This window comes from Punica granatum, chromosome 4, assembly GCF_007655135.1.
Source record: "Punica granatum isolate Tunisia-2019 chromosome 4, ASM765513v2, whole genome shotgun sequence".
NCBI lineage: Eukaryota > Viridiplantae > Streptophyta > Magnoliopsida > Myrtales > Lythraceae > Punica > Punica granatum.
In genome coordinates, this window is record NC_045130.1 from 38070778 (window position 1) to 38207319 (window position 136542).

The 136542-nt window shown below is 39.2% G+C and overlaps 17 protein-coding genes, 1 long non-coding RNA gene and 1 pseudogene across 36 annotated transcripts; 15 read left to right on the top strand and 4 right to left on the bottom strand.

The window, feature by feature from the left end:
* Nucleotides 1-807: 807 nt before the first annotated feature.
* Nucleotides 808-3438, top strand: LOC116202622 (histone-lysine N-methyltransferase ATXR6). Its single transcript, XM_031534220.1, has 6 exons — nucleotides 808-1156; nucleotides 1520-1600; nucleotides 1699-1928; nucleotides 2465-2565; nucleotides 2648-2860; nucleotides 3110-3438. Exons 1-6 carry the CDS (start codon nucleotides 877-879, stop codon nucleotides 3267-3269), a joined length of 1065 nt encoding a protein of 354 aa, XP_031390080.1. The 5' UTR covers nucleotides 808-876; the 3' UTR covers nucleotides 3270-3438.
* Nucleotides 3439-16024: 12586 nt separating this feature from the next.
* LOC116204826 (WD repeat-containing protein 44) lies at nucleotides 16025-20943 on the top strand. Of its 2 annotated transcripts, none has more exons than XM_031537144.1 (8): nucleotides 16025-16342; nucleotides 16766-17981; nucleotides 18075-18165; nucleotides 18278-18435; nucleotides 18526-18577; nucleotides 18725-18804; nucleotides 18908-19001; nucleotides 19267-20943. In XM_031537144.1, exons 2-8 carry the CDS (start codon nucleotides 16887-16889, stop codon nucleotides 19803-19805), a joined length of 2109 nt encoding a protein of 702 aa, XP_031393004.1. In that variant the 5' UTR covers nucleotides 16025-16342; nucleotides 16766-16886; the 3' UTR covers nucleotides 19806-20943. The 2 variants fall into 2 exon arrangements, with proteins under 2 accessions (XP_031393004.1, XP_031393003.1); XM_031537143.1 differs by having other exon boundaries at nucleotides 16025-16330.
* Nucleotides 20944-23650: 2707 nt separating this feature from the next.
* LOC116202957 (glucan endo-1,3-beta-glucosidase) lies at nucleotides 23651-25807 on the top strand. The gene is made up of 4 exons (XM_031534594.1): nucleotides 23651-23794; nucleotides 24009-24985; nucleotides 25090-25405; nucleotides 25524-25807. The coding sequence occupies exons 1-4, from the start codon at nucleotides 23743-23745 to the stop codon at nucleotides 25544-25546; spliced, it is 1368 nt and encodes a 455-aa protein (XP_031390454.1). The 5' UTR covers nucleotides 23651-23742; the 3' UTR covers nucleotides 25547-25807.
* Nucleotides 25808-28364: 2557 nt separating this feature from the next.
* Nucleotides 28365-29537, top strand: LOC116205800. Its single transcript, XR_004156583.1, has 2 exons — nucleotides 28365-28514; nucleotides 28944-29537. It is a non-coding gene; the product is annotated as an uncharacterized LOC116205800 (long non-coding RNA).
* A 3119-nt stretch (nucleotides 29538-32656) lies between these two features.
* On the top strand, nucleotides 32657-33848 carry LOC116205529. Its single transcript, XM_031538155.1, has 3 exons — nucleotides 32657-32815; nucleotides 32976-33028; nucleotides 33445-33848. The coding sequence occupies exons 1-3, from the start codon at nucleotides 32743-32745 to the stop codon at nucleotides 33568-33570; spliced, it is 252 nt and encodes an 83-aa protein (XP_031394015.1). The 5' UTR covers nucleotides 32657-32742; the 3' UTR covers nucleotides 33571-33848.
* Nucleotides 33849-34551: 703 nt separating this feature from the next.
* LOC116202353 (protein phosphatase 2C 57) lies at nucleotides 34552-37672 on the bottom strand. Its single transcript, XM_031533877.1, has 11 exons — nucleotides 37221-37672; nucleotides 36954-37082; nucleotides 36734-36836; nucleotides 36520-36630; nucleotides 35984-36063; nucleotides 35837-35890; nucleotides 35384-35500; nucleotides 35234-35288; nucleotides 35093-35125; nucleotides 34962-35008; nucleotides 34552-34847 (listed from the first exon to the last, which is right to left on the bottom strand). The coding sequence occupies exons 1-11, from the start codon at nucleotides 37535-37537 to the stop codon at nucleotides 34724-34726; spliced, it is 1170 nt and encodes a 389-aa protein (XP_031389737.1). The 5' UTR covers nucleotides 37538-37672; the 3' UTR covers nucleotides 34552-34723.
* Nucleotides 37673-38748: 1076 nt separating this feature from the next.
* Nucleotides 38749-41096, top strand: LOC116202513 (50S ribosomal protein L9). The gene is made up of 6 exons (XM_031534089.1): nucleotides 38749-38928; nucleotides 39064-39249; nucleotides 39348-39482; nucleotides 39706-39813; nucleotides 40241-40345; nucleotides 40628-41096. The coding sequence occupies exons 2-6, from the start codon at nucleotides 39106-39108 to the stop codon at nucleotides 40790-40792; spliced, it is 657 nt and encodes a 218-aa protein (XP_031389949.1). The 5' UTR covers nucleotides 38749-38928; nucleotides 39064-39105; the 3' UTR covers nucleotides 40793-41096.
* A 359-nt stretch (nucleotides 41097-41455) lies between these two features.
* On the top strand, nucleotides 41456-46250 carry LOC116205588 (nephrocystin-3). Of its 3 annotated transcripts, none has more exons than XM_031538220.1 (8): nucleotides 41456-42155; nucleotides 42276-42747; nucleotides 43227-43377; nucleotides 43892-44114; nucleotides 44202-44293; nucleotides 44639-44783; nucleotides 45232-45563; nucleotides 45914-46250. In XM_031538220.1, exons 1-8 carry the CDS (start codon nucleotides 42109-42111, stop codon nucleotides 46162-46164), a joined length of 1713 nt encoding a protein of 570 aa, XP_031394080.1. In that variant the 5' UTR covers nucleotides 41456-42108; the 3' UTR covers nucleotides 46165-46250. The 3 variants fall into 3 exon arrangements, with proteins under 3 accessions (XP_031394080.1, XP_031394082.1, XP_031394081.1); XM_031538221.1 differs by having other exon boundaries at nucleotides 41459-42155; nucleotides 44648-44783; XM_031538222.1 differs by lacking the exon at nucleotides 44202-44293 and having other exon boundaries at nucleotides 43892-44131.
* A 1500-nt stretch (nucleotides 46251-47750) lies between these two features.
* Nucleotides 47751-51647, top strand: LOC116206447 (putative aminoacrylate hydrolase RutD). The gene is made up of 10 exons (XM_031539322.1): nucleotides 47751-47972; nucleotides 48103-48325; nucleotides 48518-48600; nucleotides 48812-48912; nucleotides 49105-49200; nucleotides 49367-49420; nucleotides 50142-50290; nucleotides 50608-50725; nucleotides 50829-50941; nucleotides 51069-51647. The coding sequence occupies exons 1-9, from the start codon at nucleotides 47885-47887 to the stop codon at nucleotides 50934-50936; spliced, it is 1020 nt and encodes a 339-aa protein (XP_031395182.1). The 5' UTR covers nucleotides 47751-47884; the 3' UTR covers nucleotides 50937-50941; nucleotides 51069-51647.
* A 949-nt stretch (nucleotides 51648-52596) lies between these two features.
* LOC116204671 lies at nucleotides 52597-54244 on the top strand. The gene is made up of 4 exons (XM_031536867.1): nucleotides 52597-52686; nucleotides 53237-53309; nucleotides 53422-53477; nucleotides 53882-54244. The coding sequence occupies exons 1-4, from the start codon at nucleotides 52661-52663 to the stop codon at nucleotides 53994-53996; spliced, it is 270 nt and encodes an 89-aa protein (XP_031392727.1). The 5' UTR covers nucleotides 52597-52660; the 3' UTR covers nucleotides 53997-54244.
* A 157-nt stretch (nucleotides 54245-54401) lies between these two features.
* Nucleotides 54402-59416, bottom strand: LOC116204670 (CAP-Gly domain-containing linker protein 1). 3 transcript variants are annotated; one of them, XM_031536864.1, is made up of 5 exons: nucleotides 59200-59416; nucleotides 57733-57840; nucleotides 56136-57349; nucleotides 55138-55991; nucleotides 54402-55012 (listed from the first exon to the last, which is right to left on the bottom strand). In XM_031536864.1, the coding sequence occupies exons 3-5, from the start codon at nucleotides 57325-57327 to the stop codon at nucleotides 54665-54667; spliced, it is 2394 nt and encodes a 797-aa protein (XP_031392724.1). In that variant the 5' UTR covers nucleotides 57328-57349; nucleotides 57733-57840; nucleotides 59200-59416; the 3' UTR covers nucleotides 54402-54664. The 3 variants fall into 3 exon arrangements, with proteins under 3 accessions (XP_031392724.1, XP_031392725.1, XP_031392726.1); XM_031536865.1 differs by lacking the exon at nucleotides 59200-59416 and adding an exon at nucleotides 58078-58315; XM_031536866.1 differs by lacking the exons at nucleotides 57733-57840; nucleotides 59200-59416 and adding an exon at nucleotides 58078-58316.
* A 1252-nt stretch (nucleotides 59417-60668) lies between these two features.
* Nucleotides 60669-85018, top strand: LOC116204437 (chromatin structure-remodeling complex protein SYD). 11 transcript variants are annotated; one of them, XM_031536514.1, is made up of 55 exons: nucleotides 60674-60991; nucleotides 61422-61547; nucleotides 61651-61712; nucleotides 62802-62917; nucleotides 62996-63621; nucleotides 64708-64874; nucleotides 64973-65037; nucleotides 65160-65231; nucleotides 65316-65658; nucleotides 65743-65837; nucleotides 65987-66171; nucleotides 67285-67382; nucleotides 67490-67675; nucleotides 67816-67996; nucleotides 68082-68276; nucleotides 68363-68406; nucleotides 68504-68560; nucleotides 68760-68856; nucleotides 68964-69136; nucleotides 69296-69509; nucleotides 69708-69833; nucleotides 69919-70008; nucleotides 70328-70444; nucleotides 70578-70658; nucleotides 70922-71029; nucleotides 71545-71714; nucleotides 71832-71910; nucleotides 71995-72069; nucleotides 72551-72648; nucleotides 72749-72856; nucleotides 73269-73326; nucleotides 73419-73646; nucleotides 73730-76423; nucleotides 76513-76701; nucleotides 76787-76915; nucleotides 77264-77386; nucleotides 77737-77829; nucleotides 78006-78098; nucleotides 78278-78370; nucleotides 78882-79004; nucleotides 79084-79197; nucleotides 79750-79860; nucleotides 80168-80317; nucleotides 80576-80806; nucleotides 81068-81295; nucleotides 81466-81696; nucleotides 81858-82154; nucleotides 82313-82435; nucleotides 82598-82717; nucleotides 82852-83034; nucleotides 83146-83247; nucleotides 83392-83514; nucleotides 83929-84057; nucleotides 84172-84285; nucleotides 84719-85018. In XM_031536514.1, the coding sequence occupies exons 2-54, from the start codon at nucleotides 61443-61445 to the stop codon at nucleotides 84205-84207; spliced, it is 10134 nt and encodes a 3377-aa protein (XP_031392374.1). In that variant the 5' UTR covers nucleotides 60674-60991; nucleotides 61422-61442; the 3' UTR covers nucleotides 84208-84285; nucleotides 84719-85018. The 11 variants fall into 11 exon arrangements, with proteins under 11 accessions (XP_031392376.1, XP_031392377.1, XP_031392374.1 ...); XM_031536515.1 differs by having other exon boundaries at nucleotides 65163-65231; XM_031536507.1 differs by having other exon boundaries at nucleotides 65160-65658.
* Nucleotides 85019-86104: 1086 nt separating this feature from the next.
* Nucleotides 86105-88943, top strand: LOC116204052 (PP2A regulatory subunit TAP46). The gene is made up of 9 exons (XM_031536106.1): nucleotides 86105-86331; nucleotides 86429-86551; nucleotides 86650-86736; nucleotides 86819-86923; nucleotides 87067-87228; nucleotides 87474-87509; nucleotides 87597-87668; nucleotides 87970-88250; nucleotides 88552-88943. The coding sequence occupies exons 1-9, from the start codon at nucleotides 86251-86253 to the stop codon at nucleotides 88808-88810; spliced, it is 1206 nt and encodes a 401-aa protein (XP_031391966.1). The 5' UTR covers nucleotides 86105-86250; the 3' UTR covers nucleotides 88811-88943.
* A 109-nt stretch (nucleotides 88944-89052) lies between these two features.
* On the bottom strand, nucleotides 89053-93266 carry LOC116204051 (protein IQ-DOMAIN 1). 2 transcript variants are annotated; one of them, XM_031536104.1, is made up of 5 exons: nucleotides 93036-93266; nucleotides 92347-92445; nucleotides 90954-91250; nucleotides 90441-90866; nucleotides 89053-89944 (listed from the first exon to the last, which is right to left on the bottom strand). In XM_031536104.1, the coding sequence occupies exons 2-5, from the start codon at nucleotides 92425-92427 to the stop codon at nucleotides 89303-89305; spliced, it is 1446 nt and encodes a 481-aa protein (XP_031391964.1). In that variant the 5' UTR covers nucleotides 92428-92445; nucleotides 93036-93266; the 3' UTR covers nucleotides 89053-89302. The 2 variants fall into 2 exon arrangements, with proteins under 2 accessions (XP_031391964.1, XP_031391965.1); XM_031536105.1 differs by having other exon boundaries at nucleotides 89053-89941; nucleotides 93036-93226.
* Nucleotides 93267-97175: 3909 nt separating this feature from the next.
* On the top strand, nucleotides 97176-100329 carry LOC116205014 (E3 ubiquitin-protein ligase SINAT5-like). Its single transcript, XM_031537434.1, has 3 exons — nucleotides 97176-97807; nucleotides 98494-98880; nucleotides 99708-100329. Exons 1-3 carry the CDS (start codon nucleotides 97508-97510, stop codon nucleotides 100071-100073), a joined length of 1053 nt encoding a protein of 350 aa, XP_031393294.1. The 5' UTR covers nucleotides 97176-97507; the 3' UTR covers nucleotides 100074-100329.
* Nucleotides 100330-106026: 5697 nt separating this feature from the next.
* On the top strand, nucleotides 106027-109920 carry LOC116202409 (calcineurin B-like protein 4). The gene is made up of 9 exons (XM_031533953.1): nucleotides 106027-106189; nucleotides 107399-107602; nucleotides 108076-108158; nucleotides 108287-108346; nucleotides 108442-108550; nucleotides 108658-108710; nucleotides 108862-108942; nucleotides 109024-109136; nucleotides 109236-109920. Exons 2-9 carry the CDS (start codon nucleotides 107524-107526, stop codon nucleotides 109297-109299), a joined length of 642 nt encoding a protein of 213 aa, XP_031389813.1. The 5' UTR covers nucleotides 106027-106189; nucleotides 107399-107523; the 3' UTR covers nucleotides 109300-109920.
* LOC116204403 lies at nucleotides 109330-110050 on the top strand (annotated as a pseudogene).
* Nucleotides 110051-115912: 5862 nt separating this feature from the next.
* LOC116205062 (calcineurin B-like protein 4) lies at nucleotides 115913-120725 on the top strand. 2 transcript variants are annotated; one of them, XM_031537511.1, is made up of 9 exons: nucleotides 115913-116051; nucleotides 118280-118497; nucleotides 118997-119079; nucleotides 119222-119281; nucleotides 119400-119508; nucleotides 119623-119675; nucleotides 119843-119923; nucleotides 120005-120117; nucleotides 120218-120725. In XM_031537511.1, exons 2-9 carry the CDS (start codon nucleotides 118419-118421, stop codon nucleotides 120279-120281), a joined length of 642 nt encoding a protein of 213 aa, XP_031393371.1. In that variant the 5' UTR covers nucleotides 115913-116051; nucleotides 118280-118418; the 3' UTR covers nucleotides 120282-120725. The 2 variants fall into 2 exon arrangements, with proteins under 2 accessions (XP_031393371.1, XP_031393372.1); XM_031537512.1 differs by lacking the exon at nucleotides 119222-119281.
* Nucleotides 120726-122628: 1903 nt separating this feature from the next.
* On the bottom strand, nucleotides 122629-127192 carry LOC116205061 (probable pectinesterase/pectinesterase inhibitor 34). 2 transcript variants are annotated; one of them, XM_031537509.1, is made up of 4 exons: nucleotides 126277-127192; nucleotides 125852-126041; nucleotides 124338-124474; nucleotides 122629-123535 (listed from the first exon to the last, which is right to left on the bottom strand). In XM_031537509.1, the coding sequence occupies exons 1-4, from the start codon at nucleotides 127037-127039 to the stop codon at nucleotides 122838-122840; spliced, it is 1788 nt and encodes a 595-aa protein (XP_031393369.1). In that variant the 5' UTR covers nucleotides 127040-127192; the 3' UTR covers nucleotides 122629-122837. The 2 variants fall into 2 exon arrangements, with proteins under 2 accessions (XP_031393369.1, XP_031393370.1); XM_031537510.1 differs by having other exon boundaries at nucleotides 125852-126038; nucleotides 126277-127191.
* Nucleotides 127193-136542: the final 9350 nt, after the last annotated feature.

Sequence of the window (136542 nt, forward strand, 5' to 3'; positions counted from 1 at the left end):
CCAACGTGCAACAACTTATGAAGGCAGAAAATTAGAGATAATTATGCGGAAGCTTTGTTCGACCTGCTATATATATTTGATTTGGAATGAACGAAATATTAGGGTGTTTGGGGATAAGAAAACTAAATCAAGCGTTCTTGTCACACAAGTTGTAAATATGGTTCAATCGAGAAATTCCTCTTTTCTTAAGATTTTACAAAACAAACTTGCAACTCAATTCATGTTTTACTAAAGTAACGTGATACGTTTATTTTAAATTTATATTTTAAAATCTTTGAACAGTTATAAATATATATTTTTTGTTCAATACAACATCATCACTTATAGAAAAAAAAAATCGATGCATTTTGTTTGGGTCAAATGAATTTATCAATTTTAATTTACATCGCATTTCCAAACATGTTACAACGAACGATCTGAAAGCGGACTTTGCTCTTGGAAATTCTAGAAATCGCAGCAGGCCGGTGGCTCGGGTCGACTCCGATTTTCAGATTGCCCGGGTTTTTTGCTTCGGCCCTAGCTGGTCACAGTTGCGGGCGGGAACAAGAACCATAAACACATATTGGCGCCAGTCCACGTCGTTGCTAACGAAGCAAACGACCACTGGCGCCAAAGGGAATGCCGTTTCCCGCGAAACCAAGCAGAACCCGCCAAGCTTCCCCGCCTTATTTTACTACACTGCCATAAAGGGACAGACGGAATCACGAAATTGCCACCGGGAAACCGGAAATTCCTAAAATGCCCGTCCCGCGGAACCAAATTAACCCGCGAAGCCCTCTCATTGGCTCTCCCACACACTTAAATTCTCTCTCTGTCCCTGTCTAACATTTGACTGAAACCCATTTCTTCTCTCCACTCCCGTCGCCACTTGCCCATATGGCTCCACCGCCGCCCATGTCCGCCGCCGCGGCCTCCCGGAGGAGGAGGACCCAGGCCCCGAGGCCGCTCTCGGAGCCCCCATTGTTCGAGGAGGACAGCTCCGATTACTGCGACGTCCGATGCGAGACCTGCGGATCTGGGGATTATGCCGCTCAGCTGCTCCTCTGCGACAAATGCGACCGGGGCTACCACATGTTCTGCCTCCACCCGATCCTCGTCGCCGTGCCCAAGGGAGCGTGGTTCTGCCTCTCCTGCTCCCGGCTCAAGAAGCTCAAGTGTACGTACAATTTCTGCTCCGCCCGCTATCCTCTGATGATTCTTTAGGCAACCCTGCATGACTATTGAATCTCTGTCTTGATTCTTACTGCTTCCATTTCACTATCAAACTGGTAGCTCGTAATCCCCGACAATCTAGTACTGTGTATCCTCTTCGACCAATTGGGTGTTTGCTGACCAAATTCATTTCCGGTTCATGCATTTTGCCGTGGGTGCCTAAGTGAAATTTCCCAATTAATTTTTGATCTTATGCGGATTAATGATCGCCGTTTGGGCTTCATCGGGCTTAAAAATATCCCTTTTGAGCTCTTGATTGTTTGATTTCCCCTGACAACGTACCCTCTCTTGTCGTGCCAATATGCAGCATTTCCTCTCGTTCAAACCAAAATCATCGATTTCTTCCGCATCCGGGCATCGTCAGAAGCAAAGCAATGTCCAATTCAAGGTAAAGGCGCAGACGAGACTTTATCATCTCACCCTTTCCGAGTGGCAGAATGCATATTGCAATTAGCTGAATTTCGTAGTTCTCGGTCATTATCTCAGAGACCCCCAAGCGGCGGAAGCGAGCTGGTAGCTTAGTGGTATCCAAAAAGAGGAGAAAGCTCTTGCCTTACAGTCCGAGCGAGGACCCTTTGAGGAGAATGAAGCAAATGGCTTCACTAGCCACGGCTCTCACAGCCACTGGGGCGAAGTTCAGCGACCGGCTCACTTATGTGCCGAGCATGGCTCCTCGGTCGGCTAATCGTGCTTCTCTCGAGCACGGAGGCATGCAGGTAATTTTCCAAATAGTGGTCGTCGAGTAAAATATTCTAACTAGACTTCAATCTGTTTGCTATGAGATTATATCCAGAGAGAAGAACTGCTAGTAGTTTAGAGGTTGTATGCAATGCCTGTATCTTGGGTTGAGTTTGGTGTGGATTGTCGCTTATGACAATTCTTAATGAATAAACATATGTCTGTCCCTTCATCCGTTGATTTATGATTCTAGTTCGGTTGGCAGCCTCCAAAAATTTGATCTATATTGCTTAACAAAGCAATTCTTCTGATTACTGCTTCTATACAAGCAAAATGCATGTTTCCGAGAGAAATTTTGCGTCACGATTGGTAAATATTGCATGCACTTCATCCTGTATCCGATATTTTCTGTAGAGCATGTTTTGTTTGTTCTGTATTCCTTAAGGTTAGGTCTTGAATACTCGGTGAAGATCTATGCCATGAATGTCAATTAATTTTTTCTTTACCAAACTCGATATGCACACAGTTTCTTTCTTGATATTATGCTTTACTCTGTGGAGTTTACTTGTACCAGGTTTTGCCAAAAGAAGATGTTGAGACCTTGAACTTGTGTAAGAGCATGATGAAACGAGGGGAATGTCCTCCCCTCATGGTCATTTTTGATCCTCGTGAAGGGTGGGTGCTACTCTTTACGATCTCCATTCTTTTGCTCTCGGTGTCATTCCCGTGATTAGAATTCTGGAATCTCTGTTTTCAGGTTCACTGTTGAGGCAGATAAGTGCATCAAGGATCTGACAATCATCACTGAGTACACAGGCGATGTAGATTACTTACGGAATCGCGAACATGATGAAGGGGACAGCATCATGACTCTCATTTCAGCGTCTAATCCTTCCCAGAGCCTCGTGATCTGTCCCGACAGCAAGGCCAATATAGCTCGATTTATTAATGGGATAAATAATCATACACCGTAAGCTCATCCTTCGGTCTTATCTGATTTATGGGAGAAATATAAAGTTTTTTTTTTTTTATATCAAAACCCGGCCTCATATGAATCATTTAAACCAAGTTAATTGCAAATGTCAATTAGTGCTAATTCCATGAGTGTGGTGCAACATCGTAATCAACATCTGTAGTCGATTCAGTGTTAAAAGGATTGCTTTAGAAGTTTCCTTCGAGACATCATGTAATCTGGTTGGAGTTATGATGTTTGGCACAGGGAAGGGAGAAAGAAGCAGAACCTCAAATGTGTGAGGTACGACGTTGGGGGAGAATGCCGGGTACTTCTTGTTGCGAACCGAGACATATCAAAAGGCGAGAGGCTGTATTACGACTACAACGGGTACGAGCATGAGTACCCCACCGAGCACTTTGTCTGAGCGGCTTCTCTGATCTCTCACCCACCACCAAGCACTCAAGTTATTGGACCGTGACCAATAGGCACCATCTAACTGGCTAATTGTACACATGCTGTTTGTTGGAAATTTTGATTGTGACAATCAATTGAAAGAGGAATCAATAAAGTTAGTATTTTTTTTTTTTTTGTAATTCATGTTCTTAGCTTTATTATTTGGCATCCGTATCACTAGTTTTTCAACCATGATCAGAATGATCTCACGAATTCGTCAAACGCATATCATGAAATATCGTCTTTGGCCTATCATGACGGACATTTTTTGACCACAAATCAGGAAGGACATGATTGGTAGTTTTTCATTAACATAGCCATCCCAATTCGAAATTGTCGGTCGAAACATCGAGGTTGTGTTGGGCCATTGTCCATTTTGTTGTAAGATCATAAAATTTGAACTTGAGATTTTTCGGCCTGATGAAACTCAGGCATTACGGTCCAGGCCCAATAACTTATAAGGCGACCAGCTCGGCCCGGTCTGACACCAACCAGACAGGTCTCGGTTGTCTGATGGGCCAAACACAGTGTTGTGAGCCCAATGTTATGAAGATTTTGCCCCGAGTTAAATATCCATCTGAGGTCCAAATTGAAAGCCCAGTTTCAATTCTTTTACGAGGGATGCCCATGAGACCATATAACATAATTTTGCCATTGATCGAGAGCCGGTCGAACTCGAGCCACCTTGCTTTTTTAATTGACGTGATTTTTCAAGTCATTTTACCTATGCGTATAATGTATTTGCATGCAGATATATCGAAAGGCCCAAATCGGAAGCCCCAGTGATGGGTTTTAGCTCCGATCAAATCGGGCCTCACTATAGATAAAGTCGACCGCATGGACCGATCCTCGCCGTACATTTCATGACCTCGAGGAGGGTACATGCGAACCCGCAATCAAATTCTGAGGAAGCCGTTGGAAGCCAACATAAACTAAAAGCTGAGCTGCCCCTTTTATCCAAACCTACGAATCGCTTACATAGGAGGAGGACAAGGAATATAATGATTAACTGGGGATATAGCGTGGGCTAATACTACGTAGTACAAAGAAATTTTCTTTTTCCTTTTCTTTTGAAAATTTTCTAAAATAGAAAAAGGGTAAAAAAAAAAAAAGAAGATAAAGAAAAGGGCAGGGAAGAGAAAAGGAAACAAAAAAGGGCTGTCAGTAAGAAACAGCACTTTCCTTCCTATCATATGTCAGTTAATGATTTTAATTGTAATTATTAAATGATGAAGCGACGAATTGGACCACGGCTATGTCCCTGAGACAGCCCCCATAGGGTGGTCCAAAATTGGGATGGGCTACGCTACGCTAAGTTACGTACTCTGCCCACTTAATCGCTTTCCGATCGGTAGCTGGCAGAGCAACATGCGAGAACGCTCTCACCTCCCTCGAGTGTATGTGACCTGGATCCTCTGCAGCCGAGGATCTCCGCCTTGTCATGTGAAAGCGACCAATCGCGATCCAGGACCGTCGGATATTTTCTCCGGCTAAAATAATACGTCCCGCCCGTCGTCCGATGTCAATATCTCATCAGCTCACTATCTGTACCGTCGTCTATACAGTCGTGTCAGAGGGGATTTATGCTATTCTCAGAAGAGAGATCGGGCATCGGACCTTCAACAAGACCAGGCAGATCGGAGCATACATGATCCCCACGAGTTGTATGTCGAGAATGTACATATTCTGCGCTGGCATCATATTATTATGTAAGCAGTGCCATTTCGATGATAATCGAGTACCATGTGTAAGCTTCAATTTATCATTTAAGAGGAGCTCAGTGTCCAGGCTACCGGATATCATAAGGAGGGGAAGTGGGTAGACATGCTCAGTTAGTCGATTCACTTCGTGATATTGCCTTTATGTAATCTCTTCTTATGAATGATGATAATGGAATGATACGCGTTTCAGACATAAACTGTCATTGGGAATAAGGAGAATCGTGTTCAGATGCCAAGGCTTAAAAGCTATATGGGTAGCAAGTGGGCACGAAACCTATTCATAACGGGGTTTTAATTACGGTTCGGAAAAATCCAATTCTGCTGAGCCCCTTGGGAGTGAATTGGAACAGAGGAGATCAGATGGTCCCGTTTTAATGTGTTGGGGCCGGGGTAAACGGAGCACTATGCGATGGATGGGAGGCCTTGGAGGGATTAAATTAGGATCAAATGCACCCCCACACATAAAATTGGTGGTCCAAAAAGCTCAGCTGCACAAAAGGAAAAAGGTAACACAACAATGGACTCTCCAATCCTTCTCGAGATATGTCACAAGTTACAACGCTCGTTACAACGGACGGCGACATCTGCACTGTATCAGAAACAGTCCGAAATATGACTGTTCCGTCACATGACATGAAAAGCTAATACGATACTTGGGAAAGATACAAGAAATCAAATGACAGCTCTACGATGGCATTATGGTTTGATCGTAAGATACCGAATTATCGATCGGAATAAGACATTCGACGATTTCCCTTTTCCTCCCTTGCCCTTCTCTTTGGATCCAGCAGTGTAATAGAGCCTTTGATTTCTGCAGATCTCTTGTTGTCCTCGGCCCAAACGACCGTCTCTGGTCCTGTGGCAGAGTTCTCCCCACTCAGAGCAGAAGCATGTTAATTATGTTTGTTTTGCCTATGGGTGTTTTGTTTTCAGTTTTTTTTTTTTTACCTTCTAAAAAAAGATATTTTGTCATATTTTTGTTTTTCCATATTTTTGTTGTAATGTAAATTACATCATATTATATGGACTAGACATTACTGTTTATCTTTAACATTGTTGTCTCGTTTTCAAGAACAGTAGTAGTTCATTAGCAGCCAATTCATATTTTTGGCTGGGGACTATTTGTTTGGAATTTTTTAGCCACTAATTGAACCGAAATCACATCATATGTCTTACTTTTTTTTGCACCAATTGACACATTTTGGCATTCGCCTTGCCTCCACGGTGACTATACTACGATCACTTTCTTCAACCGACAGGCTCTTTCTTACATTACATATATAAGCATATCTAAATGCAACATAAGTATTATGACATGCACTGACTTTGCATACTCAAGGATGATATGTATAGTTCATCTGTTCAGAAAACGAAAAAGAAAGAAAACGAAAATCTTTCATTGTTTATACTTTATGAACAGAAGAAGCATTAATTCATTTTGAATGTTATCCTTAAAATCACCCTATTATACTATATCATTTAAAATTTCCTTTACTTGTTATTTTAAGAGCAATGAGCATTAGAATTTCCACTTGACAAAAAAGGAGGAAAAAATCGTAGGAAAAAAAGAAAAGCTAAATGCATGGTTAAAGACACAGTGGGCAGTGGGCACCCCCATGATGACCCATACCATTAACACAGTATGCAGAGAATTGCAGCCATCAAAGACCCACCACCCACCACTACTCCGAGCACCACCTTTTAATTGAGCAAAACTTTTTTAGGCCACCCCGGGTTATCCGATTGGAATGAATTACAGTTCAGAATCAACTTGCCTAATGATTTTCTAGTTAACAAATCCATATCTGTTTCTTATTATCATAACGTAGATACTATATAATAGGAGTATATCAAGAAAGCAGTAGAAAGATGCGCGCTTTTAGATGAATAGTTAATTATGAAAAAAAAAATCATCTGACGATTCCAATTTCCAACATGATCATAAAATGGACGATGCGTTCGTTATCCATCAAGATTGTACGCGAAACTTCATTCAGTGTATCTTAATCCGGAACACATATGGCACTTCATCCCCACTTCGTACAAGCTAGCAACCAAGATATATATATATATATATATATGTACATACATATATACATGTAAAAATCTGCTCGAACCGGGCAGTGTAACTTTTTTGCTTTCTTTCGAGATATTTTCTTCATCGGCAGAGCAAGAACTCGTTAAAGTTGGAAATCTAGGCGTGGCTCTTTGAATCTTGGAGGTCCCAGTTGACACATTACTGCATGTTCATCTGCCCTTGGGCAATTTCCATATTTAAAAAAGGATGCGTCGTCCTTACTGTGGGGGGATTGATCAGTTTGGTTTGGAAGACAAGGGAAGTCTTTTTCCTAAATGAGGAAAATAGAAAAGCACTTCCCCCAAAGCAGATTCTGCAGAATCAGTCTCTCACGTAAAATAAATTATAAACAGAGGCAGGTCAACTCAATTTTGCCAAATTATATTATATGGGTAGATGATGAGGTTGGTGCCGACGATTTATTGATGAAAGATGCAATCAATTTCACTACCAGTGGTTTTTTTAAAAAAATTATTTTCGGGTATTTTCAGCAGGAAAAAAAAAAAGCAGTGGTACTTAACCTAAACAGCTGGACCGCGAAGTGCGAGAAGCCGGCTGTCCGTTTTAACCGGGTTTTTTGCGAGAAGCTGCTTTTTTTCAGCTGCAGGTTTTGCAACTTAGCTCTTGTTATTAGTCGGCTCGGCCGATTAATACGGATATGCATATGTACTAAGTCCTACCGTATACACAAAGATAGAGTCTGCGTTTCCGTACAAAGATGCACGTTGGTTTAGTACTTTGGTTTGCGCCCGTGGCCTATGCCATTTAAAAAAAAAATCGTGATGAAAATGATGGAATGAGCAACTATTCTTCACTGCTTACGGTTTTTGAATATTTTTTAAACTTGCCGATTATTCAAAAGTAAACGGTTTCAAAAGAAATGAGGGGACACAAAAGGTGGAGAGATTTTGGCCGGTCATAGTGAGGTTCTTCGTTTTCTTTTTTCTATTTTAAATTTGTATTATCTTATTTTTCAATTATTTTCACGAAATGAGAGAATTTTTAATAATTAGTGCATCATGGATGAAATTTAATCGTTTCGATAGGAAATCAAATTTAATTTTGGGAAGGTGGTAAATTAGCTATGTTGACATAATATTTATACCATTCAATGATCGTATATTGAGATGCTCAAAACAAAAAAAAACAAAAAAAAGAAAAGAAAAGAAACTGAGCACACGGATAATTGAGATAAGATCAGCTCAATTTGGTTACATGATCTAAGCACAATGTGTTAATCAGATCTGCGAACTCCAGTTCCATGTAGAGATGTATGACTAATTCACCTTTTATACTGAAAGAAAATCAAACCAAGCAAACATTCGAAATTTCATCCAAAAAAAAATTCGAAAACAATTCCTCAAATCCATATAATTAATTAAACCCTTGTGGCTAAGGGGCAATAACTTAAATTAAAATTTGCAGTTAATTTAGTATAATCGCGGATCAAAATGTGATTGACATGCCTAATTAGCCTTAATGATGATGACAAAAAATGATTAACTTACCGAAAAGTGAGTAAATCCCGGGAGGGGGGGAGGAAGATTTATATTTATTATATATATATATATATATATATGGACTTGCAATAATCTGCCGAATTTCTCGACTATAATTGGATCAGCAAAAAATAAAATAGAATTTTTGTCTATAGCGTTGGCACACCAGCTAAGGACTCTCATTAGATGTTGGTTGGACAATGTCTATGGGAAGTATCAACTTAAATTATTTTAATTGATTATTTAGAACTTAGCTTCCCAACATTGCCACTTATTATCTTATTATTGAAATCATGTCGGCTGCTTCCTATGGAGAGGAAATTAAGGACAGTCACGTGCCCTTCTCTCCTAACCCTACCATGACATAACTCATCTAGATTGAGATAAGATGATAAAACTTGCTTGGGATCATAATAAAGCACTCTCTACCAAAATTAATCCAACTAGAGTTTTGTACGACCTTCTTTTCAGTATCGGTCAAGTGTAGTTCAAAGATCACATCGGAACACATAACAGCAAGTGACGAGAGAGGAGCAATCAATCGCTCTCTGTTTCTCCAAACATCGGTTAAAATTTCAGCACGAACCGTGTATTGTTTCCCTCTTTAGCATGCATCGACGGGTATCTTTTTCGTTTCCATTCCTGTTCTCACCAAACCGTCTTTCCTTAGGTTAACCTCGTGTTGCCACTTCTATGTTCAATCCAAGCGCTGGTCTCCATCAATCTTGAAAGTAAATATGTGCACGTCGTTATAATATTCAATCTTCAGCATAACTAAACAGCCGATGCAACGAGGCAACTAGTTTGGCTCAAATCATAAGACATGCCAGTATCGGTTGCGAGGAAAACTCTTAACGAGTCAGTTGTCACGTAGCTGTCTTTAGCTAATGCTACGTCTCACTGGTTAGACTCTCCACGTTCATTTAATGAACCAATCATGCAGCAAGCTATAAAAAGCATCACAACACTATTCCACGATGCCTAGCTGGCTAATTAGGCTTAGGACAACTTCTTACTATCAAATAGGGTCTACCGCGAAGATAACAAGTTATCTAATTACTGTTAACCCTGTAGATAATTCCGATCGAGATGCTGCTCAACCGAAGCCTTGCATCAAATATATATGGATTCATAAGACATATACTAACACAAACATTAGATTAGTGGGACCCAAACTAAGCAATGTTAAAAGGTTTAAAAAATATGAAATGAGTTGGTTGAGATGGTTCCATTCGTGTAATTTCTTTATGTTAAGTCTCAAGTTCGAGCATTGTGGATGAAGATTATCCACAATTAATTGAGAAAATTTTACCCCTTAGTGAGTGAGCCGATCCAGTCCGAATCTGGCTAGATTAGATGGAGTTGGATTGAGTTTCTGAATATTAGTCGGTGCATTTATATTTTTTAAAAAAGAAGAAGAAGGAATTAATAATTAATAGATAAAGAAAAGGGGGGAAATCAACCGAGGGAAGGGGAGAGTTCAGGTCAGCCGTGAGGAGAACCTGGGTGCTGTTTAGAACGGGAACACAACAAAGACATTGAAATACGATGAACCGGAGACATGATTAAGGGCTCGAATCTTGGGCTTCTCCCAAAGCAACGATTTGTTGCTTCACGAGCAGGCAATCACACCTATTCATTTTTTAATTTCCTTTTCATTTTCATTTTAATTATTACAATAATTATTTGCTACAATCAATAATATACAAAATAATGCTTATCCCAGAATTATTGAAAAAAGAAAAAAGAATAAATGCCTTTTTTAAAAAAATATTATCTTTTGGTTTTCTCACAACTCATGCCCACCGTGCAAATTGTCAAATGCTAATATGCATGTACAATTTGTATTCCCAAATGATCCCTAATTTTGATTCCTTTTTGCCACCAAATTATTCCACATTTTGTCGTTCCATCATTATATATCAATTATTAGATACCCGCCGTATTGTGTATGTTCTCCCTGCTGTGGCAACGGGTTATTAAACGGATTTTAAGTTTGAATACGCTTTTTATTAAATGTAGACCTACTTGTATTCTGGAACTGAATTTCTATTAAACCTAGGACAAGTACTGAAGTTGAGATGTCGGGCTAGAATTTAGGTCATATTTCGTGTTTTTTAAGTATCTTGCTGCAAAGATAATAGCTCGGAATATCTATTCGAATTTTGGTCATACTTTTCTTACCTCATTGGAATTTTGTCAATTGAACAGTAAAAATCAATAAATAAATTATAATATATAAAGCTAGGAATTAAAATGAGAAAGTGTTACATAAGTGAAATTACAAACTTTGAATTCATGTTGCATTACTTTTTGAATGGAGTTTAATGAACTCACATTATATTTTGCTTGTGTTATATTCGATGCATTTTAGTTATGTATTCATATCATTTATATGTAATAATATATAATTAAACTTTTTGGAGAAATGAAAAGTAATAATTAGAAAGAACTCCTTGATATAAGTGAAATTGTTCAAAAGTAATGTGTCATATGCCTATAAAAAATGAGACATAGAAACTTGTATCTTCACCGACAAAGTTGCTTCCTTTAACTATTTGGCCAATATTTATGTTACAAGATTATTGTTATTCGCGTTTCTACTGACCAAATTCATTTCGCATTCCCGATTTCTATTATTTATTAGGTCTACTTGGTAAAATATGTAGATTTCGATACTTTTACTTCATATTATGCGTTAATTACCTAATTTTGATCTTATAGAAATTGACAGAAAGTTGCCGCACGACATGCAGATATCAATTAGTATACGGTAAAGGAGAAAAACAATTTCACTTCATCATTGTGTTTCTTTTATTGTATTTATTATAGGTTTCGGTCCCGTCATCCACCAAAAAAAAAGTGAAAAAGTGAAAAACCTATGCCTATAAAGATTAGTGAGAGCGTAATATGTAATTGATTAAGGAACCATCTGAAACTAATGCCGGATTAATTGGAAACAAAGCCAACTTTTGCCTTTTGACTTGCACTGGCCGTTGTATGGCTCTCACGGTGCCAAGAAAACGCCGTCGTGTTGACTCGGCTATCGCTCATTAATCAGACATGCTATTGCCGAATTGGCATTTAGTAGTTTAGAATACAATTGCGGCAGTTAAGCCCTTTCCTGGAGAGATCGTGTCGTTGTCATATGCAATGCACCAAATATTCAATCAACCACAATAATCATCATGTCAATGACCCCAAAACCAAGTCGCGACAAGTCGGGTGCATGTCATTTTTTTGAGTAATAAAGTTGATTGTAAGCTTGCATCGTGTCGGTTCAATGAACTCGAGTTTTTTCACTCTTGGCACGCAAGTATCAATCAGAATCCACATTTTTCACGATTCTCATTTAGCGAATATATTGGAGTGTTCATGATCTCATCAACTATTAATGTGGAATTTTAAGGACTTTGTTGTGCATTGATTGATTTCAATAAACCCTAGCTAGCTAGCCATTATCTCAATGCATGCATTGATTTTCAATCCGATATATCGATCAAAGATCAAATGCTTGCTATTCTTGTTTGATACTTCATATCACACAATGCAGATCTTGGCTTTTTGATGATACGGAGCCTTTGAGATGATACAAGGGGATCGGACAAATAATCAAAAAAAGTTCGTACATCAATGTGCCTAGCTTGTTATTTACATTTTATCATCAAACTAACGATTATGGTCTCTCAACCATACATGTTTCGATGGATCATCTATACTATTAAACGAATCGGATTCGTATACTCAAATCATAGACTATATTGATGCATCATATATATATATATGTGTGTGTGTGTGTGATACTTTTAATTTGTCGCCAAACTTCTTTTTTTTTTCTTTTGTAATTTCGTAAGTGTTACTGAGTTGGTAGAAGAAATGAAAGTCAGCCAACTTTAAGGGTCCCTTCAAAGATGCACACGAAATGATTGAAGTTATGCCTAAAAATTGAAACACACCAATGGGCAAAAATACACATTGCCCATGCCTTATATAGACGTAATTAGCTTTGACTTGTCAGTTGGTAAACTTGGTGAATACTATGAATGGCAAAGGGCACATTCGCCACTTCATAATTCTTCCCATGAGCTTAAAATAGATAGATTTTCCATGTATTTCCGTCAATCCTTAATCTCATATAATCAGTCTGAAATTCGCTCATCAGCTATATATATATATATATATATATATATCGAAAGTTGAACAATCTTCTCTAAGATTACAATGTAACATATAGCAATCTGGGTAGATAGGACGAGTACGACTAAAGTGTATATTATGGAGAAATTAAAATCTCCTTGAAGATATATCTTTTGGTTTTTGCCACCATTTCCATGAAGATACTTATCAAGCGTTTTCTAATGCTAAAAAAACCGTAACTCTGACAAAATTACCTAGATTTATACATATGATATAACACATACCAATAAGTTCGGATAAGCTCGTAATGGAGTTAATATATATGTGTGGACATGTGTATATATATCAAATTGATCACGGAACACGAATTTTAAGCAAACTAATTGAGGATACTAGCTTGAGGTTCAACTAGCGAAGACGTGGATCGACCAGACACTATGTTTTACAATAATCAGATCACCTAATCTTGTCATGTACTTCTTATAATATATTTGCATAATTTACGTGAACTGACACATTGTAATTATGTACATGTGTATAATAATGTCATGCCTTTTTTTTTCCCCTAGTTGTTTCCTTCCTTTATTTTCTCTTAGTCTTATTGATTAAATATGTTTGTGTAATATATACAAAAAAAAAATTGTGCACGTATGTATATATCTATATATATATATATATATAACGTTGTATCCAACAATAAATGGAGGTAGAAAGGTATTTTTCTAAATAGTATAAATAATAAATATAAATGTCTAAATAATATTCAAGATTAAAAAAAACTATTTTAAAGATGTATCTCAACAATAAATAGGGATAAAAATGTAATTTTTTAGATAGTATAATGTCATAAATGTAAATATTTAAATAATATTCAAGATTAGAAATATTATTTTTAAGTATAATGTCATAAATGTAAATGTCTAAATAATATTGAAGATTAAAGAATACTATTTTAAAGAAAATAAGTACTATCTTGATTCTTGATGATACATGTTCATGAATTAAATGTAAATAAATAACTGCGCAAGTATAAATATATATTAATTCATTTTAATTAAAGTAATTATCAAAAATGAATTATCATTTATAGATCTACTTATTTATATTATAAATAAAAAATATATATATATGTACTTACCATATATTTATATATGTACTTCACACTCAATCCATCTATATCTATATATATATAATTGCATTTCAATAATAAATACTGGTAGAAATGTAATTTTAAATAGTGTCAGGTCATAAATGTAAATGTTTAAATAATATTCAAAATTAAAAATATTATTTTTAAAAAATTAAGTACTATCTCAATGATATATGCGCATGAATTAAATGCAAATAAATAGTGACGTAATTATAAATATTTATATTAATTCATTTTAATTAAATAGTTATCAAAAAATAAATTATCGTTTATAGATCTACATATTTATAAATAAGATATATATATAATTCACCATCACTCCATTAAATTAGACTAAAATGACAAATTTATATTTATTAAGAGCTCATTTCTAAAAAAATTTAATAATTTTAATCGATATACATATATATAATTATATAGTATTAAAGAAAAATATATATTTAATAATATAACTGTCACTTTCAATTATTTTTAATTTATTTTTACTAGTATTTGAATAACTTTACTTTAGAAAGATATCTCTTTTTGAACATTTTAATCGGAATGTCAAATTTTTAAAATTATCATTAAAAATAAAGAGTCTAGGTAAGACCTGTACATTACATGGATATAAAGCTAGTGTGTGTATATATGTGTGTGTGCACGCGCGCTCGAATGAGTTGAATTCTCAGTCAAATTTAGACACTTGACTTCTTGAAGAGGAAAAGAGAACCGACCCCCCTCGAAAGTGTCCCGAAGGGGTTGCCAATAGTACCTAACTGCTGATCTCACATACCCCAAATTTCCAATTAACTATTGGTCACAAATACTTCGTTTTTGGTGAACAATTGATCATAAGGCATGCTTCCCTAAGTTAATATTATATGCATGTAAGCTGTCGTAAAAAAAGTTTAATATTGTGATATTATATAATAATTGCCCTATCCATTCGTATAGACAAATGTTATGATATAAGAGGTTGAATCCTGAAAATAACAAAAGGAGCAATTAAAAAGAAACAAACTCAGCCTGAGGAGATAATTGGAATGTTGTGTAGTCTATAGTGGAACACAACGTTACCTAGAATCAACGACTTTTCGAATCTAAATCTAATAAATGAATCTTTATCGATTACAAAGGAGATTTAAAACTTAATATAATTAAAGAAAAATTCTAAATAATTAATAAATTGACACGTATAGTTTCACTAGATATCGAACCTGTAACTTGTAGGCCTACACGCGATGATGTGTGCCAGTGCGACCTCTAATTAATGAATTTCATATGTTCATTCCTTATTCATATGCTAATATCCTCTCTTTTAAAACTCCCCCTCCCCCCCCAAAAAAAAAACCTTTGTTGTTTCTTGAAATTTTTAGAAAAGTTTAGAATGGATAAATATAACGCTTTCTTAAGAAGATGAATTTTTATATAATTTGCCATTTTATGGAACCTATTAAGTTTTTTTCAATGTAAGTTTATTAAATATATATATATATATATATATATATATATATTACACTTTTGCAATTGTAATATCATGTTAATGACACTCCATATCGACATAGACAGTCTCAAAATAGTCATTGGACGCGACTTTTTTGAGGCCTCCTTGTATTTTGTCTACATTCTCATCCATGTGGGCCACAACTCATTAGGAGATCAACGGGTGTGCCGTGACCAATGTCATCTTGAAATTCTTAATATGACTTCCAGCGGGGAAAAAAAAGACAATATGATCAAAAACTCCTCCCAGTCGCATCTCATGGCTTTAAAACCAATATTCAGATTCATGTTTAGTGAATCTACAATCAATCCGTGATCATAAGGACCTGAAAATGTCGAGAGAATCACGGAAATCGTCGGTAAGATAGCCGAGGCATGGTACCAAGGGGGAGACACTCTTGGACAATAATTTGTAACAGTGCAACACTGGTTTCTCAGTCCAATGTTGCAAACTGTAACAACTTATAGCATCGTAACTGGGTTAAATACATATTAAAAAGGCCAAAAAAATAAAATAAAAAATTCAATTTATTCTTTTCTCTTTTTTCTTTCTTGCTTTAGAGAAATTGAGAGGGAGCCTGGGACTGGGAGTGCGCATATAAGCCCAACACAAACACACACACACACACACCCACCACTCTCGAAGGTCTCGTTTCTCGGGCCATCAGTTCACGAAAATCAAGGTTATTTATTATTCCTCTCTTCCGATTTTACCCCCTCCCTCTCCCTCCCAATTTCTCTCTCTCTCTCTCTCTCTCTCTATTTCTTGTTATTCTTTTTATTTTCCGGTGAATTCCATATCCATTGGTTTGGGGGCACTGTCCTCTCTCCTCTTCTTCTCTCCTTCTTCTGCTTTGCTTGAGAGAGCGAGTCCTGAAGAAGAAGAGCTCCCCGCAATTCCCCTCCCAATGGCCGCCCCTTCGATCTCTGCCCACATAGAAACATCTTAGGAACCGGACCCATGTAAGCATATTGGTCAGTTTTCTTACTTCAAGAACAGGAGAAAAATCTAAGCTTGGATTTGTTTCTTGGAATGCAATTATTTTGATCTTCAATTGCGCGTGTTGGTTTTGATCTTTGAACCCATTGGTGCCCTTGCATCCTTCATTTGCTGCAGAATTCCGGGGGCTGCTTTGTTGTGATTAAATTATTCATCTTATTATCTGTGCCCAAGTGTTGATTTTCACCATTTCAATTGAGGCTTTTGATACCGACGGGGAGACTAGGTTCAATGTGTTTGGATTGGGATCCATGTTGGATCTCTTTGGCTTGAGCTTGTATTATAGTAATTCTCTGTGAACTATAAAATTATGGGTTGTTCCAGATTACTGATCTTGGACTCTGTGCCTGTGTCTGTTTTCCATTTTCTCCTCTTCTTTTTTTTTCCTTTTTTATCAGCTCTGCTGGGTTGCTTGTTCTGAGGGGGGGGGGGGGGGGGTTTGGAATTCAACACGTTGTCTTGGGGCTTTAAAGCTGGTCACAGTGGTGGGAGCTTTCATGGGTTGAACTCAGAATAGCAATGGGAAGCTTCAGTGAGGAGGAGGATTGTCGATTCTTTGACGCCCACGAGGAACTTTCGTTCCCATCCAATGGATTCTGCGGGGTCGAGGTCGACGATCCCAGTCATGGGCTCGTCGATTCTGCCTCAAACTGTTTCGAGTACGACATCTGGACGAGGAGCCCACGGAGTGTTAGGGAGCGGAGGAGCAAGTTTCTCAGATTGATGGGGATGAGTTCAGATACAATGGGGACTTGTTCTGGGGAATTACAGAGTGGCGAATTACTGGAGGGGGAGGTGGGTAGAGTTATGGAGAGTAGTGGGGCTGTGCTGAGAAGCTCGGGTTTAGTGGATGACTTCTGTTCCAGTCGTTCCTCGAACTCGTGCTGGTCTAGCAATACCTCAGAGTGGTCTGGTGAGGAGGAGAGATTTGTGCCTAGGCATGAGGGTTTGAATGGTGGAAGCACCTGTAGTGAACGATGTCGGGAAATGGGAGGGCCCTCTCTTTCATTCCAGGAGCTGATCGAGAAGGAATCTCCCGAGGGTAACAATAAGAACGACTCCCTGGAGACAATAATTAAGGGACACAAAAAGAGTTGGCTTACTAGATTACGTAGCCTCACTTGTGTTGTAGATAGGCAAGGGGTGAAAGGGAACAGTAATGCTGAGGACGGGCCTAGGGCCCAGAAGGTGAAAGTCCGGCACTGCCAGAAAAGGCTCAAGGAGCTCTCTGCCCTGTTCACAGGCCAGGACTTTCAGGCTCACAATGGTCCAATTCTCAAGATGAAGTTCAGTCCCGATGGTCGGTTCCTCGCCAGTGCAGGAGAAGATGGCGTTGTGCGACTATGGAAAGTCGTGGAGGATCAACGGTCAAATGAGCTGGATATACCAGAGATTGATCCCTCGTGCATCTATTTCACAGTGAATCAGCTCTCTGAGCTGACTCCATTGTTTGTGGAGAAGGAGAGGACAGGAAAGCCAAGGAGTCTGAGGAAAACCCCGGATTCTGCTTGTGTTATTTTCCCCCCCAAGGTCTTCCGGTTATTGGAGAGGCCAGTGCATGAATTCCACGGGCATAGGGGCGAGATTCTGGACCTCTCTTGGTCCAACAATAATGTAAGAAAATTTCATCTTCAGGAAATATAAAAGACTGACTTGTTCTTTCTCTGTGCATTATCTAATTAGCTTTTTGTCTATTATCTGGTGCAGTATTTGCTATCATCTTCTGTAGATAAAACAGTTCGCCTGTGGAAAGTGGGTTCGGATCACTGCCTTGGAGTCTTTAAGCATAGTAATTATGGTAAATCATTGCATATTCTTATTACTGTTTTCCTTTGGGATATCGGCACATATTTATCTCATCAACTTGATAGTAAGACCTTTCTTGTTCTCTTGTACTCTCTTTTGTTCAGTGACGAGTGTGCAATTTAATCCGGTGGATGATAACTTCTTCGTCAGTGGTTCGATAGATGGCAAAATTCGAATCTGGGCTGTTCCAGGATGTCAAGTGGTTGATTGGACTGATATACGGGAGATTGTAACAGCTGTTTGTTATCGTCCCAATGGGCAGGTACATTTCCTTTTTTGGATATGTTGATTGCCCCGAACTAAGCCTTTGAATTTAGTTTCATAAAGGTTAACTTTCTAAATTTCCTTACAGGGAGTGATTGTTGGATGTATGTCTGGAAGTTGCCGATTTTACAGTGTCTTAGGTACTTCTTCTTGAACAACCTTTGTCTGTGTTCTTCAATATCTTGAAATGTTTTAGGTTAACTTTTTGTACTCATCTTATTGGTAACCTTATGAGTACATATATATATTTATATGACAGATTTGTCCCTTTTTTCCCCTTCAATCAGATAATCGGTTGCAATTGGATGCTGAAATATGCTTATGCAGCAAGAAGAAGTCACCTTGCAAAAGGATAATTGGGTTTGAGGTACCAATCTATAGCCTTCTGTTCTTGCTGCTTCCTGCTCTACTCTCTAACTCATGCTATTTTGGCAATTTTTCACTCACGACTGGTATGTTACATCGTCCAGTTTTTTCCGCAAGACCCAAGCAAGGTGATGGTCACGTGTGCTGATTCGCAGATCAGAATCCTGCACGGGATCAATGTAATTAGCAGATATAGAGGTTTGTATTCTTTTGGATAAGTGCTGATCTGTCCAGTTTTTGCTTCTGTGAATTCATGTCTGCCTTTGTATTTTCTGACATAAGGGCAATAGGAGGGAGAGAGAAAGGAAAACATGTGTAGGCTTGCATCTTAGAAGACGTATGGGGTTGTAAAGTGGAAATTTTGGAAATGTTTGGTAGTTCTCCACGAGCCAAGTGTGCAGATATTTTTAGTCTCGAAAATGTGCTCTTGATCTCATTCCTATGCCTACTTCACTCTCTGCAGGCCTCCGAAGTTTAGGAAATCAGACATCTGCATCCTTCACATCAGATGGGAAGCACATAGTCTCAGCTTCGGAGGACTCGAACGTGTATATATGGAATTGCAGCAACCATGAAGATCCCACTTTCTCTGAAACAAAAGCCATCAGATCATGTGAACGTTTCTCATCAAATGCCAGCGTGGCAATTCCATGGTGTGGGATGAAGTACAAAAATTCAGGAAATGAATGGGAGTTTGGAGTGTCAGGCAATAGTCAGGAGTTGGAAGAAACCGTCCCTTCCACTCCTGCTTGTTTCTCATTGGGCCAGGAATTCGTCTTGGATACTTTTCCTAAGGGATCGGCTACCTGGCCAGAGGAGAAGCTGCCCACCTCGAGTCCACTGGGCTCTTCGCCCCCAATGCATCGGTCCCAATACAAGTTCCTCAAGAGCTCATGCCAGAGCACTTCGAATTCCCATTCATGGGGCCTTGTTATCGTGACTGCAGGATGGGATGGGAGAATTCGGTCTTTCCTCAATTACGGGCTGCCGGTGCCCCTTTGAAAACCTCAATGGTCTCCGGGCTACAAGGGCCGCATTGAAATCTCAGTGGTACAGCTTGCAGAGCTGGACTGATACCATCTTTTTAGATCAGAACACAGGGAGTTTGGCCTTTCTTGTAGCATATCTTGTGCTCGTACCAGACTCAGATAGGGCTGTAGCTGATGAAAAGATGCACATGATGGGGGCAAATATCCATTAAAGCAGCTAATCAAGGTTTAGCATCTCAAGAACATGTCTATCGACTCCAGCTGCAGCGCCCCACTGAGCTTTCGGTCGAGATTTTTAGTAAGTGGTTGGGATCTCTTCTCCAGATCTCTCTGCCCCATGACCTTTGCTCTGGATTCGTCCCAAGAAAAGGTTGTCTCTCCATATCAACCAAGAAAAGACACGCAAATTGTATATTTCCGGAGATTTGACGTGATCATTCTGCATGACAATGGAGGTGACGGTGGGACCAATGAGACAAACCAAAGAGGGTAAAAAAAAAAAGGAGGAGGCTTGGGCTTTAATTCCCACAATGGGAGAAATGAGGATAGAGTATATCTAGAGCTGGTGGCTGGAGTTGGTTCTTGAAAGGAAATGGTGGGGGACGTTTACCATAATAATATGTTGGCTGGTCTGAAATGATTGAGGGGTTTGTCTGCCATTTTTGCTTTTATATATTTTTCGTATCCTTTCGATTTTGTTCGTCCCGTTCCCTCTCCTCGTAGGGTCGGGCTCGCCACGCAGGGTGTTGGGACGAGGATCGGGACATCATCTTCCTATGTCTGGTGAAAAGGAAAGGAAATGGATCCCTTCTTTATTAGCTGCTTCAGAACAGATGAGTACTGACCTTTGATGGGCTTATCTTGATTGAAATGCCCAGAAGAAGAATTCTTACTAACTGCTATCCATGGTCTATCAAGTATGCCTAGATTTAAGTAGGAATTCTCTTATTTTTCTTTTTCTTTTCTATTTTGGTAAATGAGGTGAAAAAAATGTAATTTGAGGAATTTTAGGAAATTGTAATATGTAAGTGTAGATAAAGAAAATTTTGTTGTAGATTAGGTTTAAATTAAAGATTTCAGCTCTTGTATATGCTTTGTATCAGAAAGAGACAGATGGGTCAATTCCAATATTCTTTGGTTTTTCTCTTCTATGAACGATCTTTTATTTTCGGTAACATCACGGGATGTTTTCACCTTACAAGTTTATCTAATTCCCATTTAGTGTACACTTGACTTAGCCGTAAGGTGCTTCTATCTGTTTATGAATCTTGTATTGCAGGCAGTTTACTAACCAATACCTCACCTAGTAGTTACTTTTTTAAAAAATAAATACGAGGATGTTTTTTTCAAGACATGGGATTTGACAAGGGGTAAAAAAATAGTTGAAAGGCAAAGTTAGGGATAAAGGGTTTTGTTTAAGTAGTTAAAAAATTAGGCAGAAAGAAGGGTAATGATTAAATATGTTTCTATGATTCATGTGGTTTGGTAAATTGGATAGTTATAGGACCCAATAATTATGTCTCATAAAAAAACACCTACAGAATTATCTGTCAATGCTGAATTAGTGTCGGTTAACTCAAATTATTGTCTCCACTCAAAAACAAGACAACTAAAAGAGAAGAAAAAAACTTAAATAATTAAAAAAAAAAAAAGAAGATGACTTCTTACCTACCTTCTTTTTAGGAGGGGACAAGAAAATTTAAAGGAAAATCTCCTCACGTTTTCTCTTTGGGGTGAATGCTTTTTTATTCATCTTTGTTTACTTATGCAAAAGTAAATAGTTAAAAACCTTAATTTACTAAAGGTGCCTCATATTTGGGGATCGGGGAGACATGTTTGTTGTTAAGAAAATTGAATTTATGTCTCATCGATATTGATTCCAAGAATTAAAAATTTGACATCAATTTTAAGGATATCATACAGTCTGAACTCGATTGGATCAAAACTCAACTCACCAATTTTTTTTTTGAAACAAATGAATTCTTGAAGTGTGATGTACTATAGATTATCTATATATATATATATATCTTATTGTTTATGCATTGTTCAATTTAGAATACTTGCAAATTGGAGGAGTCCTAAATCCTAACTCTTAAATTGTCCCGTGGGACAACCAGAGTCTCCATCAACATGTGGGTTAGTCTCTTCTTTTTCTATTTAATTTTTTCAAAGCAATTATGAGTATTTTATCTAATTTTCAAATGAGAGCAAACAGAAAATGTGTTTTCTGATCTAGCATCTTTTATAATTTATTAGGGCTCAATTATTATTATTATTATTATTATATATTTGTCCAAAAGGACCAAAACAAGAAATTCCCGACAAAATGGCATTAATGTTCCCAAAGGTTACACATTTTTGTATTTTTATGTATGTGAAAACTCATTGGTTTTTACTATTTTCATTATTAAATAATAATAATAATAATAAGCACAACACTGAAAAATGACCATATAAAAACGAGGATATTTAATTATATATAAACAACAAACTGACAGTACATGATTGTAGATTGATCTTTTTCCTGGCCTCGTAAGATCAATCTATTTTAATTGTTATTCTCACAACACATGCTTAGAAAACAGATTAAAAAAGTAAGAAAGAAATTTTATTTTTTGGCCAATATAAATAAAATTGATTAAAAAAGATAAATTTTTAACCAAGGCAAGCCCAAAGATAGATGCCAAAACTTAAGTTGGGACCAGACCGAAGACATTGGCCCAGCCCAGTTGATAGATTACTGGATAGACTAATGGCCCATCGAATGTTACGGTTTATGTCGATATCGAGCCTTAATTCATTGTTCTTCAGATAATTGAGATGTAAGAACATACTTGACGATATCAAAGTAGACAAACTTGGAGGACAATGGTTTTCTTTTCTCTGAAGTTCAAGGAGAAATTCGACCCGTAAACCGCATCCTCTCGATAAAATGATTGGGAGCACATGCCCAATAATTTGGCCCGGCTCCTTTGATTAACTACTGGACTATAGAATGGTTGGCCCAATAAAGAGAACGAGCTCATTTTGTTCGTCTTTCGATGACCGGAGATATCCGAAGTGCCGAACATCTTAGATAACGGAAGAGTATATTAAAAACTGGCAAAAAACGAAAATCGACTCTAGATCTAGTCTTTATATATTGACCAACCATAGTCGTCGACTCGTCGGAAACGGGGAAGCCCCGAGTCACAGCATCTAAGATAGAGTAAGATCTCTTTCTATGCAATGATACTCTCTAGTTATAGATACCTTTCCCTGCACATTAATAAAGGGCTCACCTTCCGAAAAGTATGAAAATGTTTTCTTGTATTCCCTTTACTAAAGAGCGAGAGTTCCTCCTGCCTAATTTTCAATGTACGAACGGATATCCGAAAAAAAAAATAGACTTCGATTTATTCAATTTTGATCGGTCCGCTGAGGAATAAAGTTCTTGTAGTGTGAATTTTCTCTATTCACAAAATTCGAATCCAAGACCTTGTTTTAAGAAAACAAGTATGGAATCATTTTAACCAATCTCGTTATTTCTTGCCTAATTTTCACATTTCAAGTAAAAGATTTTGTAAATTCACGATACGAATATGTCCAATAACACAGGTTGCATGGGTGTTTCAATAGAGAGTATTTTTTTCCATATGATTTCATGATAATTTAAATACGAGGCTTTACCGAGAGAGTCCCTTCCTATAACGCAAAGAACAACTCTATTAGATTTTTATAAATTCATTTTTTTTTTCCTCCTCTCGACGAATAAAAATAAAAATAATAATTAATTCAAGCAAACCAACCAATCGAACAGGTTGAAAGGAGACCTGCAGATGTTAGCTGCTCTTTAAGAACTCCCTCGTCCCAAAGAAAGGCATCTCCCTAAAGTTGGCCATGGAAACTTGCAGTGTATAATTTCACAGCTCACATCATTCACATACTTGCATGTCATTATCTTTTCCCTCATGGACGTGATCACTGTTGCTCTGCTTCTTGCTTCAATCTTCTTCCGTAAAGGTATTCCGATGTCCATGGCCCCCCGAATATTACTCGACATTCTATCCATACTTGCGATCCCGACGTAACAATATGTCTGTTATCCCGAGTCGTATCAAGAGCTGGCGGGTCACTGTTAATTTTCTCTTTATATGTTTCATGTCGCAAATGCTCGTGAATTAATAATTGTTTATACAAATAATGAATGTGCGCTTCTATGGTTGTTCCTTGATAGGAGCTGATGCCAGTATCGGGGTGAACTATGGCACGGTCGCGAATGACCTTCCTCCACCGGCCCAAGTGGCCAAATTCCTATTACAGTCCACGCTGGTCAATCGGGTTCGGCTCTTTGACACGAACCCGGAAATCCTCAAATCCTTTGCTCACACCGGAATCGAGGTTTCGGTCACCGTCCCGAATGATCTCATCCCCCAGCTCACCAAGTTCAGCTTTGCCCAACAATGGGTCCGGACTAATATCCAGCCTCACGTTCCCTCCACGAACATAGTTCGAATTTTGGTGGGAAACGAGGTACTGGCCACGGCGAGCAAGCTGTTGATCAGCAGCTTGGTGAGTGCAATGCAGACGCTACATGTTGCGCTTGTGGATGCGTCCCTGGACCGTCGGATCAAGATCTCGACTCCGCATTCCCTTGGGATTCTGTTGAGCTCGACCCCGCCCGGGGCCGGGAAGTTTCGGCGAGGCTATGACACACACGTGCTCCGGCCGCAGCTCAGCTTCCTTCGGGCCACCGGATCAGACTTCCTGGTGAATCCGTACCCATTCTTCGGGTGCTCTCCGGAGACTCTCGATTACGCCGTCTTCAGGCCCAACCCGGGGGTTTTTGATGAAACTACCGGGCTCCATTACACCAACATGTTGGATGCACAGCTCGACGCAGTCTACTCAGCGATGAAGCTCTTAGGATTCGATGATGTTGGAATCGTTATAGCAGAGACCGGGTGGCCCTCGAAGGGCGACTCATCTCAGATTGGTGTCGACCCGAACACTGCGAGGGAGTACAACATGAATCTGATTCGGCACGTGAATTCTGGAGCTGGCACGCCTCTGATGCCGAACAGGACGTTCGAGGCGTATATTTTCGCATTATTCAACGAAGATCTCAAGCCCGGACCTACTTGCGAGCGGAATTTCGGTCTTTTCCAGCCCGACTTAACTCCAGTTTACGATGTTGGGATCTTACGGCCCTCGGTAGCGGCTGCCACTGACAACTATAACTGGCATGGTACATTCATGTTAGTGATCATCGCGGCTATGACTGTGCTCTGACTGGTTTGTGCCATTCGCTCTGACAGGCCAGAGCATCGATCCCGGGCTCCAACCCGACTCCAGAGCCTGCGACACCGGTGCCACCGCAGACCCCATCGGGGTGGAAGCGGTGGTGCCTGCCTAAAACGGGAGTGGACCCGGACGCTCTGCAGAGAAACCTCGACTACGTGTGTGGGCTAGGCATGGACTGTGGCCCGATCCAGGAAGGTGGCCCATGCTTCAAGCCCGACACTGTCCATGCCCACGCCGCGTATGCGATGAACATGTACTACCAAGAGAACGGGAAAAACGATTACGACTGCGATTTTGAAGGAACCGGTTCGATTACAACTGTGGATCCAAGTGAGTTCTTAGGTTAATGATCAGCTCATCCACTGCGATTGCTCGATGATTCGGATCTTCCATTGATTATTTATTGGTCAAAATAATAATAAAAAATCTACTTGGTTGATTTTTTCAGGTTATGGAAAATGCAAGTATTGACGGCATGGCTGTCAATGCGGACGAAGCCTCTTGAAGATCAAAATAAACAATTGATGGATCTTATTTCTTTGAAAAGAAAATGTGGGAAAAATTTAGAAATGCTTTTTCTTCAATGAGTTCAATTTAGAAAATATTGTTTGGAGTTAGGAAAAAAATAGTATGAGAAAGAGAATATTATTAGAAATTGATACCATGTTTCATGTAACTCTTATACAATTACACGGACAAGATAGTAAATGAAAAATAGGGATGTTATAACTATATGATAAATTTCGCATTTTTGTGGAAATTATGCTGGGCCAACGAATTACACATTTCTTTTATTTTCGCAGTGTCATTTATCTTATATTTTGCACGTTATCTTTTTGGCGATGAAAATGTATTAAACATGAAAGAGATCGACGGAGCAGGATAGGCGATTATGTGTTGCATAAAGCCTTTCAAATACGAAGTAGAATTCACATACCTTATTGAATTCACGAAAGGGCATCCAATTCGATTGCTCAAATAGAATGGATTAATAATAAATAATAAACAAAATAAAAATAATAAGAAATCACCATTTATTATCTAATTCTCTTGACTCCATAGTCATACGATGGGCTTGGGCCGATTAATATTATTTAGAAGAGGCCCATTCTATTTCTATGACAGAATACCTAACATTGAATGGGCCTCGTACTGAGTAAATGGTTGTCTGTGATTTGTTGTGTTTGCCTGTATCGCGATGTGGGATGATATATATTGGTCCGCTAAGCAGTAGTTGAAGTAGTTACGTACTAAATCGATCGATGTAGCGGAAAGGTTGGCTTGTAGTGGCTTCTATATTTTCTGGTCTGTGCGAGTCGTCTCTGGTTTGCTGCGAGTTGGTTCTACGGGGCTTTTGATTAATAATAACAAGGTGTGGCTCTCAGAGCATTTGCTACCATGCACGAACTAATCCAAGATCTGCTATACTCTAATGCTTGATAGCATGATGATATATTATGTGAAAGGCTGTACTATACATCTGAAACTTGTCGGTAATATCAATGTTTAGCAACATTTGTGTACTTCAGTTGGCAACTGGCCATGTATAACTAAAAGCTAAGCATAGATAAACTCGAAAAACTTGTGCATTCAGAAGCTAACCAGCTTAGTTCTTTCTTTATATAAATAAATATATATATATATATTTTTTGGTTGAGTTAAAGTTAAAAGTTTTTTAACTCTCAACTTTCGACTTCCTTCAAGCTCAAAGCAGATTTGCATTTTCTATGGACAAGCATTATCCAATACTATTTCATTGCGAAGCTGATTTCTTTTAGCTCTTTCACACCCACTTTTCCCTTTGCTTCTTTTGGTGGAGCTGCAGCTCAGTTCGTCATATGACATGTACTCAAAAAAATTTTACGTCCAAAAATGGAAACTTTTCTACTCTCTGCGAGATCTGTGGCTACAGATTAGTTAGGAATTAATTTGTTAATTGAACATTGTTATTGTTTAAATTGCTGTTAATGACAGTCCATTTTTTTCTCACCCCAGTCTCATGGCATTTTCTACTGAATGACAGAAGGAAATTTCAGAAATTAGTCTTTTGGCTGCTCCTACTACCGAGCTATGTCTAATAAAACTGTGAAATACACGTAGATCGTGGTCATCTCAACATTGTTGAATTGTTTAATACCGAGAATGCTGCTGTTAATGCAAAGGTATCTTTAAAAACGAATGCAAATAGGTGCTTATGAAAACTAGGATTACCCTTTCTCCTCTCTTCGTGTCAATGATCCTCTTGACTGTCATAGGATTTTAATGCAGGTTCTCGTTTTTCGTTAATTTTTCCTGTATGGAAATGACGATGAACAAAAACTCCATGTGCCGTGCTGCCTTGTGTGAGAGAGAAGCCAGCCACTGCTGATTTCCTTGTGAAGAAAAAGCAAGAGCAGATGTCAAGGACAAGTATGGCAACTTAATTTCGAGCTTTCTGAGCCAAATTGGCTCTTCTTGCAGGCTGGGAAAGCAAGTTAGCTGCCCGATATTCTTCTAGTCTCAGCAATTGTTCCCTGTCCAATGGTGGTGTGTATAAGGCCTTGCCTCATATTCTTTTTGCGAGGAATCTTGACGAGTATCTGTCAGGGCAATTATTTTCTCGTTTAACACATCATTTGTCCAGTTATTTCTTTACCAGTTTCGTACAACAAATCAGACGTAGCTATGTTCTTTTGTTGATTGGTGCCTCTCGACAATAATAATTCCTTCTGAAATCCGACGTGTGTATCTGTTGCGACATCATCAGGATTTAGGAAATGGGGATACAAGACCTGAACAATCTGGAATTGGGACTCGTCGTCTCTCGGTCTGCTAAGGATACAGCCACTGATAAGGTAATGTAATGTAACTTCAGTGCCTGCTCTGTGTGGAGTTTTAGTTGTTTTCTTCTTACAAAAACTGTACATGTTCAGGATTGTTGACTTGATGCTATTTGATGGTGCATGGCTCTAGATTTTTCCAAAGTGCTTGCCCAGCTATATTTGTTGGACTGCCTTACTATATATGTCAAATGATGATGCTGCTAAGATTGACGACCCCATCTAATCCTCACTGTACTCTCATTTTCATTGCTACTGCAGATGGGTAATGACACGAACGTATGTCTTTAGTAATTGAGACCGATAGGGGTCTATGAAGGCGAGACGACTCTTGGCACATAAATTCGTCCTTACTTTTTCCAAAGGCCATTCAATTAGCTGTGTACCCACTTATATGTATATATATATATATATGTATGTATCCTTGAAGTGCATATAACAAATTCTTTTTTACTACTGTTGTGGCAGAATTAGGGGAGAGGAACTTACAAAGAAGGTGATTGCTCTTGCTATTATAACCTTTAAGGTAGTTCAGAGAAGGTGCCGTGCCCCTCCTTTTTCCTTGATATGGACTTTCCACCACCCACCCAACACCACTTCCATTCAAGTAAGCACTGGAGGTAAGGTATGGACGACGGATACATTTTCCTTCGATTCTTCTTTTCGTAAGACTCCATGCGAGCTTTTGAATTACCGAGTTGATTGCGTGTGCACTGCGAAGACGTAATGATATATTTTCGTGGATCGGGATAGTTCTTTGTGTGTGCTAGTGTGTAGGATAAGTTGATTAAGGCGAATAGCGCAAGCCACTTTCACAAGTCATACTGATCATGCATTAACTTGTGTCTACAGTTGTTATAGCTAGTGACTCTTCTTTATTGCTGTTCACTGCTCTTCCCACCACCACCACCAACAGCATACGTTAATTGACCCACACGATGATATTGCCCATGTGAACAGGATAACCAGATCTTTCTGCATCAGTTGTATATATGCAACTTCCTAATCTCTTCGACTTAATCTTCCCTGTGCTGCTTTTGTTGGTCTAGATACAGGTCATGATAGGTTCCAAGTTGTTTTCTGGTTCACACTTATAGCGGTGAGAATGGTCCTGTTTCGACACGGTCAGACCATCAGTATTCAGTCCCGACTGAGAGTATTGATCTCTTCCTTGTACAGCGACGAGAGCTGTGGATACGCCACTAACGGATTGGATCCATAAGATAAATTTGCGGGGTCTGGCATATCGATAATGTCATAGAAAAATAGCCCACAGATTTCATTACACTGCATATTTTAAGATCATATCGGGAATTCATAATACCATGGCCCCGCTTTTGTACTCGTCTAGGTGGATATTGTGTCGTTATGACAGACATTTGCTCAATTCTTTTTTTGTTGGTGAAAACTTCTGCGCGCGGTCCATATCCATGCATGCTCGATGTGGATAGTTGTTCGACTTGTGCGTGCTGACAGGCGGGGCAGACAAGATTTAGTCGCGATAGAGCAGACACATTTTAGTATTATGACAAAATATAAATAGAACTGCCAATTTTTAGGGTGCAAACACATCTCATGAAATATAAGGTAAATTACACTGGTGGTCCAAAAAATTTTAATAATGTATCAAGTTCGTCTAAAAAGTTTTTTTGCTACTTGATGGTACAAAATGTTTTAAAGTTGTAACATGATAGTACAAACCGTCATCTCGCCATTGACGCCGTCAAGCCGACGCTGATGGTGCAAAATCGATTTTTGTGGGACGTTACATGATGATGTAAAATGTTTTGAAGTTGTAACTTAATACTACAAAATATTTTACGTAAGTTACATGATGGTGTAAAATTTACAATCTTGTAAAAGACGGTTTGACGGGGTCAATGACGAGATGACGGTTTGTACTATCATGTTACAACTTTGAAATATTTTGTACCATCAAGTAGCAAAAAAAACTTTTTGAACCAATCTGATACATTATTAAAACTTTTCGGACCACCAGTGTAATTAATCTTGAAATATATATATATATATACAGTAAACTTTACGATAGTGTGTGTTGTTACTCTTTTTCCGAATCTGACTTTTACTTATGAATTGAATATAGAAGGTGTACTTACATAAAAGGGAGACAGCAGCTGCTTATGTTCATTTACCCCCCGGTGTATTAATAATTAATAGATTAATTTCTTGATTGTCATCATTGAGTGGACTAGACATGATTAGTGACAGCTGCATTATATGTTGGGGACTTTTATTAGTCATCGCTAAACATTATATATTTAGCTTTTAGCACCACGATATGAGCAATCGACTTATATATGGTCTGCTTGTGATAGTATCTCATGCAATAATACACAGTTACCTTCACGATGCGACGCTGGAATAAGAGTGTACTAATTGTCAGTGCGCAGTATGGATGAGGGTACGCAATATTTTGTCCTCCCTGACAACGTAATTTAGGCCGGTTTTGGAAAAATAGGGTTCGAGCACATGATCAATAGTGAACGATTGTCCCCCATTTATTAACAATGCACAACACCATCATTAAACCCATTGGCACTGGTGATTAATTTAAGCTAATTAAGGCCTCCAACGAGAGGAGTGTTGATTGTTGTGTATGTTCGGTCTCCCTTTTAAGTGCTCTGATCAATCGATGCCTTGTCAAGAATTCAAACCCCTAACCAGCAAGTGACCATATTCTATTTCTTTTGGAGCCCACTTACTTGTTTGTCTCCATCCATTTTTATAAGTAAAATGCTAGGTCAGGTTATTAGCCCGCTGTGACTGTCCCAACTAAGAGAATCTAACCGCCACGGAATGTTCCTTTCGTCATAACTCGCTGAGATTTTAGTCTAACTTAATCACCGCAGCCCCACCAACACACTAGTGAATTAAGTCAATGCCCACTGAATCAAGCATTATGGGCCGGCCACCGTCATCCCATAATACACCCACATAGTGACGAACTCTACCTCCTCAGTGAGGTTCGAACTCATGATATTCAAGTAGAGTGCTTGATACTTAACCACTAGATCACCGTATTGATGGTTATATATATATACACACATTATAAAGCATGTAAAAGTTGTCAAAGCCGAAACCTAAGGATACATGTCTGGTTCCCGACAATTAAAATAAAATAAAATAAAATAATAATAGGATGAAGTGTCCACTTTAATTAAAAATGAGGTGAAGTATCATTATGTGAAATTTTAGGAAAGGGAGTGTATTTTATCTAAAAGTAAAAATACAAGTGAAGTCCTTGGGCACGACTCTCTTAGTAAATACCCTAGTTTAGTTGTCTTGAAGTCATGTAGGTGGGATCATACTTCGGGTTGAGCTGCCACTTGCATGATCCTTATGGTCAGACTTATCTGCCAGTTGATGGATAAGTCGTGTATGGTCCACTTACAAGTGGACTTGGGTGTGCATGTGGATCGTCGGAATTAATCCTCCAAATGCCCGGTTACCATAAAAGATTACCATAAAAATATTCGGCGAGAACTACCTTTAAAAAGTAGAAGTAATAATAATGACGATGATCTAGGACGTGTTATATCATGACATCATTCTTGAAAGCTACCATATATCTAATTAATTAAACTGTTTAACAAGTCCTTTGTACCTAAGAAGTATTGTTGAGAAATTGTAGATGCTGGCATGCATGCGATTCCTTTCTTCTGTAGCATGTTACACCGTTTGCTAGCTCTGCCTTGCTAGTTAAGACACAAGCCCAAGGTGCACCCGAATGAACATCAAGATTTTGGATGGTCATTTCTTCACCGGGTTCAATTTGAACGAAACATGCACAACAATATGAATTAAGTCAGTCCAAAAGGGGATTCTTTGGTATGCCACAAGCATCTATTCAAAACACAAGCCATGCTCGTAATGTCACACACAAGCAGCTCATTGTTAGGAAAATTATAGCTGAAATCCTAAACATGTGCAGCTTTTGTGACCGCTTACTGTATGTTCCATTTTGGCTAAATCATTTCTATAACATATAGTCCGTTACACGCTTTCAGTCCAAATGATAATGGAACGATAATGGGAGATGAGCCTAACCTTATGTTTCATACAAATCAAATATATATAGCAAGTCCAAGTCCAACAAAGCTTGAACAACTTCCTATGCCTTTCTGAGCTGCTGCATGTTGGAATTTATATATGCCATGCTCTCAGCTTGCCCTCGAATTGACATGGGATTTGTAGCCATATATCTTTTTCTTTTCGATTATATAAAGGAAATCAGCGAGACTAATATGAGAAAATATAAATCTAAATAAAGGGATATAATTAGTTTTGCTGGTGAAAATCAAGAACCTGAAAGTGATGAATCTATATATAAGTTCTCCTTAAACAAGAGCGTGCGTGCTACTGTACACGTCCAGTTTCTTTGGGACCAAGCGACCAAGCGGCTTATCATTTTCATTATTCCCCCTAAATTCGAACGCAACAAAAGGAAATAAGTTGCAGTTGACTTTTAGCCATTGTGGGCTATTTAAAGGTTGCAATCCAATCTTTACATACATAAATATATATGTATGTACACGCACTTTCCATCAACATATGTCATATCTAATGGGTGTACATATTGGCCTGGTGGGGCGTTGCAGCCCAATACATAAGCTGCAGTACTATTCATCACCTTTTGTATATTATACATGACATATCATCATCATAAAATACAAAGTTGACTTATCAATATGAAACTTCGCACCTATGTCGTGTGTATATAAAAGCTGAGCCCCCCCTTCATTTTTCTTCATCGCATCGGCATAGCCACGAAGAGAGGGAGACGAGAGAGAGAGAGATTCAGAGAGGAGATTAAATCAATACACGGCCATGGCAATTCGGGCATTCAATCTCAGCTTTGTTGTGATTTCTCTCTTGTTAATTACCATCACCTTCTCTTCAGGTGAACACATTTTCCATACTGAGGAATATATTGTATTATATGCTCATACATACATATATATATATATATGGAAGATGTAATGTACATACTCACTCTAGAATAATTTTATGTATGTATAGCTCAAAAAGACTAATATATTAATGGTTCTTCCTCTATTTAGGCATATCAGAAGGACTGGAAGGTGTCAGAAACCCTAGTTCTCTTCCAAACAAGGTACATACATTTAATTTTATATATGGATTCGATATTTACTTTTTATTTCTTATTAACCTGTTCTTCGCAAAATTTGTTTGACAAAGTTTTGCAATTCGAGGGAAAAAAAATTAGCCTATAAGGCTTTTACTTCAAAATTGCGAAATAGTAGGTCGAAAATGAATGACATTTTTAAAGATCATCATTAGTTTCCAATTTCTAACAATGTATGGTGCTACATAATTTAAAATAATTTCTACCTCATTTAATTTTAATATAATTCAGTTTTTTTCCCCTACTGATGATCAAGTACATATATATAGATGCACAACATTTAGATTAAGTTGCTATTCAAATTATGTGATCAGCATCAATTAATTGTTCCTTAATTTCTAATTGTTTTCTTATGGAAATCATTTCTTGTTTATACAAATTAGGGTGGCACTTTACCAGCTGCTATGAAGACAAGGAAGCTTTTGAAGATGGAGGGTCTACAGGATTATGAGGATGTCTGCGCAAACCCTAAGCACAATCCTAGAAGATCACCCGGTTGCAAGAACTAATACACACATATATACATATATTAACTTAGTCTGAATTTCACTTATATTTATTTATATTATATACATATATATATATATATATAAATCAGTCGTGCATGATATTATTCACCCCTACGTCTATCTATGGAGATTTTATATATAATAATTATAGAATTTTCTCTCTAGGATATATATATATATATATATGAACAAGATTTAACTGTATGCTGAACTCTATTTAGCGGGCGTGTTCTATGTGTATTTAATAAAAGTCGATCTCGTATCGATCATTTGTTATATATCCCGATTCTCATTGTTTTGTTATCTGTCCAGTTGGGCGGATACCAACAAATCATTATCTCGTACGAGGGTTTCCCTCCCTGACAAATATGGATTCTAAAGCGATATCAACATTATATCTGATGGCTATCTTATTACAGTCCGTAACTACAAGTTCTTGAACGAGAAAATTAAGGTCTAAAAATGAGAGATTATGTATGTTGGCGCTGTTGTAAGAACGATTTCCCCCTGCCCTCCGGGTAATCTCACGATGATACTGATATAAATCTTGCCTCGCGAGAGTCCAACCTAGCTCTGGGTGTGACCAATGACTTGAAGAAATGCAGCAGGTTGAATTGTGTTTAACCTGTACGAGTAGGAAAAATACGGATCGACAAGATCTGAGATTGATTAGATAAGGCTGGCATTTCACGTTATTTTTATGATTGGTGTGTATAACAGAGAGACTGCGAGAAGATTGAACGACTCTCTCCTATTCAGTCCAGCTTAAAGGCCGGACGCGTCCTGTCTCCCTCATGATTATTCCTCCCAGATGAATTTGAACGACAAATGTACAATTTTATCGAACTATACTGAACACTCCGATTAATCCTTTACCAAAATACACGATGGCATAGAGCGGGCCATGTCTCCTCGGGATCCTTTGCTTGCCACTTTTTTCAGGCATCATCACATTTGTTCAGTGCTAAGTATTAGCTATTGTTGGTTAGCAACTGTACATTGCATTTTCCTTTTTAATCTTCCATTCTTTGCTGGTCTATTTAAGTAGCACTAAATAAGGAGGTATTTACAATCATATGACTGTGTGGAACAAACAAAACTGATGATAAGATCTATGTTTTGGTTTTATATACATCTTCAGAAGTCTCTTGTTTCATGCAGCAAGTAGAGAACTCATCCAGATACCAGCCGTCACGATTCCGATAGTCGCCAATGCTTGAAACATTTCGTAGAATAGATTCTGTTTCTGCAGTGGCAAATTTTGCCAATCGGTTCTTCTGCAAACAGACATGAGCAGGCAGTCAGAACCAGAGATAAGTCTTCTTAAATGCACTCTGATTCTTAATCGGACAGTTGGATATATCTCATAGAGATAAAGAGGATGTATGTACCCTAAATCGGCAATGACAATGCTAACATTGTCTTGAGAGCGTCGGTCCTGCAAACACGTTTTTTAGTTTATTAATTTTGCCTCCATGAGGTACGGTATTCAGAAGAAACACGATTCTAGCATAGGCATTACCAGGGCTGCTTGTGCGAGAGCTTCAGTTGCCAGCTGATAAAAGAGAAATTGAAGTTATACATTAAATTTGTCAGGAATAAATAGCATCTAAACTGAAAAGCAAGGGAAATTAGAAGTATCTTTCAAATGGACGGTGCTCACTTGAACATCTCCATGCTGGCGAAGTTGATTCCTCACCAAGTCGATGGCCTCTGAGCTGTTCAAAGAAGATGAAATTTACGTATGTGACAACTAACAAAGACAGAGAGATGATAACGCAAGTTCACAGAATCATGAATTATAGGTGCAGACCTGTTCATATAGTCCCATAAGCCATCAGATGCCAACACTACGAACTCTGTGTCTGAACTGAGAGCTACATTGTATACTTCAGGAGATGCAATGACCAAGTCGTCATTGAACTGGATGCTGAAAGATAAGTCGAAGTCAATGCAAGTGGCAGTAAATTTAGGTAGATGTGACTGATCGAGATTAAAGCTCAATTTCATGATAAAATCTAATAAAATTTATGTTGGGATTTTGTTCTGTAGCTCAACACTAGCACATAGTAAACATGAGCAGATAATCGATGCATCACCTTTCTAACTACTGACTGAAAGAAGAGCACCTTTTAACCATTCAAGTAGCAAACTATGACAGGACATCGAACGATTTAAGGATGATAAACTGAACCTCCATCGTCCACTAGAAATTGCAAAAGAAAATAATGCACCAATTTAGGAGGAACGTGATGCAACAACCTACCGGGACACAAACTTTTCAGACCACCTCCCTTCCTCAACTCCCTTCTTCAGCATCCTTATCAAAGCATCAAAGGACCAAAAACCATTGCAGGTTATGATAAGAGGATAACGATCCAAAACTTATGAAAGGTGGGTCGAAGCAACCAACTCATTTTTCTTTGTCTTGTATCGTATGTCACCAAAAGCTCGAGAAACAGAGATGTCGCCGCAGATCCTTCCGTTGACAACCTACAGAAAGACGTGAAAGGTAGGTAATATTGACAATTATTTGGCAAAGAAGATGCGTGGCCTCTAGCAAGCATAGGACTTAAGACATTATCCCCACGCTACAGGATCGATTCGCTTATGCAATCCCTTACAGGATAATATATATCATTGCCCTCAAAGCCAGTGGTCAGTAGTGACTAAATATCGATCTTAGATAAGGATTTATTAAAACAGTTAACTTCCACCTAGAATTAATAATTTACTAAAGGAGGATCAATCAGACAATGTTCAGCTAAACACGCCAAAAACAATTCAAACGAAGCACCAGCAAATGGGTTACAGTCAGGACAAGTCACCTTAAGCTCGTACATCTACCAGTTTCAAGACAAGTCGAGGCAGCAATGATTTACCGTTGAAAGAAGGATGAGAGAGGGAAATGATTATCGATAACTCAAGAGTAAGAACAAAGAGACACACCCATCCACCTGCTTCTCTGATTCTTCTGATTTCATTCAGAGAAATCTTATTGCTTCCATAAGGCCGATGAGGATCTGTTAAGACTTCGGCTTTTCCAGAACGAGATAGAACCTGTATTGCCAATTCAGAAGGGGACCACTCAGAGCAATATAAGCTTAAAATCCATCAATGACCAGTTGAATGCCCCAAGGCTTAACTCAGATAGAACATATACCACACATGAATCGCCAACATGGGAAATGATCAGAGAATCATTCCCTAAGAACATGACGGTGGCTGTTGAACCTGATTCATCTTCCTCTGGCATTGCCTCGAGCCTTAACAAAAAGAAACAAACACCATCTAAACCAACTGATATCTCAATAGAAAGTAGGGAGATTTCCGTACTCGGCTGAAAAGTTCGAACATTGTCCGAGAAACAGGCATCAGCTCACCAAGTCAATAGTTTCGAATCGGCTTTGACAAAGGCCTTCCGCAATGCCTCTCTGATGGCACTGATGTCTTTCTTACTTAGGAGCAGACCTCCTTGCAACGACAGGACGCATTCTTTAAACAGCTCATCCCTGTCAGAGAAGCATCACCCCACATCATGGGAAAGAAATTACGCAACTTTCCCAACATCATGGGAGAGAAATCAAAGAATATTCAATCCCTAATCAGCCAGACAAAGACGGAAAGTAGAGAACTTTACGCTACCAGACCTTAGGAAATTGACGGCAGAGAAACCACCGTGGCCATCAAAGACGGCGGCGAAGGTGAATCCTTCCAGTCCGTCCGACCGCACGACTACATCGTCCTCCATCTCGTCGCGCAGACCTTGCAGGCTCTTATACCCCCACCGGATCCCCGACACCCCCGCCAGGGAAGAGGGAGCATCGATGGCAATGGCAGAGCAGCATAGGGTCCTCGATTTATTGTTGTCGATCGATATGCTTGTCCTGACGCTTGATTTGGAGCTCGAGTCGTGGCTGAGTCCGGTCAGGAGGAACCGCTGCAGCTGCTGGCTCAACAGCGCCATCGGGCCGAGCTCCGGCACTGAGTCGTCGGCTCCGAGCTGAGAGGAGAGCACAGGCGAGAGAGAGAGAGAGAGAGAGAAGGATAAGAGAGGGAGAGGACGAGAGCCACTAACTGAAGTTCCAACTGATTGGAATCTATTGGCGGGAGTGGCAACAGAGGAATCCCAATGGGCAGTACAGGATTTTGCGTGGTGACGGACGGATTGACTGGTGAATTTTGATTGGTCGGTCTGATCCAGATTCACTGTCGGAGAGTTGTCTGTCGTTGTCTTATGTAATGCGGGAGGTGACTTTAGCGTTGCGACTTTCGCTTTAATTTTCTTTTCTGATGCTAAGAGAGGAAAAAAAAGGGCAGTAGTTTTACTTTTTCTTTTCCTCTAATAATTTTTTTAGTAATTTGAAAAATAAATAACACCGCCAGAAATTAGAAGTATTGCAAAAATCACAAACAAAAAGAGTCCAGCTGAAACCTTTTTTGCAGTCTCTCTCTGGTGTTGAAAACATGTACAATGCGTTTGTTTTCGGAGTTAAAGTCACGAATTTGTGATTGTGATTGTGATTGTAGAAGAAGACAAAAATATATGGGGCCCACCAGTTTGACTTTTGAAATATGAAATGAATGGAAGGTATAGATAATTAATTATAATGGGATTTTATTTTAATAATATATGTGGCCCACCAATTTGACTTTTGAAATGTGTGTTTTGTTGTGTAGTGTTTTGAGTTAAAGTTAAAGTTAAAATCTTAAATCACGACTTTGAAAACAAACGGAGCGGTATATACCACATTAAGAACCAATCGTAACTATCGATCACTATGAATGGTCTCTATACTGAGAAGATCAACAACTACATGATGGATGTGTCGATCAGTTGACAAAAAATTTGCTCTTAGTGATTGTTCTTGTCATTTATACTTTGAGAAATCGAATCTATGATTTTATATATATTAATTGGATGAAAATTTCATTGATATTCAAGAGAATCTTTTGTACTTTTTTAAAAATTTACAAATTAGAACTAGAAATCGTCTCAAATGGGCGTTGTTGTCGGTCTGGAGCATTTGTTTCCTCACTTGTTGGTAAACTGGGCCGTATCGTTAAATGACTAAAACACCCTTCTGTCCCTGTCATATTTACCAGCTTGCCCAGAAACCTCAGGGAGCACTGGGCCGTAGCGTTAAATGACTAAAACACCCTTCTGTCCCTGTCATATTTACCAGCTTGCCCAGAAACCTTAGGGAGCCAGCTCCGTCTCTCCTCCCCTGTCGAGCAGAAAAACCCTACTCCCATTCAACTGAGCTCCGATTGAATGTTCGCATCACTTCTCGCCCTCGGCGATATCTGACCTTGCAGCTTCTTCCGTCCCCGAAGCCGTGACGATTTCCATTTCAGGTGTTCTAATTTGTAGATTTGTGCTGCCTAATTACTGCGTGCATTGATGTTCAATTGCTGTGTCATGGTCCGAGCAAAGAGAGAAATGCTTGATGTTGTCTTGATTCGAGTATCCATGCCATTTCGTTGCTCTAGGTGCTTGAAGTAAAAAGGTGATTTTGGGGAAGTTATCATCCAATGGCTTACCTTCAGTATGGGAGGAATGCTATTCAGCAGATCGTTAGAGGCGCCAGTCTTCGAACCGCCGATGGCGCGGCGCACCCTCTGTTACATGCTTGCAAAGGTCTCAGATACAGAAAGCTCGAAGTCATTCTTACGACGGTGAGCTGTTGAATTTTCGAGAAATTTTTCTTTTTCCTGCCCTCTGAAGTTAAGCTGATTGGAATTTAATCAAATTTGTGTCGCGTCTGTTATTTCAGAGCATAGATAAGCTCGGGAAAGCCGGCGAGACTGTCAAGGTTGCTCCGGGGTATTTCCGCAACCATCTGATGCCTAAGCTTTTTGCGGTCCCGAATATCGAGAAGTATGCTTATCTCATCAGGGAGCAACGCAAGGTATGCTTTTTTACTCGAACCAGATTTTGTTCCGACTTTTCTGTATTATCATGATGATGATTACTTCCGAACTTGTCCCTGCTAAACCGTGACCATTGAGATTTTGTTGGGAAAAAGAAAGAAATCAGTTGGTGATCTAGCGTGTGCAGACATTATCATGTCTCTTTATGCCGGGCATTTGATTGTTCCTAGTTTACTGATGCTTTCCTTGGTCTTTTATCAGATTTATCAACCTGTAGAAGAAGAGAGTGTCAAAGTTGTGACGGAGACTAAAGATAACAGAACGAAAGAATACGAGGCCGCTGCTAAACGCCTAGATAATGCTCGCCTGGTTTGTCCCCTCTCTGAAGCTCTCTATGACTATTGAGTTTTTCACAGATACAATATCTGATATTCAATGAGTCCATGTCTTTTCGTTTTCCTCGCCCTTTATATTATCATCAAATTGTGATTGATCTAATGGTGATTTCCCATGCGATATAGAAGTACTTCACTGCAATTTTCATGCATGAAATGAGTCTAAAGCGCTCACCGGAGATTGCTGGTGACAAAAGAACCTATGTATCAATAGGAATTGGAGATACCTTTTCAACAAAAAAGTCAATTTGCTTGGTCTGCGTAGTAGCTCTTACTAGTCCCTGAAGGCAGACACACTTTGTTCTGTCCTTTGGTGATGTTTGAAGACCTCAGATCCATGGCCCTGAGGCAATATAATATATGGTCAGATAAGTGAAATCTTCCTTGTGTCTGTTCAATAGGTATTGAGGAGACTCGTCAATGTTGAAAAGTTGCATAAACGTGCCACAAAAGACGAGCCTATAGAACTCCAAACACCTGTGACAAAAGAAGAGATTGTCACCGAGGTACGGCTTGTTTCCATTTTATTGATGATGAGTCAGTATTTAAGATATAGTCAAATGGATATCTGAATTGTTCATCTTGGCGTACGAAAAGCTTGTCTTTGTGATTGCCACAAAGATTCCCAAATATTGTTGATTGCCTTTATGTAATCTTTCCATAGAAATTCACCTTTTAAATGTTTAATATCCATAGAATTGTACGAAGCTGCAGAAAGATTAACATGGAGTTTTTTGTTTTTTTCAATCTCCCATATATTTGTCATGTAAAGGCTTATGCTATTGCAGGTGGCGAGACAACTTTGTGTGCAGATCAATCCCGAGAATCTTAACTTGCCATCACCATTGTCAACTGTGGGAGAGTACGAAGTGCCTCTCCGCCTGCCCAAGTCGATTCCTTTACCCGAGGGGAAAATTCAGTGGACTCTCAACGTTAAAGTCCGCTGTAAATAAATGAGAGATATATGAAAACGTTTGGTGCCATCGAGTGGACAATGTTCACAATTTGCATTAGATGGAAGGTGGTAGAGTTTTGCTAGAGCATAGGTCTTGACATTGTATTCCTTCAAATGGAATTTTCCATTTTTTCTGCTCTCTCAACTGTGCATCGGTATCTGATGAAACCTTAATGATGAGGTTTATGGCTAATCTTTTATTGAGTAAGCCCAAGTTGTAAGATTTCATGACTTGGGCACCTGTTGTTCTTGATGGAAAAGTACTGAAATAAAATTACCGAAAATGGATTGTTTGGCGTTAACTGCCGAACTGTATATGCTGATTTTCACAGGACACAGTCACAGCGAAGTATGATCGGCCTAGGCCTTCAAGCTCCTACTGTTACTTTCTCAATTAAGCCCAATGGAAGCCAATGTGGCCCACTTAGGGCCCTACAAGGCTCAATAAGGGCCAACATATCCCGATTATGGTTGAGGAGAAAACAGTTTACTCCCTCATCTTGGAGGTAGATAACATTCATGCGCAACCTTTAAAAATTTGCACGGTTCCTTAACCTCTATGAAAAATAGTCACTTTGCCCCCTCCAGTCAATATCTAGCCAAGCGAGGAGTTAGGGAACAACTCCTTTCCTTTTGTCTTAAAACCAAGCGGTGGGTCTCTCGAAGGGGTGGCCCCAACGACTCCTTCCTCGGTGGTAGGGGACAGATCGGAGTTTGGAGATAGATCTGGTGAAAAGTCAAAATCGGGAACTAGAGCTGGCAAATTGTCGGGGATATTGAATTGAACCTTGTACTTTGGTTTTGTGGAAGTAGTGCCTCCTTGATGGATCGGAGGATTGGGCGAAACGTTGGGGGTGCACGGAGAGCCGTTGGGATCATAGGTTGACGAGCGGATGTCACCGGTGGGGCTGTTCGGTGGGGAATCATCAGGGACGACACTTGAGGTGGTGGTAAGCCATGGCCCGTATTGGTCTGGGATAATAGTCTGGTCTGAGGTACAGTTTCCTTGTTCGTAGCCAAGGATGTCTCAATCGTAACAAAAAGTCACAAGGTTTTCGTACTTGACTGTTTAATATCTAATCAAAATGCCCAGCAGTGAAGAATTAACCTCGTAATCAGTCCACAGATTTTCAGATTGATTATTACTGTCACCCATCACCAGCCACAACTTATGGTCCGGCGGCAAACTACCCTTTTCCTCATTATGCTTAGAGCTCCCTCCCGCGGTACCGAACCGCCCTAAGCTAAAACCACCAGCCCGTCTCCTCCGTTCAGCTGAGCAGTTCCATCCATCGACGGACCTCTACAACTCCAATGGCAACTTCTCCTCTCCAGCCTCCCCTCACCATCCACAAGTTCAGGTAAGCTCTCTCCGCAGTCGAGCAACACACTATGCTCCTCGCGAATTGCTGTTCCTCGTCTTTGCATAAGCTCACAAGCTCGTCTCCAATGTCGTTTGTTCCTGGCAATTCACGTTTCAGGACGACGATTCAGTTCTTTCCTTCCTTTAGCTCAACACACTTCCCTAGAAGCGTCTTCGATGCCAAGGTTTTGGCGGTACGCACTAAAGTCGCTTGTCGTCCTGGTACAATCAAAGCCTTTGCTGCGGTTCGTTCAGCAGAAACGGGTGTGGTTCATCGGAGGGAGAACGGTAGTAGAACTTCTCAAAGCTTTGAAAAGTCCGGAACTTTGCTTGACGACTTGGCCGAGCCTTTGGATGCGGGGAGTGGTTTCGAGAGAGATTTGCAAGGTTTATTCGATGAAGTGAAGAGAATGATCGCGTCGGGGAAGGAAAACGATGCTGTGGACCTGCTTCAAGCGAATTTTCAAGCGGTGAAGGTGCAGATGGAAGATGGGGCTAAAGGCATTGAAGAAGTTGCCACTCTTGACATCATAGCCCTGGGTTATATGGCCCTAGGAGACCTGAAAGCCGTAGCCTTGATACTCGAAAAGGTAGCGTACGTTTCCTTCGCCGCACCGCATATTATGCCATTCCTTTGATTCCTTAATTCTAGATCACCCGGATGGTCTTATGATGCTGATTGTGATGGTGGTCGTATCATTGTTAGGCTAACCGAGGTTATTTGATGAAATGCACTGTCTAGAAAATTCTAGTTCGAAAGTCGTTGAATTTGGTACAATAAACTTGATTAAGGTTAGATCTAACCGGGAAAAACAAAACTGGTCCTAATAGAGGTTGGAGACATCCAAATTCTTTTCGGAATGACTGTGCATTTCGGGGGCTCATAATGTAGGTATGTCTGAGCAGATGCCCATATAAGTTAAAAACATGCGAAAGCACAGAATGAAGAGTCTTTGTCATCAATAGATTATTGTTGGTAGGTTCATTGTTAGCATAAGTTCTCCTATAATTCATTTTGCCGAGAATCTACTAGTCAGCTGTTTTTATGATGCATGCTGTGGATGGCCAGATGAATGAAGTAGCTGGCAGTTTAAGGGATGATGAAAACCTTCTCGGATCAGTAGTGATGCATATGGGCAGCATGTACTCAGCTCTCGGGAAATTTGAGAAATCAGTGCTTATGTATCAGAGGGCTGTTGGTATTTTAGAAGGCATATACGGTAAGTCCAAATTTGGTTTCTAATTTTCGAAGCAAGTGTCATCCGAGATTCTTCTTCCTCATCTTCTCCTGGGACTGTTTTCTCGAGGTAGTGAGGTGCTGAGCTCTTATGTTCTATAGTGTCGTGCTTGGTGTTATGCAATTGGATATTCCTGTTTAATCCAATAGAATGGGAGAAAGCCATCAAATTTGATGATCCTGGACTTACTGGATCTCAAAGTGCTCTTACTGGAAAGCTGTTGGAGCTATGTTACATTAGTCTCTTTGTAGTCATGTCTTCCACTCTAGTTGTAATGCTTGTAAGTCAATCTTGATGAGAGCACAATGTTGAGAATTGGGCAGTGTTAAGCAGTAACCTTAAACTGTAGGGAAAATTCAGTGCAAAAGGTTTATTATTAGTCTATGGTCACTGCTATTACCTCTGTGTCAGCTTATATAGAAATAAACTTTTACTGATTTACTTGAGCTGCAAAACTGAATCACAAACTTTCTTCTCAAATATTTTTGTGTTCTAGGTAAAGATAGTACTTTCCTGGTCACACCATTGTTGGGGATGGCAAAGGCACTGGGATGTATTGGAAGAGCCACAAAAGCCACTCGTACCTACCAGCATGCGGTAGCGATCCTGGAATCAAGTAGAGGTGTTGAAAGCGAGGATTTGGTGGTACCTTTGTTAGCTCTTGGCAATCTTCTGATTAAGGAAGGGAAAGCTAATGATGCAGAATATCAATTTACTAGGTTTGTTTCTACTTTAAGTAAGTTTCGAGGATTATGCAAGTCATACAATATAAATCATCCATCTGTTCTTTTGCTTGTTATTTTTAGAGTTGTGAGTATATATACGAAGTTATATGGAGAAAATGATGGAAGAGTTGGAATTGCTTTGTCTTCTCTGGCCCATGTGAAGTGTGCAAAAGGTCTAGCTTCTTTCTCACTGCTCCTGCTCCCTTCCATCCCTCTCTACATACATGGACACGTACAGAACCATATCCATGCATGATCAGTGTTGAAACTTTACATTTTGTGACTTGTGTACTATGTATTTGGACTTCGTAATTGGGAATTCCCCAAACTATGCATGCTAATTGCCAAGTTAATTTCCTATTATTGAGAGGAAGGTAACAATAGTGACTATTGTTGAAAGAGATTGTGCCGAGATTTTAAGTTTCACACACAAAGACACTTCAACTTTGTATGCGATATAAAGTAATCAGTAGTCATATTGTATTGTCCTTTTTAATGGATAAGACTTTACATTCTAGTTTTTACAGGGGATGTGGAGGAAGCTATCTACGCTTATAGAAAAGCTCTTCAGATCATGAAGGATTCAAATTATGTGGCTTTAGATGACAGTGTGATGGAGAGGATGAGGATAGATTTGGCAGAATTACTTCATGTGGTTGGCAGGTATTTTTGCAATCAATTCTCTCATTGCAATCACACAAACATCATTTCATGCATATTGGATTACTTGTGACAATCGGATTGAGAAGTCTCATAACCTCTGTGCAGCAATGTTATCTCATATGCTTTGTTTAAAGCACTACACTTGATCTGTATAACTTTTTCTTTAGAAATTCTTCTAATTGTGCCCTCTCAGTCCACGATAAAATGTATTAATTGGCTAGTACGTAGTACAAATTCTCGATGTGGTCTATGCAAAGACAAACATTGCTAAATTTTAATTGGGTAAAAGTGATTAAAATTACCATAAATACTATCAGATGCTTATTAATGCTCTTTATCATTTTCCCTAAATTAACGAAGTTGAAAATAATAAATACTTCTCTTTGGAGCCTATGAACTAGTTCGTTCTCTCACCTTTTCACTTTGTTCTGATATGATTTGCTCGTAGGGGTGATGAAGGGCGACAGTTATTGGAGGAATGCTTGTTAATTACTGAGGAACAGAAAGGGAAGGATCACCCTAGCTTTGTCAATCATCTTGTCAATCTTGCGACATCCTATTCACGCTCAAAGAATTATGCGGAGGCTGAGCGCTTGCTGAGGGCAGCTTTGGGAATCATGACAAGGACTTTGGGGCCAGATGATCAATCCATCAGTTTCCCGATGCTACATCTTGCAGTTGCTCTCTACAACTTAAAGAGGGATGAAGAAGCTGAGCAGCTTGCTGTTGATGTTATTCGCATTCGTGAGAAAGCTTTTGGGGAAGATTCTCTCCCAGTTGGTGAGGCATTTACCTATTCTTTTGCATGGAAGTCTCATAGTCTTTTTGATAAGTTTGCACCCGATTCAATTCCGGAGAATAAGAACAAATTTTCAGTTTTACTCTAAAAATACATGCAAAATGGATGAAAGAAGGTACTAGATTGCACTTCGAAAGGTTTGATCATAAAAATCTTTGAAAGTGCAAACGATAGATTTTTCCCATAAGTTCTGCGGGAAGATGGAAAATGATTTGCGGTGTGTCAGAAATCAGATCGGAAATTCGTTTTACCTTCTCATCTAGGCATTCTCCTCGTGTAGTCCTGCTTCATGCCTGAATGACTTTTTCTTGCTCTCATTTTAATGTTGCAGGGGAGGCTCTTGACTGTTTAGTCTCGATCAGGGCACGACTAGGGAAGCAGGACGGTGACTTAGTTGCACTTCTCAAGAGAGTTCTAAGAATTCAGGAGGAAGGTTTCGGCTACGAGAGCGAAGAAGTTATGGTTACTCTTAAAAAAATTCTATTCTACTTGGACAAGTTGGGGAGAAAAGATGAGAAATTTGGTCTGCAGAAGCGACTGTCTGTGCTTAAAGAGAGATACAAACATATGATTCAGTATTAATTGGGTTTGTCCTCAATCTCCTCTCTTCGCCCTCTGCGTGTTTATTAGCAAGGTCGGAGTCGTTCTATTCTTGTTCCAATTCTCAATGATCCCTGCAGCAACAGAAGCATTCTATATATATATATATATATATATATCCGTCATCTATTATTACTATAAAATTTGTGAATGTAATTTACAAAATATCGATTAAAATCTAAACATTACAAACTTAGTTAATAACAAATCATCTTCAAAAAATTAATTAAAACGTACATACAAACAGTTATGCAATGCGCGGGTAAGAGAACTAGTTCAGATTTAAATTAAATCATCCCACTAAGATAAAATTAACAATAGCATTTTAAAAAAAAATAAATTATAAGATATGAATTTAAACCCTGACTGATGTGTCGAGACACCAGAATCAATCACTTGGCGTGGAGTTCCAATTAGATCATAGTAAACAGCAGAAAGAATGGTAGTCATGCATGTAATAGCCATAATTATTGTTAGGGACAGCAATTTTATCGATTCTTTTTTTTTTCCGTGATGACATTAATATTAGGGAAAATGTCACATTATATCACAGTTTTAGAAACAATTTCACCACACATCATATTTTCAAAAATTTTCACGACACATCATGAAATTTTTTTAAATTTTTACCGCATATTATATCGTTACTTTTCCATCCAAAATTGAATTGAATGGTAACGTTACGACATTTTTCAAGATCACTATTGCACAATATAAAACTTGAAGAATTAAAACGAAATTAAATGAAAAATATATATAAAAAAGGAAAACATAAATGACTGATCGAGGAGTCCCACCAATCACTCGACACCCCCACCGATAGTCGACCCCCAATCGGGGTCTTCGTCCGACTCAAACCAATACGACGACCCCAAAGGGGTCGACTGTCGATGGGGGGGGCGCCCTCGGCCCCCCCAATTTGGGAAATCCCAGTGGTGGGATCCCCCAAATTGGGGGGTTGGGGGCGCTCCCCTCCAGTAATCGACCCCTTAATTGGGGCCAAGGGCACCCTCGTCGACAGTCGACCCCCTAGTTGGGGTCGAATGCCGGTAGAGCCCCCTAACCTCCTTTCCCGATCACCCCTTCCTTTTCCTTTTTTTTAAAAATATTTTTCATTTAATTTCGTTTAAATTCATCAAATTTTTTTTATGCAATAGTGTCCCTAAAAATGTCGTAACGTTATCATTCAATTCAATTTTGGACGGAAAAAAACAATATGATATGCGATAAAAATTTTAAAAAATTTCATGATATATCGTGAAATTTTTTGAAAATATAATGTGAGTTGAAATCAGATCTCAAACGGTGACCTAATATTATGATATGGGCCGCCAGGATTGTCTTTAGATTTTCTATAATATATTATATATCTACGTGTTTAATTACTCCCGCCTGGCCGCGTAGGAAGTAGGAACGAGTTGTTTTCTTCATTAATTGCGCTGACATTTTGGCCATTTATACCAAAAGGGTAAAAAAAAAGTCTAAACAGCCGACCAATCCTCCGTGGCAACAACCGGTCCTATCCGCCACGTGAGCAAATTTCGCCCTCCATTAAAAATAATAACTCCATTTATTTCGCCTTCTTTCCCTCCCATTCTCCCCAACAGAATTCCGTACAGAGTAGCCTGAAAATTTCCCAGCCCTCTCTTCTTCTCCCTCCGTCCATCAATCTCTCTCTTTCTCCCGGTCTCTCCGTCCAGCAATGCCGTACTGCGAGGTGGGCGACGATGGCATCAGAATCTTCTACAGGACGTACGGTCGAGGCCCCGTCAAGGTCCTCCTCATCATAGGTCTCGTCCTTATCGCCGTCTTCTTCGTCTCCCCCCAACCTTTTCGCTTGCCCTGAATTGGGGCTGGGCTATTGTCATCTGGAGCTGGTTTTGGGTTCCGCTGTGATGGTTTTTTCTGATGGATGAACAGGATTGGCCGCGACCCACGATTCCTGGGGCCCCCAGATCAGGGGACTGACGGGCACCGACAAGCCAAACGACGACGCCGACGGCTTCCTCGCCCCTGATGACCGGATATCAGATTGCGGAGCTGGCGATGAAGACGGCTGTGGTGGACGACGAGTCCAGGTCTGCGCTTTCGACAACCGTGGGGTTGGCCGGAGCTCCGTTCCCGCCGAGAAGTCGGAATACTCGTGAGTTTCTCCGACAAGGATTTCAGTTTCTCGTTGGATTTGTTGCCGGGGCATGAGATTAATATTCTTTATCAGTGCAATTGTCAAAATTTAAGCTTTCACGCTGTCAAAGCTACAAGTAAACAACCTTTTTTCTTTTTTTCCCTCAAAATCCAATTTTGATGTCTGTGCTAATTGTCTTGTCTGGCGAAGGACAAAGATTATGGCGAGAGATGCTATTGCTTTACTTGATCAGCTGGGCTGGGAAAGAGCCCATGTCTTTGGCCATTCAATGGGTGAGCTTCCGATTCAAGCTGTTCTCTGTATTCTAAGATTTGGGTCGTATCTTAATATGCTTTTTTATGTATGGGTTGGTCAAGAGTTAGTCTTTCAAACAGCGTGTTGCCAAGGAGTTTATGCATACAGCCTTTTTTCTCGTCTCTTAACAACGATTGGATGTTCTAAACATTGCAGACTAGCTAATGCCGGTTGTTCTCTTTGAAACAGGAGCTATGATAGCTTGCAAGTTGGCAGCAATGGTGCCCCAAAGAGTTCTGTCTTTAGCATTGCTTAATGTGACTGGAGGAGGTTTTGAATGCTTTCCAAGGGTATGTATCATCTTTCAGTTAGCATATGCCATATGCAATGCCGCTCCTGTCGTTGACATTTAGATGTTCTTTTCTCCCCGATGATGAGGACAATGGTGTTTGAGTTCTTTCCGTAGAGTGGGATCCTGGTCTTACCTTGCTCTTGTGGCTTTTAACGTGAGTTAGCTGATCATACTCCACTCTTTCTGGTAGTTTGACAGACAAACTATATCGATCGCAATCCGATTTTTGAGGGCTAAAACTCCAGAGGAACGAGCTGCTGTAGACTTGGATACCCATTATACAAAGGTTTGTATGATTCATAATGCCTGAATGTATCACAATGACTGACGTTTCTTTTACATAAGAAAACACGCTTATTCCAAAATGAATGAAAAATGGCTGCAATTTTGTGGAAGATAGAGGTCTCTTTGTACTGCATACAATTTGATATGGAGATGTGTTTGACATGCAGGAATATCTAGAAGAATATGTTGGATCTATTACCAGAAGGCAAATACTACACGAAGTAAGGAATACGTGTGATCATGTTATCTCTTTAATTTGAATGATTGTGGAAATTGTTAATTCTGTAGATTCTACTGTTATTCTGCTGTAAATACCCTGAGTTGTTGCTATAAGTGAAATCTTTTACATTATGGCTACTGCACGTTCTCATGTAAAATCTATGTCATGTAACTTTCTCCAATGCGATGATTTCTCCCGTTTCAATCTTTAGTTTTAACATGAGGACTTGTATGGGACCTTAACAAATTTTCCCACTTGAAGAGCTTTGAGCATTCTGTGTTGGGTTTGGCAGTGACTGGCCATGGTTTTAACCTTTTGCTGCCCGTTGGTGAGCTTTCTATGTGGCCTTAAATGGGACATAGAGGCTCCAACTATAGAAAGTCAGGAACAACATTCTAGCCGCGTAAGATTGTCCAGTAGGAGCAGAATCTATGTTTTACAATGAGATCCCGTGACTACTACTACTAAACCAATCCTTTCACCTGTACCAGTCGAAGGTAAAGGTAATGAGGATTGAGGTGATATATTTTAGTCGTGCTGTTAATTTTCCTCTAATGCTGGGAGAAGTGTGCTTTTCCAGCACAAAAAATGAATGATGGTTAATGACACTGATTATTGGACCTAATATTTGGCTCTGGTAACATGAGAAGCAAATTGCATTACTCCTTCCCATAACCCCAACATTTTCATAACTTGGCCTTAGAATTGGACTTTTCTTGTAGGAGTATGTGAAGGCTATATCAGCTACTGGGATGCAATCAAGCTTTGGTTTTGATGGTCAAATCAATGCATGCTGGAATCACAGTATGTCCGAGTCGGACATCCAATTAATCCGCTCTGCTGGCTTTCTTGTGTCCATCATTCATGGAAGGTATATCCCAGATCAGATATGGAAATGACTCGTGAATGATTGTGGCAGTGACAGTTTGAGCATTATTTCTTTCCATATTTTTTACCGTGTTAATCTGCTTGTGAATTGATTAACCACATGATGAGAAATATGACTTTTTAAGTCACGGGGAAATAAAAGGTGCGCAACATATTCAAATTGATCTCATTGACATTCCTAATGAGATTTCTGCTGTTACTCTAGCTTTCCTGCTGGGCATTGCTTTAGATCTGTGCTGTTGCTGCTGTTTACAGTGAGTTATCCTTCTCCGATTTGGAGCTTACATTCTCTCTTCACAGGCATGACGTCATTGCTCAGATGTATTATGCCAAGAGACTAGCGGAGAAGCTGCAGCCTGTTGCTAGAATGATCGACCTTCATGGCGGGCACCTCGTGAGTCACGAGAGGCCAGAAGAGGTACTTTCCCGTCAATCCTTTCTTCTTCTTTTGATTGCATTGATATACACAAGGTTTATCACAAAAATCAAAGTCTGACTTGAGATCTTGCATGTAAGTTCAGGTAAATCAAGCACTTTTAGATCTGATCAGAACATCTGAGACGAAGACCAGCCCATATGAGTGGACGAACTTGGGCAAGAATATCTCTGGTAAAATATTCCCACTCTGAAAGAGGTACGGTTACTACTTCCGAGTTCAAGTTTCCTCTCCTAATCAACATGGGAAAGAGCTCTGACTTGAGATCTTGCAAACGAGTTCATGTTAATTTTTGCTGACAAGTTTTCGTAACGTCTGCTTTCAGAATGGATGGAATCGAATATATTGATTAGAAGAACACCTGCAGATGGAGAAAGGAATGCCTATGCGAAGAAGAAGGGCATGCTAGAAAGGCTGGAATCTTTTCCTGTGGTACCTTTTTCAGGTTATTTATGTTGGCATTCGACTGCCTACGGAAAGCAACAAGAAGAGTAAAGCCTGTCAAACTGGAAGCTTCCCTTTAACATGGTTGAAGGACCAAGTTAGACCTCCTCCTTTAAATTGCTAACAAGAAAATCTCATTCAGCACATGCGCGCGAACAATAACGCATCCCTGGAGAATTATTCTCGATGCATTTCTGGGCCTGAACAAGAGACGAAAGGTTTGGGGTGTTAGGGAACAAAATGGGGGCTGATTTGTGTAAGGTTGTCACAAAGAGGTCGGGGATGCTGATAATTTGTCAGACAAGGGAACGATAAGGGAAGAAGAATATGAGTTCCTTGGTACCCTTGTCTATGTATAGTTGTAATATAACTTGTTAAACAGCAACAGAAGTTGCAATTCTTCTGCATTGTTTCTGCAGATCTCCATACGGAATGAAATTTTTGAAAACTCAGACTGAAACCTATGATATGTATATGGCTAACTCTCGAGAAAGGCGACTATTATGGTTTTGAGAATCAGTGATTCATTGATTGTAAGATCTAAAGTGAATGAAGCGACGAATCATCAACTATCAACCGCCGAATTCTTTTTGGCATAACGATAAGATATTGGTCTAAACATTTTCCATAACAAATACGTTTTCATTCTCTATATGTTATTTATTACAAATAGTCTATCGTAAATCATTAATAAAAACTAGCATTGATTATAAAGAACGAACTGTCGATCTTCCTTTGTACGATGGACCGGAGTCAAACTCATGATCAGGATAGGGGAACTCGAAAGAATCCTATGTATGAATGAATACATATGGAAGAGAATATTATACATATATATATATATACACACACACCTCGTTGTAGCATGCCGGCCTCCATTTCCAGGACCAGGGGTCCATCCCAGGATGAAGAAATGTTCGATCTCAATTTTCAAGTTTATGGGAATAATATCCCACTCCTTCAACTTTTCTTTTCTTTTCTTTCATTTCTTTATAAAGAAAACGAATAAATAATGAGGGACAAGAGAGAAAGAGACTGAAGTTTTATGGCACACGCCACCGTTCGGTAATCAAGAATTTCAAATTTGATTTTTGCGGGGACTATTCGTGCCTTATTATTAATCTTATGTTTTATTTTCATATACTCGACCCATAAGCCTTTCTTGTAACAGAAAAAATGGGTAATATGAAACAATAGGCGTATAAGCAGTTGGCAAACCGATGGGCGATTAGTCTAAACCAATAGACCGAGAAAATGTCTTGGTCTCTCCGAAATAATAAATAATGAAATGATGGAGAAGCAAAAGGCCGCCCGTCTTGAAAATCATGGACCTCAAATATGGGCCTGAGATATGGGCCCATGTGCCAATAGGAGGCCCAGTAATTATGTCGCGTTGCCCTTCCAGTTTCGGCTGCTCTGTTCTGCAACTCCCGTACCAGCTAGCCACTCTGCTCCTTCCTAGGACGACAATCCATGGCCGCCCAATGGGACTTCAGCTGGTTCTCTCTTTCTCTCTCTCCCCCTCCCCTCTCTCAGTCTCTCTAGCGTGGGGTTCATGCATATGATTTTCTTTCGTTTCCTTGCTCCTCTTGCAGCTTTAGTTCTTGTTATTCCATTGCAAAAATCCCACCTTGTATGTGACAAAAACTCATAATTGTAGGGGAAAAAAATCTTTTCTGGCCTGAATACCTGCTGGGTTTTCCCTGCAGATGAAAGTCGACGTTTTGGGCGTCTGTAGTTTTGACTCTGTTCTTCTTTTGGGCTGAGAGTAGATGCCAGCTAGAGAGGGAACCTTCTGTGTTTTCTCTCATGCTGATGCCGTTTCTGTTTGATGAGAGAAGAGTTTAGGATACTGAAGGTTGTGCTTAAACTTAAAGTTTGAGCTAAAGACATGCTTTTGCTTATCCTATATTCTTATCTTAAATTTTGTTCAATTTACGGTGTCTTTTGTTCAAATTGTGTACATTAAAATCGAAAGCCTTGGGAATTTCTGCCAGATTTGATACTGTGGTATTGGTACTGAAACTTGATGTTTGAATCTATTGTTAGTGACCTGGTAGTGGACTTCCAGTCGGAGGAGAAGGCTTCGATGGTACATCGGGCACTGGCTGTTGATAAGGAGGTGAAGCCTCGTTTGGGTTCAAAATTTGTTTCCTTTCACATCGGTATAAAGCTGCTGAGCTTTTCCTTTTTTTCGTCGAACTGACCCTGTCATCGCATCGCGCGTTTTGCAGTTGCAGCCCGACAAAGTGAGAAGAGAGATCACAGTCTCTGATGGGAAGCTGTCTGTGTGAGCTCTCTTTCCCCTGAGATGACTCCTGATCAATTTGTTGTCAATTGTTGCAAACATTGCATTTCATGTTATGTGACAACAACGGAGAGAAGATATGTTTTGCTTGTCTTGTTAAAGTCGTTTCAAGAATTCCTTCATTGCGTGATGCTATCTTCGGTTTTGCAGCTGAGGCAAATCTGTCTTTTCCTTTTGCTATGTTAATTAATCAGCCCTGTCGCGCATGGTTGAGTAAGCTTTTGTTCTGTTTTTGCGTGTTTTACAAGATGAACTTATAGCAGTGAGTTAATACTCTGTAATGGAACCTGCCGCATTCTCGCCGGCTGCATATATAGTTGGTTCACCCTTTGATATTTTAACTCAGTAGCTCGTTTCATATTCTGTTCATTCTATTACTCATACAGGCACTTTGAGGCTGTTGAGGCGAGGTTTCTTCGAGCATCATACAGCGCGTTTGTAGACGTGCTAATTCTTGCAACGAAGACCATTGAAGAATTCAGTCAAGGAGTGGAGTTGTGACCACAAATTCATACTATGAAAAATTGTAATATTTCCAAGTAGGATTCTAATGTGTATTGAGATGTAACATTTGCAAATTTGGATTTTAGGGTTCTGCTCTTGTTCCATTACCAACGAACTATAAAGTGCCACGCCCTCTGAGGTTACTGTAATGTTGCAAGTGTAGGCAGGAGTACAAGCAGAGTTTATATGACGATATTTTTCGGAATCTGAATTTGATGGGATGCAGCACTGGCTTGTTTGATCGACTGGTATATCCAAAATTGAGCTGATGTCCATGTTTGTTTGGTTATAGGAAACTTTGTTTCCTGTCCTGGGCTCGGAAAACGCATAAACAATCGCAGTCATGCGCAATTGCAACTATTATGACAACTCAAGCATATGAAATTCTGAGGATTCCACAAATTCTGAAATTCCGGATTGCGATTACCATACTTTCATTTCTTTCCCATTGGTTGTAGCAACATCATGAAAATGGATAAGCTCTATTTAGATGAAAAACGCATCATAAACAACGTGACAAACATCTCTAAATGTTCATGCTTGAAATTATACATGATCAAGTTACTATAAAAGATAAGGAAAAAAGGTGAAGAAAAAAAGAAAAATCTATGATGCAGTCGCCCAAGAACCATCGAACCGTGTTATTTCTCTTTACAAGCTATTGTTTACCTCCTGATATGGGTTATCCCATCAGAAGCAAGAGTGCCTTCAAGATCTCCGATGATTCGAGATATTCTAACCTCAAGACCCCTCTGAACTTCTTGAAACAGAGTCCTCACATTGTCAGCAAACCGCTTCGTGTCGAAGCTCAGGGGTTTCTCGAGCACTTGATCTGCTCCCACAAACCCAACGGCAACTTTGGACTGTACTTCCATCAGCTTCTGTCCCGTCGCAACCATGTACCGCTGCAATTGGAATGTCTCCTCGAGGAAATGTTCCAGTGTCTTTGTTTTCTCTCCTTTTATTCCAGAAGCATTTAAATCTCCATGGTCCATGTCCAAATGGTTCTCGTGCTGAAATATGTGAGCAACAATTAAGCAAAGCGAAGTCTAGACTCTCATTATAGGTAAAATCATGCCTTCTCAAAATGCTTGCCATCCAGGAAATGGTTTTAGCAAAGAAAATTAAGATTTCTTACCATCCGCTTGCAAAGATCGTCGGTTTTCTCCTGGAGTGACTGGTACCGTCCAATATGCTTATTCAGCATAGATATCAATGAGAGAAAACTTTTCACGCCATCTTCCTTCCATTCCATGTTCTCAGTGCTACTTCCTTGTTTTCCCATCAACCTCTCGAGCATAAGAAGCTGCTGCTTCAGCCTCTTGATCTTGTAAGAAACTCCCAGAGCCTGAAGATCCATCCTCCACAAAGATGACGAATCTTTTGCCTTGACACTCAAGACCTGACTCGAAGATTCTAAATTTTCAACCGGATAATCCAAATCTGCAGAACTTTCTTCTCTGATAGGACTATTCTCACCAACAACATCCTTTTCTACTTTGATTTTTTTCTCAGGCGATGGGACCACCACATTGACATCTTTGCCCTCCATTTCACCATTGTCATCTCGAGAAACCTCCGTTACCGATGTATTAAGCTTTCTTTCTTTTCCTTTTACTGATGCTCTTCTCTTTATGATCTTAACTTTCGACCAATCAGCTAATAATGAATTCTGTGCAAATTGTGAAGCAAGTTTCTCTTTCAATGACTTCAATTCCTCCTCTCGCTCGAGAAGCAATGCTTCAAGTTTCATATTGCTGTGCCTTAATTGTGATACCTCTTTGTTCAGCCCCTCAACATGGGCCCGGAGCCGCTTCGATTCAATATCCATGCTTAGGAGCCGCCAGCGGCAAGTTTCCAATTTCTCGTCTTTGAGCCCCATCTGTTCCACAAAGGCATCCATTTCAAGTAGGTGCCTTTGCTCAATTAGAGCCGCGTACTTCTCTGCTTCAGATTGCACCCAGTTGTCAAGCTCGACGTTGTCCATGATCGCTTCAGAAACCATTAGGGAAAGCCAGTCAGGAAAAATGCAAATAATTTTCGACTTCATATTCCAAGAAACTAAATGGGAACAAAGAAAAGAGAACGTACTGTGTTGTATGTCGCCCAAAAAAAGAGAGAGAGAGAGAACTCTACCTTGCGTTCCATTTTCTTCTGGTGAATAGGTATCCGAAAGCGGAGGAGAATCTATATCTCTTCCTGTCCCTTCTGTGATATTGTGACTCTTGTGTGATGACCCAGAAGCACTAGAATGAACCTTTCTTGCACCAGAAAACAGGCCTTCTTCGAGCTTCAAACTCATTTTTTTCTCTAATATACTCCTTAGAGAACGGTTTCCTCCATGTTTAAGCTTATTATTAGACTCTGAAATAAGCCTCAATCTTTCCTTCTCAAGTTCTGCCTGCTTCCTCTTTGATTTTGAAAATTTCACTTCCTTCAAAAGCATTTGCTTCTCAGCAGTGTCCAGTTTCGACTTCCTCAGCATTGCAGACAAAATTTTGTCCTTCTGGTCGAGATCCTTCTGCATCTTCACGACTTCTACAGAAAATTTCTGGACCATTACAACAGACTCCTCCTTCTGCTCCAAAACCGAAGTGAGCTCTTCCTTTAAAGCCTCTATCTGCCTCATTGCCCTTCCCATCTCAGCTTCAAGCTGCCTCTGATTCGAAACGAGCTCAATAAATGCGGTCTTCTGCTTCCAAATCTCTGTCCTTGCGGCTTCTCTTGAATCTTCCAAAGCCCGCTCTGCCTTCTTAAGATTTTCCTCTAATTCCTTACTCTTTACTTCCGCTTCTTCTAAGGACTTATCCTTTGCCTCCAAGAGAATCTCCATCTCCTTCAACTTTTCATTCCATTTTGAAACATCTTCAACATTCTTTTTCTCAATAATCTTTATCTCATTGATGAGAGCTCCAATTTGCTGCCGGAGCTTCTTCCTCTCATTGAACCAGCTCTGCTCTTGTGCAGCAAAAATGCAGACAACCTTTTCATTAGCTTTTGCATCCTCACGCCTAATCCGATTCAACTCTGCAATCTTTTTCTCAGCGGCCTCGAGCTTTTCGACAAGAAAACACTTCTTATTGTCGGCTATGACTCTATTAGCTCTCCATACGAGCAATCCCAATAGCTGGGCACTTCCTTGGAGCATTTTATTGCAGGTTTCCGACCATTTCTTCTCTTCTTCTGAATCATGATGTCCTGACAAGATTCTTACAGCAAATAAAGCACAGGAAACACCGAAATAAATAGGGTACCAACTCCCCTCGATTCTTTCTTGACTCAGAAAGGAGGCTGATGAAGTTGAGTCCGCGGTTGAATTCTTCTCCATTTCTCAAGATAGCCTCTTCTACCTAAAGAGAACACAGGATAAGGAGTCGGAGTTAAGAAATTATTAGAAGAAATTTACTACAGCCCATCATCATATTAGCCTAAACGGAGCCAACAATTTACTGAATTCAACACACTCCAATTATCTCTACGTGAACATAATGTAAAATAAATGCACATGACAGAAATAAGGAATTTGCTAATTCTCTTTGAGAAACTCGAATTATGAAAGCTGAACTCCAGCTAGCATTTCATCAGTATAAAGTAGAAAAGAAGGGTCACTGAACTCTAACCGAGTTGCTTATCTTATAGCAGAAACTGTTAAATATGCTGAGCCATTAAATGGGGGCAATAAGATTAGCTAGCATAATTTCATCAATGAAAGAAGAGAGAGAGCAGAACTCACAGAAACCGGGGCAAGAACAGATACCAAGAAGACACCTCGTTAGGGAAGAAGCTGAAAGGGACAGAATTTCAGTGGGAGATCTCAACAAGCATCAGCAAGAACTCCCAACTGCAGCAAAAGGGGGAGGGAATGCAATGCAAGCAATCAGCATGGAGTTGGCTGTTTTATGCAGCACAAGCTAGATGGGCATTGGACAAGGAGAGTGCCAAAAGCATGGGTCATTGTGTTTGCACGTGTAGAAAAAGGCTGCAGAAATCAGGCCTTAAGGGGGATTTCTCACCAAACAGAACACAAAGAAAACAATACAAAAGAAACATCCTCCCTGGTTTTTGGTGAAAAACTGACCTATACATAACCCCACTTGCTACTCTTCCCTCTTTAGCTTCTCCTTGACTGCCCAGTGATGCGGTGGACAGATCCAATAATAATTCACGTGAAATTAATCCCATGTTATTTTTTTCCCCTTGAGATTAGCTGTGGCCCCACTGATTCCATATTTTGCGACTCAGGTTCATCCCATTTGCCTAAACAGAGTTATAATCCTATCCTGGATCTGGTGCTGTTTGTTTTCTTCATTCTTTGTCACGAATGAGTGTTTTAGGAAGCAAAAGCACTAGATTCCTGGCAGAGTTGTCCTGGTTATGATCTGTTAATGACAAGGAAAGGCTGAGGATGACTAATATGTATACATATATATAATATTAGAAAAAGCAAATATCATTTTCTCTCCTTATCATCCCCAGAATTTTTTAGTTTTTTTGGGTCTTCTAAAAATGCTGAATTATTTTGGCAGAGATAGGAGTGGACAGAGGAAAGAACATTCAATCCATAATATTTCCACCTCATGCCAATTATCGGTATTGGAATGGCATGAAAAGATATTTTTGCGGGTTTAAAATAATTATTTGTCACCTACTACTTGCATTCCAGTCATTATCTTGGATGTCGGTATCCAATTTAGATGAGCCACATAGTCCAATTTTGCATGATCTGGACCACATTATCTGTACTAAGTACCAATCTACCATGGAGTAGGACAAACTCCCGTCTTTGTTGCAAGAGACTCTTTTTTGCTTATACCCGAAGATGAAAAACTAAACGAGAAACGGGTTTGTACGAATCTCATTATCCTGGAATCAGTTGAATTGGTTTTTTCAGTTATGCATGAAAACAGAGAGTCAGAGATCTAGACAACATGAGAGGAACAGGACAAGTCCATTTTTCCCATCTCAGCAGCATTTCCCAGAACACTGAGACTGCATCCTCTGACTACCCCTTTACATTTGCTGATGAGATACTCACACAAACATCCTCAACTTTGCCATCCACCTGCTCTCCTTCAAGACAAGCCCATTTATAGCTTCCTCCATAGCTAAAAATCTATGTTTCATTCTATTACTGAACCCAACAAGACCCAGAAACAGAGTAAACCCAATCAGTGATGAAATCAATGGAAACTGCCATTACCTCTGTGAAGGGGAATGAAACAGGTGGGGAGCAGTCAGTCGAGAAGGTCTGATTCTGATATATAGTAATGATGAACATTCAATGTCATGAATGATGGGTCGACAGAAACCAACAACATGCAGCTGCTGAGAAAGCTCCTTCCTTTAATGGGGGGTCCCATCTGAAAATTTGCTGCGATCTCACAGCTCGTTCCTTTCTTCTGTAAAGCAGGAAGTCTGCTCGCCAAAGTTGTGGCATTTCAAGCACTAACCTCTGCTCCTTCGATTAATTATATGTTCTTGTTCTGACTTTCATATTACAATAATATTATTACTATTATCGTTCAGATTATTATTATTATTATTTAGTATTTACTGTAGTGATCATATGAATTAAAAATTAAAAACTATTTTCTAAGATCTACCCTTGGAATATGGACACAGCACTGCTGTCCTCATCATTTTTTGATTATATTTTATTTGTATTAAAAAGAAAAACAAAACTTTCTTTCCTAATGTAATGTCGAAGCTTATATCGCGTAGCTGATTACGTCAGATGTGAGCAATCCCCTATCGTGATCGACTAATCGCATTGTATTTGACATGCATCAATGAGTTCCTAGTGTTCAAATTTGGCATTAGGAAGAAAAAGGGTTGTCTCCTATGAAGCAAAATCAAAATGATATGACCATTTTTTGCATCATTTGTATCACAAGCGAAGTATAATCTTATAATCGTACGAGTGGTTTTTTATGTAATAATGACAGGAGAAAAATGAATGGAAAATATATAAAGTCTTAGAGAAACTTAATTTAGCAACATGTCTGATCTTCCATCATGAATATGAGCGAAACAATGATTGAGTTCTATGTTCTGAATTTATGCATGGTCTTTATATGCTGTCACTTTGATTGGGAACACAGAGCATGTGCCCATCCCATTTGGTTCCAATTTTCTCCAATGTGGGCCGCCAATTCATATGTTCCACTCCTTCATTACACGGCTTCAACTCCTCCGAAAGATGAAGTCAATTTGCTCTTTCAATGAGACACTATTTTTGGGCAAACATAACACCCGACGTGTCGGGGCATACGCTTCAGTCGAGCTTTGTCCAACCAGCTGCTTGACTCATTGCTAGTATGGACTGACATGAAAATACATTGCCGGATTCCTAACCACGAGTGGATTATCAAAGAATGATATCCATCAAATTTTAGTTAATTGTCACTCCGATGCATAAAAAATCGAATATATTTTCTCTAATAGAAACACCATGGGAGCTGCAATTGCCAGGGGCCTGACCCCTCCATCTCGAAATATACAGTTGGCATGGTTTGAATTGGGGCCTGACCCATCAGATTAGCTAGGCCCCCTGCATGTTGGCAGCATCTTATTGAGCCCAAGCCCAACTATCAGAATTGGGCCTGGGCCCAGTTGAATGTTAAACCCCCCCAAAAAAAATAGAATAAGCCGCGTCCTTAGCTGCAAAACCAAAAATCAGTCCTTTTCTCCTTCTCCATTTCTCAGCAGAGCCCCTCTCTCTCTCTCTCTCTTGATTATGGGAGCTCGGAGGGGAAAGCTTTCACTGGGTAAGGTCTCTGAGCTTCTCGCGTGAACGTTCCCGGCCACCGCTGTCGCCGCCTCTCTCGCCCCAGCTCGTCCGGCAGTCCTCAATTTGCTTCTGATTGACGAATTAAAACCCCGATCTCGGAAAATTCGGGGCTTTAGGGTTCTTGCTCCGATCATGGTGGCACTGCCCGTTTGCGTCCTTGGATTCTCCTTTTAGTGCTCGTTCTTGCATTCTGAAGGCAGAGGTGAGCTCTCTGGGTGGCACGGAACCTCTGGTTTGAGCTCAGTCAGCCGAGTTGATGTTTCATTGAGCTAATGCATAGTGCTAAATTTGCTGCATGCTTGTTGCATTTACTGTTTTGATCCTTAATTGCTCCGAGGGGATGTCCAGCTTCCATTTCTGTCTCACACTTAAACGATGCAGAAGAAAGAATTTGTTGGGTATTCAGATTAAGTGAGAATCTAGGAGCTTATTTCTTTCCGGGTATTTTCGAGGACCGTGTTCGAGTGGAATTCTTTTTCGTGCTAACATATTTGGTAAAAGCTGTGTATTCGTTAATTATATGAACAGTGTGTTGAGGGTATTGCAATTTCTCATGACAATCTAGCTTGCACTGAGGGCGGGGGGCTGGAAAATTCCTTAACAGGGACTTCTTTATTTGTTTTCCTCCTTAGTCAGTGAACTATAGCTGGAAGATGGCATCGTCACAGAATGTAGAGTTGGAGGCTGCGAAGTTTCTGCAGAAACTCATTCAAGAATCTAAAGATGAGCCTGCGAAACTGGCCACGAAACTCTATGTGGTGGGTGATTCTCTTGCGTGTTAGTATCTTTCACTGGCTTTTGTCATTCAATGGCGGCTTGACTTGGTGCTTTTGTGTCCATATTCTGCCTGCTCTGTTCCAGATTTTGCAGCACATGAAATCTAGTGGGAAAGAGCATTCGATGCCATATCAAGTGATATCAAGGTAGGGTATCTAGTTCTTTTCTGTTTTACTTCTTAGTGCCTATAACTTGTGCCTGCTATACTTTGGGATAACAATTTGCTGCAATCAATTTGAAAATGAAGCTCATGATGTAGATTTATGTCTCATAATGGTGTCATAAATCTGGATGTCAGATTGAAGACTCTAATGTGGAGACCTTAAGTCTCGTACTTTAAGTCACATATGAGGAATGCACTGGATTTTGATTCTCAAATCTTTTTTCATTGAGAAATTGCCGGTCCTTCATTTACTGTTTTTAGTATCACAATCACAATAATTCTGTGCGTTAGATTTTCTAACATAGCCCTGTACCTCCACTTTTGGACTTACATGGAGAGAAAGGAATAGCAAAGCTTCGATGGTATAGAGGCTGTGGATGCTTATAGAAAAATTTGATAGGCCTGTGAATTGTTGGTATAGTTGGGGATATAATTGAAACTTTCATGTATTCTTGGATACGATGGACAATTTTCACATACTTGAATATGTGCAGATCATCGTATATTTTCATTTCTCCTTTTTCATAAGTTGGTTGTCATCCTCTTGGTACTTTTTAATGGAATCTCGAATAGTAAAAAGAAAGCATTTTTAACCCGGTAAGGTAAATAATAATAGAGTATGTACGTATTTTACAAATAGCTAGGCTTTATTTTTCGAACTAAAGTGCTCAAACTTGATTATTAGTTGTGATATCGTGCTGCTAGTCCTGGCCATGAAGGACTCTGTATCTAGAGTCTGAAGTTTTACGCCATCTTATTTGATTAGTTTGCATGATTGGAATGGGATAGAGAATTATGTTGTGAGTGATGTTTGACACCTTGTCCTATTTGTGGTCACTCTTAAATGAAAGTTCACTGCAACCTTTCTAGCAGTCCAGTGGCTGTACCCCAAACATATCTGCTAAATGTTGAAAGTTCTTCCTTCAAGTTTGATTTATCTGTTTTGGCATATCATGTTGCAACCTATTATGATGGTCAACCGCATAACTTACTTGTGCTAAGTTTGAGCTGCAGAATGGACTTGTATTTTGGTGTTTATGTGGATATTCTAACGCAATTTTCTTGACTAAAGGGCCATGGAGACTGTAATTAATCAACATGGTTTAGATATCGAGGCTCTAAAGTCTTCTCGGCTTCCATTATCCAGTGGGTCTCAAACAGGGGATTGTACAACATCTAAACATACAGGTAAGAATCTTTTGTAGGTCTGTCTTTTCGATCTGCATGTCATCCAATTGACTTCGGATGTGGCCTTTTTTTTCGCAGAATCTCTGCAGGCAGCTGGGATTTCAACAAATACTAATGCAGGGGTGGCTGAACAAGAGATGTCCAAAAGCAGCAGTTTTGCATCGGGAAGGGCAGTTGTCGGTCCAAGTTCAGGGGGCCATGAGTATTATCAGGGGTCTCTAACTCATAGGAGTAATCAGTCATTTGATCAAGAGAGTCCCTCTAGTTTAGATACCAGGTCTGCCAATTCACAATCCCAGGAGAAGCGAGATTCTGCAAGTTATGCGAGGCAAGGGACTCAAAAAGATGGCAAAAAAGTTGACTCTAAGAGGAAAAGAGGGGATTCATCAGCTGTCATGGAACCTCATGTCGAGAACCCCCAAAAACTTGATACTAATAACCCAGTCAATCCAAGGAAGGGGAAAATGAGCAAAGTTGACATGGCAGGGGTCCCTGCCAGAGGTGTTGATCATGGAAACTTTAATATTTCCCTGAATAGTAGTCAGATGGAGCATCTTCAATCTTCTCTGAGGTTAAAGCAAGAAGACCAAATTCAATCAGGTGGAACACTATATGACCACCATGGTTTAAGCACAAAAATTCATGAGCAGAGGAACATGGATCCCTTCATTGCTGGAAGTTCTTCTCCTTTTGAACAATGTGATGTGAGTGAGATTCTAGAAATACTCATTCTCTTCAAGATATCGTGTTTATTGGTTTATGGAGAAGATTGAAAATTTTCTGTTTTTGGCAAATCCATTCTTGATTTTCAGTTTTCGCTTGCAGTGGCATAAAGTTAGCGAAATTTTCAGCTGGTTCTGTTTTTCCTGCCTGGGCAATCATAAATTATCTTATATCTTCTTTTTTTCCTTTAGCTTCTTGCCTCTCTTTTCCATCTAACTGGCCTGGATGGTAGTCATTCCTCTTGCTAGCTTTGACACAGATGTACTATAAACTTTTTTGAACTTCCATTTTCTCACTTGGAGACCTAGCTAGTAGCTGCCAATAACTTTCAAACTAGTTTTTCCTTTTTCTTCTTCGGGTCCAAGCAGATGCAAGTATACAAATATGTAATGAAGCTTCTTAAATTTTAATTTAGCTCTTGAGAAGTTGTTTGCACTTACTAGGAATCAGAGGTGAGCTTTGAGTGTAGAAGCTAAGACTGATTTCTTCGCTTGCAGTAATGGTCTTACCCCTCCCAGTTTGCTTGTCAGTCAAATTTTTGACTGTCCTCTTTTTCAATTCGAATCTCATATGGAAAATGAATGGAGCAACTTTGGCTGGTGGGGGTGGTTGGTGTTATTCTGGCTGGAGAACACAGGGTAAAAATTGTTAGTTCATCATGGTTTTCTTAGGCAACTTCTCTAAAGAGCCATCCGATCTTTTAGGAGAGGGTTATGCAGAATGTGAAAAGGATCCATCATACTTTCAGTTCATGGTTTTGAAACTATTTTCAATGAGTCAAAAGTCTTTGCCCCAGAATATTTGTTGTTGATATGTGTGCAATATAAGTGTTGATGTTTATTCTCCAAAAGCGAAATTTCTATCTGATGTCTGAAGTGGCAATTTTGTATTTTGTTTTATTCTTTTTGTCTTTTGAAGAAGGTGGTTCCATGTGCCATAGGAATAATTCTCTTGCTGCCTCTGTGGTAAAATGCTTTCTTGTTGCCTTGCCACCCCAGTGCACAAAATCTTTATCCTGTGCGAAGATCTGTATAATACATTTTAATATCTTTTTGGCTTGTTGGCAGGATGGTCGAAGCACTGTGATTCCAGAAACGAATGTGCCTAGAAATGCAGCTGTCAGAGATACTGAAAAATCTCTTGTTTCCAGGGCTTCTGCCGTACCTGGCACTCCTTTCAGTGAGCAGCAGTTGAAGCAGCTCAGAGCTCAATGCCTTGTTTTCTTAGCCTTTAGGTGTGCAGATAATCTCTGTAAATTCTTGTTATTAGTCATTTTGCCTGAGAATATAAAGTTAATTCTCTGATGCTATTCTGGTGGTTCATTTCATGTAGAAATGGTTTGACACCTAAGCCATTACATCTTGAAATTGCCCTTGGAAATATCTTCCCCAGAGATGGTAAGTAATTCTTTTCTTCTTTCCCTCTTCTTTTTATATAACTTATCCCAAAAAAAATTTCTTATATTAAATTTGTTGTACTTTCTACCTGTGCTGTTTACACGAACTGATTTGCAAAATAGTAGGAAGTGCTCAAGGTGGAATTCGTCAAGAGCCAGATCAGAAGGGAAATTTGCAGGCATCCAATGAGCCAAGTAAACTTCTTGATCCCGTCATGCCATCTGGGAGAGCATTTAATGCGAGAGAAACTGAGAAGATTCTTCCTGGTTTTTCATCAGCTGGAAGTCTCTCAGCTACCCATTTGTCAGCTGCTGAAGCTAGGGATTCAACAATGCTGGACCATAATAGGAATTTTGGCGTTGAAGTGCAAAATCAAAATGCAGAACTGCAGACAATTCCACCCACAGAATTGAAGTATTTAAATTCTTCAAGCATGGCGAACCTAGCTACTAGCAATGGGCTGAGCAGTCTGGGAAGAGATCATCTGCAAGGTGCCAAGACTAATCTTGCCACTCCCCTACCTGTAATGAACCAGCAGGTGAATTTAGAGACATTCAAGCAGACTAGCTTTGGTGGTATTAGCGAGGCTCCTGGAGGATCACTGGTATCTTCTGCTGTCAGGTATGCATAGGAATTCTTTGTCAATTCCATGAAAGAACTGTCTTTACAAACTGACATGCTGAGAACGGTTTGTATTTTCTGAAGAGAACATTGGAAGTCAGTCCCAGGAAGTAATGCTGAACGTCAAATAGTCTCTGGAATGGATAGCCACCCTGAAATGCCAAGAGAGATGCCTCATGGTAAGAACTTTGTGATCTCAAAATGGAATTATGTTTTTGGGTGATTGATAGGCTGTTGTAGATCATCTGAGATATTTATCTTCTGGAAGCAAAATGATCTGTTGCACAAGTAAAAACACAAGTAAAATTCAATCGCTTTTCTGTTGTAGAAAAATCAATGGAAGAAGACGAGGAGGACGAATCCGCTTCTATGGTTTTACCACCTCCGAAGTACACCATGTTGGAGAAGTGGGTTATGGATCACCAGAAAAAGAAACTCTTAGTTCAGAGAAATCAGTTACTGAAGCAGCAGAAGTCTGAGCAAAGAATTGCCAGTTGTTATGATCGATTAAAGGTTTGTTTCAACAGTATTATGTGGCCCTCTTTTGTGTATAATAGGCTGTTAATGAGCATGCTATTTTAAGAATGTCTATGTTTGTTGGGTTGGATTAGTTTTTCTTCATTGCGATATGCTTAGGCTTTTCCTTCTATTGGGGAACTGGGGGTGTGGTGGGGGTGGGTTTGTTTGGGGCGTGGGTTGGGGGGTCTAGGCAATCTTGGGTACATGTTGTTTTCTAAGGCGTCTAAGGGTTGGTGTTCTAGAGCATCCTGACTCTAACGAGTGTGGGGAAATCTCGACAGTGCTATGCATGTTGAGGTTTGGTCCAGGAAAGTTTCAGATGTGTTACGAAATCCAGAAAAGTAGGAGGTCAAGAGGTGTTTGTTGTTATGGGAATGGTGAAGCATCTGAGAAATTCTTGCAGTTTGGGGATGTCTTGGAGTTCTGGGCTGTCAAGGAATGCTAGTTTGCGTAGCAGGCCCTAAGACATACTGATAACACTGCCCTCTCAGGATTTCTGTAGGGTTTTCATGGCCCGAGGACAGAAGTTGGTTAAGGATTTCCTAATTTCTCCCCATGTAGAAATTTGACATGCCACCTAAAGGAGGTAGCAATAACCCACTGGGATGCTGTCAGAGCATTTTAATGTGATGTGGTTCTTGGATTTCAATTTAAAAATTTAACTTGTGGAAATTTGAAATGAAACCTAAAGGAGGTAGTCAATAACCCACTGGGATGCTGTCAGAGCATTTCAAGTGATGTGGTTCTTGGATTTATTGCCTTCTCGGTATTTACCTATGTGGTTATGTGTTATTAGTTTATCCATTTCTTTAAAAAAAAAAAATTATTCGTAGAAGTCTCTGGTTGTATCTCTATTGGTAGGTTGCACTGATATGGACATGGTCTAATGTGCTTCCTTCTGTCAATTTGTGTATATTTTGTGTTGTCCGTGTGTGGAATCTTTAACTTTTCCTCTCTGCTTCCTTGATGTGCATATAAATTTGTCTTCTCGTTTCTTAGCTGCATAGATCATTTTTGGAGCTTGGCCTTTTCAATGATTAGGTCTTAAAACTTCTTGTTTGCACTAATCATTATCCAATTAATAACTGTTACTCTCAACTATTGCAGAAAACTGTGAGCATGTCTGAGGACATATCAGCCAAGACCAAAAGTGTCATAGAATTGAAGAAACTCCAGCTACTGGCTCTCCAAAGACGGCTCCGAGGGTGATTTGATCTGCTTAGAATGTTTCTTGTTTGTGATTTTGTTTACTGCAAGTTTCTTGGAAAATTATATATTCATCTATTTTGACAACGATCATTGTTTTTGACAGCGATTTCCTTGGTGATTTCTTTAAGCCAATAGTAACTGATATGGACCATTTGAGGTCATTCAAAAAGCACAGGCATGGAAGGAGGATAAAACAAATTGAAAAATATGAGCTGAAAATGAAGGAAGAGCGGCAAAAGAGAATCCGTGAGAGGCAGAAGGAGTTTTTCAGTGATATCGAAGTTCATAAGTAAGCCCTTATCTCTTCTGTCGAGTGATTTCTTTTCAAAAAATTGTGTGTGTGTGTGTGTGTGTGTGTGTATTGTACCTGAGGATGTTGAGTTGGATTGTCTCTGCCCTTTGCAACAATAATTGTAATTTGAACTTTAGGGAACGATTGGAAGATGTTTTTAAAGCTAAGAGAGAACGCTTGAAGGGCTTCAATAAATATGCGAAGGAGCTTCACAAAAGAAAGGAAAGAATACATCGGGAGAAGATTGACAGGATCCAGCGCGAGAAGATTACTCTGCTGAAGATCAATGATGTTGAAGGTTACTTGCGGATGGTGCAGGTGTGTGCTTGCTGTAATCACTGATATTCTAGTTCACTTTTGTGATTTTTTAGCACTGTTATAAGGGAAGATTTGATGATTACAGGATGCAAAATCAGATCGTGTAAAGCAGTTACTCAAGGAAACCGAGAAATATCTCCAAAAGCTTGGATCCAAGCTACAAGAGGCTAAGGCTGTTGCCAGACCCTTTGAGAATGATGCAGATGAGTTGGAAACCGCAAGTTTTCTGGAGAACAGTGAAACTGCTGGTGAGAATGAAGATGAAAGCGACCAGGCGAAAGTATGCAACTTTGTGCAGTTTCATTTGCTCTTATTGTTAATATGGATTTATTTTGGCTTATTTACTTTGTAAATCTATGTTTGCAGCATTATAAAGAAAGCAATGAAAAATATTACCTGATGGCTCACAGGTATTGAATCTATCAATGTTTTGTCTATTCTATTTTTAGATCGGCACATGTATGCTGAGTTTGCTAGTGTTCACTAAAAAAAATTGACTCTGTGCAGTATAAAAGAGAGCATTGCAGAACAGCCTACTATGCTTCATGGTGGGAAATTGAGGGAGTAAGTGGTGCTTTTGTCCTATATTTTATAATTTTTGTTTTGTTTTTATCATGGGGCATGGGGATGATTTCGATTTCTTTTATTATTTATCTTTAAGAACATACAGTAGAAGTCTGTTTACTTTTCCCTTTGTGCAAGTAATAGGATTACGTATTTTTAGCCATTGTTCCTTACATCAGTGCATGATTATGACCTGCAGGTACCAAATGAATGGTCTGAGGTGGTTGGTGTCACTTTACAACAATCATTTAAATGGAATCCTCGCTGATGAGATGGGCCTTGGGAAAACAGTTCAGGTTGGTTTGGGGCCCATGTTCTTCCACTGTATTCAAATTGTCAATTTATGAGGGTCTAGAATTTCTTTTGCATGTAGAATTTATGTAACTGAAAATTTCTTTGATAGGTGATCTCCCTAATCTGTTATCTGATGGAAACCAAGAACGATAGGGGACCTTTCTTGGTTGTGGTTCCATCTTCGGTTCTGCCTGGTTGGGAGTCAGAAATCAACTTTTGGGCCCCTGCTGTGCACAAAATAGTCTATGCTGGGCAGCCAGAGGAAAGGCGCCGGTTATTCAAGTAAGAAGCTATGAGTCTAGATCATCTTCCATTGTGGACCTAAGTCAAACATTAGAAGCCCGATGGCTTTATTTTATTTGCCAGCATTTTTATACTTGTTAAGTAAAAGCTGGAAAAGATGCAGGAATATGAGAAATATGATTCTCTCTTTATATACAGGGAAAAGATAGTTCATCAGAAATTTAATGTTCTGTTGACAACATATGAATATCTGATGAACAAGCATGATAGACCCAAATTAAGCAAGATACATTGGCACTACATCATAATTGATGAAGGGCATCGAATCAAGAATGCTTCTTGCAAGTTAAATGCTGAGCTGAAGCACTACCGAAGTTATCACCGGTTGCTGTTAACGGGAACACCATTGCAGGTATCACTGACATACTGACATGGTTTGCATATTTAATAGGTTTTGCTCCTTAGCATGTGTGGTTTACCTATCCAGGAAATGACACATGAGTACCATCCGTTGCTTTATGTATTGTTCTTGCTTGTTATGTTTGGTTGACCTGTCAAATGACTAGATCATGGACTGATTCAAGACTTTTCACTCTCTCTTATGTTCCAGAACAATCTTGAGGAGCTATGGGCATTGCTTAACTTCTTGTTGCCGAACATTTTCAATTCATCTGAGGATTTTTCTCAATGGTTTAACAAACCATTTCAAAGCAGTGGCGATAGTTCAGCAGAGGAAGTAAGTTCGTTTGTTGGTTTGATTATGAAAGATCAGTATATAGACGTGATATGTTCTTATATTGTTGTTGCCTTTTCTTGTCCAGGCATTACTTTCCGAGGAGGAGAATCTCTTGATTATAAACCGTCTTCACCAAGTTCTTAGACCGTTTGTGCTTCGGAGATTGAAACATAAGGTTAATGTTATATATACTTTGAACAATGGCATTCAATTGTACTAGTTTTAACCAATCTCACTAAACTGGAGAAGTCTTTATTTTTTGTTAATTTTTTTAATTTACTTGACATTATTTATAGAAATTGTTCTGCCAGTTGTTGAAATTTGGTTTTTCCCCTAATTAAATGGATTGGCTAGCTGTTGGTATCTATAATGATTACAACTCAAAAGAAGTCTCTGGAGATTATTATTGGAGTCAATTGGGTTTCTGTTTTATATTTACATCTTTTTATGAATAATTATTTCTTACTGATGTACATCAAATGTACTTTGAATAGGTTGAAAATGAACTGCCCGAAAAGATTGAAAGACTCGTAAGATGTGAGCCCTCTGCGTATCAAAAGCTTTTGATGAAGAGGGTTGAGGAAAATCTTGGGTCACTTGGAAATTTTAAGGTCTGCTTATATATATGTATAAGAGTATTATATATACACATATATTCTTATATATATATATATATCCGCATTCAAGATCTGCATTTTTCTTTTTGTGCTCTCATAAGCTTGGCCCTGAACTTAATTTTTTCAGGCAAGATCAGTGCAGAACTCAGTCATGGAGCTTCGTAATATATGCAATCATCCTTATCTCAGCCAACTTCATGCAGATGAGGTATGTTTTTACCTTGTATTAGCTGTTTGAAGGAAGAAGTAATCCATCTAATTGTTAGTGGTAATTAAATTCTTCCCAGGTAAGTAATGACATTTAGAGAAAACATTTTTTTTAATATATTCTTTCTATATATCTATAACCCAATGTGTTAGCATACTAGGATTAAAATTCAAGGTGGCATATGTTTATTAATTTTTATTTGGCTCTTACAAACCTAATTTTACGAGGCTAACAATTATATTATATTTCTGCCCAAATTTCAGGTTGATAATTTAATACCGAAGCATTATCTACCTCCGATTATTAGGCTCTGCGGGAAGCTTGAGATGTTGGATAGGCTGCTACCAAAACTAAAGGCGACTGATCATCGGGTAAGACTTTTGTTGTTTCGTGCTCTCAGATTTTGGCATGTGGACTTTCAATGTTGACTGCTCATCTTATCCAGATTCTATGATGGATGCTGAATTAAAGGGTTATTCACCTAAATTGTTCAATTCCTTTTCTTTCTCTTTTGACTTTTTTGAGGTTGTGAGAGCTGCATATCTTCTTTTGATTGATGAGGATTGCAAACTTTTACTGGGCCAGCTTCATTGGAAAAATTATATTTAAGCTTTAGCTACATGTGCTTGTTGGGATGTGATTGCTTTTTTTAATCATTTTTTGTTGGTGCTGGTTTTAAGCCTTAAGTGGACTATTTCCCCTTTTTTGCGCTGTCCCACTTTGATCTCATTGGTTTTGAGTTGACCAGACAGAAGGATTTGGTTGTTTCTCCTGTTCTTTTCCCTCCAATGGACATTGTTTGCACTCATATTAACTATCAAACACATACTTGTGTTGTGTGTTAAATTTTGTAAGTGGGGATAATCAAGTTTGACTTTTTTGTCAGGTGCTTTTCTTTTCCACCATGACAAGGCTGCTTGATGTGATGGAGGAATATCTCAACTTGAAACATTATCGGTATCTTCGATTAGATGGGCACACTTCTGGTGGTGATCGGGGTGCTCTTATTGACTTATTCAACCAACCAAATTCTCCCTTTTTTATATTTTTGCTCAGGTAATTATCTGGTCCTCATCAGGGAATGACAGCTTTTTAGTAATCTATTGGGCTTTCTGTATTTAAATCCTTCAACTTCCTCAAATTGGTCCCGTGGGTTCTTTCTTTTGGTGTTAGCATTCGGGCTGGTGGTGTTGGAGTGAATCTTCAAGCTGCGGATACAGTCATTATATTTGACACTGACTGGAACCCTCAGGCAAGATTGGATATTACCCAGTGTTCAGTACATATATTTATTTATAAGAGGCTCATACCAATTCTGATGCCTTTGATATATCAGGTTGATCTCCAAGCACAAGCAAGGGCACATAGGATCGGCCAAAAAAAGGACGTGCTTGTTCTTAGATTTGAAACAGTAAGTGCTCTTTATTACATCACATGTTTTACAATGAATATGATTGGTGTTTTGAGTTGGAAGTGGTGGTTCATGAATTTTCATAAATTGTATGGTGTTTGTTTTCTGATAGTTGTCTCTCATGATTGCATGTTTAAGGTTGAGATCATATGTTATGTACATGCAATATTTCTGATGGTATTCCTGTCAACTCATTAATTCTGAAAATTTCTCAAAATCCAGTTTGGGATATAGAAAGTTTTCGATACAGCAGTTCGTGATATTGTTAACGCTCTTTTGTATTGCTGAATTACTAAGACTGAAGGGGCCATTAATCATGTATAGAGTCTTTTTTCTCATGCTCACATTTTATGGAAAGTTTTGCATACTTACTGAGTTGTATTAAAATGATGCTGAATATGATTATAAGCTGTTCTTTTTGCAGTTCCTTTTATTCTGAAGTGGCAATTGTTTGACAACACTGAATTGCTATTATTTCTAGGTTCAAACTGTTGAGGAGCAAGTTAGAGCTGCAGCAGAACACAAGCTTGGAGTTGCCAATCAGAGCATTACTGCTGGTTTCTTTGATAATAACACGAGGTAAATCAGAGTAAATCTGATGAGTTTATTTACATTTTCAATGTTCTGGTCATTCCGGAGTCCAGAATTTTCTGATAGTTATTTATCATATACATCACAGTGCTGAAGATAGGAGGGAGTACTTGGAGTCTCTACTACGGGAGTGTAAGAAAGAGGAAGCTTCTCCTGTGTTGGATGATGATGCTCTCAATGACTTAATAGCTCGCAGGTCTGTGCTACTGATTTTCTGATGATATGTAGTGTTGAGCAATTTTCTTTCATTTGGCTAGAAAGCTGAGAAATCATATTATATCTCAATTGAAATGCCATCCCTCATTTTGGTGCAAATCCTGTGTCGTGGTTGAAGTTTATGAGAGTTGTATTTGCCTCAGCTCTTTATTGTTACGTAGGATACTGAAATGGACGAGCCATGGGTGGCTTTGAAAAGGGGGTTCGCTCACTGGTTGTTTATTGTTTGCCGCTCTATGTTCCGAGTTTTTCATCCTTAGCTTAGTTACCAGGTCAAATTAAAATATGTTTGTTCTTTAACTGTATGTGGCGGTATTGAGTTTCTACTTCAACTATTTAGTTTGCTTGCAATTCTGATATAGGAAATGTTTACTCTCCTGTTGGTCTTGTAGTGAGTCAGAGATTGATATATTTGAAGCAGTTGACGGAAAAAGGCGTGAAGAAGAGATGGTATGCATTTTACCTATTAATTTATGCTCCATATTTCTTTTGTAGTGGTTCTATGAAGTAGTTAGTAATAGCTCTTTTAACAAACTAAACAGGCAATGTGGACAAAGCTGGTGCAAGGACAGGGAAAAGATGGTTCTGAGCCTGTAGCCCCCTTGCCTTCCCGTCTTGTAACTGATGAGGACTTGAAAATGTTCTACGAAGCAATGAAGGTATTTGAAACCCCGAAGACTGGTGCATCATCAAGTGTTGGAGTGAAACGGAAATCTGAATATGGTGGCCTCGATACTCAGCATTATGGAAGGGGTAAAAGGGCAAGAGAGGTTAGTTCCACCTTAATGTATCTTGTGTGATTCATTTTCCTAGGTGACCAGCACTCATTAGTTTAACATTATGTATTGTTTAGCAGGTGCGATCGTATGAGGAGCAAATGACTGAAGAGGAATTTGAGAGGATGTGCCAGGCTGAGTCTCCTGGATCTCCCAAACCAGAGGATAGAACACATCTGACTGCAAAGGCAATTGAGCCTGTAGCAGTTGTTAAGCATGAGGAGTCTTCAGCTACACTCCATTCTACTTCTGCCTCCATTGGGCCACCACCAGTTCCCTTGGCCAATCAGGTGACACCTCCAGCTAAACGTGGACGTGGGAGGCCAAAGAGAGTAGTCACAAATGTATCTCCCTCTGCTGTGCCTGTCCAGCCATCTCCTGGAACGGGTCAAATGAAAGTGGAGCCACAGAAGTTGCAAGCAACTTCTGCTCTGAATCCATCTACGGCACCGACTTCACAGGAGAATACTGTGATGACAACACCAAATAATCTTGTAGCCTCTCCCACCACTGGTTCTAAGTCTGCTGTTGGTAGCCCTCCTATTCCCACGCAAGAGAAAGGACATAGAAGAAAGACTCGCATACAAGCTCCTCAGGATATGATAACAACACATGCTGTTGCTGGACTTACCTCCAACTCTCAATCCAATCCTTCATTGGCATCTTCTACTTCTGGTTCTCAATCTACAACTGCCCTTGCTTCCTCTCCCACACCAACACAAGAGAAAGGGCAAAGACGACGGGGTCAGAGTCGAGCAGAAGCATCTCAGGAACTCCATTCTGTCACTGGAGTCACAGCCAAGGTTCAACTCAGTCCTTCCATGGCGTCTCCTACTACTGCTTCTCAACCTAATCTTAGTAGCACTCCTCTTGCAACACTAGAAAAACCTGCTGTTGCAATACAAGAGAGGGGAAGAAGACGGAAGACTCAGAGTCCAGTGATTCAAAGTCCAGCAGAAGCACCACGGCGTAGGGGAAGGAGGAGGAGTTTAGGCACTGATGCTCTTTCAAGTGGTGCTGGTCAGGATCCAAAACTATCTGAGCAGATGCAAAATAAGGCCATGACACTGGGAGGTGAAACTGCTGGGGGAAGTGGATCCACTGGCTCTGCAATAGTGCATGTTGCTGAATCTACTGCAGCAGGAAACCTTAGTGGCATTACACCAGGTAAAGAAGAGGATGCTACTCAGGGATCTGTAGAGGGAATGAGGGAAAGGGTATGTGGGCTTCCTGCACCTCATGCTGTATCGAGTCAGGATCCCAAATCCATTGTTTCAGACAATTCTACCAAAGGCAAACAGTCGACAAACTCCAAGATTGGGCATAATGTGCGTTATGTTGCTTCTATGATGAAAGAAATCCTGTCTGCATCCAAAAATAAAGTTGGTGAGAGGTCAGAGGGTGATAATCGGGATTCCCCTCCTTTATCAGTATCAGGTAGTACCTCAAATGAAGTGACTGGGGGAAAGCATTCAGAGGATCAAACACGTTCATCTGCTTCAGGAGTTACTGCTCCAGGGGTCAACCTTCCGTCTGGAAGCAAGGATGATCAAGCTGGGGGAGAAGCTGCTGCAACACATGAGAAAATGGAGAAAAAAGCGGCTCTAACTATCCCTAAAGAGGTAATCGAGGAGAGCTTGGAGGAAATGCCTGCTGTTCCTCCTGGATTCGAGACACTTAAAAGAGTGTCACCACCAAATCAGAATCGGGAGTCCTCTGATCATGGGGGCATAGATATTCCAAGCACGCCCCCATTTTCAATTAATGTTGCAGAAAATGTCGAAATCGGTGGAGCTTCTGCTGATAAGGTGATATCCGCTGCATCAGTTTCAGAAACAGTAACTTTAGAAGCAGATAGAAAATCTCATGAGGTCATTGATGGTGTCTTGAATCAGGATTTCAGCTCTACAGCTGAATTAATAAAGGATTCTAGTAGTAACTTGATTGTGGAGAGCAAGGAGGAGGCTCTTCATGCAGCTACAAGTATTGAGCAAAGTAATGATGAAACCTCTGAGAAAATACCTGCTTCTGATAGCGAGGGTCAAGTGCATCCTGCAGCTGTAGAAGAAGCTCATGGCGGAGTTCAACAAGTGCCCAAAGAAGCTCCTGGTGAAGTTCAACAAGTGCCAACTGGTGAATATAATGATGTAAATCTTGAAGATCATGGTGTCATAGTGCAACATGATGAAAATAAGGTGCCCTCTCAGCAAGATTTACCTGATGCCCTGCTGCCCATGAAAGATGATATTGATGAGTTTGTTGAAAAAACTTCTGGCCAACATGATTCTGAAGGGCAGCAGCCACAGGAAGTGGGAAACACTGAGGCTGACACTGTTGAAGTTCATGGCGAACCTTGCTCTCCAGAAGTCGAAGAGTCTGTTGATAAGTTTTCTGATATGGCCACTGATCTGGATAAGGAGAAAGCTGCGGCTGACAGCTCGATAAAAGTTGCTGAATCAGAAAAGCATGAAGAAGAAATTAGTCATCAGATGGACATTTCTGATCCCAGTGTTTCTTCTCGCATTAATTTGAATCCGCAGCAGTCTTCCGCAGCAGCAGAGAAAAAGGTGGAGGACACCTCTGTCGGGGCTCATGTTGGCATCTCTGCAGATATGGAAGAACCCTCTGATATTGCTGACCCAAGAACTGCTGCCAACCATGAATCTGCGGCTTCCTTGGAAGCAGAGAAAGGAAAGAGTGGGGGCTTGACAGAGAAGGAAGCTATGGGAAGCTTGTTGCGTGAAGATGGCTGTGAAATGGATGGTTCTGAGGTTGGTCATAATTTCTTGGGAAATGGTTTCAGTTTTACATGTTTATGTCGACTATGTTTGTGAAATGGATGGTTCTGATTATTTTTCAGGCCAATCCAGAGACAGCGAACAAGGTTTCTGAAAATGTATTGCAGAATTTGGCCCTAGCAGATGATTCTGTAGCTACTGTGGATTCGTCGACCCCCTCAACGGGAGAGGGAGAAAAAAATGATGGCTTGATAGGAGGAGCAGGAAGCAGCTTATTGCGTGAAACTGGTGCTCAAATGGCTGTTGTTGAGGTTGGCTAATCTTTTCCAATCTTGTGTACAAATGTCTTTATATTGTTGCATCTATTTGGCAATGAACGTATGAATATGTGTTCAGGAGCAGTCTAATCTGGAGACAGCAGAAGTGTGCGTAGCACAACCAGATGAATCTGCAGCTAAAAGAGAATCAAATTTCATTGCACGTGAGCCCAATTCTCTTGACACGGTATCCATTATAATACCACAGGTATTATCTACTCTGAACTACCTTCTACTGGCTTGTTATTTGTTGTCTTATTCATCTTTTATTCATTGAAAGATCACATCGATTCTAATTAGCAGAAAGATCTCATTGATTCTTATGGAAAAGAAAAACCACAGGTTAAACAAAGTTGCTCAATAGATTATGCCTAAGTCTAGTCTGGTGATATTTTGTGTTATTGGATGCGTTTTTAAGTAAATGGAATATCTTGACATGCATGATAAGTTGATGACATATTTTTCTAGAATTCATACCCATAAATCTTGTCTGACTTTTTGTCCCTATTTGTGTTCTCTTTTGGTAAGATGGGTTAATACTTTCTTTTCTGATCAGGCTGAACCAGAGAATAAGAGCAGTACCTGTGAATTAGAAGAGAAGCAGCCGGCACTTCCTGGGGATTCTACTATTATTGAAGCATCATCAATCCTGGCACTCGGAACTGATTCTCTTGATAAGGTACAGTTTATTGTGCGCCTAATGGTGAAAGCTATTTTTAAAATTTGTGTAGTTGTAGAATTATACTGCGATCTTTTAGCCCCTGAGCATTATTCTTCTTCAATCTGTCTGGATAGGACATGTTGCTGCTATAAAGAAGTATGAGCTGTTACCAGATATATTCTTGAATATATGTATTTATTGAGTGGAGAATGATGATATTTTAATGTGGTTTTGAATATTTAATAAATAAATCATTTGTGTGGAAATTTTGGTGGACTTTCTAGAGGTTCCCAATGTTTGACGCTTAGATATGCTGTCTCACCTGCATATATGGAAGAGATATTTGAAATCTTGAAACCTATGAGCAGGCTGAACCAAAACCTGAGAGTGATGTTCAGGATACCGTGAAGGAGCAATTGGAGCATCTGGATGATTCTATGTGTGATACATCTTTGGATGAGGTATGTTCATCGGACCACTCTCTGCTAAATGATGATGGTAATTTGGAACAACAACAATAAATCGTCTCTCTGGAAATTTTGGTGAACTTTCAAGAGGTTCCCAATGTTTGATGTTAGATATCATGACTCACCTGCATATTGGAAGAGATATTCGACATTTTGAAACCTTTGGGCAGGCTAAACCAAAACCGGTAAGTGATGTTGAGGATACCATGAAGGAGCAATTGGAGCATCCAGATGATTCTTCGTGTGATGAATCTTTGGAAGAGGTATGTCCATTAGACCACTATCTGCTAAATGATGATGGTAGTCTCGGACTTTTAATTATAAATCGTCTCTGTGGAAATTTTGGTGCACTTTCATTAGGTTACCAATGTTTGATGCTTAGATATAATCTGTCACATGCATATTTGTAGTAGATATTTGAAATCTTCAACCCTCTGAGCAGGCTATAACAAAACCTCCAAATGACTTTGAGGATACCATGAAGGAGCAATTGGAGCATCCTGATGAATCTATGCGTGATGATTCCTTGGATGGGGTATGTCCTATTGGACCACTATGTGCTAAATGATCTGATTTATTAATGTATGGTTGATGGCCACTATATGCTAAATAATCTGATTTATGAACCACTTGTTGCTGTGTGGTTGATAACATCTTCAAATCATTCTTAGTGGCTCCATCTCTTTTAACCTGCTTGTATTTTTATGATGTTAGTGTACTATTTTGTCTGAACTTATGGGACTGTTAATTACAGATGGTTTCAGTTCCATAACTACCACTCAAACCATTTTTCTCATTGCAAATATGCCAAATCCATGGGGGAAGTTTCTTTTGGTACCTTCCTAGCAAGCATTTAGGTACCTAGGCTTTGTCAAAAACATGCAATTGGTAAAGGAAGGATCTTTGCTGATGCTTTCCTTGGTCATGCTGTCTTTTCTATTTTCTTTATTGAGCAAGAAATTGGTTTATGTAACATATGCATAAATAGGCATGCCACACCTAGACACATTTTTAGTGAAATGCTGATCCCCTATGTATCTGAGCAGGCTAAACTGGAAACCACAGATGCAGTCAGTGAAGCAAAAGATGTGCAATTAGAACTCCCAGGAAGTCCTCCTGTTGCAATCAAGTTACAATCTGAAGTTCCTGAGTTTGATTGTTTGTTGGAGGTATTCCACATGTTATACAAATGTTAAATGTTACTGATCTCTGGTAAATGAATACCTAACTCACCATTTCATCAAACAGCCTAAACTAGACACTAGCAATGACGTGTTGAAGGAGCAATTGCCACTATCAGATGATGCTGTGGTTTCTGAAGAATCAAACTTACCAGTTCCTGGAGCTGATCTTGTGGATGATGTATGTTTCGCATGATTGCTAACCGTTAAACTAGTGCTATTTCTTAATTATCTTATCGTTGTGATGGAGATAAAATATTAAAGATGTAGTATTATTATTATTTGTGTTTCTTCTTTTCCCTTCTTTTAGATTGTTTCTGTTCACGGCTCCTAATAAAGTCGGATTTATTTCTGGCTAGATCACCACTTGAATAATATGAGGTAAAATGGATATTTTATTTGATAGAGGAGTAAAACGCATGCTGTTAGTTGCAGGATGGTCAACTCAATACCTATCCTTACATTAACTGTTATCCAGAAAGTTCCCTAGCAAATATCCTGGTGACTCCTCCGACGGACATAGTTATCATCTTCACAAAAAGGGGGAAAAGAAAAGGAGATTTACTAAATTGACTGCTTGTCTGCCTGTGTGGTATCACTGTTTTCATTATTTTGCAGATTTAGTAAGTATTGATAAGACTATAACAGTAGATATGTTAGTCTTCTGGACTCCATAAAAGTTTCATCTCTTTCACAGATTGCTTACTATTCTTTAAGTGCCTTCAATATGCAGGCCATTCCGCAGACTCTGGATGAGGTCCCTGAGGATATGAAGGACCAATCCGCAGCCAATTTTGCAGTTGCAGGAGATGTCCATGCCTCTGGATCAGAATCTCTGGATGAGGTAGTTACCCCAGAGATTCTGAACCTGTAGTTTAACAGTCCTTTTCTATTTGACCCTGTTATTTGGCGACTCCTGAGTTGGTATTTATTCTGTAATGGCGTGTTCTCGTAACACATACTGTTTCATTTGCTGATATATCCGTGATACAGTAAGAAATCTTTTCATAATTGACAAAATAATGGATGAGCATGTACTGCTTTTTTTGTTTGTTGTGCAATACCTTGATTATGTTATTCTTATAATAACTGATCAAGAGAGGGTTATTCTTATGACCTGCTAATTCGTAAAAGTTTCTATTGCTGAGTAGGTCAAATTGGAGACTGCTTCAATCGGTCCTGCTATTAAAAATCCGCAGCTAACGACAAGGTTAGAAAATGAAGAGATTGCACAACCAGAAGATTCTGCAGGGGCTGTAACATTGGAGTCTGATGTGCCCAGATCTGATTTGAAGGATGAGGTATATCTCAACCGCAAGCTGTTAAATTTGCTCGTGATTCATGATTAGCTAGTTCTCTCTTTTCGCTCCTTGATTCCTTTCCTTCTCACTGGAAATAGGCATGCTACTTATGTATCCGCAAAAAATACTCTTCAATTATTTGGTTATTCTCATTAATAATCTCATCTCCACTCAACATTTCATTTAGGTATTCTTGTTGGTAATCTCCTCTCTGTTATTCTATTAGCAACAAATATCTGAGTGCTTCATCTTGAGTAGGTCAAACAGGATGCACTCCCAGCTAGTCATGCTCTGGCAGAACTGCAAGGATACGGTAGTCCAGATGAGGTTAACGAGGAGACAGACTGTACCAATTTATCAAGATCTGAGTTGGTACCAGAGATAGATGAAGCTTGTGAACCAGCGGAGGGAAATATGGTACTAACAGAAGATTCTGCAGTTGCTGGACAATCAAAATTTGATGTGCCTGGAGCTGATTTGCCCAAAGAGGTTTGCATCTGAGACCGTAAAACATTTGAATCACTCATAGGCTCTGTATACCTTTTACTCATGTATGAATTCTTATTATCTATCAGAAAAAAGGAAAGTTGTCGATTTCTTATATTTTTAATCCCGTTGCATTATCCTTTTCATTCCTTTTATAATAGCAGATTAGTATTAATTACTTTGCTTTAGAATTTTCTAGACAGTCTTTGGTTATTATCTATTGCATCCCTGGACGAGTTTCTTAGTGCTTCAAACACTGAATAGGTCAAAGAAGATACTGCTGCTGCCTGTCAGGCTAGTCATGAAATGCAAGAAATTGTAGCTGGAGATCATGTTGATGAGGAGGCTCCTCCTACCATTGTACCTGAATGTCAGTGGGAACCCAATATGAGCGAAGGTTGTGGACCAACAAAAGAACAGTCCACACCACCAGAAAGTTCTGCAGATGCTATACAATCAAAGTCCAATGTGGCTGAAACCCATTTGCTGGATGTAAGTATGCCCTTAAACAATTGACTGCTGTGGAACCCTCTAGGTATTTTTTTTTCATGGGGATGACAAATTAAAGAACTAGAAGCAGATTCTTTTATTTGCCTATTAATTTCTATATTTGTACTATTCCCGTTAGTGGCGATTTCCTCAATGATTTCATCACTGAGCAGGTCATACCAGAGACTGCCCTGGCGGGCAATGCTCTCCATGAACCGGAAGACCATGCAGGTCCAAGTCAGGTTGAGGAGGAGGTCCTTGATGCAGTCTTACCTGGACATGATGTGGGACCCGATGTAAGTGAGGCCCATGTTCCAGTAGAGCAGCAGTTGGCAACAACAGGAGATGCTCCAACTGGTGGAGAATTGATGTCTGATATGCCTGCTGCAGATTTGCATGATAAGGTGTGCCTTGTGGACCTCTAGCAGTTGATTTTTATTCTTCTTATTACTTGTGTGAATATAACAAGATAGTGAATTAGCACTCTTGCTTTGCTCATGCGCTTGCTTTTGTGCTAATGGCATCGTCTCTATTAAACAACTTTCTATATTCTATTTCTGAATAGGTAAAACTGGAAACTCTACCAACTGATCATACTATTCAGCAACAGCCAAAAGATGCAAGTGCAGACACAGTGGATGAGAAGTCCCAGTGTGTGGATGAGAAGGCCCAGTGTATGGATGAGAAGGCCCAGTGTGTGGATGAGATGGCCCAGTGTGTGGATGGGAAGGCTCACTGTCTGTTGGGAGCTGGTAGTAGTGAGGTTTGTGAATCTGTAGGGGAAGAGTTGGCACTTCAAGAAGAGTCTGCAGGTCCTGAACCATCGAGACTCGATGGAGCTGGTGCCGATTCCCAAAATGGGGTATGCCTCCTTTGAATATCTTGTGTTGTCTTAGCCTTTCTGCTTTTTCGTTTTGTTATTCTCTCTTTTTTTCTTCATAAATATGCAGAACAGTCTAATCCCTTACCTCATTCACTTCCATTTTGCTATGAATATCTAAATGCTTCTACCTTGGTTAGGTTATAGCACAGATAGTAAATGAGGCTTGTGAAACGGTAGACGAGCAGTCAGTTGTAAGAGAAGATTCTTCTGTACCTGCAGAGTTGAGTTCTGCTGTCCCGGGAGCTGAATTGCAGGATGAGGTAGGTCTTGTGAGCTCCACTGACTATAAAGCATTTCTTTTGGTACTGTCTTGGTACCTCTGCTGAATCCCTTTTTCATTGCAGGCATTTAAGAGGCTGCACATATGATTTCATTTCTATATTGATAGTGACCGCTGAATTCGTCTCTCTTCCTCTCATTAGGTCAAACCAGAGACCAAAGATGATGTTCGTGTAGTCAAAGAACAATCAGTACTGCAGGAAGACTCTGCAGTTCCTGGAGAGTCAAACTTCGCTACTCCTGGGGCTGAATGGCCGGATGAGGTACATTTTAAATTATTTACTCATAAATCAGTCTCTTATCCTGTTATATTTTTATGTTGTAGCCCATTTGGTTAACCCTATTCCTGCTACATCATGCTGCTTATTTTTATGGAATGCCTTCTATCTTTGAACAGGTTAAAGCAGAGACTGTAAGCGAGCCTTGTGAAACAGAAAAAGAGCAGACAGCAGTATCAGAGGACCTTGCAGTTCCTGAAGAGGTTTGTGAAACTGTAGAGGAACAGTCTGTAGTCGCAGACGATTCTGCAGTTCCTGCAGAGCTGAATTCTACTGGTCCCGATGCCGAATCACGAGATCAGGTATGCTTTCTGGACCAATAACTACAAATACACACACACACACACACACACACACACACACATATATCCATCTTGTTGGTAATAATTTTCTGCATTCTTCTCTCTGAGTAGGTTAAACCAGAGACTGTAGACGAGCCTTGTGAAACTGTAGAGGAACAGTCTGTAGTCGCAGACGATTCTGCAGTTCCTGAAGAGTCGACTTCTACTGTTGAGGTCACTCCTGTTCCGTTACAACTCGTACTTTTTATGGTGCCTCTGGCTAATCCTATTTCATGGCATCTTCGCCTGCAGCTATTGTTTCTGGTGCTAAGCTGATTCCTATTATACTAAATATCTATATGCTTTTGTATCCTGTAGGTGCAACCACATAATGTGAATGACATTTGTGACAAAATAAAAGAACAATCGCCACAACCAGAAGATTCTGCGATTGTCGAGGAGCTGAAGGGTGATGGTGTTGGAGATAAATCACAGGACGAGGTAGCTCTTTATTTTGTTACCGACTGTTCCAAGTACCCTTTTTCTAATTTCAATTTTCTCAAATGAATGGACAGTTTTTGGGTTTTAGAATCATCAGACTGATTTGCATCTGGACAGTTAGATGTTTCCATGAGTGCAAGCTTTTAAGTATATTCTTAGATGATGTTTGTACGATGGAATGAAAAGAGAATGTAATGGGTCTCAAAGAAAACAGTTTATAAGGAAATTCTGTTCCCAGATGCTTTCACTGCAAACTAAATGCTGTATTTCTTTATTATCTTATACTAAATTATCCTTAGCGCCATAGCTTAAGCCTCATTTCTCTGTTACTCTAGACGCTATTCAGTAGCTATATGTACTTGAATGCTATTCCCATGTGGTAATTAATTTCGGAATGCTTCGATATCTGAATAGGCCGAACCAATGGAAGTTGATGAGGTCTGTGAAACAGTGAAAGAGCAGCAGCAGACGACACAACCCGAAGATTCTACAGTCTCCGGGGAGTCGAAGCTTGCTGCGGCAGAAGCCACCTCACAAGATGAGGTATTGCCTTGTGCTTTTCATAAAGCATGCTTTATTTTGTTTTCGTATAGGTCGAAACAAAAGTTGTTTTTGCCCTAATTTACGTCTTGATTATATCTTTGATCTGCTGATCAGTCAAAATCAGAGTCGACCGACGACAGGCATGCATGAGAGAAGCAGTTGTACTGCCTGATTTTTTGTTCCTTCCCCAGATACTGAGGGTAGAGCTTTGCTTGTTCTCTGGACAAGGTAGGTCTTGATAATTATCTTTATTTTATCCGAGGAATTTCGCGCAACTTTTGACACTTAGACCAGATTAGTGTCTTATAAGTAACGAATACAGTATTTTCCTGATTCGACTGATTGTGAGTAATTCAAATTACATATGAAGCATTAATGATGTGCCAGCCAAAGCTACAGCTCTTTCTCTAGCTCTGTTTATTTACTTAAAACTGGTCATTTTTGTATAGCGCGAAAAGAACACGCTCTTCATTTAGTTATATTATTATTAAGAAAAACGTCAATGCCGAAATTCTGATGCGTCCCTTGGCCCTGTGGGAGTAGCTCGTTTTGCTGTTTTAGTCGAATTATCAGCATTTCGCTTATGCTATGTTCTGCTAGCGCTATGTTGTGTTCTGCTGCTTGTCATTATTGTTGATGTTCGATCTTCTCCTTGATACAGGTAGAGACAGATATGGGACCAGAGGGAGTATGCCGCTTTCCGTGTATTGCTCGATTGCTCGAGATGCTGTAAATTTAATTTAGATAGAAATTAATCGAGGTAGTCATTAGTCAGATCGATGTAAATGTTTAGTAGGCTTGCTTCTTCTGTATGAACTCCTATGCATGAATTATAACCTTTGTACATCACTTCAGGAAAACATGATTTTGTGATGAACAAGTCATTGTATCAATATTTATCATTGATTAAATGAAATGGGTCATTGTTAATAAAGCGGAGGCCAGTAAAAGAGTGTAATTATATCTATGTATATATGTGTGTGTGTTATGAGATTCAACCATTGTCTTGATCGTTGGATATCATTGAGAAATGGGAATCCGTGTGATCAAAAGATTTCCTGCAATTATTTCTAGTATGGAATAAGTCAAATCATCCACTTTGTGGTATCTTGTTGAACAAAAATGGTGATATTGTTCCTCCACTGATCAATAATTTCGATATTTGGGAATTATGATCATACAATAATAGTGGTTTCAATTTTTTCAAATGACCGATTTGAAGACCTATTGATTCTTGACAACTGATTGCAGAATCGATCATTCAAACCTATTGATTCTAACAATTGATTGCAGAGTTGATCATTCGAACATTTTCATTCATAGACGTGGATTTCGGACCTATGAATGGGGAATATATATATATATATATGTTGTGGCTCTGAAAGTATGTCTTGGTTAACAGAGAGACTTAGTAGCAGTACGGTAACAATATAAATTTAGTACATGAGTATATTCTTATGCAATGTCGTGTGTCAATTTATTATATTTTTTTCTTTAGGGATAAAAAAATTATTGAAAGAAAAGAAGTACAGCAGACGACATGTTTACGAAAACTTAGCCCATTTCTTAACGTTTGCAAGATAAAAAAATTGGGAGGACCTAGGAATGAAACAGCTCCTAAAGTTTTAAAAAATGAAAGATCTATATATGTCTTTAAAAAATAAGTGAACTCGGTAGGAGATCGAATGTAATCGATTGACAGTTGTTCACAAAGTCTTTAATTAGCGATGGTGAAGTCATTTTTCCTGTGCGCTCTATAATTTTGGCGTCGACTCCGAGTTCTCTCTGTGGAGGCGCTGATTCGCCGGATTCATAAGACAATGCAAAAGATAAATAAGGAACCAAAAGTGTCAGGCAGGCAGCTCCCCATGTTTTGTTTTTACAAAGCTAGCAAAAGCATGGCCACCGCCACATAGGTTGAGAGGCAAACTGATCAATTTTGTGAGTTTAGTGGCATATTTAGATCAAGAGAAAAAGTAAGGGCTAAAACGTAAATATGGAAAAAGTAGAACGGGAGGTGGTTAATTAATTATGGAAGAAACTCTCGAACTCTCTTCTCACACATTCGAAGGACGAAGGTCGTCTTCGTCTTCTTCTTCTTCTTCCTCATTCATTCATCCATCCGAAGATCCCAAAGTCTCGATCTCTGCTTAGGGTTTGTGCTCTGCGAGCGTCGGCAAGGGCGACTTGAAGATGGAGGACATGTCTCTGCCAGCTCTCTTTGAACAGGCTCGCAAGATTCACCTCGCCTCCACGGAATCGTCCGTCGACCAGGTGAGCCTCATCCGCCCGATCTCGCTCTTCGAATTTCTCTCCGTCCGTCGTGTCTCCATCTTGATTTTATCGTTTTTCGGTTTGTTTGGGAGCGAAGGATACTGTGAAGAAGGGGATTCAGAGCCTGCAGAAATGCGAGGACATGATCAGTAAGCTCGGATTGTTCTCCGCGAACGAGACGAAGGATGATATCAGCACCACCAACCTCAAGTATATCCTGGTGAGTGCGCTGCTTTCACTTTCACTCGCCATTGCTGGTTCTAACACGCCGAGTTGCTGCTTTCTGGATGATGTGACGCCATGGATGTTCTCTTGTAGGTGCCTTTTTATCTTGTTGAGTTGATGGAGAAGCTCTCGGAGTCTGATAGGTCTCAGATAGTTAAGTCTAACCAGGCGAAATTAAAGGTTTGTTCGTGATGATAGAATTTCTCACGTCCTGCTTTCTGATGCTTCCATGGCCTCATCTGTTGATGTTGATGATTTGCAGGAATTTATATCGTTCTGTGAATCGATGGAACTCTTACCTCAAGAGGAGCTAGAGACATTGACACAGGGAGGTTCTAATCAGTTGGCAGATCGAAGAGCTCTAAAGGTAATTTTCCTTGCTGCTGACAAAGACAAATGGAGGAAAAAGAGTTGAAGAAATGGGTGTAATTAGGTCCTTCGTTAGTGATTTGATGATATAATGCACATACTGCGATTTACGGTTTTAAATCACTGCACTTCTTGATGTAGATTGCTCGTTTCAAACGTCAAAGAGCTGCAGAATCGAAGCTCCTAGAAATCAAGGAGAGAAAAGAGAGGCGTGGGAGATCTACCAGAGCAGCTGCTTTATCTACTCCTGTTGAGACAGGAGAGGAAGAAGACCTGGACGAGGATGGCGAGGAGGAGCGCGAGGTTAGTTGTTGTTAACAGATGGTTGTCCGGGACACTCTAGATGTGCAAGAAATGCATAAGCATGTGTTTGGTTTGCATGAACTAGGACAAATGCAAATGCACAACCATGCTGTGACCAGTTCCAATTCTGTGTAGATGATAATCATTGGAAGTTCTTTTAATTTTGCATGCGTGCTTTTTTTCTTCTTTGTTGGTTCTGAGTCAGCTGCGGAGCATTCATCTTAAGCAACTATCTTCTTTTGCAGGCTTGGCTTACTACAACATCGTTAGCAATTTGCAAGGTTTGTGTTATCTAATTGGCTTGGTCAAGCATTGGGTAGAAATGTTTTCATAATATTACATTTCCTGGATACCTTGTATATGCGCAGGCTCTTGATTTGCTGGAAATGTTGAAGAAAGAGGAAGAAATTCTTTCTGCAGTAAAGGAAATGCAATTGAAGGTACTTTTCACTCTCAGTAGATTGGATTAGGCTTCAACTAAGGTTGTGAAGGGCAATCCTCATACGGATTCTGTTACTTTTGGATCTGCTTGAGAACGCTAACTTATGTTTCCTGATAAGTCCTGTTATCAATGAAACTAAATATGGAGGGCTGGAGGGCACATTCCTATTTAGTTATATTAATTGTCTGAAAAGATTGAACAGAGTCTAAAAATTTGTACAACCATTCTGGTCAGTAGTGGTTCAAGACTTCCAGTTGACGCGTTAAAGGAAGATCTTACATCATTTTTTTTTTTCCCAGGAGGGGGAAAAGGAAGTCTCTCGTGATGTCCTAGATGAGCGGACCAAAACAGCTGAGGCTTGGCATCGCAATGCTGCAGCTCGAGCTCAGTACACAAAGCCAGCCCCACCCATTACATGTGCAACTTTTGCCCAAGATGTTTTAGAAGGCAGAGCAAGCGTCTCTCAGGCGCATGAACACAAACACCAGCCGCTCATATTTGGACCTGCGAGTCTCGTTAATGGCAGTTTTACGAGCGAGAGGGATAGGATGGCAGCACGAGTTTTCCAACCCAGTTATAGGTATGATTCAATTTTTAAATCCCGAAATGAATGCTAAGCATTCAGCAGTACTGAGAACGTTTTGGTTGCAAGGAATTGGAAAATAAAGAAAATGAAATCCAACTTAAAAGGTGGTCGCATTTTGTCTGGCATTCTTATTGTGGCATAAGATTTTGTCAAAAAGCTATATATGGCATGTATGCTCATTAAGAAATGTGCCGTTATCCATAAAAGCGTGAAAATTGCAAAAACATGGAGAAGAGAGCTTCTAATTGTCTGTCTTTCGGTCGGTCTGTCTGTCTCCCCCTCTTCTTTTATTCAGGTTGCCCACCATGAGTATAGAAGAAGCAGGGTTGAAGGAGATGGAGATAATGAACAAGTTCCAGGAGAGGAATGCCAAACTCATGGAAGAAGCCAACTCTGCCTGGTACAAGGACAAACCGAGGAAGCCGGGCCCAGCCAATGACGAGGATGAAGATGAATACGATGACGCCGCGGTAGAGAAGGCAAGGGCTTGGGATGATTGGAAAGATGACAATCCCCGCGGTGCAGGCAACAAGAAGCTCACTCCTTGTGGGTGAATCGAATTTATAGCTATTTCATCGGTCCTGTTTGTAAGAGTTTTGCGGATTTTCAATTTACTGCTATTTGATGTGTACTGATACTTGGGGCTTAGTGATAGCATCAATAATATCTTGAGATGAAAGCCGTCAAGAGCGCGAGGTTTTCCAACTTGGTCTGTTCATCACACAGATTCTCGAGCATGGAATTTGTAGGGATGAGCAGTAACCAACATGGAGAAATTTATTAAGCCATAGACAAATAGCAGTCATAAGCAGTATATTCATTGACAAACAACAGTGGAGGTCGACGTTCACATCACTTCACGTGGAAAAATAAAAAATAAATAAAAAAGGTCCTTATTCAAGAAATTGAAATAGGCCGGAAAATTTTTGAAATATATAAATTTGAAGAGAGAAGGAGAGAAATGGGAGGGGACGGGGTGGGTTGGGAGGAAGGGAGAGAGAGAGGGGGCGAGGTGCTGGTGAAGGATCGAAAAAGGCCGAAGTGAATCAGGCAAAATCATGCCTCCAAGTCGGGCTATGCCCTACGGCGGGCAACATCCACTCATCCATATAAATGGGCTCCGGCCCATAATTTGCTGCAGCCCGTCGGTGGGGCCCATTTACCTTGGGGCTCGGGCTTCTCGGCGCCTGGTAAGTGGAGCTGCTCATCGTTCCTGAGCTAGACGAGTCAAAGCCCGGTCCGCTGAAGCTCGATCCTCTCCTCGTGGACGAGTTCCACTGCGGCCCACTCGGGCTTCGCTGCTGCTTCGGCGTGGCTCCCTGGCCCCGGACCTTGGCCTTCGCCGACTGTGTCGGGGCCATGTAGCTCGGCACTGAGCCGCCGCTGTTCGAGCCGGATTTCTGCCGGTGGTGACGGCCCGGAGCGTAGGGGCTGGTGTTGTCCGTGGTGGGGGTGTCAATCTCCACCGTCTTCTCGGAGACGTCATCTGCAGTGGTGGCGGTCGTCGTGGCGGTTACCGTGGTGGGGATGGCCACGTAGGAGATGCCCCGGGAGGCTGATTGACGGACGTGGTGAGGCTGTGAGGACATCCATCGCTCCAGCCAATTCCATCCCCACTGGGCCTTCTCCTGTTCGTTCCCGTATAACTCGGCTTCTGCTTCGGCCGGGTCGGCTTGTCCCAGTTGCTGCTGAGTCGATACAGAGATTCAATTCAAGGAATCAAATTTTAAGTCCACCTAGGCTCCAAAACATATGACTTGGGGAAGGTCTATGATGCCATCGCCTTTGTTAGATAATCAATGAAATTTTTCAGTAAAGGATGTGTTACTTTGGTCAAATTCAAACTTCTTAAAGTATTACAAAAGCATATGCTAGAGTTGCCTCGATTTGGTACCGCTCTCGCAGCCTAATATAACTATTAATATACTGATAATTAGTTCCGATTTTAAAACTGTAAAGTTGCCCTCGCAAGCTAATGACTCCTTTGGTACGTTGGAATTGAAACCGAAAAATATAATGGCCTGGTTAATCGGATCACTTTACAATAATTCTTATATTATTAATTAATCGACCCGTTCCAATCTTATGCATTCATCATTCCATTTTGTGAATTGATCATGCTGCAAGTAGAATGAACCCAAAATAATAATAATAATAATAAAATAAAATCGGATGAAGACGAACCTGGCAGGGATAAGCGTAAGCAAGAGCCCTCTCCCTCTTCACCACAGCATCATGCTGCCTAGTAGTGCTGTCCTTCACCCTCTGTACGTTAGAGCTCTGATGGCTGCCCCCACCAATACGATGATCCCAGTTCTTCCTCGCCTCATACTTGCTCGTCACCGCTGGGCTCTGCTGCAGCTTTCTTCTCCCAGCTGCAACTTCTTCTTCCTCCTCTTCCTCTTCTTCATATTCCTGATCCTCCATGTTACCTAGGTCCTGGAGCTTGTCATGGGTGAGTTGGAGCCTGCGGGCCCTCACCCGGGCCTGGACTCGCACGAGTGCCTGCATGCACCGCATAGTCATCTGCGCTTGCTTCCGCACGTTGTGGCCCCTCACCAGCGCTTGCAGCCTCACCAGCCCCTTCAAAGCTCTCAGTGCCCTTCGCGCCTGTGCACGGAACAATAAGTAAACTGCAGGATCATATCACCATTCCACATATCCCAATGATAAAGAAATAATATCTTTGTCACTTACCAAGTAGCCTCTGTAGTGAGATTGGATGAGAATGGCAGCCCTTTCTTCTCGAGAGTGCTGACCGTAGCCGGCCAACCGGACAACCTTGGCAGCCGCCTGGGCTGCTGCCACTGCAGCCTCGGCAGCAGCTGCAGTTGCCACAGCCACGGCAATTGCATGATTCCTGTCCTCGATCGTCGGCGATGATGCGACACTCTCCTGCTCGTTCGTGACATCGGGAGAGCTCTCCACTGCTGGGAAATGCTCCAATGAAACCACCTCAGGGGCCTCATGCTGCCATTTCTCCCTGCCTTCCCTCTGCAAGATAATTATCAGTTAAAAGGCAGGATTAGTCAGTTAATCAGTTAGGCCAACTCCAGAAATGGTATATTGCCGGTTCATCATTCATTGCAGGTTGATAGGGAAATGACACGAGAAAGCACATGAGAAGGCAAAGACCGAGGAGATGATTGCTTTGGTGGGTGAAAGGAACTTGTCACAAAGGTAGACAGGCTATTAGTTGTTTTCTTGTTCATCTTTTGCTGTTGGGGACCATAAATAAGTGTTAGGTGTGTGGACATTGATGTGATCACTTTGCAACTGAAGCTTCTGGCTCAACCTTATCGAATATTATGATCCACGTATATACACACGACAGCCGAGATCGGGAAATCCATATTACCCATGAGTATGTCAAATCTATAAATTTTGGATATGCATGTGCTCTGGCACTGAAAAAAGAAAACAAAATCTCTACCCGTGCCATTGAAGTTTGACATAGGCATATATCAAAAAATGACCGTGGCGATTCCTCGTATGAGTGCCGGTAAGGGGCTGTAGCCCGGAGTCTTGTTAACTTATGAAATTTGAATAATTACGGTAAAAAGATTAACTTTCCTTACTTATTTGTGATTATCCTGCTTCTAGATAGAACCTCCCCTGGCATAATTCCGTGACATGTATTCTCAATGCTCAGAGAAATAAATGTATTTTCCTCCCAAGTTGACACTACTATTTACTGCCTATTTATTATTTGACTTGATTACACAATTAATATGCATGCGTTACATGTCTCCATCTAACATTGCCTTCTCCAACTGTGTGCATGTGGTCCTATGAATATGCAATGAATCGTATTCATATGTGATCAGCAGCCCCCAAATATGGGTATTGTATAATTCCGTAGCTTACACTAAAAGATTATTATCAGCAATATCAATTGGACACTTGGGGTTGGTTGGTCAAGCAATTGAGAATGTCAGAAATACTAATTTAATTAATTAATCAGATTTTCTTTTTTATTTTTTATTTTTGCCACAATTAATTAGGATTTCATGCAGAGGAATTATGATCGATAATACATATATATATGTATTATTGTATAAGAAATGTTGAAGAATCCAATTGGTGTTACCTTCTTCTCAGGCAATTCCTTTGGAGAAGATCTGAAGGCTCTCTTGACAGAGGAGAACCAGCTGCTCCCTTTCTTCCCCATATCCTCCGATAAGATCAGCTTCATACGTGAACGATGAACATTTCCATATCATTTACACAGCTTTTGCTCATGAGAATAATCAACGGATTAATCAAATGCATGCATAGTTTTCGAGACGGAAAATCGCCGGAAAGATGAGTAAGAGAGGAAGGTGGTGACGAGAATGAATGCAGCTTCGTAGAACTGATAATACCGACTCGGCGCATTTCAATGACTGATATGGTAACAAATTGAAGGAACAGAGACGGATGGAAGGAACCGGCACGGGAAAATGGAGGAAGAAGAAGAAGCAACATCTTGAGCAGCCGGTCCGGTCACCGGTTTAACGGTGAAGGAGTGGAAAACAGAGTGCGGTTGAACAGGAGGAAGAAGCAACTGACTCTGTGTGCATTTCAAGGACTCTGTGGAGAGAGGACTTGCTGATTTAAACGATAAATTTTGAGCAATTTGGAAGAACAGAGGCGAATTTGACGAGCCGGCATGGGAAAATGGAGGAGGAAGAAGAAGAAGCTGCTGCATGAGCAGCGGATGATCAACCTGACAGTAAAGCAGAGCAGAAGCAGACAATGCGGTTGAAGCGGAGGTTGAAGAAGACGAAGGAAGCGAACCTGATACAAACGCTGCTCGGAATTCGATCGCTGATCGTCGGGCTGGAGAGGCCGTCAGTTGGATTCCGGCAACCATGTCACGCGCATTTGGACGATCGAGGACCGGAGCGAGATCATGTGAATGGCAGCCGACTGAAGAGAGGAGAAATGAAGAGAGAGAGAGAGTAACGGACCCCGCGGATTCGCCGTCGGTATTTATCGGAGTCACGGGAGATTTCGTTCCCGGAGTGAATACGGTTGAAGGCCCGACCAATAGATTGCGGACACGTCACCCCACACTGCCCTTGATGGCGCGTAGGATTAATCGATAAATAGGGAATGTCTGCCCCCCAAGTTTCGTTTTCCCTTTAGATTCACCCCCGTAGTTTCATTCCTTCTCGAGTTTCGCTGCGGATGCCTTTCAAAACTCTCACAAGCTATGAGAGCTCGCATTAAAATCCGCAAACCTGGTTCATTAATCTTGTGCAAATATATGGATTTTCTAGTACCTAAATTACAGACAAAGTAATCCTATTGAAGAGAACGATCGAGTGAACATGTATTAGGATGTCAAGCATTGGATTATTCAATTGGATAAAATAGTAAGTTAAGAGTGATAATGTCATTAAAAAGTCTAAGAATGTATATTTAATAGCGTATTGTATACACTATGGAGAACCTAGAGGGAGCACGATTTCATCGTCTTTTGGATTTGAAGTAGCACGACAGGTCAAATGTTTTGACCTTGTGAAAAGGGTTTGCAAGACCACGAGGGAAAAAATTGGGCCATATTGAGAATAGGAGAAAACTTTGAGGGGCAAAATGAGATATGTTGTCATCTAAACTGTCCTCTAAATAGAATGTAGGAATCTGTCTGGTTCCATGAGATGCTGAGATCAGTTCGTCAACAAGGCATCAGCATATAGGAATTCTAGATCTACTCGAGGACGTTGTAAACATCGAGCTACCAGAAACAACTTACTATGTGGTCCATATGTACTTCGTTTGCGATTTAAATCTAGACCGCGTTTGCAAGTACTTGGATGTTCCCATGCAATTATTAATCTTCCCTGCACGTACAAACTTTCAATCACTTCGAATTTGTAAGTTATCCTTTCATGGATTTTAAGGGGAATGATTTTAAGTTTCTTTTGATAATATACTTTGTTGCAATGGGGAGAGAAAGGGCAGTAGTTATAGTTAACTAAAGAAGCTCAATTGAATCATATAGTAGTTCTTTATTTATTCATTTTTAAGATTTTCAAATTTCTTTTATATATGAAATACAGGAGGCGTATATACACACACACACACACACAAAACAACACACAAAACACATATGTAGAAATGGTCCCTTTGCTTGCGTTTAAAGGGAAAATTGGAGCAACTCACACTAAAAGAGGACTTCATTAGGGAGGGGGGGAATGCCTTTAGTTGGGAAAATCTCACCTCTTTTTGATGTGTTGGATAGGGTTTGGTGCCACCCACCTTTCATCAAATTTGATAGATGGTAGTATCAAGTATATTTGGTAACATTCGCTCGAACATACCTGGTTAATTGAATCGTCGATCGATACTTGACTACGCCTATTAAGGAATCCCTTGTGCATGGCTTTTGAATGAGCCATTCCATCATTATACCCTACTTTAGGAATATAGATCGTGATGTGGACATGACACGACATTGCTTCGAACCCCATCTCTTCTTCCTATACTCAACTTGTACAGATAAATAATGGTACGTCTATAAGTCCTGGGCTCCAAGATATCGCCTAATGCCAATTCTACTATCAGAAAAGACAGTCTATAATATATCTCTCTGGCATTAAAATGTCCAATGAATTATGTCAGATTGACATAAATGAATTTTAAACAACTATGTAATTAAAGCACATAATAGTAATTATCAACAATGGTATATATGCTATTTATGGTGTCTCAATTCAAATCGCGCAGAACTTTTAAAAGTTTTTTTTTAGTACTAGAAAAAACTAATAAAATGGTTTTGAATCGTGCGAATCCGTGTGTTTGTCAAATTCTTAACTTAACGACTAAAAACTTTCTCAACCGACAAGCATACCTTTATAAATAAGATTATTATTATTATTAAGATAGCAAGACATATGAGAATTATAGATCAAACAATTAGGAGATGTGCATTATAAGTAAGAATTATGTTACTCTTCCCACCCTCTTAACTACGGGGGAAATTATTAAGGAGGGACATTAATTTACCAAAGGTGCATAGTCAACAGCTTAAAAACAAGAGGTCCCAACTACTAACAGGGGCAAATAATGATGACACACTGAAAATTTCCTTCTCACCTTTTTAAGGTTTGGTGCAGCTTTTGCATGCTTGATTATTCATTATGCTTTTCTTTTTTTCACTTTTTTGTTTACTCCAATGAAAAAAGATTTGCCATTAATTTTTTAAGGAAGATCTGTGACTTTAATATAAAAAATACAAAACTAAATAAAGAAGTATAATAATAATTTTATTGATAAAAATCGAATATTTTTTTCTCTTGTAATTTTTTTTAATCCCGCCTTAATCTATTAAAAAAGACAACTTTTGCCAATTTCTCAAGGATATAGCTATAACTATAATGAGAAAGATTTTACATGACACATGTCAGGAAAAAAAAAAAATCACGGCATCAATTATAGTGTGTATAGAAAAGTAAACCATGAGTTCACAGATTACGATCTAATCCTAAAATCAAAGTACTGATTTGAAGCGAAAATGGAAGTTTCTTTTTGGCAAGATGATGTTTAGTGATGTATTGTCCCTGCATAATTATATCCTAAAAGCCATATATGTTGTTAAATTCCATATAGAAAGATTTCCATTACGTCATAAGCGGTTTGATCCGTCCTAATTTTTTAAAAAATTGAAATTAATAAAATGGTGAGTTTCAATCACTTTATAACTCAGAATTTTCTTTTTAATTTTTTCGATGTGCGACATTGCGACTCTCAAATTAAGTATATGAGAAAAGACTCATGGCGATCATTATAAGTAAAATCGTTGGTTCTCAAAGTACAAGCCCCGTCATCTACAAGTACGATTAATCCCAAAATCAAAGTATTGATTTGAATTGAAAAGAGAACGTTTCTTTTAGATTTATATGTATCCAATTAATTTCTTAAACTTACATTGTTGGGAACGGAACTATATGAGAGAGTATGATTTTCAATTTATCAATCTTCGAACTGAGGGAAAGTCAATTCTTGATGGGCCTGAGTTGAACAACAATTGAGTGGACAAGCATATGGTCCATATGAGAATGAGCCCACAACCTTTATTATTGCAAGCTCGAGGCTTGCGATCTTTTTTTTTTCTCGTCAATTGAAAAAAAAAAGGAAAAAGAAATGCAAGCCTCCGGAAGCTATAGGGGTCACAGCCCAATGCTCCCATTTGGATACTTATTAGATTAGATTCATCTAAGAACTTGCAATATTTGGCAGGATGATATTGTTTGGACACATTCACTCGGTCGAAATTTTTCCATCAAAATTTAAGCATTCTACGTCGTGTGCCTTGCCATGATCTTATCCCTTTGTTAAAAATTATGCTTTATTCAAGAAAATTTTCCCTCAAAATTTAAACTTTATACCTTGTATACCTTGCCATGATCTAATCCCGCTCTTAAACATTATGCATAATTAAATAAATCACTTTTTCATCCGTCAAACTTCTCATTACATATTTCATTCAGTAATTTCACTCGAGTAACTTTTGAGTTGGATGTGATGATAGTTGATTCATATCCGACCAAGTGGATAACTTAACGTGTTGATGGCAGTAAAAAAATCTCGATGTGATTTCTTGGTGGTATCGTAAAAGAAGTCACGGAGATCAAAACTTTCTGCTCACATACTCGGCAAATCTGTCACATCTTATATTTATTATTAGTAAATATATTGATAAAAAAAAATATAGTAATGTTGATTAAATATTACATAATGCACTCAAAGATATGTCCACTTTATGTTCTGTCTCCTTCCTAATCCGACCAATACAGATGCCAAAGCCAAAATGTGAAACAAATGGGAAGGCCTCAACCGTCTGATCCCAATCCAAACCCCTCCCATCAACGGCCACCTTTGTCTCTCTCTCCAAAGCAAGCGCTCTCTTCAGGAGGGAGGAAGGGAGGGAGGGAAGGGAGAAGGAAAGGATCCAACGAAGAAAGGAACCTCCTTTCCCACAAAATCAAGAGAGAGTAGAGAGAGAGAGAGAGAGAGAGAGGGAGGAGAGAGAGAGAGTCCGTTTGATGCCCTGTGAAGCCATCCACTCATTCTTCTCCTTCCTTGCTTTGCTTCCACCCTCAACCCCAACAAGAACTTTCCGGGGAGACACAGCCGGAGACGGCCGAGGAAGTGATTGATTTCTGCGTTCTTTGATGAGATCTTGAGACCCTTTTGGGAGATCTTTTGTGGGCATTCGTCGAGAATTCATTTTGGGGGTTGAAGGGTTAGGTGTAGTGTTGGTGATGGAATTGGACAGCATTGAGTGTGTGTCCACTGTCGATGGAGGAGGGGTGGATGATGATCATGAGATCCACAATCTCCACCATGGCAGCCTCCACAACCACCATCCCCACCACCCTCTTTCCCACCACTCCCCTCAGTTCTCCGCTTCCAAGCCCCCGAACCCGATCGCGGCGGCCGGCGCGAATGTTAGCCCTGCGTCCAACATCGTGGGGCCCACCGCCATCGCCCCCGCCACGAGCGTCCACGAGTTGCTCGAGTGCCCCGTCTGTACCAATTCCATGTATCCCCCAATCCATCAGGTCTGTCCTTTTGTGTCTTGTCCCTTTGTTTTTTGTCAGCCCCTGTAACTGAATATGTCTGTGTTGGATGTGTGGCAGCACTGTGTAGCTTTGTGCTGTGTCTGATCTGCATGATGCATGTGTCTGTCCGGAAGCCAAAATTGCCGGGATAATTTTCATGCTGTTTGTTGGTTGTGATTATTCTGTGCAGTAATGTAATTATCAATTACTCCCAGCGCACTGGCAAACATAGGGACCAGTTTTGGAAGCATGTAGGTAGAAGTAGTTGTGGGATTGTGGCTACTACTTGTACTTCTTAAGCTGCACTAAGTTCCGAGGATTGGTCAGTGCTAATTGGCTGCTCCTAGGGGCTTGAATACCTGCATCCTCAATGAAAGAAAGAAGACAATGATTATAGGAATCGATTTTCTTATTGTCGAGGGACTGTATCGTAGAACCTATAATTAACTAGGATTCCTTGCTTTTCCCCCTGACTGCATTTTGCAATAGATGATGTTTGATGAGTTGTTAGGTGAGAACTTGGTTGTTTTTTAATATCATTTGCAGTGCTGCAATGGACGTACATTGTGTTCCGCAGGTAAAATTTTTCTGTTCAATGATAGAACCGGCTATCTAGGCCAACACAATTAGCAATTGTTGCATCAAAATGGTGTTATTGATCATTTTTGTGTATATATCATTTGCAGTGCCACAATGGACATACATTGTGTTCCACATGTAAAACAAGGGTCCACAACCGGTGCCCTACCTGTAGGCAAGAACTCGGTGACATTAGGTGTTTGGCACTGGAGAAGGTAGCTGAGTCTCTCGAACTCCCGTGCAAGTACTACTCTTTGGGCTGCCCAGAGATTTTCCCATATTACAGCAAACTCAAGCACGAGGCGCTATGCAACTTCAGGCCTTATAACTGTCCTTATGCTGGGTCAGATTGCTCCATCATCGGGGACATTCCGTTCTTAGTCTCTCACCTAAGGGATGACCACAAGGTGGATATGCACACTGGTTGCACATTTAACCATCGATATGTCAAGTCAAACCCTCGTGAGGTTGAAAACGCTACATGGATGCTAACTGTAAGTCTTGTCCTTCTCCCTCCTCCCTCTTCATTAGGAAAAGGATCCTTTTACTGATGCAGTTTGTGTAGTTAATTGTCAAAATGGGGTTGGTTGTTTCCAAACAGTTCAGATATGTTGAGCAAGAAACACATGTTACTGATGGTAAGTAGCCATTAGAACCTCTGTTTTTCCCTAAGAAATAGCTGTACCTGGTCGGGTTGGGAAGGATGTAAAGAATGCCGACTTTTACTGGGATCCCATGTAGTTCACTTTGAACTTGCTGGTGTTAAGTTGATGTTTTACTGGAATAAGGATCTTGTTGGCATTGTGAATGCATCTCTCACTTGTGGTTCCATTAAAGATTTCTCATGCCTGAGTGTTCGCTAGTAGAAGGATATGCACCGGAACCTAGGATCAAACTACATAACATGCCTGCTTTGACTTGAGTTTGCAGTGTTGAATATTATATGGTAATATCTTCAGATGCACTAGCGAACCAACATGTAACTCTTTGATGCTTTTGCTTCGATTCTTGTTAATCTTGTAACTAGTCTGTTGTGAGGAAGTCATGTCCTTTTGATTTCTAAAGAATCTCTGGGTTTCCATTATCAGTATCCATGAAGCACCAATAAGAATGACTACTGGACATATTGTTTCCAGATGATCTTTTATCTGCTTTCTAAGAGAGTATATTGAGTAAAAGGGGAGTCAAGATGCATTTTCCACGTGCAAATACGGAAAGAAAATAATGGAGATGGATCCAGAAATAAAAAAGAGCAAACTTACTATATCTTGCTCTGTTTTTCTTTTCGTTGAGTGATTTCTTCCGAATATTATTATTCCAGGTATTTCACTGCTTCGGGCAGTATTTCTGCCTCCACTTTGAGGCATTCCAGCTCGGGATGGCTCCGGTCTACATGGCATTCCTCCGGTTCATGGGGGATGAGGCCGAGGCCCGGAACTACAGCTACAGCCTCGAGGTTGGGGGCAACGGGCGAAAGCTGACATGGGAGGGGACCCCACGTAGCATCCGGGACAGCCACCGGAAGGTCCGCGACAGCCATGACGGCCTCATAATCCAGCGAAACATGGCCCTATTCTTCTCTGGCGGGGACCGGAAGGAGCTGAAGCTTAGGGTCACAGGTCGGATCTGGAAGGAGCAGCAGAATAATCCCGATGGAGGGGTCTGTATCCCGAATCTCTGCAGCTGATGAATCAATCCATTTAACTGATTCAGCATGTTTGCGATTTTTTTCTTTTCTTTTTTTTTCCCCTCCCTCTTCACGGGTCGATTTTTTTTGGGGTTCGGTAGCACTGTCCTTTTTGTAAGTTGTATGTACCGATTGGAATTCTTCTGTACTTCTTGAACGAGTTTGTGGTAAGTGTAATCTATGGGAGACCGGAGGCTTCTCTCCTCCCTCTCCTATCTGGGAAATTGTATAAATAAGATAAAGCTTCTCTCGTCCATCTCAGGTAATCGATATATGGCTCATATTGCCGTGACTAGCTATATTCCAGCGACCGGCTTTCTTCGATATGAGCTCGGAGTTAACCCCAAAATGCCCCTCGTTCATGAACCTTCCTTTTTCCTGTTCAATCACGGTCTCTATTTATTGAGATCAGAAATGGGGTAGTTGTCATCTACTAGTTCAACTTGTGGGGTTGAGAAAACGACTGGCTTCCTTCCAGTAATTAGTTCAATATATATATGCCTTTGGGCCGGATTTCATCAAAACATTCATAAATACAACATGAAAATGCGTAAATTTTAGTAATGTAAGACCGGTCTAAATGTACGGACTTTTGCCTCTGGATGATTTGTACATGGATGAAATACCGGATAAATTTCGGGGTTAGTACGATGAGGAACTATGGAAGATGTCCGAATTCACTTCCAAGATCATGGCCCAATAAGTGAACGAATTTTCTTGTTATGGGCCCATATTAACTCTAAGATTCCTTCGTGCATGAATCCAATCCACGCATGCATCCCTATTTATGAGTCTGTGAAATCGCTACGATCTCGACCGGCCGCCGGCTAAGCTTCAGTCAAACTTGATCATCAGAATCTGCAGTTCGTCTTGGCCTTGACATGATAGGCACATAAACTAAAGTTCTCACGATGCCATTTTATTGAATCATGCGATTTTATATCGTCATCGAACTCCTTAAAATATGGTAACTATATATATAATATAAAATATGTAGGGATAAACCCAGGATTTCGATCGAGGGGAGCGAGTCCTTAGAGGGCAAAAGAGAAAGTAACTTTGCCAGTTAGAGGGCGAACATAAGTGATCTCACTAAAAATGGTGGAAGAACTTATGATTTTTCGTACAACGTCAAAATTTTAGGACGGTCGATTGCCACCCTCAGCTCTCTCAGTCCATCTCTGATAGTATGTATGTATATTATATACACAACTATCTTTAGGTAGTTTTTCACTACATTGACAGAAATAAAATTAAGCATTTTTTCGCTGTGAATTAGGATATCTGGAAGTTAAATTGGACCTCGACTAATTCAGACTAGTTGGGTCGGCCCACTAAGGACTAAAACTCTCATAGCACGGGTTTTCAGCATTTATAAGAACTTAAATCCGAGACATTATTTAAGCGAAACAAGTATCGAACTGTTTAAATCAATTTACGGTAATTAAAATTAAGCATTTTAGTTTTAAGTGATTCCACGAGCAGGCGTAATTTGTCCAAATTAGGAATTTGCCTTATCAACGTTAACTGTGTTACGCGAACAGTCAGTCATTTGAGTCTCGTCTGTACCTTGGATGGATGTGACATAAATGGTAGGTAATCTCTATTGTCTCGTATTTGCCCTTTTTTTATGGTACTATTAATTGTCTCGTATTTGCTATTTAAAGGGGCAGAGAAAAGGACGAGTAATTAGTTAATAATGCATATTGTTATTATATGTATAATAAAAGTATACGTCATATATATGTATATACAATATACACATCTATACATAATATACACATCAACGTCTCACTTGAATTTGAATATATTAATTCAGCCCTACAAAGAAACTTCAAGAAAGGCACATGTGTGGTTATAAGCTTACATCCAATTAAATGAATTAATACCACCTCTTATTAAGGTCATCGGGTCACTCCAATTGTGAGGCGGTAGTCGGAATTGAGATCTTCACCCTTGATCATCGCCCCTTTTTCGACTTTCCTTTTTTAATTTTTTTTTTTAATTTTCTACAATATTTTGACCATTAAAAATAATAATTAATTTTAAATTCTTTTTAAAATTTTCAACAAACAAAAAATTATCACGTGGACTTCTTATGTTAATTTTTTTAATTTTGTTTGATTTTTTAACTTTTTATTTTCATCCAATAGAAAGTTACCTTGTGGACAATTTACAATCACTTAGGACAGGTTTGACGAAATGAAGTTCACGTCAACATCCCTAACTGCTATTAAAGAATATGATCAAAAGTGTTTTACAGAGCAAACATATATGATAGAAAATTCCCAAACGTATAGAACTGAAATCCAAAAAAGTCTAAAACTATTAGTTTTGTTCAACGTCTTCCTATAATTATTATCAATCAACAAAAGAAATTAATTTCATACGTGTCAATATATGTAGTTAGATGATGACAAATAGAGAGAACAAAATAATATAAGATCTTGTATAGTATAATATTTTGTGCCAATAAATTATTGAATATTTAGCATTCTTCTTTTGGTTCGTTGGAATATGAAGGAGATCGCTTGATGTTGATGTTTGTGTTTCTGAAAGGTTAGATAAGAACTCCAAGCTCGTATCCGATGAGCATTAATTACGTGATTACCTACTGATTGAATTGGTCATATTACTCAATTATAATAAAACGAAATGTACTGATAGTTTATATATATGCCTTGTCTAAAAGGATACATATATGTGTGTATATAATATCAATCAATTTATCATTTAAAGGGCCCCCAACTAGGAAGAGGTTTCCCGAAAATGAAGACAAGTTCTCATACATTTTTTGTCAAAGAAAATGATTTATAATGTATTTTCTTTTTAAAGTGAGGAAAGTTCAGATTTCGCCCAACTAATTATTACAACCCACAAAATAGATCAATTCGGTTGTATAGGTTGTGCAGTTATGCTTGGTAACAAAATTTGATTTTACTTAACTTTTTCCTTAATTCAACAATACAAACATTTCTCTCTTTTTTTTCCTTCAAATTCTCTCTTATTTTTTCTTATCTATTATTTAAATTAATTTTTAGTACTAAATTATATCAATTATTCAATATTTTTCCTTAATTTCAACACTTTTTTCTCAATTCAACACAATCATTTTTTTTATTTTCTTCTTCAAATTTTTTCACATACTTTCTCCAACTACTTTTTTTCTTCATCTTCTCAAATCAAACTAAATCAAATTAAATCGAACTTAACTTCGTTATCAAACGATATGTTTCAATCTCTCACATAATTCAATCTAGAGTGGCTCGAATTTGGATATTTCACAAGAAAGTCGTCCTCTTAAATCACCAAATCAACCCTGTTGGATTTAATATGTGCAATTTAAGAATATTTAGTCATTAATTTTCGATTTTTTTAACATAAAAGGAACCCTCATTTTGAGATCAAAGCACACCCATATAGTGTAAACAATGCATTATATTCGCAGTGTTGCTTATATCATTTTCTTGACCTTGAAAAAGTTGTCCATTTGTCTATTATTATAAACAACAATATCCATATGATCTATGAAATCTGAACCCGAATTCTGTTTACATTTCATTATTTTTATCTCATCCAACTTTTTTCTTTTTTCAGTAGATGCATTCATGGATAGCCTCGTCTTTTTTTTTTTTTAAATATAATTATACATAGATCAGACCACTAAAGCCGAACAAACTTTACTAAATATAAATTCAAAGTGTCATAAACCTTATGGAAGGATGTCATTTCGTGCAACTCAGTTTTGTGATGTTTTTCCCTTGGTCCTACCCCTCGTCCTATCACGATCAAAGTCGATATGACAAAGCATATTGTACGTTCAACTCGAAATCATACACCTTGGTATCGAATAAACGAAAGTAATGACTCTCAGTTAGAGCAACTCTTGAGTTCAGTCGATTGAAAATTCAATCACGGCCCCTAGTAGGAAGTGTTTTTGTAGTCAAGAGCAAACGTTTTGTACTAAAAAATAAATGTTTCGTACAAGGTAATCACTCGACGCATGATGTGTTTGTATAGAGCGTTTGTTGTTGAGTATGAAAACATTTCGTACTGAAAAGGGCCGCGACTAAATATTCAAACGCGGAAGTCAAGAATTTTCCCTCTCGGTTATTGGGTTGATAAATTTTAATGGCCCGTTTGTTTTTAGGGTTAAAATTATAAAAATTTTAACTTTAATTCAACCCACTACACAACAAAAATACACATTTCCCGAGTCAAAAATTTTAATTTTAACTTTAACTCAACACACTATACAACATTTGTCCTTTTCCATCATCAAAATCAAAGTTATTTAACTCTGAAATCAAACGCACCATAACAATCCCAATTATTGATTTTACCTAGATTCTTAATTGATTCTAATAATAGCCATTTCTTCTTTGTGGGGTTTATTTCCTTTTTTTTTTTTTTTTGCTTTATTAAAACTTTTGGGATATTTATAGAAGGGGTAATTAAAAGTAAGCCAATGTTTCATAAAGTAAAAGCAACACGTGTTCGTCAACGTTTTATTATTGCTCTCTAGTAGCTCGCCTTTGCTGAATTGCCAGCCATACTTTAACTCACTCGTCCCCAGTCCACATCATCCAATCCTAATGAAAAAGATACAACAAAAAATCTAACGATGGGGAATGGATGCCAGCCATTAACAAGCAAAATTTCACTATAGTCAATCTTGGCGAGGATCTCTCTTTTCTCCAAAAGTGATACGTGAGTTAAAAGCATCTGAAAAATTATCTATATTAGAACTTTGTTTCACCTGTAAATAAATATAATTATGATCTTACGTCATGTATTCCATCTTTTTTATATTCATATATTAAACTATCTAGAATCGTCTAAAATTATATCAGCGAAATTCAGAAATCTGACGTGATGAGTTCAAATACTCTTAATAATAGCATTACCCGTATATGTCGTTGCCCAATAACATATACGGGTGAATATTGCATCGCTGCTTTCCACTATTTTCAAAGTGGGGTTTCAGCCCTTATTATATGATGATGATCAATTGTCGGATTAATTATTTTCTTTTCGGTAATAACTAATTTTATCATTATTTTATATATTGTGACGTGTCCAATAAATATAATATATGTATACAGCAAGGTCAAATATTGACCTTTGCAGACAATTTTAAATTTGACAGAAAAGACTACAATCGTATTTTTGTGCGAGGTGTCTTATTTTAACATCATAATATTTATTTTCATTCATCTAAGAAAACAATATTATTTATGTTCAATATTTTTAAAAATTATGCCCGGAATTTTTTTTTTGTGAACATTGCGTGCTGAATTATAGGCGTGCACGAGTGGATTAAATGTATAGGTACTTGCACATTTATTATTTGGATCCCATATTTAAACTCGTACCATGCATGTATCTTGCTAAATCCTAACCAGTCGAGGCATTTGGTGGGACTGTTACACGGGGTGAGGGCGCAAGGAGAATACCTAAATATCATACAAGTTGGTTAGAAGGCAATAAAGGCCTGTAAAAATATTCCGAACATTATATATATATATATATATATAATTTTTTTTTTCGATCACAAAGGAATTATGTGAACTTAATACGATAAAATCGAAATCCTTACAACTAATAGAAAAGTACGTGTAATCCTATAACGAGTATCGAAACTAAAATCTCACAATTATCTAGAAAAGACATGCGTTACTGAACTACATCCGCTCTCACAATAACCTTACATAAAAAGCCATTGGTGTCGAGGGGTTGTCTTTTCCAATGGGTCCATATATAGGATTACCTAGAATGACTCAAATAGCAGAATTCTCAAAGTTGGGGACTTCATTGTAAATATAAAATACAGCAGGGACTAGAATCATAACACAGAACACACGGAGGGCCTTTATTCCAAAAATGAGCGAAGGGGCGGTGGACCCCTCTTTTTCTTATAAACTGCATTCTCAGAGCCCAACTGTCCGCGCATTCGTCTCCCACTTCAAATCCTCAGTTACAGAGAGAGAGAGAGAGAGAGAGAGAGAGAGAGAGAGAGAGAGAGCTCGGAGCGTAGAGCCGTTGGAAGTCGGACGGTGGAGCAGCCGAAGGATTGAGCTGCCGGTGACCTTTGCCTCCAGTCTCGTCCATCTCTGGTTAGTTCACCCTGTCACGTCTCTCTTATTTCTTCCTCTCTGCGAGATTGCTAATAGCTTCGTTCCATGGTTCTGACCCTTGTCGAGCTCCGTCCATGGCGGTTTGCTGTTGCCTACTTCTAATTTCGAACGCTGTTGACGTCATTGGAATCGTCTCGACATAAGCTCTGCATGCTGCTTTTGATGTTGCTGCTTAAAGTTACGAGTGCAAAAGTTTAATTTGATCACTCTAATTGCCATCTATCTCTGTTATTCAAACTCGATAATGGTGACTTTTAGCGTCTTTTCTGTGACTTTTAGCACTCCTAGCTGTTTATAGTCAACGAATCAGAGTGACTCACTGGTGTTCCATATCCATTCTGGATCTCATAGCTTTAGATTCGATGATCTCACTTCCAAATGAAGCTATATTCCCCCTTTATAAGCAGATTATTATAAGCTTATCTAGAGCGGGTTGCAATGCCATTGATCTGTTGTCCTTTTATCCCACGAAAAAAGAAAAAGAAAAAGAAAAAGGGGAAGGAGCCCTGTGGTCCCAATGATAAAATAATGTGCTTTTTAATTGCTGCGATTTCGTCATCACTTGATATTGTGAGTTAGAATATGCTCCGTTCTAAAGGAACTTTTGAGTAGTTCAAAGTGAAACTTCTCTGATATTATCTCTTGCCCTGCTGGGCGTAGTTTAATGAAGTTTTTGTCTCCTTCTACAACTATTAGAAAGTGACCGATTAGTTATATAGCTTACATTCATCCAACGGGAATGCTCGCCTTTCTTATCACTGTCCATTATTTTTTAAGTTTACTTATCTACAGGTTAACCATGTATGGTCGTATCTGCCTATATATATATTTTGTATTAAGTGCTTATACCTCAAATTAAATTCCAGAAAAAGAGTGGGAAGTTTCTGCTTCCGACCCAACATTTTTTTATTTCTCGCGACGGATATTTGCTAAATGGAGAGGGTTGTGCCAATTTCTCGGTCCCATTGGATGTGCTCTAAAAATTTCCCATTTCGAGTGATATAAGTTGCTAAAGCCAAATCAGTTATTGACAGCTATTGTTATATCCAGATATGTTCATGATCTTGTCCTTTCTTGTGATCAGGGCATTCTGCCTTTAGTTTCTCCATGAAGTTAGTGTTAACTCTCTTTTTTGGACATGGATAATATCAGTATCAGACAAAAATGATCCTTCCACCATCTATGTAGGTGCTTCATTGGTGACAGGACAAGACGTCCTCACTCTGCATCGGTGGCTGGTGCATTTCAGAAATTGTGTTGGAGGGTCTTCAAATTGCAATGTATTTGGCAGCAAAACAGTCCTAGTTGTTTTTATGGGTTGCTGTAACTCAAAGATATCTAAGCAATTTCCTGGATATGAAAAGCCTACTGTCCTCGCTGCTGAAACCCCTTGTAAGTGTTGATGTTCTTTGCAGGCATGATAGTGACTAACTGAGTAAAACAAGCCTTTCCCTTTGCAAGTTATTTTCATGATCTTGCTTTAGAAACTTCTCGTGCATGTACATTAAAAAGAGCTCCTTTATCCTGTTTTCCGTACCTTCTTATGCATCGTAAATATATGAGGACCGGGGTGCCCCATGATGATTACCCTTTTCCCCGTTAAAAGTAAGAACATAACTCTCTATGGGGATGAAAGTGTCCATAGAAGTCCATTAAAACCCTGCATTTAGTGGCCTCTCAAGTTGCAGGAAAATGAAAGGCGATTGCATATAAGATAAGCTGCCGATTACGGCCTCTCCAGTTTTATCTGGGGCTGGATGTGTCAACGGAGCAAATATCCCAAGCCCTGGGTAGAAACTTCCATATAAATCAAGATTGTTGCCAACTTTTTCATCGGACTTTCTTTTATGTTCTATTTTTTGCAGTTACTGTGAGTGAAGTAGAGGCCCTGTATGAGCTCTTTAAGAAACTAAGCAGCTCAATATTTGACGACGGCCTCATTCACAAGGTATGTTCATTTCGGAAATTAAAATGCTAAGTGTGACAGATTAGCATTAGTTCGAGTTTGCAGACTAGTCACTCTTTAATACATTAAGTTTTTCCTTATAAATTCTGTCCACATTGTATTGTTATCAGGAGGAGTTCCAGCTTGCCCTTTTCAGAAACAGAAATAAGAGGAATCTTTTTGCTGACAGGGTCTGTACATCGGCTTTATCCCTTGATTTCTACTATTTTCCTCCTGATGTATATGTAAGCTGTAGTATTAAACTCTTGTTTTGGAATTGTTTCAGATTTTTGATCTGTTTGATGTCAAGAGAAATGGTGTCATTGAGTTTGGGGAATTTGTTAGATCACTAGGTGTCTTTCACCCAAATGCACCAACAGCTGAGAAAGTGGAATGTAAGTGAAGTTCTGAATATTTCTTTTTTAAATTTCTCTTGCTAAGTTTTATTACTTTAATATGAATAAAATCTCCTTTTGGTTAACTGGGGAGCATTTGTCTGCAGTTGCTTTCAGATTATACGACTTAAGGCATACAGGATTTATCGAGCGAGAAGAGGTGAGTGGACTCACTCTTCCTTGCTAATTTTGTTCCCCACCTGGGGAAAACATTATAGATGATTTTGTGGGAAACTCGTGGGGTGTTGGCTTTCATGAACTTGTTTAGCACCATGGTACAATCGTGTTCTCATATCTTGCTGATTGCACAGTTGAAGGAGATGGTGTTGGCCCTTCTGCACGAATCTGATCTGGTCCTCTCAGACGATTTCATAGAAACAATTGTGGACAAGGTGCGCATTTCTCTTGCTCCTCATGTTTAAGATATTTTCATGCCTCGAGACAAAAAGCCATAAACTGTACTCCTTGAACAGACGTTCAGCGAAGCCGACTCAAAAGATGATGGCAAGATTGATCTCGACGAGTGGAAGGAATTTGTGTCCAAGAACCCTTCTCTGATCAAGAACATGACCCTCCCTTACCTGAAGTGCGTGTTCCGACTTCTATGGCTTGCTTAAGAGATAATGTGTACACCAGCTGGCATGGTTGAGCTTGGAGAATCTAATTTCTTATTGATCTTTTGCAGGGACATAACGCTAGCATTTCCAAGTTTTCTGCTGAGCTCCGAAGTCGAGGACTCAGAAGTGTAGGCTTCTCGGAAAGGCATGCTTTTGTGAAGGTGTCAACGAGACATACTGGGACCTGTGATTTTCCCGTATTACAGCTGTCCTTATGCTGGGTCAGAATGCTTCATCGTAGGGGACATACCGTTCTTGGTCTCTCACCCGGGGGACGTCCACAAGGTGGATATTGCACACCGGTTGCACATTTAACCATCGATATGTGAAGTCAAATCCTCGTGAAGTTGAAAACGAGAATACTTCTGCCTTCACTTGGAGGCGGTCCAGCTTGGAATGGTTCCGGTCTACATGGCATTCCTCCGGTTCATGGGGGATGAGGCTGAGGCCCAGAACTACAGCTACGGCCTCGAGGTTGGGGGGGCAGCGGGCGTGGCTGACATGGGAGGAGGACAGCCACTGGAAGGTTCAGGACAGCCACAACGGTCTCATAATACAGCGAAACATGGCCCCTTCTCTAGCGGGGACCGGACGGAGCTGAAGCAGGGTTCTGCATCCCGAATCTCTGCAGCTGATGAATCAATCCATTTAACTGATTCAGCATGTTTCCATTTTTTTTTTTCCTTAAAAACTTTTTCCGGGTCGATTTTTTTGGGGTTTGGGAGCACTGTTCCTTTTTGTAAGTTGTATATATACCAAGTGGAATTCTTCTGTACTTCATGAACGTGTTTGTGGTAAGTGTAATACTATCGGAGACCCGGAGGCTTCTCTCCTCCCTTTACTATCTGGGAAATTGTATAAATAAGATAAAGCTTCTCTCGTCCATCTAACGTAATTGATATATGGCTAGTATTGCCGTGACCAGCAATATTCCGGCGACTGGCTCTCTTCGATATGAACTCGGGGTTATCCCCGAAATGCCCCTCATTCATGAACCTTCCTTTTACCTTCCTATCATAATCTCAACTTATTGAGATCAGAAATGGGGTGGTTGTCATCTACTAGTTCCACTTGTGAGGTTGAGAAAACGACTGGCTTCCTGCAATTAATTATGTCAATAAATGGTCGGATCGATCAAAACATTAATTGGGTATATTTACGCATTTTCATATCGTTAATATATATGAAATTTCGTAAATTTTAGTAATATACGACTGGTCTGAAAGTACGGACTTATGCCTCTCGATGATTATGTACGTAGATGAAATACCGGATAACTTCCGGAGTTTGGACGAGGAGGAACTATGAAAGATTGTCGAAATTCACTTCCAGGATCATCATGGCCCGATATGTGAAGGAATTTTTCTTGTTTTGTGCCCATTTTTTACTCGAAGATTCCTTCAGCGTGCACGAATCCAATCCCATGCATTGCGTCCCAATTTATGAGTCTGTGAAGGTGAGACCGATACCTTCCCGATCGGCCGCCGGCTTAGCTTCAGTCAAAATTGATCATCTGAACTGCAGTCCTTGTGTGTTGGCCTTGCCATAATATATGCACATCACACATACAAGACCATTTTATGGAATCATGCGATTTTATGTCGTAATCCATGCAATACAGTGCTAGCGTGTATACGCATGACAATCTTTTTACTCAGTTTTCCGTGTGTGTATATACAAACACGACAATATTTTTGCGTAGTTTTTGGGAGTTAATTGACGAAAAGGAAGCTAAGGTTTTTTTTTTTTGCTCAAAATTAAACATTCTAATTTAAGTGAATTCACTTATCAATAAGTTAACCGATATTCCGCAAGCACGTGTAATTATAACTCGTTCAGATTTAGGAATTTGTCTTACTACTTAATAACGTTCATTGTGTGGCGAATGATGCGTCATCGACTCTCGTCTTTCTTTTTGTTTTTGTTTTTGTTTTTTTTCCCCTCGAAAGTAATGCATTACGAGTGAGAGTATATGACAAAACGTCTAAAAAAACGAAAATTGCAAGATCAAAACAAACGGAGGAGTCCTCTTAATAAACTATATAGAAAAAAATAAGTGAAATAATACCAAGCAAATAATCACAAAACGTAGTCATCCAGTTTTGTCCCTACCTTGGAAAGATGAGACATAAAATGCAATCCCAATGTCTCCTATTACTATTTTAAAGGTCAGAGAAAGGGCCGTATAATTACTTTATTCATAATATATTATTATATGTATAAATATGCGTCATATATACATGTATTATGTATTATTATATATACACATCAACGTCTCATTTGAATTGAATAGATTAATTAGGAAGTCAGCCCTACAGAGAAAGGCACATGTGTGGTTTTAAGCTCATCTATCCAATAAAAGAATGACATGTATTATTGTCTCCACATGGTGAAATATATCATTATTATTAGCCTACAAAAGAAAATTAATATATATAATAGCATCCTTCTTTTGGTTTAGTTAAAAGACGGAGATCGGTTGATGTCGATGTTTGTGGGTTAGGAAGATAGCTAAAGAGTCCTAGTTTTTTTTTTTTTTGGTGGGATTAAAAGTCCAAGTTTGCATCTGATAAGAGGGTTACGTGATTATGCCAGGTCAAATTAATTAGTGATATAAAATAATTATATTTTTTCCGATTACAATGGAGATGTATGGACTGAATACAATGAAATAAATAATTATAATTTCAATAAAACACAGTTGTATATGCCGTGCTTAAAAGGATCTCTTTATAATCATATAATATATCAATCAATCTATCATTTAAAGGCAGCCGATTTAGGAAGTGGTTTCCCGAAAATGAAAACAACTCCTTTTCCCACATTTTTATCAAAGAAAATGATTTTAAATATTATTCAATTAAAGGATATCTAATCTTAAAATTTTCGATTTAATAACCATCGTTAAATTAATATCTAACTCATATGATTCTTTGCTTAATATTTTGGGATTCCTCTTTTTTTTTTTTGGCTTTAATAATTTTGGATTCATTTTTTTATGAGTATATTCAGTGATTCATAAAAGGGGCAGAAGTAATGTTTCATAAAGTAAGCGCATAACGTGTTCATTAATGTTTTCATCTCTCCTCTGTAGCTCACTTTTGCTGAATGTTAGGCAGACTACAGTATGCCAATTTATTCATCTCTCCTTTGTAGCTCAGTTTAGCTAATTTATTCATCCAAAAGAAGGCATAGTAATTTAATTCGTCGTCAGTCCACATCATCATTCCTAATGGAAAGATCAACAAAATCTATAGGTGATGCGATGACATTAATGCAAATTGCCAAAACTTCACTGTATTTAGTCAGTCGATCTCTATCGTGGCGCGGATCTCTCTTTTACAAAAAATTGAGATCACGAAAACTAAACGCATCGGAACAATATCCACAAAAGAATTTTAGAGCTTACATCTTATCTATTCAATCACAACTCAATAAAATACAATCTTTGCATAAGTTGCAAGAGAGGTATGTGGGGCTGTATGAATAGTATCCGTCAGAAAAGTAATAAATGAACCGTTGGTGATGGAATTACTTCGTTGGATAGTACAAATATTTTCATTTGATTAATTAGTATTATTCTAGATACGTCAATAATCTTAATACTGAGAATTGCTTTCGAATCTTTTTAATTGCACTAACCGTGAATGACTACGTAGTATGATTCTCTATTGCTTTTTTCTAAATTTAATTTTTTTAAAACCAGGGCCGGCCCAAGAAAGATGGCGATCTAAAGCGGAAAATTATATGAGAGACCTTAAAAAAAATTGAAGTATAAAAAAGTTAATGAAATTAACGCAGAATTGTTATTTTAATTGACATGCAAATTAACAATTAACAATTTTATATTAAATTTTCTCTCAATATTTTAGTTCAATCAATTTTGACAATCTTTTTTCCTTTCTTGCATCAAGAAAAAAAGTAAAAATTATTAGAAAGATTGCCAAAAGTGAAAGTCAAGTGGAGAAATGAAGAGAAAAGTTGACAAGTTACTCGGTAAAAATATGGATGACTAGAAGAATAAAATTAGTTTAATTGAATATTATAAAGAATGAGCAAATTTATACGAACAATCTTAAAATTATCCCAATTTAAAAATCACAATCGCAATGACATTAATTGTAATTTACACAATTTTAAGAGCCATTTAATACATGTCACTGAAAGAGAATTAACAGGCACAATCTTAGGGAGGATTTAACATTTTTAAAAATTATATATATATATATATGGGCCGCCGACTATACGCAATTAATCATATATACTAGAACAGGCTTCTACCGAAAAATATATATTAGAGTAGACTAATTAATACGAATAAGGAAAATGAGATTTATTAGGAATTAGTTTGGCAAGTAAATTTATTATAGATTAAGTTAGGCAATTTAATATTAGGAGACCAAATTTATTATGGGAACAAGTACATCAATCATAAATTAAAGAACACAAAATATTTTTAGGGGCCCCTCACCTATGATAGATATATCGCCTAAAATTGGGGGCTAAAGAAATTGCTTTATTTGCCATCCCATAGGGCCGGCCCTGGTTTTAAGTCACGCGTGGTCGAATAACATATGCGCGGATGAGATATTGCATTACGGCTCACTCTTATCATGAAAATGGGTTACAGCCCTTTTTGATAGGTAGTTACAGGAGCTTTTGCCCTGCGTAGACTTCTTTTTAAAATTAATTTCTAAAATAGTCTCCTTCAAAAAATATTTCTCAATCTAGATTTTTGAATAAATCATTTATTTCAAATCAATCTATAATTTTGCAAAATTTTCGGAAGTACCTTAGAAAGAAAAACTCATGGCAGGGAGCCGGAGCAAGCGATGGCCTCACTGACTCAATAGTTGTTGGCACTGAAATAGTGACAGTGAAGGCATAGCAGTGGTCTCCATCGCTTCGGTTCAGGTTGTTTGCAACCACTAGGATCATTGTTGACCTCAATCGGGAGGGTGATGGTCGGCATTGGTTGGGGAAGACTCGTGCAGGCCTAATGACGACCACCATAGCTCCAATTAAGGTCACTGGCAACCGCTGAGATCACCACTGACCTCGATTGAAGTGCTAATGGTTGTTGGGATACTACCAAGCATGTCCTCCTTTAAGCTCGTTTTAAAGATTAAAGAGAGTGATGGGGCCCAATGTCGTATATCACCACCATAGTCGAGATAGCCGGCAGTTTTGGTGGTCACCAACAACCTTGATTGAACTGGTGGTTGCTACAATTAACACTAACTGTCCCTTTCTTCATGAGTTATATATCTTTAGGATATTTCTGCAAGTTATTCAAATATTAGGGGCTACTTTGAAAACAAAGTCATGCTCAGAAATCTAGATTAAGAAATATGGCGGAATCTTGTGGGAATTAATTTAAGTAAGTCTAAATTGGTCAAAGACTCTCGTTGCAGCCCCTTATATTATGATAAGATGACGATGACGATCAATCGTCAAATTTTATTATGTTATGTCTTGGGACGTACGTTTCCGTATAATGCATACAACACAATGTCAAAATATTGACTTTTGCCAACAATTTAAAATTTGGCAAAAAAAGAGAGACTAATGCTGCATTTGGTTTGTAAATAACATTTTAAAATCAGATTTTGATTTTGAAAAAGAGTGATATAAATGATTATGTATGGGGTTCACTCTTTGATTTTGTATGAGTTATATTATTTTGATTTTAAAAAAGAGTAGTATAAATGAGACCCACCTTTTGACTTTGTATGAGTTATTTTGTTTTGATGTTGGTAAAATTAAATTAAAGTAAGATTTTAAAATTCAACTCTGAATCCAAACAGAGCATAAAATTGTATATTCATGCGAGGTGCCCTACTCCTATTTATAAAAACATAATATTATTTAGGTTCCTTGTTCTTAAATTATGCAAATTAAAGTCAGTACAAGAGTTATTAACGTGGATTGGTTCAATTAGTTCAGCGCTTGTTTCGCTTAAGTAAGATCTCGGTTTGAGTCATTGTGAACGCAAAAAATTTATGCTATGAGAGCTTTATCTCTTACTAAGCTGACCTGACTCGACTATATTAGTTGATATCCAATTGAATTTTTGAATATCAAAATTTTAAAAAAAGAATCTATCAAAAAAAAACCTACAACAAAAGAATGTGCAAGAGTTGATTAGATGTACAGGAACTTGCACATATATCATTCAGACATTATTCTTTTCATACTAATTTTAATTTAAACTTATATCGCGCATATCTTACTGGATTTTGATAAATTTATAAGAGACATTTGGTGGGATTGTTCCATGAGATGAGAGTGCTAGGTCTTAAGAATATTTGACCTTAATACAAGTCGGCTCATAAGAGAGTAATTTATTGACATATAAAAAGGTAATAGAGGGCACGAATATAGGAATTTCGAATATATATACATGCATACATACGTGTGTGTCTGCACATACACATCTATCGCGTCGGAATTCCATCGTTTTCCTTACTAGTTATGCATCTCTAAGTGGCATATAGAAAGCTATTGGCATCTAACAGTTATCTTCTTTAATGGGTCCAAAGCACGAGAAATTGATCTGAAGGCTAAAAATGCCACGATTCTTAAAGTATGGGGACTTCATTAGAATTATGGAAATTGAAAAGGGACTATAATCATAAATACCGGACCCACCGAGGGTCTTTATTCAAAAAATGAGCGAAGCGGCGGTTGACCCTCTTTCTTTCTTATAAATTGCACTATTAGAGCCAACTGGCGCGCGTTCGTCTCCCACTTCAAAACCTCATAGAGAGAGAGAGAGAGAGAGAGAGAGAGAGCGAGCAGAGCTCAGAGCAGCTGAAATCGGACGGCGAAGCAGCTGACGGATTGAGCTGCCGGCGAACGTTGCTCCAGTCTCGTCATCTCTGGTTAGTTCGTCACATCTCTCTCTCTCTTTCTTCTTCCTCTCTGCGGGATTGCTGATAGCTTCCATGGTTCTGATCCACATTGAGCTCCATCCATGTCAGTTAGTATTTGCTTGCTTCCAAATTTGAACACTGTGGACATCATTGGAATCGTCTCTATTAAACTGCGCATGCTGCTTCTGATGTTGCTGCTTAGAGTTTGAGCGCAAAAGTTAAATTGATCACTGCAATCGCCATTCATATCTGTTATTCAAACTCGCTCATGGTGATTTTGCGTCTTTTCTTTGACTTTTAGCACTCCCAGCTGTTGATTGTGAACGAAAGTGACTTACCGGTGTTTCATTCCGGATCTCATTGCTTTAGATTCGCTTATCACTTCCAAATGAAGCTATATCCCTCTCTTTAAGCAGATTGATGCATTGCTCTGTTGTCCTAAGCTCCCCCAAAAAAAAAGGAGCTTTCTCGTCCCAACGATAAAATTTGGTATGTCCTGATAAATTGTTGTCCAGTTGTTGTTAGGGTATTTGTTAATAAGTGATGCCATGAAGTTGCAACTTCCATCATTAGTTGTCAATAGTTCCCGATGGGTTGACTCCTTCCTCCCCCCCCCCCCACCAACAAATCAACCCCCAATCAAATTCCAGTGGCACTCTTATATTAAAACTGGCAAACAGAATGCCGAGAGCCAATTACAAGGCATTTGAGCTTAGAACGGCAGGCACGGAGATCCAACAATGGAAAAATAACAGCCAATGACCCAGTAATGCACCAATCTAGCCACAATTTCATCTGAAATTCTCTCCTTGTTTCTCGCTGCACCTCCTGTAACACCCATCATCCTTCCTCTCACCGTGCTGCATAGAGTATTGCAGACTCTGTCAGTAGAAGGCTTTTGATCTTGAAAAGTCTTCATGCTCCTTTCCTTCCAGATAGGGTATAAGAGGGCATTCCATGCAACTTTCAACATAATGACTTGGGTATCTTTGCCTCTCAAATGCTTTTTACCCCAGCTGTGCTCAGCATTCGAGTCTTCTGTAGCTAATGCCAAACCTATGTAAAATCTTGCTCCAAACTTGTCTAGTACATTGGCAATCGAAGAAGAGGTGGCTCCTGCTTTCCTCCTCTTCATCACAAAGCTTGCAAGTAGAATCAATCCAAGAGCCCCATTTCACCACTTTATCTGTTGTACTTATTTTGTCATGAGTTGCAAGCCAGCTTATGAAGCAATATCTGGGAATACAACGATTGCACCAAACAAGATTTCAGCAACTAACTTTCCTTCTCTTAGTTTGCCTTTCTTCCCAATACCATATCATTTCATCCTTGGAAATCAGGAACCCGATTAACCTCTTCCATAAGCTTCTGAATTTCTAGTCTTCTATCGTCCATTGTCTGTATTTCTCCCCAGGAAACATCCTCTAGAACTTCAGCCACAGACGACGACCATTTCTCAAGAGTAGAAGCTGTTACTCCAATAATCAAACCAGAAAAAAGTAGAGAGGCCATTACCAATTCTGTGCTTGATAAGAGGGTAAGCAGTGGTTCTTAGTTTCAATGGTGTCTTCCAGGCATAAAAGCTAGGGATTTGTAAATTCCAGAAACTCCTTCCCTTAATCAGGATGGGGCTAACCCATTTGAATTGCATTAAGGAATTAAAAGTTTAAAGCCAAGTCATCTAATTGACATATTGTCCTTTCTATCCTAGATCTGATATCTTTTCACCATAAGCAGTTGATTAATAAGACACTTGCTTTTCATGAGTTACCTTAATTAAATTGTCAAATAATCACCAGTAGTCGGTTAGTGGTTGTTTAGCTGCTATGATATATTATATATTTCTGTTTTTTGTATTGTCATATATACATTTGATTGCTTAGATCTCATATATCTTAAAACAATTGCAACTTGTTTGAGAGGTTCGATCCATTGAAGATTTTTTTTTTTGGCATACCAAAGTGCTTCTCCTGGAACCTGGTTGAAAAATTTATAGTGAATATGAATAGAAGAAACTAAGCAAGCAAGTTCCAAGAGATTGATACAGTAGAAAATTGCTTTTACAAGATTTCTTTTGCTTGCTTCTCGTACGGCTTAAGGTATGTTCATGATCTTGTCCTTTCTTGTGATTGTGGGCATTCTGCCTTTAGTTTCTCCATGAAGTTAGTGTCAACTCTTTTCTTGGACATGGATAATATCAGCATCAGATAAAGATGATCCTTCCACCATCTATCTAGGTGCTTCAATATTTGGTGACAAGACAAGACAAGACAAGACATCCTCACTCTGCATCGGTGGCTGGTGCATTTCTGAAGTTGTGTTGGAGGATCCTTCAAATTGAAATTTTTTGAGAGAAACATAGTTCTAGGTGTTTTTATGGGTTGCCGTCCTTCAAAGATATATAAGCAATTTCCTGGAAATGAAGAGCCTACTGTCCTCGCCGCTGAAACCCCTTGTAAGTAGTGATGTCCTTTTCAGGTGTGATAGTGACCGACTGAGTAAAACAAGCCTTTCCCTTTTCAAGTTATATTCACGATCCTGCTTTAGAAACTTGTTGTGGATGTACATTATAAAGAGCTCCTTGATCTAGTTTCTGATACCTTCTTATGCACCGTAAATATACGAGGACCAAGGTGCCCCATGATAATTACCCTTTCCCATGATAGATACCCTTTAGTCTGTTAGAAGTAAAACCATAATTTTTATGGGGATGAAAGTTTCCATTGAACTCCGATAAAACCCTGCATATGGTGGCCTCTCCAGTTGTAGGAAAAAGTAAGGCAATTGCATATAATATAAAAGTTGCCAATAATGGCCCCACCAGTTTCGTCTGGGGCTGGATGTTAGCAAATATCGCAAGCCCTCGGTAGCAACTTCCATATGAATCATGATCGCTGTGAACTTTTCTATTGGAGTTTTTCTTTTTTAATTTTCTTTTCTATATTCTTTTGCAGTTACTGTGAGTGAAGTAGAGGCGCTGTATGTGCTCTTCAAGAAACTAAGCAGCTCAATAATTGATGACGGCCTCATACACAAGGTATGTTCATCTTGGAGATTAAGATGCTTAGTGCCAGATTAACATTAGTTACGCATTTACAAACTAGTCACTCTTTAACTCTATTATAAGTTTTTCTTTAGAATTGATTAAATAAATTCTATCCACGTTACGTTATTCTCAGGAGGAGTTCCAGCTTGCATTCTTCAGAAACAGAAATAAGAGAAATCTTTTTGCTGACAGGGTCTGTACATCGGCTTTATGCCTTGATTTATACTTTCTTTCTCCTCCTTTGATTATGTGATATATATATATATGTATATAAGCCATAGTCTTGTCTCATGTTTTCAGAATTGTTGCAGATTTTCGATCTGTTTGATGTCAAGAGAAATGATGTCATTGAGTTTGGGGAATTTGTTAGATCACTAGGTGTCTTTCACCCAAATGCACCAACAGCTGATAAAGTGAAATGTAAGTGAAGTTCTGAAGCTCCAATATTTCTTTCGGAAATTTCTCTTGCTAAGTTTTATTACTTTAATACGAATAAAATCGCATTTTGGTTAACCGGGGGGCATTTGTCTACAGTTGCTTTCAGATTATATGACTTAAGGCGTACAGGATTTATTGAGCAAGAAGAGGTGAGTGGACTTTACTCTGCTTCGTTAAGTTTTCTCCCCGATTTGCTTGTAGCTTCGAGAAAGCATTGTATATGATATTGTGGGAAACTTGTGGGGTGTTGGCTTTCATGAACTTGTTTAGCACCATGATGGTACAATCGTATTCTCCTCTCTTGCCACTTGCGCAGTTGAAGGAGATGGTGTTGGCTTTTCTGCACGAATCTGATCTGGTCCTCTCTCGCGATGTCGTGGAAACAATTGTGGACAAGGTGTGCATTTCTCTTGCTTCCCATCATTATGATATTTTCATGCCTCGAGACAAATAGCCATAAACTATACTGCTTGAACAGACATTCAGCGATGCCGACTCAAAAGGTGATGGCAAGATCGATCTTGAGGAGTGGAAGGCATTTGTGTCCAAGAACCCTTCTCTGATCAAGAACATGACCCTCCCTTACCTGAAGTGCGTGTTCTGACTTCTACGGCTTGTTTAAGAGATAATGTGTACATCACCTGGCATAATTGAGCTTGGAAAATTTAATCTCTTAATGAACTTTTTGCAGGGACATAACACTAGCATTTCCAAGTTTTCTGATGAGTTCCGAAGTCGAGGACTCAATAATATAGGCTTCTTGGAAGGGCATGCTTTCGTGGAGGTACGAAGGAGACATACTGGGATTGTTTCCAAATCAACAACTGTCATGCGACTGGCTCCAAGAAAGATCACTGAGTTCGTGCAACAGACATTACACAAGGATGTATCCACTGACTTGTATCGGTATAGCCATCTCCAATTCTACAATCTGTCCAGGTTTATTATGGGACTGATTGGTTTTACTATGTATATATATATATATATATATATATAAAGAGAGAGAGAGAGATATAGAGGATTAACATGTGTAAATCCCTGAAATTTTGTCTGTAACTTTTGTTTATATGGTTCTGTAAAACCTGTAGTTTCTGTTGCCTGTTGGTGTCTGATGATCTTCACCCGGTTTATTCTTTGGGATTGAATTGAATGGGAATATTAATCCTAGCCTCTTTATCGGGCTTTTTGCTCGGGATCCATAGAGCCGAGTTGAATAATAAAACCCGAGATCCATCAAGCCCAATTGAAGCGATGCAAGATCTTCTAGACTCGAAGCCCGATAAAGAGGCAGGTCAACTCCTCCACATATATGGATGTCCATATATGTGCATATCGTGTTGAGTCAAAGACTCTAAAGGTCCATTATAGCTGAGTCTCTAATCGGGCGGGGTCGATTTATGTCCCATACGATTGGAGTGGCGTCTAATGCACATTGCATGTGAACAAGTAATCGATTCCTGTGTTCGGCAAAATATCTTTCATGCAGTGGATATTTATTTACTCCATGAATTGATGGGATCATTTTACGCACATTGCTTAAAGTCTCACCATCCGCCCACCTACCATTACTATGTGTCCAGTTTGCCCCAAACATGGATAAGATCAGATAAGAGTATGGCACGTTTTGGTGAAAGGTTAGATGGAAGACAACTCGACTGCTGACCATCATTCCTCTCAGTACCAGCAGCTGCGTCCCTTCTAGCAGCATCGTGATGGTGCCACCAAGGTACCGTATCCTCAATTGATACGTCCATAAGATGGAGAGAAGGGGCGAGCCAACGATTGGGATGAACTATAAGCCGACCCCTAAGTGCTCTACCGGTAGAGCCGGCACCATAAAACATCGGAACATGGGAGAGGCTGGAAGGAGGGAACAACCACGAAGATGATTGTTCAAATTATTCTGTGGTGTGTAATGCCATGTCCTCATCATGTCTTGAAGGACCAACATTGATTTCTCACAACATGACAGCCACATGGGAAGAGCAAAGAGATCCCTATGTTTGTCCCAATGTGGGCCAGAAGCTTTGAAACACATCGCTTCTTGCGAAAGAATGGAATCACTCAATTAATACGACCAAGCGAAAATCAGTACCGATCCCTTCGGTCATCGATCATGCAATAATAGTTGGTAGGGCTCGACACATGCTGCTAGCGAATTGCCAATGAACACGGAAATATCAATCATTGAATGAATCGATATCAGACGAGAGAGAAGCCGAGATAAGTCAACAGTTGCACGCTATCTTACTTGCATGAAGAACCCTAAAATATTTGAGTAAATTAATGATTTGTTCATCCAGGGATGCATGTTACGTACGTCAAATCTGACCTCAAGAAATTTTTTACATCATATTGAATCTTGAGAGATTAAGTGGATATCAAATTCGATCTCAAGAAATTTTTTATATCAAATTGAATATTAAGAGATTAAGTGTACATCAAATTGAATCTTGAAAGATTAAGTGCACATCAAATTGAATCTTGAGAGATTAAATGTACATCAAATCCGACCTCAAGAAATTTTTTATTAGCCGATTTGTAAATACATTTGATAACTGGGTTTAGAAAGCTCAATCAAACTGTTCTTTTGTTTCGCAGTGATTTTAACTTTTAATTTAGTTTTGTTGGAAAATATGATTGCGCAAGAGTAAGATGAGTAATAAGAGAGGGAATGATTAAAATTGAAATAAAATAAATATATAATGTTACTGAAAAGATTTTAGGGTCAAGATCGGGCTCACTTTTCGCCAATAGGTCATAAATATCCAGTGGTTTCAAATAATGATAACAATAATAATAACAACATTGATGGGATGTTATGCTGCGTCATAAATGAGGCAGCTCTAGTCAGCATTTAATTTTCGATTTTGTATTTTCAGATCGCACCGACACAAAATTACAAACGGACCGACAAGTTGCTGGCGACATAAAGTCAACCTTTCTACAGTGTAATTTGATCCTTTTTGGTCCTCAATTTCAAATCTTAATCAACAGTTTAGATCCTTCATAGGAAGAATAATCAATTTGCTAATTCAGATTATTGATTCATTAATATGTCCAAACTACAGAAATTTAGTCAAAGACAAGGAAAAAAGAGGATAGGACAAATCGATCAACTTTATTTTTATTGCTAAACATTTTGTTGAACAAAAAATTAAAAAAGAGAGCTGGACACATCTTATTAGAGACTATATATTATATACCACAATTACAAAGAAGAAAATTGAAAAAAAAAAAAAAATCCACTGAGTTCATGGGGGTTTACTTCACTATTTTGCGCCTATATCACAATGTTAATAAGAGGTTAACTAAACCGAAAGTCCGGCCATGAATGCCACTCCGGTCGACGGCAACCATGACGACCCGAATATGAATTGCCCGACCGTGAATTTGCTGGCCTCCACTGTTGAGTTTATGACCCGGTAACCTGGCCACTTGATCCTCTGGCCGATTGCCCCGCCCGGCCCGTAGTTCATGTACTCGCCATAGTAGAGCGTGTCAAGGGCGAATGTGGCATTCCACTCGAGCCAGCCACGTGGGTGGACGTGGCCTCCTATGTAGGACTGCATGTACACGGTCCGAGAGTAGAGCTTCCATGGCCGGCCCAAGTAGGTCGGGAAGCTGCCGTTGGAACCAAGGAGGTCCGAGGTCGCAAGGATCCGACAAGCGTGGATCGAAATGCCAGTGTTCTGGTTCGGGTCCTTTCGGTTCTGGGCTGTGATGGTGTTCTTCTGCATTGCCATGGGCTTGCGGGCATACAGGCTACAGTTCTGCAGCACGACCGCTGCATTCCCAAAGATGAAATCGACCGTCCCATAGATATTGCACTCGCGGAAGAACTGACGATTGGAGTGGACGTAGAGCGTGTCCTGGTACCCTATGATGTTGCATCTATATATGACCGCGTGGTCCGCCCCGACCCTTAGGGCCACTGCCTGGTGCTTCACAGGCCCTGCCCAGTTCTCGAATGTCATGTCCCGAGCAATAAAGCCTGATCCCGTTGCGGCTGCATACACAAACGCAAAATACACAGTTAATGAAATCAGATCGTGACTACTTATATCACAAACTATCGAGCCACATTAATTATTGGGCAGCTTTGACATATAAAAGATTACTATTTGCTTTGATGAAAGAGAATGGAAATAGCAGAAAACATTAACTTGAAAATGCTCAAATCAAATTTGAAGTGGTTGATTGATTCTTACATCTTTATAATAGCAGAGAAGAATCTTTCTATATTGATGAATGCAATAACAAGTTTTTTTTTTTTTAATTTTCGGTTGCACAAGAGGTTGGTATTTAAAAAAAAAGAGATACGGGAAACCCATGTACTAAAAACATTTATCGTCAATTAAGTTTCTCAAAATTGTGACCGCACATTTGATTTTTGGGACCACATTAATATCTCTGTTTAACCATATGGATTGTGGAATGGGCCATATAGGTAGGTGCAAGAGAGTTCTACAACCCCGATTTTTTTTTTTCAATAAAACAAACAAAATAATCCTTTACGCACTATTTAAACCAAAAGCAAAAGATGTCAAGATAGAAATTGGAGTTATATCTTTAATTTCGTTTTTTGCCACTAATAGCACTTGAAAATTGGAGGATATCGATAATTTTGAGTACAACATCTTCCCGTCAAAAGACAACATCAATGATCGCTATTCATTATAAACGTATGCCGAATCCCATTTTCGATGATGATGATGATAATAATAATAATAATAATAATTTTCTAAATGTATGCTTGTTCTCCTAATGTTTTTTTTTTCTTTTTATTGGGCCAATAAAATATTACTTACCGAAAGAAGCCGTATGGAAAGTGGTCATGTTGTCAAAAACGCTCTTGCCACCGGAAATGACGGTCTTGCCCTTCCCGTCCCCTATAAACATCAAGTTGGTCTTCTTCCTCCCCACCTTCAAATTATTTTCCTCATACCTGAAAGAAAATCGCATTTGTTTTTGTTTTTCTTAAGGAAAAATAGAAAGAAATATAAATTCAAACATGTTAATTCATTACTTGTATCAACAAAAAAAATCCAAGAAAAATAGAGGCCATCGTTTATTCGGAAAAATAAATGAACACAAATATATTTATTTCCTCCATTCATCTATAAATTTCCCGATATTTTTCATTTTCAAAAAAATTGTCGTGATCGGTGCCTCCTAATCAATGCCCATGAAAAATAAACGAGCAATGAGCATTGGTGCATATTTCATGTGATATCTATAAAAGAACACACGAGTATACAAAAAACTGTTTTTTTTATTATTATTATTTTTTATTTTTTTTTTAATATTTTCTGTTTTATTTTTGGGGTAATATATTATTTGTTTTATTAAATACGTAGATTTTCTTTTTGGGTGATTCTCTTTTGCTTGCTTTCGTATTTCCGTCTATCTGTTGGCCTTGTAAAGGAAAGATGGTAATAAAAAGTTGCACGCATGAACTCACGGGACATACTTTAGGAAAGGGAAAATGATGAGAGAGATAAAATGAAGGACTATAGTAATTTTTTCGATAATACAGTAGGAACTCACGGGACATACTTTAGGAAAGGGAAAATGACGAGAGAGATAAAATGAAGGACTAGAATAATTTTTTCGATAATAAAAAAGGCTCATACAATCTCTTGATAAATAAGCGCGATATGTATCACTACACTACACTCTCTTCCTCAATGAATTAGAATAATTTTACTCTCAAAACACTTAAAAAGAACAAATTTCAAGAGGAACGTACATATGCATAGTTTGCATGTTATAATAATTAAAAGTGCGTGTATATATATATATATATATATATATATGCTTCTTGACAAGTTGCACATATAGTGGCCAAAACGAAAAAAAAAAGTTGCATATATATATATATATATATGTATATAACAACCAAAATCTACAATAACTAAACACAATAAGCCTAACAATTTTATTAATAGGAAATCACCAATAGACATTCCCTCTTGTTGGTGAAAAAAAAAATTAATGAAATGATCGAGTCAGTGGAGCTAAAATTGAAGAACAGTAATACAAAAATTAAAAGAAAATAGAAAAGAAGAGTCGGACGAAAGTGATGTGCGAGAGGTCTGAGGCCCCATCACCAACCCCTCAAACGTTCGGACAACAACTCACACAGTCTTATGTCCATCATCGTCTTTCCTTAATTGATATATATCATTGGTTGATCAATCCTTCCCCCTTTATAGTATTTTTACTGTTTATTTATTTATTTATCATTTTATCGTGTCTATGATTTTTTACTGTTCATACGTACAATAGAAATCTTTGGGGGGAGGCGAATGTGAATTCTTACCTTCCAGCACGTACATAGATGATGGTGCGGCGGGTGCTATTCTCGGGGGCCTTCTTAATGGCCTCCGATATGGTCTTGCAGGTCCCATTCCCGTCCTGCGACACCACTATGTCCGCCTGTATTGCCGCCACTGGCATCTGCAACAACCGTCTCTCCCTCCTCCCAAGCCATGCCGGGAATCCCTCCTCTGCTGGGGAAAACAGATAGATCTTGTCGGTGAGATTTACATGCATATATTGCGTACGATTAAGGGACATATCACAGAATATGTGCAATGTCGGTGTTCTCTGCTTCCTAGTCTAAATTATGTACTTTGACATTCAAAATATATGAATGGTGTCAATTCCTATTTTGAAGACCTTAGTCACATAGTGGACGTTGTAGGTCAAAAAAAAAAATTGACGTCGATTTGAAGGGGGGCCCACCTCGACTTCTAAGGGAGTCCGACCCCAGCAACCTCCGGCGACGGTTCTGAATGGGCACGCCGGCGAAGTCTTCCCCGCCGGAGGCTGAGAAGATGGCGAGGCAGTTGCTGACGAGTTCCGACAGGTCCCTCAGCCGCGTGGTCACCTGCTCCTTCACGGTGCCGCTGACGTCGGCGAAGCCCTCCGAGCACGTATCTTGGTTCGTCATTGCAGCACTCAGCCAAGTCATGACGTCCTGCGTGGACCCCAACCGCTTCCCGCCTCCACCAACGACGGCGGAGAGCGAGCGGGAGAGCACGTCCACGGAGTCATCCAGGAGCTCGAGGCAGTCCTGGTACGCCGACCGCACCCGTGGCACCATCGGGAGGCTGCTGATCGCCGACGTGAAGTATAGGGCCTTGCTGAACCGCTGGAGCGTCACGTTGAAGGAAATGTGGACAAGGTCCTGCTCGCTCGCAGCCTCAGTGCCCGGGAACTCGAGCAGTGACTCCATGCAGAGGCTCGGGTACCGGGCATGACCGCACGTCTGGGAGATGGCCTGAGTGGGCCGGATTCGACGCGGGCCACGGTCAGTTCGGTCTGTACCTGTCCGGAGGCCGAGAACAAGCATGGCTGAGATCGCGGATGCGAGGATCAGAGCGAGGGATAGGAGGGAGAGGAGAATGAGCCGCCGCCTCCTGCTGCTGCGGTTGGTAGTGTATGCGGTGGGATCGGGGTGGTCGAGGCCACCAGAATCGGAGGGCCGGAGCCTGCCGTATTCCATAGTATGGTAGTTTTGGTAGTATAAATGGGCCGGAAAGAGACCGTGAGAAGAGGAAGAGTGATTATATAGAGGCGGGGGATGGATATAGTAGTTTGTGCTGGGACAAATTAGAAAGAGAGGATGAATTTGGATAGATAGATAGATAGATAAATGTGTGTGTGTATATATATATATATGTACTATAATGTGTTTAATATTGTTGGTGGCACATATTTATAATTTATAATTTATAATTTATAATTTTTTTTGCTGTAAAATTTATAATTTATATTATTTAGGAGAAGATGTTTGGATATATGTAATATATATAGATTTAATACTTTTTGTATCACTATGGATCCTGGCAAATCAGTTGGCAGGATCCACGGATGTATAATTAAGGCGCGCGCGCGCGCGCATATATATATATATATATATATATATAGCACTATTGAACCTACGTATATAAACATGTATGAGTTCGATTTTCTTTTAAAAGATCGATCATATATATAGGGATCGCTTTCCCTGCATGCATGCCATGAGAAATGTCCTGATGCTTATAAATTTTCGTCACGCGGTGAGAGCATGACTATGGACTGACATTGTCCCAAGAGAATCGAATGTTACATCATAAAGTTGCAATATGACTATGAATGTTTGATAAACATGACAATGAGTCATAGTGCCAAGTTTTGTACATTTTGTCGAAAGGCATTATATATATTTTTTCAATGTACCATGGTATCCGGAAGCCCAATGAACCTCGATAGATTCAACTCGAGTAAGATCGGCCTACTAAGTGGGCAAAACTTTCACAACGTGAATTTTCTCAATTTACAATACTTGAACTCGAAACCTTATTTAAGAAGAACAATAAAAAAACTGTTTGAACCAACTTATATTAGTGAATGTATGGTATTTTTATTTAAATGCGTCGTACTTAACTTATTATTTCATTTTTCTTTCCATTTGAATAAAAATATCACACTTTTCAATACAATTATCAAATATTTATCATTGTGATTAATTGTCATGTTACAAAATTCCCCGTTCAAAAGAGGAAGTAGAGTTCTGCTTATATTGTTCTATAAGTAAAATGGTGAACAACATGATCGCAACATGATCATCCTCATTACATAATATTTGGACTCTTGTGTTCAATCGTAAACATATCAGATAAATCAACGCAAACAATAATCCCATTAGCATAACACTATCAAAGATTTAGTATAGTTCACATAAATTGATATTCTCCAAACCCAAGTAAAAAGCATACTTGTAGTAAATATTTTAACCAAATACATAGAGGAGATTCGAACTTAAAATCTTAGAATTATCAAATCTTATGAGAATAAACATATTAACTACTAAATCATCACCATTGATGGTTCTGCTTATAGTGATTGATGAAGTCGTACAATAAATTTGACTATAAGTGTATACTTACATGGATGGGGAGATTTATGTGGTGGATGGAGGGAGTAATGAAAGTGTCCGGTCTAAATCTTGCATGAGCTGTACTCTACTACCGACCACTTGACTAGTTGACTTGAGAAGGAAACGAGTGTCCGGTCTGGCAAAACAAGTGTAGTGCAATGGCATACATTACCGTTATAAAAAATTCAAATTAAATTTTTAATCAAATTTCTCATATTTTATTTTTATTTTACTAAATTCCACACGTGTTTTTTTTTTAAAAAAGAAAACAGTAGTAGTAGGCAGGCACTACAACAATCTCTTTGCGTTTCTTTCTACAAGTATGTTTTATCAGTTTTTTTTTCCATGTACTTATCCGGTTTCAATTAATCCATTTTGAGTTTGTTCGGTCCACTAAGGAAATAAAATATTCCCGGTAAGAATTTTTTTAATTCATTAGATTCAAATATAATACTTTACTTGAAAAAAAACAAATACCAATGGCCTTAAAAAATTATATTTAGTAAGGCGTGTGGGGCCAGAGAATGTTCATGGCCTTATTATTTTTTACGTGTCCTTTCCAATGGGTTTATCCCACATGCCACGCCATGCCATTCCAATGCTCCACATATTATTATTGCCCATTTGATCTTTCGGCCTTGCTCTCTTCCTTTTCTTTGTTCTCTTCCTCTTTTTTCCTCCTCAGTAATAGAAATCACTTGTACGACTTTTCAATCTATATTGTGGATATATATATCGAAGAACGACAACTTGTACTGTGTGCATTGACCACCTTATCTATCTCCACTTGAAAAGAAGACGCGTCGCGCATGCGTCTCAACCTTGTTTCTGTATAAGGCAATTGAATTGCCTTCAAAATAAATAAATAAATAAGACAGTCGAAAGTTCGGTGAAATATTAAACAATTAATCTACTTTTACTCTAATAAATACATATTAACTAGTATGATGCCCCAAATCGTGTCTACCTTGATATCAAGAAATCTAATGGGTTTCGACTAATTCAGTTCAAGTTGGTTCACTGAGGAGTAAAACTCTTCAAACGTTGATTTTTTTCGTTTATAAGACTCAGGTCCAAAATTTTACTTAAAAGAATACATGTTGAATTACTTGGATCAAATCAGGTTAATTATGATGCCCCAAATCTTAAAATGGAATTACAATGAATGACGATGTGATCTTTCTCAAACATTCTTTAGCGTACGTCGACCTTTCTTTTTCTTAATCCCGATATGTGAGCTTTATATGGAGGTAAAATACGATGAAGAAATCTTTTTAATTGTTCACCACAAAAAATCTTTATAATTGTGGCAGGTTCATTGGTGCTAATAACTCATCTTTTTTTTTCAATTATAAATGAAAAAAAAGATATTTAATAAAAGAGTACGGATTTTCTAACTGCAAGAATCGAACTTCATCTACGTTATCAAGTGAGTACGCGTATTATTACGCTATATCCTCTTTCTCCATTAGTGTTAATAACTTTATTCAGTTGTAAGGGAGGATGTCGCTAATAACTTTCGTATGCATGAGAAAATAGGATTCCCAACATTATCGAGAATATCCTATATATATCTTCTCAAGTTTTCTTAATGAATCCATGTGCATGCATGGGAAAAATTAGAGGACGACAAAAAGAGAGGAAAAGCGATAGGAATTGCATGGCCTTTTCTTCCCCTTTTGCCATTCACCATTTTATTTGCTTAGTTAATCTCCATTCTGGGTATATTTCATTGCTTAATTTGATCTATCTGTATGATTAATTATTAGAGGAATCTCGAGCGCAATGTTTTTGCCCCCCGAAAGAGAAAAAAAGGGTACTTTTTTAATTTCATAGGGAAATGGGGTGGGGGGAAGGGAAAAAGGTTAGTGAATAAAGTAAATAAAGATTCCACAAAAACATTGCATATTAGTTATTACACACTCATATTTATAAGTATACGTACGTAAAAGGCATGCATGTAAGTGTAACCAGATCACCCAAAGAAAAAGGCATATTGTAACTTAATTAACGAGTTCAATAATGGCCCATAAATAAAATTCCACAGATAGCTGCAAGAATCCAATAAATTTTTGCGACACCGTCCAATCATAGTATTGATCGATCTCGATGTGTCTTATAGGAGGTGTCACCATGCAGTAGTTTCTCACTCGCTAGCTAACTGAAAAAATTATATCTACCGACCACGTATGTTTTGGAGAAAAGGTAGTTGCAATGAAGAAAAAACTTTTCATGGCAACGTTTAATGAGATCTGTTGGGATCAAAGGCGGCAACGTATACATTGAATACATGCATCAATTTGTATATAATGTCCCTCTCGTATCATGTTCTTCATCAATGTACATGCATTAAAAAATGGCTGAGTATTATCCCTTTCCATAAACAATAAAAAATAAAAGAGGAAAGACTTGAATTTGGCAGTTTGCTGCCAGCACTAGTCTCTACACTTATCCATGTGGAAATGGAGATTTATTTTTGTATCCCAATTTTATAACTAAATATCTTCCAGTATTCTTTTATTATTATTTTCTTTTATCCTTATAAGAGATTCATAAATTTTCTCCGTTACAAATTTGCTACTATGCAGCACTTATCGTAGCTACCCTTTATGTAATGTTGATGTTTATTTTTTTTTCTCCCTATGTACCAATTGCTATTCGAAAGTTAAGAGCACCCCAAATAACATCCACCACCAGTTCGTGGAGAAACATAGACAGCCAATTTCTTTTATTTTCTTTTTGCTTTATGAATGATGTTTGACCGGCTTGAAAGAAGAAAAAAAATTGAAGATTTGAGAGGTGAGAGATTTCAATGAGAAACGGATGGGCGTATGGTTAAGCTTTGTTCCGCGGTTGGTAGGGAACAACGGGCCATCCCCACTTTCGAAAATCACATGATTTTGTTTTGAATTATTAATTTCATAGATATAATGCACACATCTCAATCTCAAACCCGAGTTAACATATATCAAATATGAGAAATTAATTAATCACAGCTAATATCGAGTTATCATAGGACCACTATCATTTTCCCATCAAACCTTGGGTAGTACCTCAGCCTAGCTATGATCGAGACTAATTTCTATTTGAGTATCGATTCCTTCCTTATCACAAAGTGAATGCTTGCAATGAGTTCATCTGAGAGTATATCGTATATAAAAAAAAATCCCACTAAAAATATAATTTGTCAACAACACGATATTTAGTGGCTTATTATAGGACCACTTACATGGTCCTAGGCCAAGAATACCCCAAGCATATTGTACAAGGAGGGCACCACCTTTGTCTAGCATTAATAATATATGATATCGTGTCGATTTGATATATAATAATTATTAGAATAACACCTAGAAAAATGATAACGTTATTATCATTTCCAAAAGAATCATAGTTGCTTCCCTATTACTCCAATTGATTCCATGAAATTTATTTTAAAAAAGAAAAAAAATTATTGACGCTCGATTTTTGACAATAGAACTGATGACGAGGTGCCGTCCCGCGTGTATGCATATGTATGTATATATATATTATTCATATTCATATACCTTCTGAAGCATTAATTAGTACGCTCAACCTCCAACCAATTGGGCTGTCCCAGATCACATTATATATGTACTTGGAACTTCTCGAAATCTAAAGCGAAGACGCCGCCTAACGCAATTGATGATATGAGAAAGATTTTGTTCATGCTATATGGTAGGGCATCCCCATTAATATTACAAGACTTATGATGCTATATGGTAGGCTAAAATTAATATTACAAGACTGATGATATATTTATATTTTCTTTGAAACCACAAACACGAACACGAACACGTGCTCTGTGACTAAATTGCAATGCAGCTGCGCTAGGATTAAATTGGACCCCTTCTCATCATTCTGTCGTCCCAAGTGTAGTCCATATCTCTATGGGTCCTTTTTTGTTTTTTTCATGAAAAATGTGGCTCTGTGGGTCTCACACACACAGATATATATATAGGTAGATAGATACACAGATGGATAGATAGAGAAAAAGGCAATTATATATAGATACACATAAATATATGGATTTATTTATGAGAGTTTAACTAATAAAGATGGATGATAGTTCTTTGTAATGATCTGGTGGATTTTGTTTTTCTTAGCCTTGCAATGTATCCCTTTGGATAATTTTCTCCCTGTACCCGTTTTTATCATCAATGGATATTCATTGACTTTCAAGCAAAAAAATTAAGAAGGATGATAATTCTTATATTATTTTTTCCGATTATAATGGACACTTGTGGATCTAATATAATAAAATAGAATTTTAATATCTAATAAAGGAATATGTATATGTAATCCCGCTTAATATTTAACCTGAAACCTCTTGATTATTAGACGAGGGCGTGCGTTACTATACAACACCATCTTTTCATTATATTATTTTGTTAACGAGAAACGAAACTTTTGGTCATATAAAATGAACTTCCACATGATAGAGAAGATCTTGATCCAACCTATATATTGTGTAATTCAAAGTATTCCCTGAGAGCCTCTTGGAGTCTTCCGGTTGTACAAGGACGCACCACGTCAGCTTCTGCGGAGACCCATATGAGCTCTTACCTGCATTAAGCAACAAAAATGCTTTGACTTTTGTAATTTACACCATAATCTTTTATTTTCTCATGAAGGCACTTTTGAATTTTTGATTTCTCGAAAATTTTATTCAACAAATGTACAACTTACTTACGTGTCTCCAAAAAATATAAGTACCTGCAAAAAACGTGGGCTAAAGGACTAGTATATTTATAAGGCAATGAGCCATGGATGAAGGAGTATGAGAGTTAAATTGCTTATTCTTCTTTATTAATTACTTTGACGATGAGAATGTTATGTATATATATTTATGATTATTTTGTAACTCAAAGTTAATTAATTTCTTCATTGTTTCTAATCATTGTCATGTGGTCAGTATTATATGTGTTAGCCATATATGCATTAAACGATGACTTAATTAATTAAAACGTGGACCCATGTTTGGCTAAGGCACACTATGTGTCTTGGTGATTGGTTCAAGCGTCACATTAATCAAGTGTCATTATTATTAATCAACTTCATCGATCTAAAGATTCTTTTGCACTTTCATTAAAAATAACATAATTGCTGAGCCATAGGTTAGTAAAAAGTGTAATTGACTGAAAAGGAAATTTATCCAGCACTGGGTGAATGCTTAATTAAGGGGTTTAGTATAATGGTATTACCTTATTCAATATCAAGAAATTTGAATTCGATTCTCTCCTTGAGATTCTCGTGTCCTTAATATATACCCTTCCCATTTCTGTTCCCTTTTAAATTCTTGAATCTCCTTTGTAATTCGAAAAAAAAATTAAGGAGATTCATTCATTTCTTATCCATTTGAAGATCTTTGTTTATCCTGGTACATGAATCCCAAACTGGGTCAGTTTATTAATGGGTAAAAGTCTAAAGAGAAAAAAGCAATTTGCTTCCAAAACTTTGAGGGCGGTAAATGTTTGCTCTATGATCTTTCAAAAGTTGCACATTATCCCCCACCTTAATGGGAAATAGGCGCTTTGGTCTCTCGGTTATAATTCCGGCCGGCGAGGGCTTTCTTACCCCGATTATGGAAATCTCGACTGGGGTTCTCGCAATCAGAGGTGGGGTAGTCCTTGTCGACCACCACATCCCCTGATCGACGTTGCCATTGGGAACAAAACCCCAGGCAACGTTGATCGGGGGGATGAGGTGGCGGGTGGAGGCTCCCCACCCTCGATTTCGGGAATCCCAGTCGGGTGTGAAGGAGCCCCGCCGGCCACCTCACTCCCTAATAGGCGTTACCGACGGGCACATAACTTGCCGGTGACGTCAATCTAGGAGGTGGTGGCCGCGAGGGATGGGGGGCTCCCCCACCCTCGATTACGGAAATCCCATTCGGGATTTCTGAAAACCTAATTTTAGAAATCTCAAAAGGGATTTCCGTAATCGAGGGTGGGGGAGCCCTCGTCCCCCACGGCCACCCCACCGCCTAGATCGATGTCACTGGCGAGTTCTGTGCCCGCGGTAATGTCGATTAGGGAGTGGGGTGGCCGGCGAGCCTCCCTCACACCCAACTTCCATTTTCTTTCTTTTTTATTGATTTTATTTTTATTATTATTATTATAAACGATTTCGTTCGAATTTAAACCGAGGGGCAAATCACCTATTTTCCATAGAGGTTGGGGGGTAATGTGCAATTTTTGAAAGATCATAGGGCAAATCTTTACCACCCTCAAAACTCTGAGGGTAAATTACTTTTTTCTAAAGTCTAAATATATGTAAAATGTGTTTCCATTCATTCACTCGTCATAAAATATCCACATATCATCATATAGTTTCAACCACGTTTAAGTGTGTGAATATTGAGATGCCGCATACAGTCATGAGTCATAAAAATTGTTGGTATTCAATTCTCGCCTCAGATATAGCAACGATCCAGGCCGATATTGATGTTTAACGCAATGATATCGGGCAGGTTGGTTAATAATGGAACGTGAACTTTTCTGTAATTGCAAGAAGACGTTGATTTTCTTGCACTCGAAGATCAACTTCCCTAGATTGGACTGAAGTAGAACTCCTAAGCCCCAATGATAACTATGAGATAGCAATCATTGATGAAGCTGAAACTCATCACACACATTTCCCAACCGATATGGTACACGCACACAGCAATCATCTTGCTCAGAGTAGCACTGCATATAAATATATTTGTATGTATATTTATGTATATATTATAAGTTGATCAATTGCTATGGCTGATGAGATATGATCAATTGCCAATTATTACCTATAAACAAATCTAAAGTGAAGTGCAATGCATGTAAGGTTTGTTGTCTCTCTACCAAAAGATAAATTCGGGTGTGTGCTGGGTGTCATTTTCAGAATGTTTGGAGTACTTTTGTCAATTGACTTGGAGCTTTTACTTTGTCTATCCAATTAGCTAGGCCGGGTCCACAGCCAAAACTCACCGACACTTCTCTTTTCTCATAAATGGAGAAAATCCATACAGGAGTTCGAGAAGAGAATTTTATCTTTTAGTGGATCAATTCGTTTTGAATTGAATTAGTCGGTGTCCAATGAACTTTCAGATACGGTTAGATGTACACCTAAAAAAAGAAAAGTAATTTAATGGGTCTAAGCATTTCACCAGAAAATGAGAACGGGTCAAGAAAAGGATAGGCAAACAACATCGTCATGTTGGGATTGTTTTGGAATCCTAAGCTACAATGACATGATCTAATTGATGTATTGAGGATCATACGGTCGTTTACCTATATGCAGCCATCATTTCGATGTATATACAACAGCTAGCTCGTAAAGAGAGAGATTATATGGGGGAACTGATCTCTCGTGATGAGTCAATCACGACTGTTGATTTAAGACAGAACAAGAAATGATAATCATTCCTTGCAATTAACATATCTACGAGTTTAGGGCAATGTCGGTGAATTTTGGTTACAAGAAATGATCGAGGTTCTGATACATACATACATACATACATACATACATGCGTATATGTATGTATATGAAATTTGTACGAGTTTAGGGCCCAAAAGGCTCGAAGTCAACCTATGTATTTTGTAACCCCAACTTGGGAAGCTCATTAGTATATCAGCTGCCCAATGAAATCAACTAGTAAGGAGAAGATTGGGCTAAATAGTATTGGTATATCCCAAAATTGTGGAATTACATTATGGTCGTTTTGTGTGATGATTCCCCGAAATTGGAAAATGTTGGAACGAAACGTGCTCAGTCCAGTAACATATCGAAGTGCAAGAACATACAAGAGAAGATCCTAATAACACAGCAAAATACGACAGAAATCATGATCGTTTTGCTACTCGTGATGCAGAGGCACAATTTGCTCAGATTTCATATAAATTTTTTTGACGAATGTATGAAATGGATAATAAAGCCAAACTCTCTTATAATTTTAGTGAATTAAATTTTACAAATATTTCGGACTGAGCGACCAGAGGGTTGATCGAGAAGGGAAATGGCGTTGGGTAGCTGTGGGTTGCTAATTGGGTTCTACTCACATGAAATGGAACCTTGGTTACCGTAAGGGT

Bases quoted from the DNA above. Each gene is read 5' to 3' on its own strand.
- LOC116204052 (XM_031536106.1), top strand. From the start codon at position 86,251: ATGGAGGACATGTCTCTGCCAGCTCTCTTTGAACAGGCTCGCAAGATT. The intron at 86,924-87,066 runs GTAATTTTCCTT...TTCTTGATGTAG, and splicing joins CAGATCGAAGAGCTCTAAAG to ATTGCTCGTTTCAAACGTCA. The intron at 87,669-87,969 runs GTACTTTTCACT...TTTTTTTCCCAG, and splicing joins TAAAGGAAATGCAATTGAAG to GAGGGGGAAAAGGAAGTCTC.
- LOC116202353 (XM_031533877.1), bottom strand. From the start codon at position 37,537: ATGGCGCTGTTGAGCCAGCAGCTGCAGCGGTTCCTCCTGACCGGACTC. The intron at 36,837-36,953 runs GTGAGCTGATGC...CTTTTTGTTAAG, and splicing joins GATTCGAAACTATTGACTTG to GCTCGAGGCAATGCCAGAGG. The intron at 36,064-36,519 runs GTGTGTCTCTTT...GTCTTTCTGTAG, and splicing joins TCAGAGAAGCAGGTGGATGG to GTTGTCAACGGAAGGATCTG.
- LOC116204437 (XM_031536507.1), top strand. From the start codon at position 61,443: ATGGCATCGTCACAGAATGTAGAGTTGGAGGCTGCGAAGTTTCTGCAG. The intron at 65,038-65,159 runs GTAAGTAATTCT...TTTGCAAAATAG, and splicing joins AAATATCTTCCCCAGAGATG to TAGGAAGTGCTCAAGGTGGA. The intron at 73,647-73,729 runs GTTAGTTCCACC...TGTATTGTTTAG, and splicing joins GGGGTAAAAGGGCAAGAGAG to CAGGTGCGATCGTATGAGGA.
- LOC116202957 (XM_031534594.1), top strand. From the start codon at position 23,743: ATGGACGTGATCACTGTTGCTCTGCTTCTTGCTTCAATCTTCTTCCGT. The intron at 23,795-24,008 runs GTATTCCGATGT...GTTCCTTGATAG, and splicing joins TTCAATCTTCTTCCGTAAAG to GAGCTGATGCCAGTATCGGG. The intron at 24,986-25,089 runs GTAGCGGCTGCC...TCGCTCTGACAG, and splicing joins TTGGGATCTTACGGCCCTCG to GCCAGAGCATCGATCCCGGG.
- LOC116204671 (XM_031536867.1), top strand. From the start codon at position 52,661: ATGGCCGCCCAATGGGACTTCAGCTG. The intron at 52,687-53,236 runs GTTCTCTCTTTC...ATCTATTGTTAG, and splicing joins GCCCAATGGGACTTCAGCTG to TGACCTGGTAGTGGACTTCC. The intron at 53,310-53,421 runs GTGAAGCCTCGT...CGCGTTTTGCAG, and splicing joins CACTGGCTGTTGATAAGGAG to TTGCAGCCCGACAAAGTGAG.
- LOC116204670 (XM_031536864.1), bottom strand. From the start codon at position 57,327: ATGGAGAAGAATTCAACCGCGGACTCAACTTCATCAGCCTCCTTTCTG. The intron at 55,992-56,135 runs GTAGAGTTCTCT...TGGTTTCTGAAG, and splicing joins AGAAGAAAATGGAACGCAAG to CGATCATGGACAACGTCGAG. The intron at 55,013-55,137 runs GTAAGAAATCTT...CACATATTTCAG, and splicing joins ACGATCTTTGCAAGCGGATG to CACGAGAACCATTTGGACAT.
- LOC116205588 (XM_031538220.1), top strand. From the start codon at position 42,109: ATGGCAACTTCTCCTCTCCAGCCTCCCCTCACCATCCACAAGTTCAG. The intron at 42,748-43,226 runs GTAGCGTACGTT...GTGGATGGCCAG, and splicing joins TAGCCTTGATACTCGAAAAG to ATGAATGAAGTAGCTGGCAG. The intron at 43,378-43,891 runs GTAAGTCCAAAT...TTTGTGTTCTAG, and splicing joins TATTTTAGAAGGCATATACG to GTAAAGATAGTACTTTCCTG.
- LOC116205014 (XM_031537434.1), top strand. From the start codon at position 97,508: ATGGAATTGGACAGCATTGAGTGTGTGTCCACTGTCGATGGAGGAGGG. The intron at 97,808-98,493 runs GTCTGTCCTTTT...TATCATTTGCAG, and splicing joins TGTATCCCCCAATCCATCAG to TGCCACAATGGACATACATT. The intron at 98,881-99,707 runs GTAAGTCTTGTC...TTATTATTCCAG, and splicing joins ACGCTACATGGATGCTAACT to GTATTTCACTGCTTCGGGCA.
- LOC116202622 (XM_031534220.1), top strand. From the start codon at position 877: ATGGCTCCACCGCCGCCCATGTCCGCCGCCGCGGCCTCCCGGAGGAGG. The intron at 2,566-2,647 runs GTGGGTGCTACT...CTCTGTTTTCAG, and splicing joins ATTTTTGATCCTCGTGAAGG to GTTCACTGTTGAGGCAGATA. The intron at 2,861-3,109 runs GTAAGCTCATCC...TGTTTGGCACAG, and splicing joins GGGATAAATAATCATACACC to GGAAGGGAGAAAGAAGCAGA.
- LOC116205061 (XM_031537509.1), bottom strand. From the start codon at position 127,039: ATGGAATACGGCAGGCTCCGGCCCTCCGATTCTGGTGGCCTCGACCAC. The intron at 124,475-125,851 runs GTAAGAATTCAC...ATTTTCTTTCAG, and splicing joins ATCTATGTACGTGCTGGAAG to GTATGAGGAAAATAATTTGA. The intron at 123,536-124,337 runs GTAAGTAATATT...TTGTGTATGCAG, and splicing joins TTTCCATACGGCTTCTTTCG to CCGCAACGGGATCAGGCTTT.
- LOC116205529 (XM_031538155.1), top strand. From the start codon at position 32,743: ATGGCAATTCGGGCATTCAATCTCAGCTTTGTTGTGATTTCTCTCTTG. The intron at 32,816-32,975 runs GTGAACACATTT...TCCTCTATTTAG, and splicing joins TACCATCACCTTCTCTTCAG to GCATATCAGAAGGACTGGAA. The intron at 33,029-33,444 runs GTACATACATTT...TATACAAATTAG, and splicing joins CTAGTTCTCTTCCAAACAAG to GGTGGCACTTTACCAGCTGC.
- LOC116204826 (XM_031537144.1), top strand. From the start codon at position 16,887: ATGGGAAGCTTCAGTGAGGAGGAGGATTGTCGATTCTTTGACGCCCAC. The intron at 17,982-18,074 runs GTAAGAAAATTT...TATCTGGTGCAG, and splicing joins TCTCTTGGTCCAACAATAAT to TATTTGCTATCATCTTCTGT. The intron at 18,436-18,525 runs GTACATTTCCTT...ATTTCCTTACAG, and splicing joins GTTATCGTCCCAATGGGCAG to GGAGTGATTGTTGGATGTAT.
- LOC116202513 (XM_031534089.1), top strand. From the start codon at position 39,106: ATGGCTTACCTTCAGTATGGGAGGAATGCTATTCAGCAGATCGTTAGA. The intron at 39,483-39,705 runs GTATGCTTTTTT...GTCTTTTATCAG, and splicing joins TCATCAGGGAGCAACGCAAG to ATTTATCAACCTGTAGAAGA. The intron at 39,814-40,240 runs GTTTGTCCCCTC...TCTGTTCAATAG, and splicing joins GCCTAGATAATGCTCGCCTG to GTATTGAGGAGACTCGTCAA.
- LOC116202409 (XM_031533953.1), top strand. From the start codon at position 107,524: ATGGGTTGCTGTAACTCAAAGATATCTAAGCAATTTCCTGGATATGAA. The intron at 108,711-108,861 runs GTGAGTGGACTC...CTGATTGCACAG, and splicing joins GATTTATCGAGCGAGAAGAG to TTGAAGGAGATGGTGTTGGC. The intron at 108,943-109,023 runs GTGCGCATTTCT...CTCCTTGAACAG, and splicing joins TAGAAACAATTGTGGACAAG to ACGTTCAGCGAAGCCGACTC.
- LOC116205062 (XM_031537511.1), top strand. From the start codon at position 118,419: ATGGGTTGCCGTCCTTCAAAGATATATAAGCAATTTCCTGGAAATGAA. The intron at 119,676-119,842 runs GTGAGTGGACTT...CCACTTGCGCAG, and splicing joins GATTTATTGAGCAAGAAGAG to TTGAAGGAGATGGTGTTGGC. The intron at 120,118-120,217 runs GTGCGTGTTCTG...AACTTTTTGCAG, and splicing joins ATGACCCTCCCTTACCTGAA to GGACATAACACTAGCATTTC.
- LOC116206447 (XM_031539322.1), top strand. From the start codon at position 47,885: ATGCCGTACTGCGAGGTGGGCGACGATGGCATCAGAATCTTCTACAGG. The intron at 48,326-48,517 runs GTGAGTTTCTCC...TGTCTGGCGAAG, and splicing joins GCCGAGAAGTCGGAATACTC to GACAAAGATTATGGCGAGAG. The intron at 48,913-49,104 runs GTATGTATCATC...TCTTTCTGGTAG, and splicing joins GTTTTGAATGCTTTCCAAGG to TTTGACAGACAAACTATATC.
- LOC116204051 (XM_031536104.1), bottom strand. From the start codon at position 92,427: ATGGGGAAGAAAGGGAGCAGCTGGTTCTCCTCTGTCAAGAGAGCCTTC. The intron at 90,867-90,953 runs GTAAGTGACAAA...TTCCGTGCACAG, and splicing joins CTCACTACAGAGGCTACTTG to GCGCGAAGGGCACTGAGAGC. The intron at 89,945-90,440 runs GTTCGTCTTCAT...GTATCGACTCAG, and splicing joins CTTACGCTTATCCCTGCCAG to CAGCAACTGGGACAAGCCGA.